Raw genomic sequence first — 121,096 nt, 5'->3', positions numbered from 1 at the left:
TCAACATTCCTAACAGGGTAATACACTGTGTTCGCTCAGTCCCATAAGGGAAGATACTGACTCAGTTTATAATCCAATGGGGGCTGTAAAGTCCAGGCCTCACATCAGGTTGTTGAGAGGAGAGAGAAGGCTAAAGATCAACCGGCTTCCCAGCACTTGATCCTGAGGGATAAAGAGCGAGTCGATCTCCCGGCTTGAGATGCGGAACTCCTCAAGAAATAAACTGTCAGATCGGAGCAATTTAGTGAAATCAAGACCCTTTAGGTCTCGTGGAAAAAGTCCAATTAGTCGGAGATTGAGGAGACTGGGGAAGAGCAGCTGAACAGGGAGGAAAAACAGCAGCATGGCCTCAGTTACACAATATGCTTTTCAGCCTTCTTAATATACTGTGTTTGCTCATATAGGTTCAAGGCTGCTCGGTTTGTCGGGAAACAGAAAAAGCAGAAGATCACTGCCTATGGAGAAATAAGAATGCAATCTTTCTTAACAACAGCTCTTCCCACCTGTCAGAAACATTTGATGGAATTTGCTTGATTTTGCTGCAGTAGGCACCTGCAGTACAGCTTTTGAGTTATACATTTCTACATTCTGGTATTTGGTGCTTTGTTAGATTCATTTGATTTATTTTGCATAGTTAACCAAGACAATTTGGCCTTGGAAAAAAAGAGTCTGTTTCTGAGCTGCATGTCGAGTTTTAAGCTCTGAGTAAACCCAAAAGCATTAGGATTCAAAGCTGGTTTGACTCTCCAGCTCTCCATACTGCACAAATGATGAGCCAAGTGTTGTCACTACTCAATCAACCCCTCGTTCAAATATGAAATGGATTATGTCGGAAGCAAAAGTGCACAAAGAGATGCACAAAATCGCGTATCACAGTTGCCAGTGCTGCCTGTAATGTCTGTACTTTGCTGTTCTGTACACTGTAAGCTAATGCCCGGATGAAACAGAACACCAAATAAACAATTTTTACAAAATTAATTTTAATTTAGAGTTTGAATCGCACAGAAATGCCGTTTCAACCTCTTTCAAAAGCACAATGCTTTTTTGCTGTCTTGTTAGTGTCACCAGGGGGCGATATTACCATTTTCCCTTCCTTGGTGGATTTCAGCATTTACCACTTGAGGCTTTTTGGATGATATTTGGAAAAAGCAGCAATACTTTGTAATTCTGAACCTTTTACAATACAGTCCAATTACAGACCTGATGTGGTTCTAGCTCTTCAGCGGCTTAATGTGCACTCATATTAATGATTGCAAACAGCATTTTATTGTAATCAAATCATTTTCGCAATTGCAAATACTACAGAGTTAGAAGCCAAATCTACACTGGGCAGCTGCCGGACCACATTTAGAAGTTCCATTATACATGAATCAATGCAAGTCATTATAGTTCAACACAAATGTTCATGCTGATTTAGTTTGTTTCGTCTCCATTTACATTATGCTGTTTATTGCCTTGCCTTGTCTGAGGTGTTAAGTTATATAGTTTTGTTTATTAAATATATTGATTAAATCATTTTACTGCTTCAGAAGAAGCTATCTGGGCTCCAAATAAAACAAACAAATAAATAAATAAACAACTGTTTGAAGTAAACTGATTGGTATTTGTGTTTATTCACATTCAGCATTCACATACCACATAGATTTCAATAAAAATGTCCTGAGAGTATAATATTAACAATAAATACCAGGCAGCAGACTCTATTTTGCAAACACTGACAAAAAACAACAACAGAAAAACAGAGCCGTTTAAAAAAAAAGAGGCAGATGTGGACAGCTGGGCCTGGGGAGATGGCATCTGAATAGACAACAAATAAAGTATTTTGTGGGTCTAGAAGGTTTAGGTTGGTCAGAATGGTGCGAAAATCAATGGACTCCTGAGGGGGCGGCTGTGCTCTGATAGGCCTACTCCTCTCTTCACCGCAGACCAGGAATCAGTCAAGGATATTAATCTAAACATCAGTCATGCATGGGGAACACCCCACAAGGAGAAGAAGCTTGCTCATCCATGCATCTCCTGGGGGAGGTATAAGGGGGGGGGGGGGGGGGGCTTTGAGGGAGGGAGTTGAATGGGTAAGTATGTCAGGGTATCATCTTAGGAGATGTGATGGGGGCTGACTTTAGGCACACAGACAATAAAAACCCAAACTGAAGAGGTTGGCACCATCAAAACCGGAATTCACGGGTAGCTGCACTGGACCACATTGAAATCCGTTCAACACATTAAACAAACGCCACAGTCCAAACCGGCAAAAACCAACACGAGTGTCATGTGAGGGAAAAGAGGAAAGCTGTAGAGTTATATGTTAATGTGATTCATCTCAGGGCAATCTAATCCTCCAGCCGTTCCAATAAGCAACACAAGTAGCGGCTTCGAAATATTAAAATTCAAGACCAGTTCTTTTTCTTATTACCTACAATATGCTGTATTTAATTTTCTCTCGTCACCTTTTAAAAAAAGTCTCCTCTGCCCCCACTGTTTCAACCGCTCCTACTGGATTATCTTCTCAAGGACGAGTACAGATGTGGAGTTGTTCCTCCATGAGGGCACCACATACTGACTGCAGGGCATCCGAGCGTAGTCTAATGTACAACAGCTATAGAAACACTCCTGCATAGTCAATCTTAACTTGCTAATCGATGGCATAACCTAAGCTTCCAATCATGGGTGGAATATAAAATTAAACTGCTCCGGAGTTAAAGATTTTGAATCGATTCCAGATTCAGCTGTACTGATACAACTGGATCTGTTATAACTCAGTGATACTAAAGCTAATAGATTTGCTGAGAAAATGTTCAACAATTGCAAATCCAATCTTGTTATGTCAGTCCTTTTCAGAAATGTAAAACTCACTGTATACTGGTAACAGCTATCTGCATCCGTGACAACAATCATGTGACGTTCCACTGATGTACATGTAATGTGATGTGTGTATCCAGTGTCTCCTCCTCACTGAAGGCAAGTAAGTAAGTTAGTACAACCATTTCTCCATGTAAAGTTTTCATCAGGTCATAACATATTAATTTCCAAACCCATTTGTTAGTCATCCCGAAGCCGTCGGGGTCTTTGCTTGTCCCAGCAGCAGAGTGCAGCGTCACAACTGAAAAAGATGAATGGCCTCACCCTAATGTTTGGGCCAGGCAGTCTGCTGCAGTCTGCTTGAGAAATCAATACAAATTATGAGTCATTCTCTTCCCAGGCAGATAAAATGACAAACCATAAAACACACTCTTTTTGCGAGAAAACAACCAGAGCAATAGTTTATTTTATCAAAGATTATTTTGGAAGTTTTCCCTATGGCTAAGAGTACAGTGAAAGGAGACATGGCAAAGACATGTGTAAATCCCAGCTCAAATTCAAATCCTGGACAACCTGCCATGGTCATCACACATCTCCAATTCTTTTGAAAGAAGCCCAAAAACTGCTGTATTTCTTAAGGAAACGTAAGTACTTGGCACAGGTAAAAATTCCCGTGCCAAGTTCTTCTACCGAAGAGCAATAGAAATCAAGCATCTACCAAGCGCCAGTGATATTGGTGACAAGAGGTGCCTGCGAAGAGCTCAAAGGGTGTTAAAAGACTTTACTATTCAAAGAGCCATTTTTCCCTATTTTCCACCAAATAAATTTTGTCTGGAGCCGCAAAAGCTATTTGATATTACAGCTTATAAAGTTTTAAATATAGTTATATTATACACAAATTATAGTTGGCCCCACAGTGGTGGAATGAACTTCCCACTGACGTCAGGACAGCGGAGTCGCTGCCCATCTTTCGGCGCAGGCTGAAAACCCACCTCTTCAGGAAGTGCTACCCTGAGCCTTCCACTTAGCACTTATTGTATTCATACTAGCTTGTTGCACTTATTGTATTCGTATTACTTATAGCACTAACTGTTTTTCTTGTTTCTGCCCTGTACTTTGGCTCTGAGTTATGCTCTGCTTCATGCTCTTAGAGGCTTGTTTGGAAAAGGAAATGTACTTATGACTTCTGGTGACTAGTAGTTCTTTTGATTACCAATGTTGATGCACTTATTGTAAGTCGCTTTGGATAAAAGCGTCTGCTAAATGACTGTAATGTAATGTAATGTAATGTAATAGTTAGTTGTATCTATGAAAATAGACAAAAAAGACAATTCTTGACAGATATACCTGTTATAACAAATCAAACTTAGGAAGAGGAGAGTTTGCTGCAGCAGTTGAGAAATCGCTCTTTTTCGCTCATCTCCAGCTTGATACTTTTCAGCAAATGCTGTGTGTTTGTTCTGGAAATGTCTTTCTACATTACATTTTTTGCACATATCAAGCATACAGGTAAGCCGGCGTCGTTTGCAGTGAAAGCAAATGAATACGTCCACGCAGAATTAAACAATCTATTTTCCTCGATGACTTTTCTTTTTTTGGATTTATCCATTGATAATTTACCGAGGGCGGGGGTCTGCAAATCATGATTAGCCACCTGCAGGGAAAGGCGCTTGACAGCGACGTAATAGGATGTCACATTTTAGTTGACAAAATACAAAAACATTTTTTATTTTCAGTGACACAGTAGACCAGGGGTGCCCAATACGTCGACCGCGGAGGTAGTGCAGGTAGATCGCATGCCATTAAAAAAAAAATAGATGTCCTCATGGCATTTGCCACTTGATTGACATACATGGCAGCCGGTCTGAGATCACGTCTTTTCTAACAGACGGGTCACCACGTATGCGCGGTCAACCTCAAAACTCCGGCGAGCTAATTAGTTAGCCTCCCAATTTATTTCTACTGCAGAAGCTAAAGTTGTAGCGCCGTGATTTGGGGAACTTCCAAAACCTCGCGTCAGAGCTGGAGACGCAGCGGAAGGCGTGTGCGCAACTTGACAGTGCGCGCTACACAGAGCAGATTGACAAGTGTCTGCCAGAGTTTGACAAACGCTTTCAAGACTTCGCTTTACTCGAGCCAGTTGCTACATTTATGTGCTGCACATTTCGGGAAGATATTGAGGTTGATTCAAAAATTACAACGCTGTTTCACCTGAACTCGTCTGGAGTGGAGGATGAGATTTTGACACTACAGGCTGACATTCAACTGAAGTCCAGGGCTCATGGACAGTTTTGGAACTTACTCACAGAGGAAAAGTACCCAAACATGAGGAAATGTGCTACCTTCTTGACTGCATTATTCAGCTCTACTTATTTATGTGAGTCAGCCTTTTCCCACAAAATGCATATTAAGTACAAATACTGTTCCACCAAGACTGATGATCATTTGAAGTCTGCTTGAGGCTGGCTACCAGCAGCTACTGTCCGGACTATGCAACCCTGGTTGATTCCATTCAGTGCAAGTCATCAGAGTAAGGTATGACCACAAATGTACAGAATTGTATTGTGCCATAAGGATTTCATGCAGTTATGCAAGGTACGCCAACATATATTGTAAATATAAACAATATATTTAGCATTTTGAATGTAAGTAGATCATTTTTACTTGGTAATTTTAAAAGTAGCTCGCAAGCCGGAAAAGTGTGGGCACCGCTGCAGTAGCCGTAGACACCCACGTTCGCTACTTGATTGGTTCTTAGCATTCCCAACTTGTCCTTCCCTGATTCGTCACACCCCTATCACGTGACCCTTACCCGGAAATTCACAAACAACAGCCTTGGTTATAGATCGACTACCAGGTTAATTTAACATGGACAACTAATTACAGGCGTTGCTGACCTTGTTGTCTTTACTAGCAGCTGTTGTCCAGTTAAAGTCTGCATTTCTGAGGAGGAAACAGCTGTTATTGTAGCGATTAGCAAGCTGTGTGTCCAGCAGCCCTTATCAGACCTACGGAGCGGCCATCGGTTAGCGGCTTTGAGCAACCAATCTACTTCCTGTTTACACCGGCTCCACCCACGTGCCCTGTGTACGTGAATAGTTACGTGATATTCGTTTTCAGGCGTTGTAGTCTGGCCGGAGATCGTCTCGAAAACGATGCTGAAACGCCGCGTGGACGGAGATCGTTTTTTTTTTTTTTATTAGTGTGGATGTAGACTCAGGGAGCCGCAACAGAGGGGCTGAAGAGCCGCATGCGGCTCCGGAGCCGCGGGTTCGTGGGTTGCCGACCCCTGTGCTAGTCTATAAGGCACTTTGATTAATTTGATTAATATTAATTATTTTCCAGAATACATTTTATTTATTTTTTTGTAGATTGAGAGTACTCGAAAAATTACGAAATGAATGGGGACATTTCAAGCATTGTTTTCTACTAGTATACAAAACAAGCAACCTAATTAACAACAAAGCAATAAAAGCTCCCGACAAGCCCTTCAGGCAGAGTATCTGTCTTCGGAGCTCCAGTACCTGAACAAATCACTGAAAAGTAGTGTACACCTGGGGCTAGCGGGATCTTGTTCAGTGAAAACCACCAAGCTGAGGTTCAGTGAACAAGGTGTCTTCAAAGTAGAAGGGCCCTAGAGGGGAGAAAATCAAAGTAAACAAATGCTGGTTAGTCCAGTTTTACCTCATGCATTAGTGGGATATGTGGACAGCACTTCCATGAAAGAGGACATTATAAATAACAATGGCTTTCACTTCTATTCTACTGACCTGATGATAATAACTGTATTATTACTGTACTATAGTTAGTACATTGTACATGGTACATAGTAAGTTCATTTGCAGGATCATTTTCTGTTGAAAGTTTTCGATAATTTCTCTCTGTTAATTTCTTTTAGTACCAATAATTACCTCATAATTACATAGTAAACAGTAAGTCATCTCTGATGCGTTAGTAATGTTTCATACAGACCATAACGTTATGGAAGCATTACAGGGTACACTATAATCTAAAAGAAATATTTTAGTCTCTGGATAAGAAAAAGGTTCCCTCACTTGTCCAAATGACAAGTGGCTGAAAGAATAATCTCAAGTCGTGCTGTGCGTTATGCTCACACTGGACCTATAGAGACAAAAAAAAGAATCCTGAACAAATGTGATAACATTTGTATTGTGCTGGAACAATTAGAAAAAAAATCCACCTGACTGCTTGAAACCGAGCAGCGGAAAGAAGCCGGCTGTAGTGACAGTTGGAGTTGGCACGGAGGAGAAACCGCTCCAAAGGCTTCAAGATGGCGAGGCAGAGCAATATCGCTCGCTACGATGAAATATAATAATGTGGTTGGCAGAGACATCAGTGGGAGGAAAGGTCAAGCTTTTAGAAGTGGAAAGAAATTTAAGGATAGATTGAAAAATGATTGACTCATCAAATGTCAGTCCACATGAACGCGACACCTGCGGCGTCTCTTATTTACACCGCCACATGCATTTCTAAAGTATCTCGAAAATGCCTGACTACCATGACAATTTATAAATTAAATTAAATTCTCCTTTTACCTCCCAGAGGGATTAGTACTTTCATAAATTAGTCATTTAAAAAAGTTTCCGTTTTATGTATACAATATAAAGAAGCAGTACAAGTTAGCTACATTTAGAGGTTTTGGTCAGTGTCAATAAACTGTCATTTTTTCATGAAAAAAGCCCTATACACATTTTGCATTAACGCTACATTACACAATTGGCTTAGTTTGGATGTATTTGACATCAAATTTTGTTTTCATGGAGATGAAATGTTAGCAACTGTAATTCTTGGAGTGTCTTTGTTAATTTTTTACAGTTTTGCCTTGATTGGACACCTTTTGAAGAATAATAGGAGCATTAAGCATAAAACATTTTGAGACATCCTTTAATGGCTTGGACTAATTTGAGGGTGGTTGGTGCAACAGTGTGCTGTTGAATGAGAGGTCTTATTAGTCCAATTAGACTTTGAGAGATCGTTAAGATTTGCCTTTGTGGTAGACAAATTATGATCCTTTCTAAAAGTAAATGTAGCAATACCACACCGTAAAAATACTCAATTTCAATTCAGATTCTGGCACTCAAAATTTTATTCAAGTAAAACCACACAACTGCTATCAGCTGTTCTCAGGCAACGAGACTCTCAGATAAATGTAATGGAGTAAAAAGGAAAATATTTCCCATTGAAATATAATACATGTATACATGTAAAAAAAAAACATACAATGGAAATACTCAAGTAAAGTATAAGGTAAAAATATAATGATGGTAGTATTGCATTAGTTATGCATTAGTTGCATTAGTTATACTGGGGCACTTAAATAGAACAGATACATCCAGATACATACTTAATGTTAATAGCAGCAACACTCTTTTGTATAGAAAAAAGCCTATTGTGACCCTTCATGCTAGTTCAGGCCATAGACTATAAGACGGTTCAGACAACTCTCAGCAGCACGTGGCACACTGATAGTTGCTGCTACATATATCAAACGCACCCTTAGAGCAACGGCGGTCCATTTAAGCTAAATACAGTCTGTGCTTAATACTAACACACACTGTCTTTGACTAACATTGCTCAGCGCTAATTAGCACATTCTGCTGTTAAGACTACAAACACTTTTGCCGCGAGCACTGCTGCTTGTAATATGGCAATTAAGTGTCTTGCTCACCTGCAGCCAATTACGTCTTCAGGAGGAGTCTGTGGAGGAGTATCCCTCGTGGTGCATCTGTCAACTTTTGGCCTCAAACACAAACTTCAGTTTGGGCCGTTGGGGACTTTCTTCAGTCTTCTTCACACTTGCAAAGACACAGAGGACAACTCCGTCACCTCAACAAGCAAGGTATGCTCAGTATTTGGTGCTCGTGCTAGTGAAGCTTACGTGGTGAGTCTTGTCCTTGCCCCGCTCAGGCTGTTTATGTGCTTGGCAAAATGTCGGCCGAGGCTGCAGCCAGTGTGTGTTTGGTTGTTTGCTCTTCCTATCACAGTGCTGCTTGTGGACACTTTCTTGGCATCTGCTAACTTCTAATTTTGTTGCTATAGTGCTGCTATCCGTGTGGAGTGTTTGCATTGGTTTTATTTATTGTGAGTGAAGTTCTAGTAGTGGCTTTCTATTTTGGTGTTATGTGGCCGGTGCTTTGTAGTGCTTTCATGCTGTTTGTATACTAAATATTGGGGAGTTATGAGTTCTCAAAGGCTGTTTGACCCCAACGTGACTCAAATGTCAAAAATATTATGAACTGAATTGCTTTTCCAGAATAAATATTATTTGTTGTTGTTGTTTTGGGGGACTCAAGAGTCTATCAGAGGATAATATTGTGAGCCTTTTGGCTTTCAGGATGTAAATGTGACCGTTGTCTTGCGCACACAACATTCCCTCACAATATTGGCTTTACAGAAAACTCTTTTGTGACACACATTAACATTTTCTCCACCGACTTCATATTCAGCTCGGCATTAGATAAATATTGCAGCTCAAAGTAATGGGTCACAATTAAGTGCTTAACTTCTTTTTTCTTCTTCTTCTCCTAATGCCGCTGCTACACTCAGCTGCACTTCTTGCCAACTTAAATTCATATCCACATACTTAAGGTCATCTGCTGCTTAACAGCACTGCATCACATTATAAGTAGAGATAGTCTGCTTCAAAGCCGTGCATTTTTTTGGTGAGTTTTAATATGCTTGAGTTCAAAATAATTTGCTGCACAGATGGCATCTTGCCTGTTGCTGCGTATTTAGCTGGATTGCTGGGTAAAGAGTTTTCCATCTCGGTCTATTTCATAGTTTATTCTCTGCAGTGTTTGGAGGTGCTTTGTTGGGTGACGGCCAACATGGCGGTCGGTGTCCTCACTTAGTGAATTTCACATAATCTGGCGTCAGGTTGCCTAATATGATTGTGGTGGGGTGGAGGGTATTCTTGTCACTCTGTTATTTCTGCCGTGTGACACCAAGTGCTGATCTTTGGTGCGTTCTTGCGTTAGGAAATGACAAGGCCGGGGCAAAACACCAACCTTGGGCGGTCTGCATTCATATAAATCTGTTACATCGCGAGTCGGCCCGACTGAAATGTTAAGATTGTTTCTGCACCTTTTGAACTACATCATGTGCCCCCCAGCCGTCTGCAGCGTAATGGTGTCACCCCCCCACCACCCCGTGCAGACCTGCATGTCTGTAAGATTGAAGACTCCCCCGAGTGGCTTTCAGTCGACCAGACAATTACTCTGGATGTCTTTGGGCTGCAGTGTTCTCTGTAATGTCTTTGATTAACTGAAACCTGTCATGTATTTCACCAAACACTCGGACACACCAACAGACACGTGAAAGCTCTTCATCTTTATTCACTGTGAAGAACAGCACTTCCCAGACAAAAAGGATGGAAACAGTTTGTCGGCAGCGCCCTCACATAAAACCTCAGTAGTAAAAAGGTGGATACTTTTTAGGACGGTGGTTAACAAAGGTGGACAGGGGGAATTATATTTTATGTCTGAGGAGATTGCCCCTCATCGCCCTCACAAGTCAGTGGAGATCAGATAACTTCCTTCTCATCCTGGTTTCCAATTCCTTTCCTTCACAATGCTGACTTCACGTCACAGAGAGGAAGCACATTAGCCCTATTTGCATTTTTAGCGTTGCATGTTTATTGGCTTCCCATAATAACTGAGGTCATCAGTTTGTTCATTTTGTGCAAATTATACACAAATGCACTATACTTTTGTTATGCATGATATAACTCTTAACTTTTCATTTTTGTGGAAGTGAGAGCAGGTGTGACGTCAGGTTGTTGGTTTTGTCAAGCAACATGTTTTATCATTTCTGGTCATTATACCTACCTGATTGTTTTGCCCAGTTATTTAATTTTACGCAGACTATATTTTGCTACAACTTTCATTATTTAGTTTGTTATTATTTACTCCCAGTAATGTGTTTCTGGTTATGAATATGCTTAAATTACCATCTGCTATACCAATGGCACAATAATTCAAAGATTTGTATTGAAGATTTCTCTCTCTGTCCTGCATGTTATGCAAATAGAGCTATTCTCCGAGTAGAGTTTCGGCCATCGCCTTTATTAAAATGAACGTGTGCAGGTCTGAAGTATTATTGTGCTCAAATGCGTCTATTCTTTCTGTGTTTTGAGATCAGCAGATGAGCGAAAACAGTGGTGCCACTCACGCAACACTAAGCGCCAGTCACTGAGCTGGTATGAACAACAGCCACTTGATGCGTAATGGATCGTTTGATTTATCATAGCAAGCATAAGCAAGCAGACAACCTTCTATGTCCGTGGGGGAGGGGGGGCTTCAGAGAGCTCGTTTTCCCCGGCGTGCTGAGAAAAATGAGGTGCTTCAGCTTTAAACATAATGGCGTTCCTGTGCAGTTAGTTGAAGGCACCTACAGGGCAGCGAGGGCTGGACCGGAGCCAGACAGCAACAGTAACCTTCAGAGTCTGTACGCGGCTGCACAGCCTTTATTTATTGGAAATACTCGGTACGCTGAAAACCCTCTGCTTTGTTCATCGCTCTGTACAGACTTAAGTAGATTTAGGACTATATTATATCTTTGTCTATTCCATCACAGTTTGTAAATCTCAGGTTTAAATGCTAATATTCTTGATGCATATAAAAAGCAAAGCTTGTTGGGCATTTTTCCCGTGGAGAAGAGCTTTAAGGATTTACAGTTTTTACTTTATAGTGCTAAATAATATATGAAGTCAAATGGGTCAATTGTTGCAGCACCTTCTGGCCAAACGTTCACCAGTGCAGCCTTAAAACATGTTTATTTATTACTTGGCATTCCAGCTTTTTATTGTGTTCCTACCAGCAGTTTTTATAGGAAAACTCAATGAATTATGGGCAGGAATCACATTTTAGTAACTGTAATGCAGAGGCACAACATTAGTTATATGGTGAGCTTCTGAAAATGCGTACATCTGATGCTATTCGTTGTGCCTGTTTTGTGTGTAATGTATAACAGTCAAATATATATTATGAGTTGCATGTTGCTTAACTTCACAGAAATATCAAGATACATTTTAATTGGCTGTGCTTTGATTTGAATATGCGCAACATGTTTTCTTCCCTGTAGGATATCCTCACACTGCACTGTTTGATTTTTAACAAATCGCAGTGTAAACCCCACAAACAATGACACAAAGAATCGGATCCAAAACACTTTTCAAATGAGCATCGGGCGAGTCCACCGCGTTCACCAAGAAGGGCCTTACAACTCCAAGACAAAATACAACGTCCTTTTTAATCCCCCATTTCCATTTGCTACATGTCATACAGTAAGAACATGAACGAGAGAGGGCAACATACAGAGTCCAAGTCACTGAGCATATAGAGAGCAACTTCCCGACAAAAACACAAAGTCCACTATGATCCTGGAGCTGTCTTTGTGGAGGAAGTCTTTGATCTCTCGATGCGTAGGGACATGCAGTGAAATCGCTGGAGAGAGAACACAGTGTGTACAACTCTGCTTGCAGACAGCTGCTAATTCACAGTTAGGTTTTGAAAAGTGCACACAAGGTACGGATCTTGTAAGTAGCTTGATGAGTATTATCTCTACTGTACGTCTTTTTAAAATACCATAACACGTAGTGTTACAGAGCTCAACGTAGGACAGCGGTACCTATCAGATGTAAAAATAAATGACGTGACATATCAATATTCACAAGAACTGTTGGAATTGATTTCACAATATCTACAAATTCACAACTTGGTAACACTATTCTGAGCAATTAGAATTGTTGCCATTTAGTTTATAATAAGTTGTTTAATCTATTTGTCTACGGCTTTCTACCCATGGCGAGATTTGCATCAATGTAGAGGTTATGTCGTATAAAACGTAATATTTAATACTGCATTGAATAGATAGATTCATATAGTAATATACTGTATCTTATAGGATGACATGTTTCTGCTGAAGTTCACTCTGGCCCTGTGAGGAAAGGATTTATCACACGAGTAACAAAATCACAACCAAACCTAAATGGCAACAATACAGTCGAGGCCCATCTATCAAAACCCCTCAGATATGATGGATGGTAAAAATAATTCCTGAAACACCACAAGCTCTTGACTTATAATGCTAGTTGTACATGCATACTCTTTGAAGTACTTGTTTTATCAATGTCTTTCTTTTAATGTCAATGAGTCATCTCTTACTTTAGAACTCCATGTTTTGTTTTGCTATGGCCCTTCAGTTATCAGTCTGAGCAGTTTGGATCACAGAGATTCTGCTGCAGAGGCCAGAGTTTGTGGTTTTGTGGCTCTGAAAGTGTTTTTTCCCCCTTTTTCTGCTGCCCAAAGACACACACAATGTGCATTTGTCAAACTGATTGTCTGAAGCCTCTGCTTCAGTATATAAGGTAGAATGATAAGATAAAGTATAGATTACATTCAAGGAAAACGACACACAGGAAATGGACCAAACTCTGAACAGATCTCCTGGTAAACCATTCATGATTATTTCTCAGTGTGAAGATGGAGCAGGATTTTGGTCGTTTTTATGTGGCACATTGCTATCCTGTCAAGAATATAATGTAGTTTCCATGAGTTGCCCACAAAAATCACAATGTGGCTGTAATTCAATTTTATTCCTTTACACTGCTGAACAGTTCTAACACACATGAAATTGCCATGTGAGTGTATCTTTGGTTCCCACATTATTCGGCATAATGATCACGTCATCTGGCTGCATGGTGATATTTAGGAATGAGAAGACTGTCACTCAGGATGGCTGTCTTTGAGGCTCACAAAGGCAGATGAAATACTCGGCGGCTGCTTCTTCTCATAACTGCTTACAGTACCTTGATCACATTACTCAGATAATTATATATAAACACAGCGCTCTGTCATCAGAACCGGAATTAGCAGCTGCCAGCCAGCTTCAAACATCCTCAGCAGATGCGTATCGGTTTGTTTGAGACAGGAATCCATTTGTTTGAGTCTCAAACAAAGACCTGGCACCTCACAGTAGTCATTAAAAGCAATACCATGTCAGCTGCATGATGTCTGATTGTTTAAGTATTAAAAAAAATGCTATTAAATGGGGACACGTTCACCTGGTTTGTCATTATGGATTTAATGGGATTTATTGGGACATTTAAAATGTTATGAGCGCCTCACAAATCTCATCAAGAGTTTATAGTGTCGTCATTTATCATGTCAGTCGTGTCTGTGTGTGTGTTGTTTAAATATGAAAATGGTTTACCAGGAAACATTCATGCTTTTCCATATGTGTTGTCTGTAGATGGTGAACAATATGTCCTCTACGCATGTGGGATGAAGACTTTTGAGATGCGTTTTGATTAGAGATAAGGGTTCAAAGATCCTCTACATTGTTTAATTAACTACAATGTTAAATATTTAAAATCACTGCAAGAGTGAAGATGAGACTTATACCACCCTAACAACATTTAACCATTATGAATTGAAGAGATAAATATCTGATCTATTCAGTTTTTGTAGATTAATGCAAAACAAAACGGAACCATTATCCTTCATTTTGTTACGTCCAAGCTGAACCTGCAGTTACTACTTTGAAATGTGGCCTTAATGCGTTTTTCCAAGGTGGGAACTAAATGAAGAATTGCGTGTGGTCATGCATCTCCACACTCGTATGATAGCTGACTTCCCTTTTCCTCACTTTGTATTTCGATGTTCGTAACTGAGATGGGTTGAACTGACAAAACCTCTGTGCTACCAAATGAGGGTAAAAACACTTTCAGAACACTGTGCCAGCTGTAAATTATTAGCATCGCATTAATATGCACAAATAATTGGAGTTTTAAGTGTTTATGCAGATGTTGCTGAGGTTACGAGTATGTAAATGATGACTAACTGGGATGAATCACAGAAACACTGATACTAAGCCCTATTTCAGTGTGACAAACACCATTATTGGAGGTTGCAGACATACACGTGTACAGATTGTCATGCATTAACCTATGACTGATACATTGTACATGGTTTGTGTTATTAACACACCTTTTTAAAAGAGGCCACAACACAGTTCACTCATTCTCCTATGCTTGCTGTACCGCTGAAGGTACAGTTTGAATCCACTGGATGTAGCTAGTGGTCATCGAAGGGTCTTTAATTAAGACAATGCAAAAGTGCATCCGGCAAAAAAAAAAAGCAACAGAAATTGCTTTAGAATCATAAAACATCTGTGTAAACACGTACCAAATACAGAACTTAACAAACAGAAAACCGAAGTTGGAGACAGTAGCCACAGCTGGAGACGCATTTAATTTACAATTTAGAAAAAATTAGAAATCAATTTGATTAGTAGTTTACTCTTCAGTGTGGTCACAACAATTACACTTAGTTTATTATTTGTACTTCATTATTTTTGTTTCGCAGTATAATAGTCTCCAGGGATGATAGTGTCTCCGAAATGTTGATTAGAAATACTGCATGACTGTGACATATTGGCCTTGGTTGTCTACTTCAAAACACAAAAACAGTACAGCATATGTAGACAATCAAATCGACACCAATATACTTTACACAATCGAGTATAAAAGGGCAAAAGTACAACATGAATCAAAATCGTGCTTTATGACGAAGCAGAAAAAAATCAAAATGGAGCAAAAAACACTGATGCAGAGAAAACCAAGAAATAAAGGCACCCGGGTGCCTGCCCACAATAGACTAAAAGAAGAGAGGGTGTCTGGTATGATTTAATGTATAAAACGGCTAATGTTATTTGCATCTCCATGGAAAAACGTATAATAAACGATTCAGAATTCGACTTCAGTCTGAGGTAATGGTGGTAGTTTGTTATGACTGCTTGGCTCATGGAGACGCCGCACCACGAGCCAAAACATAAATGCACATGATAATTGTTCTAGACTATGCTGGATCCTTTTAATCTCTTTGCTTCGTCTTTTCACAGGCAGAGGTCTGTTAACCTTCCACACTAATGGGCAATTTAACACTCGGTGCCCATGGGCCGTGGGTGGGTGGGTAAGTGGGTGAGTGGGGAGCAGCCACATACTGCAGTGCACAGAGCCTGTGGACACCAGTATATGTTTGCATGTAATATACACAGAGACCACTGTGCACATGTGAGCGTGTCAAAGCCTTTTTTTTCTTTTTATCATGTGTGTATTCACCAAGGCACATAGCTTCTCTGTCATTGAGCGTACTCGGCCAGTTAAAACAATAAGAGCCACTGGACTAGAAAATGTACAGGCGGCCCCACGGAACGCGGTAGCAGTTCCAGATGATACTGCATTGGCTGTGTTGAGATTCAGCGTTAGCTGAAGGCCAGACAGTGACGACTATTAATGGCGTTCCTATGGAACTATACAGGCTGCCCCTCGGCTAATGGAGCACGGTAAAGCGACCGAATGGCTCTTCTGGCGTTTTCTGATGCGTCGCTGCGTGTCTGCGTGCATGCATGTTGTTAACGTGATGGATGTGTCATAATAACCTTATCATTGGTAATGAGCTACAATGAAAACTTCAAACGCATGCTTGCTCTAACTTATTATAAGCAAAGCAGCAAACATGTCAAAAACATAGCGAAAACACAGTTTGACTACTCTACAGAATGGCAAGCAATCCAGACACAGTGAAGGGGACACTTGGGTTACACACAACAGGGGATGGGGCCAGAGCTAAGTGCGGAGGGGAGAAAAAGAAACCCTACACAAACACAGTCTACGGTGACAATGTGCTCCCTCCACGACTTAATGTGAATCTATTGAATGTTAAAATTTGCCTTCCATCTATACAGACGTGCAACATATCAAACTCTTAAGAAAAAACACACGCACGCACGCACGCACACACGCACACACACACACACACACAAAGATGTAATGGACTTGGCCTCCTGCAAACCTGTCTACCTCCGGATCAAGCCTAGCATTTGGTCAAATTCAGTTTAAGTTGTTTGCCTTCATGATAGCGGGCTTTCTGTTGACATACGTGGCCCAGTAGCCTAAGTTGAAGATGAAGAACAGAACTGGGAAAATGATGCGCGAGATCTTGTCCACTTTGCTGACACGGTTGTAGGACTTCTTGGCCTCCGTGTAGGGGTCATCCATTTTATGGAGGTATTGGTGTTTGGCCGCCGCTCCAGCGGCACTCTTGGAAATGGTCGTTAAACCTTGGTCTTTGGCCACGTTGATGGCGTAGGTGGTTCCAACAATGTTGAAGGTGTTGTTTGCCTTTTTGGACAAAGTCGCAGATTCTCTTCTCTGAAAAGGAAGAAGGCAGTAAAGGTAAAGGTTGTCAGGGGCGAAGCACCAGACTGAACAATACTTCCATTTGAACTCATAAAGAGGAAATAGAAGCAACACCACGAGACACGACACACACAAGAACAAAACAAAAGCCTAACCATATCGTTAATCCTGGCCATGTTAGCCTGAAACGGTTCCTGAAAAGAAAAGTAGAAAAGAAAAAAAGTTTACCAATTATATTAAAATTACCCAACTTACATACTCTATTCATCAGTATCTAGCTGGAAGTACTTTTGAACATGTTACACTATTAATATAGTGAATTCAAATCTGCATCATACAAATCTGGATTGCAGAAAAAAAGGTTGTGATAAAAATTCCAGACCATATTAAGAGTGTGGAAATGATATTAATAATAGAGTTCTGCAGGAATGAGCCTTAAAACCAAGAAATGAGTCAGCATTTTTGCACCTCCAGTTCCCTCGCTTCAAAGTCAATGGGTTTTTTGAATGGGTTTTTGGTTAGATGACTGAAATAAGTTCTGTGGTCAAGAGATTTTAAAGTTTTGTTATACGTCAGGAAATACCAATCTCATGAATTTTTAAGCTTTTATGCGACCTAAAAAACGGTCGCTAAATGAGACTACAAAATGTCATCACGTCAACATGTCCGTCTTTAGCTTAGTGGTGGTTACGGGAAGTCATGACCGTAGTGTAGTTTGTTAGCTAATGTTAGCTTTTTACGTTTGGCGATTGCATTCACGCTGCAAAAATCATCAAAGTGGTGTTCATTTGTGAAGATTATCTTGCTTAGCAAAACGTGCAATTATCATAAACGTGTGTTTGCCACAGAGCATATTTTTTGCCATAATCCAAAATCCAATTGGAAAAATCCCATTTTGTCAATGGGGATCCAGTGCGATGCTAACTTCCGGGTTGGTCATCCCTGCAGCACTCTATATTTTGCATCACTGCAGAACTAGGCTGGACTGGCGTCTGATACTGCTAACAGTAGCAATAGCAGCACGGAGCAGGATTGGAAACAAAGCAAAATAACAGTGCCTGAAAACTTTTCTGACAAACTGCCTGAAGAAGCCTGGCTGCTCTCATTCACACAAACGGCTTGCAATACAACAAACACGACAAAAGGCTGTGTGTGATAAAGCTGGCTGGAGGAACTGCTTTCTTCCTACCGCTGCAGAGAAATCATTAGACCGTCTTTCATATTGAAATCGCACAGGGAGACAGAATTTGATTTGCTAAATTGGTACACTGAGATAGCTAAACTAGCATCACCAGAGGATCCTGTCAGCCTAAAAAAGTACAATGCAGTGCACACGGTGAATGTGAGGGAACAAGTAGGGCACCGAGATTGATCACTGTTTTAGTTTCCTGTGTGGCATGCGGTGTGTGAGCCTGGACCTCTGTCATTTTCTTCATACCGTTCGTCCCCACTTTAAGCTCTGCAGCGCCACTAAAGCACCGTTTGTCACGTAACCGAGTGTTTCACTTTCATTGCTCCCTATTTTGTCTTTCACTTTGAGCCAAGCTTAAATTTTTGCTCTACTTTTTCGGCTTCATTTAATTTTCCTTCCCTTTCCTTTGACTCCATCTCTTAAATTAGCATAACTAATGTCCCCTCTCCCCCCCTTCACGCTGCATCTCTTTCCCCACACAGCTCATCACCAAATGTTTTGTTTGGTCTTTATCCTCAATATTCACCCTCCCTGAAAAATGGAGGCAGAAAAATGGCTTTACACAACGTGTATATAGCTATAGTGTGTTTGTTGAGTGTCTCAGCTAGACCACTTGGCCACTATGATGCTATACAAGCAGTGGAATAATATTAGTAGTAAACATCACGATAATGTTGAGCTTCAGACTGTCTGTCCGAGGTGACGGAGGCAGCAGGATTGAGGAAGATAAGAGTTCAGTGTGATCAACTTTTCTTCCTCAAGTGAGCAGGAGGACAATCCTTCGAGCTCCTCTGCAAACACAATAAGTCTGGCAGAGAACCTAACAAAGTTCGCAGACGGTTGATTGCATTAAGCAGAGAAATGGTGAGACGCTGCCTGGAGGGGTCTATCTGAAGTCAATTAGTACAGAGAGAGAGACAGAGTGTCGCTCTAATGACCCCTGGGTAACCAGACGCTCTCCCAGGTTATAGATTCCTCCGCACTCAACACCACCGCGAGGCTCCTCTATCACAGCCGGGGCTTACATCAGCAGGAAAAGTGAATGGCTACTGTATCGTGTTCTATGACCTTAATCATAGCCCCCTAATCTCTCCAGTCCTTGGCTGTAGGGACGCTCTTTGCACAGAAACCTGACAGACGAGCCGAGCGAAGTCATTTTCCGTTGCTATTTAGCCGAGCTGTCCTCTGCGGTAATTTATATGGTCTAATTATTGGGGAAGCCACATGTGGAATTGGGCTGTGTGGGTGTGCGTTATGAATCTAATGTGACGCAGCACATAATTTACCTCCGGCCAAAGATTCTTGCACACTATTCAAAGTCATTTGGCTAGCCGCAGGAACAAATACACCCCCGAACACAATGCCTTCTATTGACCTTGTCTTTTGTTACTTCTGCAAATTGTTGCATCAGAATTTCTTCATGAGTGTGGGTGTCCCGGGGGTAATTGTGCCTTGCTGTGCCCTGCTGTTTGGAGCTCAGTGTGTGCATGTGTGCGTGTAACCGAGCCTTGCGACAGTCTGTCCCGGTCTAAGATTGGAGATGAGGTGTTGGCATGTTTGATAGCCTTCAGTATATGAGCACGCGGGTGTATGAGGACGCAAACTGTGTTTTTAGGGAGCCGCAATGTCTCCGTTTGTGTCCGTGTGTGTGTGTTTATTTCAGAGATTTTTTAAATCTGGTAGTTGCCTGAGCTTGATCTCCTCACTGCAGGTTGTGTGTTACAAGTTACTTAATCCAGTGTTCATGTTTAGGATTGGTGATCAGATAGGACCACCTTATATTGTTTTATTACAAAGGTTATTCCTAGCAGTCAGAGAAAGCTTGCCAAGGAGCAAATAATCAAGCATAACAACACCTCCAGCTCAAAGCGAAATGGTGTGGAAAACTTATCAAAAAAGGCAATAATAAGAGGCCTCCAGAAATGGCAGCTCAGTTTTTTTTCTGTTTGTTTTTTCCACCTGAGCACACTGGATTTCTGTTCATAACTACATAAAAGTTTAAACTTAGCTCTAGCAACATCCCTGTTGTTCAGAAAAACGAGCGGCAGCGTCGCACTGAAATGTGACTGCCAGGAACGATAATGACAGGCTGTGCCTCCAATTTTTTAACTACTATTATTGAAAAATCTGCGGTTGTTTGTGCCGCAGGTGTGAGCCGTACTGTACACGTCTAACCGTGATCTCTCCTCCGCTCCAGCAGTGACGCCCACCGCACAATGAGCCGGTGCTTCCTGCGTCTGCTGATGAAACCAGCAAACAATATCTAACACAGTAAAGTCCAATCACGTGTCACGGCGCACCGAGAATACGGAGGCTTTCAATCCCACCCAACTCCCCACCGGCTAATTTCTGTAACAAGCACACCTTCTGCCGGCGGAGGGGAGCGCTAATTGGGTTTGGGCTTGTCAAACAGAACGTTGGGCCACAAAAGAAAAAATAAAATGGCATATAGAAACTCCATAACCAGCCATGTAAACTAGTGCACATTGACTCTGTAGCTCACCATTTCAGTCCTAAAATAAGAAGGAAGCCTGAGGGCGGTGAACTCATCGTTTGGTTCCGTTAAGGGTGATGACTGGGGACAGTATTTTCAAAAGGACATCCTGAGCTAAAACTACTCTCCTGAGGAAAAAACACTCCAGCCTTATAGGTTCTCCTCCTATAGGTTCTTTTTTTATTGTAAATATGTCATAAAGGGAAAAAGCATGTGTAGTTTGATCCCTCTGCTTTCCAGTAGCTCGTTCTAGCGGGGAGTGTGATGGGAGTGCCACGTCCCCCTCTGTGACCCCATTCTTTTTTATCTATCATGACAACTGCATGCTCAGCACAGCCCCCGAGAACGCAGCCCAGGCTGTTGCCATTAAGACGAGGCATCAAAAGGAAAAAAAAGAAAGGATAAAAACCCTCCACTCTGCTGCAATGTAACTCTGCAAATTATCCTCACCGACTGAAAAGTTCCATAGCAGCAATACGTATTTCTGCCAATCACTCAGAGGACCAAATGTCAAGCTATAAAAAACACTAGAGAGGCTGTACTGATTGTGTCAAACAGTTTGTACATTAGTAGCAGAAAATAGATTCGTGGCAATGTCTGCCGCAGTAGAAGAAATGCGTGTCTGTGGCTGTTACAAGTATTCCAGCAGCTTTTACCAAGTCACTGTTTACCAGATAGGACATATTTCATAATGGTTTTAATTTGATTTTTATGTTATTCCCAAGCATAACACCAAACCCAGAAGGCCGTCATTGTAATGTAGTTTTACTTCTTTTGTATATTGCCACTGTTCATATGTGCCGATCCATTTAGAGTATGAAATGCCTTAGGAATAAATCCATTATAATTAGTTTTTCCTTTTAACACTGTTTTTGTGGTGCCATCATGGCCTGGTTTCTCCTAAAAAGTGGTTTAACGCTCAATGAGACATTTTATCTGGTTTTAAAAAAAAAAGGTAGAAAAATGAATTTAATATAAAGCAAAGTAATGAAGTCATATATTTTCTTGCTCTTCAGTTTCTAACATTATAGATGTTGGTGTTGCTCTCTTGCTCTTTAGTAATCAGTGTGACTTTGTAAACCCCATTGGTTCAACAAATTGTACACAAGTTAAACATTTTATGCAATTCTTAACACAATGGGAAGATCTTTCTAACGTAACTGACCTTTAAAAAATATTTTTGACAGGAAAAAAACATGTTTTATAGTTTACTTCGCAGCACTGTCAATCAAACCACAGGGCTGCCAACACCTGATTCTGTCAATCACGCGGTCCATACTAAAATAAGGAACACATTTATTTGTTCCTTTTCATTACTGGAGCAAATGAGCCTCTTTGAAGCTTTAAGCTATGGAGAAATTCACACATTCAGCACAGGACCAAGTGCTTCAATTTAGCTTGCTGCTTCTCCGTGCCTGCTTTGATACTATCTAATGCCTCTAATATGTTTAATTTGATGTGATCACTTATAAAACATCATAGAAATAATGCTCAAGCACTGAGGTTATCACATTGGACTTAGAAGGTTTTATTCATGTGACTTCGTCATAGCTTCAGAGTACAGCATCTTTTTTGGGCGCCTGCAAATCCCGCCCTTAAATTGAACAAAAAAACCTCACCGTCACTCAACGTCCCCATAAACGACACACAAACAGCCCAGACTATTGACGAATTAAAAATCCACTAGCTGTGATTTATTAGATTTCATGAATAAAAGTGTCAGCCTCAGGTGATTCATTTTAGATAATGCACACTCACTTTTTAATCAGAGTATCTGCAACGCTCCGACTAGAAGGGGGCCATGTTTTGTGGGGGGAAAGGAGCTTACGCTGACTTTAGGATGAGACATATGCTGCCATCGTAAATCAGGGCCAGCGTCTTTGGGAGTTTACTTCTGTTTCTGCTCCCACAGTTCCGCCCCACTGTCCCTGTTCCATTTGGCTGTTAATGAATAAATAAAAGCTCTCTTTATAGAGTACTCTGGGCTGCTTTAAGGAGGGAACTTTCTATCAATGTTTCCAAAGTGCAATTTGCTCTCGTCGCTCCTCGTGGAGTAAATGAGGACTTACTCAGCAAGTTGGAGCATTTTTAACAAGGTTAACCAATCAAAAGACGGAGAACAATTGCGATCATCTGCAGGAAAATGGCGATCGTAAACTCCTCTCTGGAAAAACTGTTGCGTTTGTTTTTTTTCGGATGACTAAAAAATTTGTGATTATTAATGTTGGTTCAGCGCGAAAGTGTGGCCGTGTCATATCTATTATTTAAAAAAAAAAAAAGGAAAGGAAAAGTATATATAAATAAGAATCACTCACCCTTATCTCCATGCCCTCTTTTTTCCCATCCCATGCCCAGCTGCGTTTGGTGAAGTAGTTGACTGTGGCAAACTCAATCAAGGCAGAGAAGACAAAGGCATAGCACACAGCCATGAACCAGTCCATGGCAGTGGCATAGGCCACCTTAGGGAGGGAGTTTCTAGCACTGATGCTCAGGGTGGTCATGGTTAGGACAGTGGTGACCCCTGAGGATAAAATGAAAACATCAGCAAATGGATCCTTTCTTTGCACAAACACTTAAAAAAAACGTTTTTTTTCCCACCTGGGTCAAATCTTTCAGAGGGTTCTTTCAACCTTTCTCTTTTTTTTCCAGATATTTTGGAAACCAGGAAGTCCATTTAAGACAAACTTTGGACAGGGATGAATTGTCTATTTTAGCTAAATCATCTAAATGGCTTTAAAAGGTAAAAACAAGCAAAATATATACATGAATTAAAAGGTGGTCCATTGAACTCCAGAGCTTCAAGTTTACATAATCTACTGTGTGAAATCAGGAAGTAGAGATAAATGCCGCCACAAAAATTCAACAAATGTACATTTTAAGTACGCTGGGTCAAAATAAAAGGAACTAGCTTCTGTTCTCTTTAGTTCAAACCAGTGTGATGCATGCGTTTTCTGACATCAATAGATGCCCTTTGAAAGCCACATGTCAATAATAAACAAAAAAAGATGAAAATAAATCCATTTAAATCCATGTCAATAAGACCCAAGTTGGAAAAATGCTAAATTTCCTTTACCTTATACACAAACCAAGACAGACATGCTATTGTCCTGCGTATATTTAGTGACGGCCATCTCAAGTGCACGACTATGTGCAAAGGTTGGCTACGATGAACAACACAAGTGAAAGTGAAAACGGACTCCCATCTACACATCATTTCACATCCTGGCCTTTACATTCAGTGCTGCGGGGGATGAAATGTGGGTCGGACGACGGTCGCCCATCCAACCACGTAAAAGCAATCACTTCATCTGTTCCAGCCTATCTCATCTGATGGAAAAATAGATGCACAGTAGGCTCTAAAAATGAATACTGTGTGGCAGAACAGGGAGGTCAACCAATTTCAGTGAGTCATGGGTGAGAAATTAAAATTCGTGACAAAAAGATTGATGGGTAACTACTACTCACTTTCTTCAAGGACAGAGATTGATTTATTGTCTGCTACTGCATTTTGCATGTCTTTGACTTTTCCAACTTTTTTTGAGAAGCCTTTTATAAGGACAGCGTTAAAGAAAGGTTGCTGATAAAGTTGCTGTTGGATATGTTGATGATAAGATAAATGAGGGTAAAAGACATTGAATCTCTGAAACTTGATAACTGGATGATACAACAGCTAAGAACAGACCCTTATTTGAGCCGATCAATGCGACTGTGTGAGCAAGAAAAACAGACGTGAACACCACAGGGAGCCGCGTCCCTAATGGATAACGTTTCAATCGTTCCACTGAGAAAACGACTCCTTGTGCGACCGGAGTTATTTTCAAGGTTCAAGGAAAAATGTTTGTGGAGGCATGTGTGTGGAGCACTGAAGGACCTGTGGTTACTCAGAAAAACACATGGGGATAGGTAGGCAGCTGTAATATGCTTCTATTTCCTTGCTAACGTGATGAAGATGGCCCCCTCGCTCTGCATCCTATTCAACATCTGCATTGTACAGCGAGTGCTACTTCATGCTCACGTGTGCTTCACTTCTCAATCAAAATGCTGATTATTCAACAAGCACAGGTTAAGGGGGGGCACTTCCATAGAGAATGCAGTACAACAACAACAATTGAAAGAATAAAAGGCAAATTACATCTCATCTTTGAGCATAGGGCGATCTAAGCAGACACAATGTTCTCATCATGACTGGTGCTGCATGGACAGATTGAATATATTAATCATAGCACAAAGAGACGTGTCACATATGCAGCTCACTAGTTTTTAAATAACATATTAGCATATTATTTGCACAGTATAAGATAGTCGTAGGAACATTTGGTTAAATGTTTGTTTGTCCTCTTTATTAGCACTGACGCTGTTTTCTAAGTGGTGACGATCTGATCCTGTGCCATTTCCTTGGAACCTTATTTTGTTTTACTGCTGCAAACATGTGGTCCATGGTAACTTTGGTGGGGTCTGTCTGTTTTTAAAAACTGATGTCTGGTTCTTTTTATATTACAAAGAGCTCAGTGAATAGTAACGCTCCAGGCTGCCTTGGATATAGTTGACAAAGCAGCCCAACGTCCTCTTCAAGAGACGCAGCACACACCGTCTATCACCTACCTCACTTGATACTTTCAAACTTTGCTTCAACTCATCTTTTGATTAAGTCAGCAGTTACAGAGGCTGGAGAAAGTCAATACTGTGACAACAGATTTGGAAATAATCTAAAACTAAAAAACACTCCTTCACGTCCATGTGCACCTAAATGCGCCCAGCTTGTTACATTAATTAGAACTTTTCAAGGGGAACCTTTTTTTATTTTTCAAGCCCTCCGATAGTTTTGTAGTTTGCTGAATCATCTGATGATATGAACGAATGCAGCTCTTTTTGTTTTCTATTACTCCATTATTTAAAAAAAGCGCCACCGAATGATCTAACCTGTCCAATCAATCATTAAGTGCATGTTTTAGTTGTATCATCAACACAAGATGGCACTCACCAAATACAGTGCGAGCAGGAACCGATTCTCTGTTTAGCCAGAAGGAGACCTGAGACAGTATGACAGTCATGATGCACGGGAGGTAGGTTTGAATCACAAAATAGCCAATTTTCCTTTTCAAGTGGAAATATGTTGTCATCACTACATATTCTCCTGAGGGAGAGGAGAGAAACATAGAAAGAGATGGAGAGAGACACACAGGGTCATAATTATTAATACAGCTATGCCCAGTTGGGAGACACATAAGCTGAAATATTCAAGGTACAATTTATTAAAGTTGGAATCATCTAAGTAGCTCGTAGGATTGTCTTCAGCCTCAAAGAAGAGCCAGTAAACCATAGAAATGATATAGAAAATGCTGCTTCAGAGGATTCCAAGAACTTGTGATGTACACTTTGTATAAAAAAAGTCACGTGACCGACCTCGCTTCAGTTTGAACTAGGAACCCGAACAGACGGGCATAACAGGTGGAATTTGGAAAGGAATGAAATGACAGACGACGGCGCTGATTTTAATGTTTTTGGTTCAGATTTGACGGTCCACTTGTCCTTTCTGTGATAGGAGGTGGAGGTCGTGGAAAAGCAGCACTGTTCGCATACTAGAAAACTGAGGACGATGGCATGTCAGGGAAAAGCTTGAGATGAGGGGCAAATGTTAATAGAAAAAGGATACGGGTTGTCTGAAAAATAAGCTTATATAAAATATTGTTGCCCAAATATGTTGTTACACATATTCATTCATGTTGAGCAACAATCCCCCACCCCACTCCAATTCTGATTATTCAGCCTTTTAAAGGGAATACTCCACCAACAATCTTAAGCTGTAAAGATGCCTCTGAATCCTTCATTGTGTTCTGCTGAAGCAGTGTACAATGTTCTTAGCTTTTCAGTGGAGTACTGCTTTTAATACATACAGTATGTACATTTTCCCACATTTCCTCTTTGCTGTAGATGCGAAGATCATCTCCTGCGCCATTCTAACCCTTGATATTGAACATTTCCTACAGCTCCGATTTTTGCCACTGACGGCAGCAAATGTTCCCCTAAGCACCAGCTCTCACTGCCATGTCTGTAATCTGTGTTGCAAAGATATGAGAAAAAAACACATTGTTCCCTGCGGTGTCTTTTCTGAGCAGACTCTAACCAGAGCCGAACTGGCTCAAATCCTCCCGTTCCCTTGGCTCGCTGTAGTCCATTAGGTTTAAAGTTTAAAGAAATTACTTTTTTTCCACATCTACAAGCTGGAGCAGTTTATGAAAGCAATCATGTTGAGTCCACCTTGTATTTTTGTATTAGTAGCCAGACTAGTTGGTCCTCTGCAGTTTTCTTGACTTAAGGTTAAACTACAAAACAGCACTATTAAAATGGGCTCAAAGAAAGTGCTGTTATCTCTACAACTTTCAACATCCTTTTTGCTTCCCAAGGAGAACTGGCTGATAGCCATCCAACAAAGCGGATCCATGATGGTTTAGACTCTAACCACAATGTCTCTGGGACTCAATAGCTCACCTCTTGAACGCAGCATGACCAAACTGTTTCGCTGCAGAGGTTAAATCTCTCAAAATGGAAAGCCAGTGTTACTCAGTTGCAATCTGTCGGTAATTACCAACCGCCCCACTGAAGCAACCTTTCTATAGTTTTGCAGTAATGAGTACTTTAGCACTTTATCAAGTCCTCATGCACTGTTCCCTAGCGCTGGAGGTTGATGTTGAAAATGTTGTATTGTTGTTTGCCTGTTCAATTAAAATCTATTAAAAATAATGTGGTGACTTAACCTTTCTTATTTCTTTCTCACATTAATATGTTATCAAAAGCATGGGCTGGCAGATTTTGCCTTTTACTTCTTTGCTTACTGAAGTTGATGTTGGGCTGTAGTCCAAAACGGTGTGGAAATAAGACTTTCACTTCTGGCACACCTCCTCACATTATCTTTGTAAATGTGCTGAATAGTTTCCCGAAAAACGGAGTCATTTTCTCGACGGACCCAAATAATGCAAGCTGAATTCAAAATGACAGAAACTGGAGAAAAGTGCAGACTGTTACTTTATGAAAACAAACAAGAGTGCCAGTATATGTCAATAGAACTATATAGAGGGAAGGCAATTTCATTTACTACATAAATAATGCAGAAAAAGCAATAAGAGTTTATATTTTAAAGGAAGGGGTTTCATCACATGACGCACTCATTTTTGTTTCACTGCTTGCAGTTTCCTCCATCAAAATAGAACTTGGTGTGTCAGACTGCCGTGAAATGTGGCTTGAAGAGGGCATATAGTGTACCTGTGCTGGAACTGATGGTTTCTTTGCCAATAACATGTCCCAGTAAGTCATACTGGTTCAGCCTGGAGCCGTCCTCTGCGACAGCAACAGACAGTTCGTCTCCCTGGGTCCACAGGTAGATCACCTCGTTATTGGTGTAAGCATCTGGGCAACAGAAAGAACAGTAATTGGCACAAAATAGCTGCAAAACTAATGACATTCCCATCAGCCCCAGCCGTATTTAGTGCTACTAATTAGCAAACGGTAGCATGTTAACACGCTACACTAAGATGGTGAGCATGGTAAACACTACCTGCTAAATATCAGTAGTACAAGTACAGCCTCACAGAGTCACCAGCATGGCTGTAGACTCTTGGGTAAGAATTGGTTTGAAGGATACTTTCACTTCTAGCCAGTGGTTGAGTATTTTTGCTATGTTGCTAAAAGAACCACTTCTCATGAAAGTATCCCACAGCCTCATATTCCTAGTGGTGAGTGCAGTTTGAGTCCTCTGAAGTTTTTCCAGGAAAGGAAAGGCGCCTGTAGAGAACAATCACCACGGTTTCTTTTTTTTTCTCCCTTTTTCACCCCTGCAGTGGTATTCTCTATCCTATTAAAGTCTGTTTTGTTGTGACCAACTGGACTGACTTACAACTTCCGAATTTCAGAGGACAGGCGTGTGCATCCATCGGGAAATCCTCCAGGTGCATGGGGCACTCGGCATGAATGGTCAACCTGAGGGGGAGAGACAATACTCCACCGGTCAGGCTGCAGCATTGTTACAAATGCATCATGACGTATGTCACCAGAAACAAAACTGCATTTCCATAGACCAATTTTCTGGGGGGCCCCTAAAGAAGAAAATCAAGGTATCTCTTGTGTTTTACATGTCACAGTAACGGATTTAATACCAGAGAACTCCACATTGTTGGTTATATTTTAAGGATAAGATAAGATGAGCTTTTATTCATCCTCAAAAGAAGCTGCTGCTGCAGCAGCACAAGGACAGAAATAAGTACAGATAGAGAAAATTTAAAAATAAATAAATATATACAGTAATAGTAATAACTGTATATTCAATTGAATAACAAAAGTAAAAACAGAAACTATACAAGAGCAATTAAACTCCAGATTACAAGGCAAGCAGTAAACAGTACTCACAATCAGTGTTGTATATGAACTAATAGTACAGTACTGCACTGAAGTGGCATAGTGTAGTTAGTTAGATTTGTAACCACAAAATGTAGATAATGTAATATAGTCTGTATGATACCATCTAGTATAACAGCCTACACCAGAATAATGTATATATGGTTATGTAAAGATATTTTTTTGTGTGTATTAATACAATAACAAATTTACATATAGTATCATACTACAGTATAATATTGTATGGGATATGAAATATACAACAATATAAGATGGCGTGTAGTAATATAGTATATATAACGTAATATATAGTATAGTACATCAATATAGCATTGAATATGAATATAATATAAATATAGACTAATATATAATATATATATTTGGTGTGTTGTAAAAGCTGGAGGAGGAACAGACATGGCTCTCTCTCCTCCCTCCCGTAGACACCAGTGGTGATGAGAGCTCAGCTGACTGACAACAAAGAAAAGAATCTCCAGAGAGCTCCAGAGTTTATTTAATTTTGTCAGATGGCCGAGCCACACAACGCACTCTGGGAAGTAAATAGAGAAACGGTGCATATTATCTCACTCACACATGTTTAATCAACATGGGGATTACATTTGCCGAGTTCAAACCAAACAGCAACCCACAAAGCCGTCCTGCAGTGGACTCATAGTACTCATAAATGGACCACCACAAACTGTGGTTTTCTAACTCGATTACAAAGTTTATAGTGCATTACTTATCTGATTAAGTAAATGTAGTTTTTATATGTGTAATTCTCATTTGTAAAACATGTAAGTCATAGTGAATGTAGCTGATCACTTCTACAGTTCCATGCTTGCATAAATTATTGTACTGTATGTATTCTAGGCCCTGGTAACGTGTTCAGATTTGACATGTAACATGTAAACTTGTACACTCTATGAAGAACATGATGAAAAAAATAATGTATACTCACCATTGTAAACAGTTTAATGCCTCAAGTTTATTGCAGCCCAAGTATTAAAGCTAGTAACGCCACGGACCACTTCTTCAGACAAACTTACTGTTTCCAATTAGCTCTTTGTGTTGCACTCGCAACAACCCCGTGACCTTTTTTACACCCTCTTGGCTGCTCTATGGTGCTACCTCATTACTGAGTGGCTCAGTAACTACCCAAATTGACGCAATACAGCATAAATCAAACTGGAGCAACGCACCGCTGCATATCATACAGCAACTAAATGATGAAATTCCTCTCAGCTGTACTGATGTTTTTTATATAAACCAAGACAAAATAAATAAAAGAAATGGATAACAAAATGAAATTACTTTGATCAAATACAACAAAGCAGGCTGTCTTTGTGCAATTACAAAACCTCCTATGAAGCATAAAGGGAACACGACTAGGTCTACAGCCAATGCTAGCGGCTTGTGAGGCTTCACTTAGACACGCGAGTGCTTTGAGTTAGATGCTCACAGCAGCATGCTAACATGCTCATAATGGCACTGTTTACCAGGTATAATGTTATCCATGTTCACCATCTTAGTTTAGCATGTTAGCATGCTAACATTAGCTAATTAGCTCTAAACACACAGTACAACTGAGACTGATGGGAATTAAGTTTTATATAGGCATTTGGTCATAAAAAATTCTGACCTAATAGGGACGCTAGATGAAATGTAATGGGATCAGTAAATTACTATTCATCCTCAGGGGGACATGAATGGCGTCCATCCAAGAGTTTCGATATTTTAGTCACGATTGCATCATCAGAGCCGCGTTACTAACATGATTACAAAGCAAGATTGACGGTAGAATATAAAGTACAAACTGTATATTTAGTTTTCTATAGAACATATGTTCTAAATTCAGCAATGTATATTAAGTCTCTGCTTTAAGGCAGTATTGCACCAACTGATTTACATTTATATTTGTTTCTGGTGGTTCATGAGCTGTTTAGTCCAATTTGGGGATTTAACAATAGACAAATTCTGGCAAAAAAAGCTTAAACCAAAAATATACACCACTGCCTTTTGATGAGTACATTTTACACATTTCATAAATTAATATTCTCTATAAGGGGAACATGATTGCTTTAGTAACCAGTTTGAAGTGAAAGGAGAGTGAGTGATAAATGCTCTCACACAAAATCAAGACTGCAGCAGCACTGGCAGACAATACCGGCTCCTTCAATGCAAGAATAATGACGCAACCCTGCAGAGCGGAGGCCCTCACAGAATTTGTCAGTTGAGATGCTGCAGACGTGCTGATTAAATGGATTTAAGCAGTTGTCTTGGGCGGGGTGTAAATCAACACAAGGAGCCATGGTAATTTACTTCTGACTAAACTTCCTATAAAAATAGATGGATTTATATTCTAAAACCTAATGTCCGTGACGGGTGCTCAGGCAAATTTTAGTTATCAGTCACTCCTTTGGAGTTTTACCCAGTGCCTCTGACAATAAAGTCAAATTTTGACTAAAACCTTCAAATAATCAGCCAATGCTCCATTATGATGACAAGGTAGTCCATGATTGAACACTTTGAATTCTTATTAGAAGTACTTATTAGAAAAAAAACATTTCATATTGGCCTCAGGATTTCTTATATTTCTCAAGGTGTCAGTTGAAATGGAAAAGATAAATAACTGATAATTTGTAGCTTTTAATACCACAAATAAACCACAGGGTCTGAATATATCCCATTGCAAATGTAACACAAAAGATAGCCACTCCAGAACTGACATTTTGAATGGGGGCTTGAAATTGAATAGAAATGTAGCTTTAAACTGGATAAGTGATGGCCACTAAGCTGGTTCCAAAACTTTTTGCTTTAGTCTGTGGTTTATCACACTTCATCTCACCAAACATATACTTGGTTATGTAAACACAACAGTCCTTGTAATACTTCATTCTTGGCCTTTGCAGAACTGCCGACACATCAGAAATCTATTCTTTTGGGACTACACAATGATTTCTTTTCATTATTTAATTTTCACCCTTGAAAATCAATACTGCCCATGTGGCTGAGCATCAAAAAAGAATTTAATTCAAGTGAAAATGAGTAAGTGTTTCAAGTTTCTGATGAGAAGGCTGATTGACAGAGTCAATGATTAGATGGGTTGATAACCAATGAATTATTTATCCAGTCGTGCAGATAGTGTTACTCACTGACTGTCAGTGTCTTGGTAGCTGGTACATACAGCGACTTTTAGGCACAGCGTATGTACATCTTTGATCAAGTGATTATTCACTGAGTTGTCTGTATCAAAAAACATATGCGGCCAAGCCTGGCTGCAAGTCAGTCATCTGATACGGAGTCAAACGAAATGATCAGAAATGATCCAGCTAGCTGCAGTAAATTCTCCTCTACGTGACGAGCTGCTTCTCCAGTTTTACTCACCTTTTTTCAAAACACATTGGAGTATTTCTTTTTACTGTTTATCTGATAACATTAATTGTTTAAATAAAGCAGTTAAATGGTTCATTATTAAAATCCCTACCACCAGCAGGTGAAAATGTCCAATACTTTGGTTCATGACCACTAAACTGCAAAACTAATTTCGTTCCCACTGGAGGTTGAAATTACAAATGACTTTGCTGATTTGAATCATTTAGTTTATTAGTTTCTTTTCCACCCATCCATCCATTATCTGTTAGGGATGCACCAACCCGGGCTTTGGGTATCAGCCAGTACAGAGTACCGATACCAGTGTTTAATCAACAAGCCGCTCAAAGCATTACTGCTGGCATGGCTGTAGACTCTTCGTCTTGTTAAAGTCCATTTGTCAAAAGTGGCTCACCTCATCGTGTAGAGAAGCGTGCCGTTGTCGACTAGCCGTAACAGTTTGTTCGGAGTCGTCATGTTGTGGGCCACCGATTTCTTTCCGTTGTGAAAAAATGTATCGGGAGTCCAGATCTTACTGGCCAAGAGGTTGTTGAGGGGTAAAACCTGCATGGGCCCGTCAAACTTCAGCCTCTCGTCCCGCCAACTCTGACGGAAGAAGACATCAATGGTGTACTCCTGAGGGGAGGAGAGTGCAAAAGCTTAGTTTGATTGAACAAATATATACAACATATACTGTCTATATTTTGTGTGTGTGTGAAATCATCACTTCACAGTTGTATGTGAAAGTGCTTTAGTCAGTCACTGTTTTTAATAAGACGCGTGTGTGTGTCTGCCATGCGTTACCATCCGTGAACAACACACCACTTTAAAAGACACAAACTGGCAAGCACATGTATCCTCTATCCAACAGGATACATGTGCACACACACAAATACATATTTCACCAGTTATTGTAGAATATATGGTGCTTTTTAAAGTCATGTAGTCCTGCATCATATAATGACTGTTAACAAAGCAGTGTTTACCTTTTTAGGACTGAGACACAAATTAGCCTCATCTAGAAAACCTTGTTATACATCTGTTTCATGTTTTATTAATATTTAACAGTCTTTCTGTGTTGTCACCAACACATGGGCAACTGAAAAAAAAAACCGACTGCAGGAAGTAGCCCCTCAAAAGGAATTTATTTCACATCGTTCATTCAACGGGACTCGGTGTCCTAGCAACAGACTTCCCTCATCAGCTGCGTACAGGGGCTGTGCAGACTGAATGCAGCTGTCTTAACAGAGTGAGATGGAAATAAGCTGTATCTCACGCAACAGCACATATTGCTGGTGATCAATAAAAGCACGGCGTATGTGTTTCCCTCTCATTTGCTCTGGGCTTTTGCTCGCACGGTCAAAAGGGGTTTTGCTCGCGTATAGAGCACTGCTCACCAGTGAGCCGTCGCCAGTTTCTCCTCCCTGAGAGGAAAACTGATAAAGTCATTTCTCAGTGGCTTTAACAACAGGAAGCCATCATCCTCACTGTGTAACAGCTTCCACTCAACCCATCAACATGGCCCCTCTAAAGAGCGCTGGGTGGACGTCTCTTAATTGATGTGATTGGCCTCCTGGCGTCCGGCATACTGGACCATAATACAATTACACTGCATCTGTCCACACGACAGTGCTCTTAATAAAGCACACAGAAAGCTTCACAGACAGATAAAAGCAAGAGTGAGACAAACGCATGTTTCGCTCAACCACTATACCTATACACTATACCACACACACACACACACACACACACACACACACACACACACACACACGTCTAAGGTGTCTACAGTCTCTACACATCTAATAAAAAAACACTCATGACAAGAGGGCTAGAATATTGTATTCAAGAAAAAGTAATTACTTGTTATACATTTTACTGAAGTAGTGGGTTTACTTGTGCTATATGATGATGCTTGATTACAACTATTACATTTTAAAGAACACCTTCAGACAAAATGATGTGCATTAACATGTCACTTTATACAAACTAGTGTAACAACATCACGCTTTACTAGAATTAACCAGAAACTCAACTACATTCAAATTAAACAAATATTACAACACTAAATAGATGAAAAGAGATATGGACACTGTGGCACCACAACAAGCATTTTAGGCTACTTTGGGCTAGTTATGAATATTGTATTCAATTTCTGCCAATAAATCCTCCTAAATCCTACACACTATTCCTTTAAGTAAAATGATTTAAACAATGCAAACAGTTTTTTTTTTAAATAAAGTAATCTATCTTCTTTCACACCAATTACTCCACATTGAGTTTTGGTCATGAATTAAATGCCCATTTCAGACAACAAAGGACAAGAATGAAAACACATAGAGGCAGTAGGGCGCTCACTATATGGTGATTTATTGTTCTTTGTCCTGTGTGTATTCGACCACAACTTTCTGGCAACGCCTCAAGAAAGTTTGCTCTATCCTGGCACAGAAAGATCCTCTAACCATTTAAATCTTCATTACCACAGTTAAACTCTTATATGCACTTTACTACTCTGGCCTTTTTTTGTATGAGCTCCAACAACAATGCCAAACCTCATCCCAATCAGTGTAAAACATCCCATGATAAATAAACAGACAGTAGTGGGCTTGGCTTGGCCGGGCAAAGCCATCATTTGTTTGTTTCCTTTGGACGGGAACCTCCTGTAAACACATTGAATTCATTTGAAGATTGAAAGACAGGAATGAGGAAGAGCATAGTCAATCTCCGCACACGGCCAAATGGCACAATCGGTTCAAATGCCAGCTGGTGTTCCTCCAGGGACTGAGTGATTGATTTCTCCTTGACAGAGGAGACAGAGCGGAGCCTCTATCCAACAGTAGTTTTCAAATGTCTTTTTTTTTTTTTTATAGCAACAAAGATCATGAATGGATTTACTGTAGCAAGCAACTGTAGTCGAAATGGCATTTATGGCACCTGTTACAAATAGATTCATGAATATAGAAATCACCCACATAAAATACAGATTTCCTTTTTTTATGCCTGTAGGCGTAAATATAGATATATATATCCTATATATTTTGGCATCCTGCCTGTAATAGAAAGCAAAGCGACTCAAAGGATGCGTAGGGAGAGAAAGAGGGTACCGGCATGCCACAACTGCCCCGGGATGGAAGTGGGACCTAAAGGTGGTACATTTTTTGTATTTATACTAACAATGGATCAAATGCCTTCGAGCATTTTGATAGGGGTCACTTGTTGTGACAAACCCACAGAGAATTAACACCGACTCTGCAGTTCATCACAGTTCTGCAGAGCGCTTCGGCGTCTTTCAGCTCATTGTTTTATGGATCTGGCCTACAGTTTTGCCGTTTTGGTTTTCTCTTATCAGCATCATTTCCAGTCACAGCCGGCAGCTGTTTTCAGCTACGAAACTCTGATTAACCCCGTGTACACGTCCTGCCCAGCAACAAATGGCAGACAGACAACCGTAGCAACTAGCTAGTGAACCATAGTGTTTAGCAATTAGAGAGCCAAATATTTCTACTTTTTATTTAAAAAGGGAAAGATTTTTTTCATGCAGTGTCAATAGATTTAAATGAATCAGGTGAAACGATCCCTCTGTTTATTCGAATGATTCATAACGTTGTAGAAATCACCGTCATTGTGCTATATGCCATAACCAAATTGGTCTCTGATGTTTTCGAGTCAAGGTCAATTACTGAACACTCAGTAAATACTGCAGAATTGTCACAGCGGTGCTGCAAAGAACGCGCAAACGGATAAAAATAGGTATTAGGAAACGAGGGAAAGAACAAGCTTGTCACGCACACTCAAACATGTCTCCTTTGCTCACATGAGAGCGTTAAGAGGAGCGGTGGAGGGAGTGAGAGAGAATGAGAGGAAATGAGGAAAATGATAGGAGTGGCTGATAAGGTGGCAGTTAAGGTGGATGTACACTAGACTGGGCTAAATGAGTCTAGACGTGTCTGGTTCTCTGATGGCAGGAAGGTTGTGTCTAATATCTGATAGAATATTAATGCAGCCTTTTATCTTCAATTAATAGGTTCATTAAATTCTAAACATTTACATATTAAATCCCATTTCAATAATGTCATGTTTTAATTTGGTTTTACTCAATAGATCTAGACATTTTAGTCTCGTGCTTGTTTCGGTCACTTGATCTCTTGTGGTTTTACAGCGGATGTGCAAGCTTTTTATTTTGCCTTTCATTGAATTATCTGGTTAATAGAACAACATATCCGCCATTTTAAATGCTACATCTCTTTCCTTTTCCGAAAATATTACAAAAACACAATTAATGTCATATCCTGAAGACGGTGACCAGGACATGTCCCGGAAATTGAAATTCCGATTATTTCTGCACAGTAACCTCACAATCGTCCGATGTTCCTACTCGATGTCACACGTTTTGTTTGTCTGCATCAGCTGACTTGCTTTGACAAGTTTGACGTGGTGCCCCTGACAAGCTGCACCGTGCTAGAGAGCTGCTTCCCCAATTTATTGTGCATAAATGTTGCATGTGATATATGTTACAATGGCTTGTTTTCAACAGTCAACAGCAGACCGGAGAGAACACTCTGATTAGGGTGTGGTGATGATGCAGACGGCTTCCTGGAGGCAGAGTATCCATGCGGCGTGGCTCGTCTGAACTTCTCAGTCAAAGACTTGATTAATGTCTCGTCTAATTACTGGTCCTTCTGGCTCTCGGCTTGTCAATTATTCTCTCTTGCTTCACTTCTTGTGTGCCGTTCACCTTTTCCCTGCTGGGAGTGTAACCTGTGTGAGACTTTTCAATGAGCTGTGAATCCCATACCAACTCTAATTATCTTCAGTGTTCATCAGCTTCTGCAGCTCTGAGGCATAAACATGCTTTAGCACTCTTGTTGTGCCAAACTAACATTTCGGGCCTCGAATATAATCAGCCTGGAATCAGAGAGTGGTAAACACAAGAAGGATGTGTTGCAGTGAAACAAAATAGAACTGTTTCAAAACAGCAACGTGATGTATTTTTTAAATCGGAGACACATTATTAAATGATGGTTAGCTGCTCTCAGGGAAATGAACATCAGTGGCTCCCATTTAACAAGGAAATGAGAGCGAAAAGAAACTTTAGTCAACATGTAGAATAATGCGCAAACCCATCACCCCATAATCTTTGTAAATGTAAGTGCAGTGTTTATTTTATTCACTGACAACGTCCTTGAAGTGCTATGCTCTTGTACCGCAGTGAAGTCGTATGCGGCCCGTGTAACTCCTCTGCTCCACTATACTAATTTTTTTTTATACGCACAGCTACAGTGGTTGTGTGTTAGGCTGTGAGTACTGCTAAATCGTAAGTGAACTACACTCAATATTGTGCTTGAACGCATCATGTATCATTGTTGAATTTTTCAATATTTAACACAGACCGTGTCAGCTTTGGGGCTGACAGTGTGGGTTTATCATTTGACGATGAAAAGTTTTATTCAAACGAGATGGCTGTGTCGTCAAAAAATGTGTGAATAGAAAACAAGAAGAAAAAAGAGAAATATAGAGCGGTAAATGGCGGACGATACAATCAATACGGTCACTCTGTCCTGCCGCAAAGTCCCACAGCACAGTCGGCACTGTTTGGCCACCACATGTTAATTTTTACTCCAATAATGTCAACGGAAGCACACTATAGTTTAAAACGCCTCTTTTGACAGCAACCATATTGGAAATTGGATTTTGGAACAAACTCCAAGATAGCCAACCACAATATTCAACATGCCATTGATTGTTTGGGCAATTAATCAGGTGCCAATGCCGTCTTCAAGCTGCGTGATTTAACGATCACTGATTGACCAGATTTTAAAATGAGTCTTGGGCAATCAATGAGGGGTGCAAATTGGGCTTGATCCGCACAGTGCTGTCTTTGAGTTGCCTAAATACAACCACAAAAAACATGAGTTTCTTTAGTTGCCATTACTGCGAAAACAAATAAAATACAAATGCAGATATGTGTTGAAGAACATTATCTGGGCAGCATTACATTTTGATCGAAACATAATTTTTGTTGCAGTTTTTTTAGACTGGGTTGTCATGGAAATGATCATAAAATGATTAATGAATGTGTTGAAAAGACATTCTTGTATATTTTGAAGATGCATTTTGTGTAGAGGCCGTGCCACTGTAGAAGAGGATGAAGTATAAAAACACATTTGACTGATGAAGTCAGATGAAACAATGATTAAAATAACGGAGAAGTAATGATTTAGATGGTGAATAAAAGTAATTGCAGATTATGTCTAGAAGAGGTGGACCTGTTTTTCACTAGATTTTCACGATCTACTCGTGTCCCATCAGTCAAACAGCACGTTTCACAACACCAGGCTGCCGACGGGGAAGAATGTCTCATCCTACACCATTTGCTTTAACGTTGTCGTCGTCACCGATATGATTGCAGTTGGGTAATCTTCTCAATGCTCAGAAAATGAACACGTTGAAACTAGGGCAAATACAATGGGTTGCTCTTAATCCAAAATAAATCACTTTCTGCCATTTGTTTGTAATATGATTGCAGGGTTATGAAGTCTTCAGTTTCTTCTGGCTCCCGTTTTCACATTAAATTTAAGGTCATTAACAGACCATGCTTGCTCTGCTTTCAAGTTGTTCTCGCCCTGAATCGTATTGTGACGCTAGGGAACATGACATGAATGGTGAGTGAAAGAAATTAAGCCCTATTTTTTGTCTGAAAGGTGTTGAGAATCCTAGCTTAAATGGTGCGAGCAACTCTTTGAACGAGGTCAACATGATTGATGCAGAATACAGGAGTTCACTTACAAATGTTAGTAACACAAAGCTCCATCTGTTCTGTTCAAAAGACCTTGAATGGCCCAGGCGTTTTGAAGTTTGAGTTTCCAGAGATTGTGAAACCATGGTGCGATCTCGCCATCACTGACATCTTTGTCAAAGTAGGCTTCAGCTCAGTACCTGTGACAGCCTCAATCGCTTCCCATTTCATCAGAGCACACCCATCACATCCCGACATGAAATGGGTAAATGTGCCGTGACACTGCATGAATGAGATGCGACTCGTGCGGGGGAGGGAGGAACAGGAAAAAAAGACAGAAGAAAGATTAGTAAGAGTAAGTAAGAAAGGCAAGGCTTGAGGTAGAGAAACGCATCCACCTACTTACCAGAGATCAGTCTCAAGATTGTAACCCACATTCTGGGTCTCGGTGTGACACACTGCAGAAATCGGACGCGACTCTGAACAACGCTCCCTGTTATCGGCCTAATACTCAAGTTTCACTCCGATTATGCAGTTAGCTTCCCTCCTGTTTGCGATAGTGGGACACTGAAGGCAGATGCGGCGTATTGGGGTCCAAGTGAGAAGCTGAATGAGTGGCCCGCAGGGTGAGCGAGAAGCAGACATTTCTGGGACACTTGATGTAACGGAGATGGGTAATTGGACGACTGGATGTTCACGACATAAAGTATGAGAGGCCTAGGGTATAGAGCGCGCTCTGTCTAGCAGCATCTTTGTTTTATAAGTTTCTCCAAGGGTTTATGCTTCACATTGTTGTCATGCTAGCGGCGTGACAACAATGTGACGACTGCCATTGCCCAGAGAGGGCAATGGCAGTCGGTCAGTCCATCACTGTGGTCCAGACTGAAAGATCAGCAATGGATCGATGGATTGCTATGGATCCTTGTAACTTTGGTGATCCCCTAACTCCTCATTTAACACCACTGTAACAGGTCAGCATTTTCACAAATCCAGTGAAATATCTGTACATCTACAAAATGTATTGCACACCATTTTGCACACGTTCATGGTCCCCAGACAATGTATTATACGTATTGTGTTGATCCCTTGGCTTTTCCTCTAGCACCACCAGCAGGGTGACATTTGTGGTTTTGAGTTTAGTCCTCCCCTCCCATGTAAAGTGATTGAGACCATAAACCAAAGAATTGGACAAATTCAAATATTGACATGATAATAACCACAATATGAAGAATCAGGGGATCAGCAAAGACCTGTAATGCTAGCATGCTAGCACTGTTGTTGTGTACATGTTAGCATGCTGACGTTAGGCAGAGCAGTACTTTAAACTAAGTACTTAGCTTATCAATACTTATCAATAATCCATTCTATGAAGTGAACAAAGTACTCAAACATTCTAACAGATATTGTATTCAAGGTCGCCTGCAGTGAATGTGGTGGGTCAATCAAACTATTACAATTTTTCAAAGACTAGTAAGTAACAAGAGCATTTACAGGATGTGCAGTAGTGTTCCCTGATTGAGGTGATTTGGTATTTAATGCCAAGCACAATCCAGTGCTATCTCAGTGTCCCATTGCTTCCTCTAGCCTCCCCCTCACACAAACAATAGGTTGATCTCCACCCTCTAATCCTTAAATGTTGGTCTATTCAATTTAAAACATTAGCCATGTATACATTCCTTTATGTCTTTTAACAGCCTCAAGGTTACTAATTAATGCCAAAAATTGACACGGATAACCTGTTATTCACTTTCATTTCCACATTGAAATAGAAGCTGATGTGTTTAACCTTTCGAGTCTGTATTTAACAGATATTCAAGCAGCAGGGGTGAGTCTGGGTTCACTTGTATTGCATGAAAAGCAATGGTGGCATTTATGGATTGGTATATTAGTTTATATTGAGGAGCCACTTTCAATTTAAAGCTTATTAAACAGTTAACAAGGTTTATCAAATGACTCATTAATTAAAGGAATCTGGGGAGAAACCACTAATGCAGTAACATAATGATAACAAGAAATAGACAAAAAGATACTTTGCATGTCCTTGGCAGCATGTAGCTGATTTCCCTCACTTTATTTTAATGACTAGATAGCTGCCCAAAATGAATCTGTTAAACTCTGGCGAATTGTCTCCAATATAGAATGCTTTCCTTTGGGGAACACATCAAGGAAAGATCTTAAAAAGCTTCTCTCCACCTCTGAAATACCTCCAGGATTAGTCATCTCCTCTCCTTTAAGTGACCTAGAAAAACTGGCCCATGCTTTTGTTTCCCAGAACCGTGTAATGCAATGCTCAATACTCCGGGGCTGTCCTGCTCCACACTCAAAACAACACATCCGACTCATTCTCAAATTCATGAACCAGAAAAAACACGATCGCACGACCCTGACCTACTGTAGATTTGCCTTCATTGGCTCGGAATACCAGAACTCTTTGTTTTCAAAGCCCAAATATACTCTTTAAAAATCCCCCAAAACATCGCACCCCCTCAGTACATTATACATTTACCTGATCTGTAAACCTGGTGCAGCTCTCTGCTTGCTGATGCAGCAGTACTTATTCTCCAAACTCAAAAGACAAAGCGAGCCACCCACTCACTCCCAGAGGGTGCCCTGCCTTTTGGAAATGGGCGCACATTTCAGCAAATCAGACCACTCATTATTGAAGTCCACAGTCAAGGCCGACTTATTTAGTGCAGCCAACTATCCACATTTGCTCACTGTACTGTATAATCGGCGGTCTTGTCCTCTGATTCCCTCCCCTGCTTAGAGGGCCTCAGAGCTCCGAGAGCTGATCTGTGACCAGCGCTTTATTCCTGAGGATATCATGCAACCCCGTTCAGGGGCTCTGCAACAAATTCTACCAATGTGACGGTAGGATTTAGGAGATGTATAGGAGGAAATTTGTTCTGAATGCAAAGTGCAGAAACACATTTTTTCTCACGACAATGTTGCCCGACCAAAATGTAGACTCATTCACAGAATGACATATTAAAGTATCTAGGTAGACCTTTTTCGGTGTGCCCACAACAATGTAAACAGAAAATTTGAAAAAAAAGCTATTGCTTTATACACTACATACATCCCAGATGTAAACATATGTAATCCACATGGCAATGTATATTTACAGACTTGCAGCGCGTTGTACAAGATGATACATGTACAAGTCGTCTGTTCTGTAGTGTGATGCTTCCTGAGGGCTAATTAGCCTGACGTTTTTTTTTTCGAGGCTGGAGTGTGGAAAATCTTGAAAGGCAATGCTCGAAGTCTTTATGCAGTGTTCATGTGCAGACGAAGACAGATTACGCAGCGTAGCCTGGGGCCACAGCCTTGCCTGGGTAATGATCAGTGAAATCCTGACAAGAAAAGAAAAGAAATTTGATATGTTGATGCTTCGTTTCCACATCTGTAGAAGCCTCGGCAGCTACAAGCACATTGATTGCATGACAAAAAGCATACGTAAGTGTGTATGGACTACAGGTATGTTTGCCTTTTGACAGCAGACAGAAAACACCTTATGTGACCTCTCTAACAAACCATTACCACAAGTGGGTTGCCATGTCCTGTGCAGCTGTCACGTGTGCCACTGACTGTCCTCTGCGCCGATGATTCATGATGTTGCCAAGTGGAGAATGAGAAGAGGATAAAAAATTGGGTCTAGAATTGAGACCTGAGAGACCCCAAAGGTGATATCTGCTGAAAAAGATAAAGCATTGTCTATTGTAATAAGGAAAAAAAAAAGCTAAAAGATAGCACTCTCACAAAGCAAGTTCAACACACTATTGTCAGCATCTTACAAATGGCAGAAATGGTCTCTTTTGAATAGACTGTGGCACAGTTTTAAAGAAGGGGGGGCATTTGTAAAATGAATGTGTTAAAGCCTGGGTTCTTGGCAATAATACATTTGTATGAATAGTAATTGTTTACTTTTAATATTCTAATCTGAAATAACATCAATAAATATCTGCTATTTTGTAACTGGACTGCCATGGACAGATCATGAGACAACGGGCCCCATGACATGTAAACTGTCATTCTGTGTCTTTTCCTGATGGATGTTGTGTTCGTTCTGTAGTTGTTTTGCACCTCTTTGTGGATTCTGCATCTGTTTTTAGTCATTTTGTGTTTCTTTGTAGCCGTTTGATGTCCAACAACTATGAACGTGTCACTTCATGCAGAGGTTCGCTGGACGTGGCAGGCCCGTTCAGTAATCCAAACAGCCAGGCTCATGCACCGCTGACGGATACATCCAAGTATTTTCCTCAAGATAAACAAACTATGTTAATGACTAAATATGAAAGCTTTTAAAAAAAGAAACTGCAATTTTACAAGATATGCCTCTGAGGGGAAAATAGATCACACCAGTGTTAGATGGTTATTGTATTAAAAGTAGTTTAAGACAAGTGTCTGCCAGAGTCTGCAAAATTAGTTTTGTGCTAAATTTAAACCTCATCATCCTTCTTTGTAAGTGTCCCTGGTTCTAATGTACAGTGCAGATGAGCTACATATACAGTACATCAACAGAGAAGCAGGAGCCACATCATATATTCTGTTCACCCAGAGCTGCGCTGATTGAAAACATGTTTGTGGGCTCAGAAACTTCAGTGTAGTTAATATGCAAATGTAGATGTAAGTATTTAACTATCACTGAAATATGTAAGCTATACCTTCTTTGTGTGTGTGTGTGTGTGTGAGTGAATAGCGGGGTAATTGTACAAGCCCATTGATCACAATAATACAGCCATAAGTTGAAAAATGTTCCAAAATGTTGAAAATGGTCTCTGCATCTGGAAATCTGTCCAATAAAGGCAAAAATACCCCAAAAACTATCTTAAAAAGAAAAAAACAATAGGGGCAGCAAACAGCAAAATGTGAAACCCAAAATAAATACGTTTTTAATGTTTGTTTTATTTGTGATATTTAAAATATTCACATTCAGAACCGGAACTAGAGAACGCTGTGGGGTTTTGTTCTGTTACTGTAATAAAACATTTATTCCTTTATGTCACATATGCATTATTAAGTGTTATTAAACAGTGTTGTATCTTAATTACTCAAAACATAAGGTGACAAATGGCATGGCAACCATAGTTTCGGCAACCAAAAGCTTAAGGTTAGTGTTTAACCAAGTTCAACAAATACAATTTGCAACAAATACGGTAATCCATCCAGAAGAAGTCATCAGAAATGAAGGGCATTTCACTAAATAATTGCAGCCCTTAAATTATTGTGTAATGAGCAATAAAACATGAAATGGACTCAGTGTCACGCAACAAACAAAGCATTTTCCAGAGAAGATTATGTGTAGAGATTTGTGACAATACCCCCCTGGTGAGACCACAAAAACCTCCAACTCAAAGTTTTCCAAAACCATTAATCTTGCTACGTCATACAGGCTGTCGAGCCAGCTCAGTGCTGAGCAGGAGAATCAACCCGGTGCTCAGGGCGGTCAATTAGAGCTGCATGATCAAATATGTCAAATGCTGCATAAGGTCCCAAGACAAAGCATGAACTGTCTCTGGCATCTGCTGTTTAAAGGAGGTCATCGGCGGCCCCGAAATGGAATTAATCCACAATTGCGCCGTTTAAAAAGAGAGTGCTTTGACTGCAGACAACATTGGTTGTCGTAATACAATGTCATAATATAAATGTCATCTTTTCCTGCCGGTTAAAACTGCAACGCAGTCGATTCTGTCTTTTATAGCTGAGTAGTGAAATTAAGTCACATTAGTAAGGACTTTTCAATGTGATTATATTACCCAGCACTGTTGGGCTAAAAGTATTAAACAATATTGCCATATAAGGTTTTTAAAATATTGTACAGCTCAATCAACAGTATTTTAGAGTCAGTATTTGTCTGTACTTTAAGGAACAACCATCTTCAGTAACCAGGGTCATGATATTGGGATGAACTGTCCCTTTTTAAACAAGTTTTTTTTCAGAAGTGTTGCATGCATGACTTACTTTTTCTCTTTCGTGAAGCTAGAAACGGCAAAAAACGTGAGAGAAGCTAGCCGAAATTAAATTCTATTATTCTGCAAAGAAGGTTCACACTCGACAAATGCTCTGCGAGTACTTCTGTCACAGTAAAGTGAGCAGCAATGACCTGCTCAGACATGATGACTCATGAGGATGATTAAGGAGTAGAAACATAAAAACATGCTCACCATGTCTGTATCCGACACCGGCCCAAAACTCGTCACATAGATGTTTGTCCTCACTTCTGTCACACTCTCTGAGGAAAGAGACAACAAGGACCGAAAAAAAAAGAAAACATTACAGTGAAGTCTGTGTACAAAAAGCTTTGCTGCAGCTCCGTCTTTGTTAAGCTGATTGTTTGTGTACACGACGGTGAAGTTTGCCGGTTGGCATTTAACTAAGCCGCTTCACACAAAAATTCTACAGTAATCAAGGGTTAGAAGAACACTTCAAACTGAGGGAAGAAACTAGATTCCTGTAGGAACAGTGAAGATTTAGAGCCCGTTTGGACGGCTTATCAGGATTCTTGCCGTCTTTGTGCATCATTTTGTCAAAATCGTGTCAACTTTGCTGTGCCACAGATTGCAGGTTTCAGAACATAATGCGGGACGAATAGTATAAGACATTTCCCAAAAATACATTGCTAGACAGCATTGGTAATAGTACTCTCAAACATTTGGCCCAGGAGGGTTTCTTCAACCTCAATTTGGGGGCAAAATGTTGCCGTGAGCAACTTCACAGATGCTTTTGAAAGTCTTTTAGTTGTGTAAAACTACCATTTGTTTGGCTAAAACTAGTTTTGTCCACCACAGCATAAAATCTGCTCTGAGCCTGGCCCCAGTCTGTGTCTTTGGAGAAAAGACATCCCTTTTGACCCAAAATAAATTTAGTTAGCCTGCCCCAAAAACATTTAACAGTCCCTAAGGGACTACTGGCCCAGGAATAATATGCAGCAGTCAGCGTTAAGGATGCAGCTCTGTGTGCGTTTTTTTTTTTGTTTTTTTTACAAATAATGGGCACACTTTACTGCTATTACACAATTCTATACTCCTATTATAATCACATTAGGCATGTTGTAGTCTGAATCTGGCATGACGGTTACAGGATTTGTCCTCCCTGTATGTTCCTAGAGGGCCACTGTAGTTCTTTAATCATAATCACATGTATCGTTACATGTTGCGTCGCATTACAAGCTCCATTGCTGCTTTTGTTCCGTCACAACAATGATTAATGAATCACTCTCGATACTGCGAGATGTCCCAATTGATCATTATGTGGTAAATTAGTCAGGACTTTATTAATCGTCAGCTGTGAAATAATTGTTTCCAAATACTTCACAAATGATTTGAACGCAGCATTAAGTAGGGCGTGATATGATGGTCGTGACAGATCTAAATGTGCCCTCTTCACTGTGGGCTGAATCGGCTCCTCTGGGCCAAATGTGTGGAGCGGGCTTTTGGACCATTGGTGAGACAAATAGCTGCTCCCAGTGGTGCAACAGCTAGAGAGTGATGAGGCCTTTCTCCAAAAGTGAATGGATCCTCGGCTCTAACTGTGTCCCAGATCTAACTGACCACCCACAGGTGAAGTCTCCAATCCTCTGGCAAAGGGCCCCCTCGAGAGAAAGGGATCCACTTCCACATTAATCATTCCTGTGACACAAATAGCTCTCGCAAATGCATGATTATCACAACACCCAGTCAGCAGTTTGCATGGCGGGGGGAAAACAGAATGAGTTGCCCTCTTTCTGTTTACAACAAAGCACCAGAGCGTCGGGCAGAGCTAATAGATAGCGCTGAAAATGAAATTAAATGGGTTTTCTCCAGTTTCGATCCGGTCCGCTTTGTCTGAGACGGTCCCACGTGACTGTTTCTCACAACGATGCAACAGGAGGAGGAAGATTGGTCGCCTTGTTCATGTACACGCTGAAGCTGTTGACTTTAAATGAGTGTTCTGGCCATACTGAAGAGGAAACCCAACTGGTGTGTCTGTTTGCAGGTATGGTCAGACTATCGAAGTCTTAAATCTAAACCAGAGGTCTTTCAATCGTAATGTTGCAATACATTTTGACAAAATGAGATGAAAAAACATCTGCAACACAAAATTACAGATTCCATGCTGTTCCAGGGAATAACACATGCAAAATAAACTAGATTTACACTAGAATATTCCATAGTGTTGAGTACTGCTATCATTGTAGACAGTCTCTGTGTGTTTGTATCTGAAGTAAGACACAATAAGTTTTCTGCAATACGCTGGCTTCTTAAAAAACAACAAGGCAAGACTAATATTCTATAAAATATAGACATGAGATGATAATTCATGTTTTTGATGAATAAAAGAACCCTAAAGAAGAAATAATTTAAATGTGGCCATCTTGCTACTAAATAAAAAAATAGGTATACAATATATAAGCCAAGTTCAACAAATACAATTTGCAACAAATACGGTAATCCATCCAGAAGAAGTCATCAGAAATGAAGGGCATTTCACTAAATAATTGCAGCCCTTAAATTATCGTGTAATGAGCAATAAAACATGAAATGCCAAGCCTATAATGTTATGAAATTCATCATATAGTGCATGCAACTACATACATTCAAGTGAACGCAGTACAAAGCGCATGGCTAAGCATATGTTCATCTTTTAAAACGATGATGCTCTACTGGTCTATGAATGAAGCGTACGATTTCAGCCAATAGGAAACGTTCTAGTTGTTCCAGTGCTTGTGGCTCATGCTGTTCTAGTGTTTGTTCTCGTGTTTCATCTAGCCTGTAATGGTCTCTCGGGCCTGGTGGAAGAGCGTGTTATGTTTCGCTGCACCACACAGGTCTGTACATTCAGTGTCTGCACTACAAAAGGAAAGCATCCCGACCGCGAGTGGCGCAGGCCTCTCACTCTCCACGCCCTTGGAGATGTGAACCCCGGCACAGAGGCAGAATGTGACATTAACGGCTTTCGCCTGGTACCTTTTTCCGGTTACTGTCATGGAGACCAGGTCATCCGGCCTGGTGGGTCTGCAGCCTGATAGCCACGCTCGTGGCTTCAGCAGCAAGCAGCAGAGCAGAAAGGACCATTCCAGCTGGCTGGCTGAGAAATGGCAAAGCCTGCTTGAGCATGTGGACTTGCTGTTATGCAGCACCTTGGGGTGCGAATGTTTGGATGAAATGGCATCAATTAGAGGGATTTCCACTGACATGTGCTTATTTGCCATTTGGGCATTATAGAACAAAGACTTCCACCCAAGGGAAAGCAGATTTTCTACACTAAGCGACCTGACTTCAGTGTGATCCTAATGTTGGTGTGCCATTTACCCCCCCCCCCCCCCCCCTTAACACTGAATTGAGCCTAGTCAGGAATTATACAGTATATTCTATCCCTTAAATCAGATGGAGAAATACATAGTGACCTGTTTGGTCAACAAAAGCCAGTACATAGATAGATTATACTGCTTAGATTTGTACATAAAAACGATTAATATTCTATGCGTTTTGTATTGTTGAAAGCAACGTGTAGACTTGTGGTGACTGATGGACATTTCCCTTCATTCCAATCATCTATATTCTTTTTTACAAAACAGTGACACAGTGATCAATCTGTGATGCATCAAACATATAGTGTTGCTCACCTCCCAGCCCAGGACGTAGTCTGTTGTCATATCCATCCAACAGCCTGTCTAGAATTCGGGTGAAAATGGTGATATTGTCTTTACTATCATCAGGCAACGGCTCTCTGTGTCCAACGACTGCCCTGCAGGAAGAAATGGAGACAGAAAGGTGGGGTCAAAAGATGGAAATCATATAAAATGTAATAAAAACTTAATATAAAAAGTGATATTTTGCTGCACTGAGACTCTCATGCAGCATCCAGTGGTGTGACAGTCTGCTGTTTGTTTGTATTGAAAAGTTAATTTTACAGTAGACTTGCAGGTTTAAATGTTTTTATTCACCACTATACAAAGATATCTCAATGATTTATGAACACATTATTTATACCAACTTTCAGTATAAATTAATGTTATGAGAATGAGAATTAAAGTCCACAATCACCTGTCTGTTTTAGTATTTCTCTCGCAATTGATCCGCCTCAGGCTTCAATCAATATTTGGATAATAACTTCTGGTTGTGTTTGTTTTTGTTGTATTCGTCTTAACAGGCTGGAACCTCCGTATTTAAATTCTTTCCCAAGAAGGAAAATACTTTGTAGCATTTTGTTAGAGGATTCATCATATGCTTTCAGCCCCTGGTTATTAATTTACATGGCCTCCAATCCCCTGCAGAACAATATTGTGGTGAGATGAAAAGGCCACTATATCGTAGGTGGAGCACTGATGAGTTAATGAGTAGCGTCTTTTAATTAAACCTAAATCCCCGGAGGAGCTGACCTATAATATCCAAATAAACCCCATCAACAAGCGGTCCTGGTGCTGCTGATGCACAGCATTGTGCTTCTTGGTAAAGAAGGAGCTTTAAGGAATTTAGTCCTTGAAGAGTAACCCGAGTTGTGCCTGAATATTGCTTAAAGGGAAGCTCTCAACAGCAAATCTGTCTTTGCTAGGCCTCTTAGAGGGGCTATCTGAGACTTAATCTGTCCTATAATAACAACTCAACATAAGAGTCCATCTGAGCTACAACACCATTAAAACAGTGGCTGGGTGAAGGTCACTACTTAGAGTGTATGCAATTGTAGTTATTACCGGTTTAGGGTGTTTGCTGTTCAGGGCACGCAAGAATGTCATTTTGAATGTCTTAAAATGATTTTGAGGCATTTGGGAAAATGAGCTTATCTAAGTAGCTATTACATGGGCATATGTGGGCAATAAATAAATATCAATTAAGCATCCCGGCTCCCTCATGCTAAATGGACTTGTATTTCTATTTCTAGTCTTCCAACCACTCAAAGCACTTTACACTACAGGTTTATTGACCCATTCATACACCACAGGCACAGCCTATGGGAGCAATTTGTCTTGCCCGAGACACAACCCCAAGCTGGGGATCGAACCGTCGATCCTCTGATTGAAGGATGACCCGCTCAACTCTAATCAAATTACCTATATAATAAAACTTTTTTGGTTCCCTAGTTAAAGTTATAACCCTCAACAGAAATTAAAACCCCAAGGACTGTTTGCTGTACTATTAAACCTTGCTTGCTGTTACCACTGTGACCACGGGTGTTGCCAATTCAACCAGGATTGATATCTTAAGAATTACAACTTTAAGAAGAAAGTACTAATGATTATACAGATGATGTCGGATACTTCAGACTCCATATCTCCACTGAGACTAAGCTTTTTAACACTAAGCTCACGATTTGCACCTCATTGAGTGGGGCACAGTTTGATATATTCTGGTTGTCAAGAGCATAATTAAGCTCTTCCAAAAGGGTTAGAATATGACAGTATAACAGTGTACTCATAAATATTTGAAAGAAATATACATTGCTGGCTTTTCATTCACCAACCTTATCAAAAAGGGACAGGCATGCGTGTTCCAGGCAGCTCAGACACCGAAAAACACCAAATACAAAAAGCCTTCAGAATCAGATGGGACGAGTTACAATGCAATAAGTATCATCTCACTCAACAAGAATCACACATCAAGACGGAATCAGTGGAGACTCACAAATTAATGAGAAACCTTAAAACTGATACCATTCTAACAGTGTGTGTTCCACCCTAAAATACCCACTGCAGGAAAACAAAGTACTTGAGTGGTTTGTAGCATCTGTGTGCTTTACTGAAGCACACGCTCTCTCTCTGACTCACACGCTGAAGCACACACACGCTAACGTCTTCCAGTATCAGCCAGCTGTTCAAATTCCCTGATGAGGGCAAAGCGATGGCACATTCCCTTTGAATTTGATATCATTTTTAAATACATAGGGTTTATAATCGAGCCAGCCGCTTGTTTTACTTCCTCGGTCCTCTTCATTATTCTCACTATCTTACGCCTAATGAGGAAAGAAAAGGCGAGAACAGTCATTATATTCCTCAACTGTTCACACATAAAGAAAACGATTTAACAAAAACAAACTCTGTGTCAGAGACTGACATTGTTGAACGTTTGTGTGAGTTTTGCCTGAAGGAGAAGAAGTTCTAACAGGAGCAGAGAAGGTAAAGGTGCTGTAGGTGTAAACACTGGAGATGTAAAGGCAGACTTGCACCGCAGTGTATCTACTGTCATTTCAATGTGATGCTAAATTTGACATCCTGCATTCATGAAATATTTATATATTATTCATGGGTTTAGCTCATAGATAATGTTAATTTTTATAACTGCTGGCATAACACTGTATTCAGTGTGCCCCACATGAGAGGACTGATATGTCTTCACCAATGCGGAGTGAGGCAAGCCTGGAAATGTATTTATTTTGTTTCTTAGCAACAACAGTGTAAGAAATGATTCACTCCAAAACTGCACATGTGGTTGTAAAGTGGTATATCAAGGTGACATTTGGCGTTGGTGCACCAGTTAAGGTGGGGAATCTAATACCTTTATGATTCTTATAATTTAAGCTCAGGTGTAGCTAATACTCAATTTTCTGAAGGAATGGCGGTGTGAATGCTGGATGTTGAAAAGCTGAAACTAAACTGCTTTGCTGGCTTTAAAAGTTGAGTGATATCAAACATGTATGAAAGACGTGGAATATGATATGGTTTGTTGGAAAGCTGACTCTAAACTGAGTTGCCGGCCTTAGAAGTCGACTGATGCCGATAATGTATGAAAGATGTATAAGATTGTAAGGTTTGTATGGAGCATCTAGCTGAAAGTAGGAAAAAAGGCTTTTTAAAGTGTGATAATGTCTAAGCTGTCTGTCTGTCAAACTGCGCTAATTGGCTCATCTCAATTAGCTGTGTGTCTCCTGCTGCAATCAAAGGTGGGTGAACTTCTAAGTGACTTCTGGGTCAGACAGTTAATTTAATAGACATTCAGCTGAGGTGCACCGCTCAAACCCTTGCTTCTTGGTCAAAGACGTGGATCCGATCGCCAGAACGTTACCATCACGTGAGAAAGAAAAGACTCTGCAGATCACCATCATGTCGATTTAATGTTTGTCAATAATGAGGGGATGAGAGCAGGATAAAGATTCAGCACGGTCCGCTGTTCTCCAGAAATTTCCAGTCTTAGTTTCCATGGGACTCAGTGTGGTAGCTCCCGGGCACTTAAAGGTATGAGTCGTTATCGTTAGCAATTTATGCTTTTCAATTTGTGACGACAAAAATCGCTGCCACAGCAACACCTTAGACTTAATAGAGCAGCGAACAGTGTTAACTCAAGGCAGGTTTGACTCAAAGACACCATCAAACATGGCCCTTCGTGGTTGCTCTGTTCAGCAGGTTTTTGCCTGTTCGTGCACAACTGTGAGTAGCTTTGAAAATGTTGGTTTGCTGCGAGGAGAAACGTGCAGGGAGTATAAAAGATCCATACATTTCCTCCTCACGATCCTGCGTCAGCTCATGGTGTCATTAGACGGGACGGATAGCAAATCAAGGATATTATACTGTATGTCCTGGAGCATATGGACAGTTAAACAAACTTTATAGTGTGTGTGCAACAGACTTCGCTTTACTGGAAGTTTATTCTCTCAGAAGAAGGGACACGGCATTGAAATGTTACTTTGCAAATATAGTTTCTTAATCTCTAATTATTGCTCAGTCCTGCTGTGTACTGGGTTTGCGACGTTCTTCAGCTGAGATGAAAGGGACAGAAAATATTTTAGTGATTGGAAAATAGAAAAACTTGTGCAAATATGCAACATTTATTAACAAACACAAGTTTACAGGGTCCGAAAACCATAATATATACGTAGAAAGGACTTCAATGAATACCTCTCAATGCTTTCATGTCACTAGTGTCCACTTTTGCTGTTATTGATAGCCACTGGCTAGCTCACAGCGCTCTGCACTGTGCTCAATCCGTCGCCGTCGTCACGGAAGCTTTGGCACCCTCCCTCCGGTTCCTCCTCGAGCTAATACTCCGTTACTGCTTTTACCGTTGTTTGCACTGATAGCCATGTTAGCACTGTTAGCTGTGAGTGGCAGGCTCAGCCTTCGCCATGTTAAGAAGCCGCATGGAGGGAATGGATATGCTCTGAATTTCACATTGAGCACCTTAAAGGTCATGGATGGTGCAGATCATATAGTAGGAGATCAAATGTGTGTGTGTGGGCCGAGAAGTCTTGAGTTAGTTGATTGGGCATGAACTGAGTGAGTGGACTGGATCTGATCCAAGGTAAGTGTTGTGAACCAGTCTGACAGGTGAAGGATTGCACCCTTTGCCAGGGAAGAGATGTAGCGGTGGTCTCCCAGGGCTAACGGGGCACCTGCTGCCAGCCAGGAGGCGTGTGGAGAAGGGGCTGTGGAGTAAGTGGGGAAGCTGGAGCCAAGTGAGCAGTAACGAAAGCTGTTCGGTGGGCAGTGTGAGATGAAGGTGCTCCATGAGCTGACAGCGATGGCAAATAAATTAGCGAGGAGGAGTAATCGTACAAAGTCCCAGCTAAAGTCTGCAGATGTGCCTTTCATTGACTCATTTGGCGCGTTTCATGAGGCCAGTTATTTTATCCTACCGCCTCTGGATGTTGAACATTTGAAGCGGTTGAAAACAAAATCCTCTCCCTGCCCCCACCAATGCAGTGGCTCCAGATGGAGCTGCGTGACATCGCATTGCCTCAAGTGATGTCACTTGAGTCAGAGTCGGCTATGGCCGAAGACTACAAGTTTGAAAATGAGGAAAAAAAACTGGGGGTGTGGAGTTTATGGAGTGAGCTCACCAGAGCGCTCCTTATCTCTGCTACAGACTAGCGGCTCGAGGCTACTAGCATAAAGCACCGGAATCTCCAACCCAACTGTCGCCGACCGAGTTTCGTTATGGGTGATATCGGCGCTCCCATCCCAACAAACATTTGGCTGCTGCTCATGTGTCTTGAATTCAAAGTGGACACCTCCGCAAATGCCTCGGTATTCTCCCCAAACTACCTCATCTCTCTCTCTAAGTGTCGCTCTAAGAATCCTGATAGCCCTCCACCGCTAACGTGCCCTGGCTACGCACTCGCTGAACAGTCTCGCTATTTAGAGCCTGGGGGGCGACCGAAAATCGAATGGAGGGGATTAGTGAGGCTGCTTGAAGCTTTGTGGAGAAGATATATTGGAAGCTGATGACTTTTCTTGACTTGTGGTTATGGGGGCCACTGGTTTATTTATTATATGTGGCAACAAATATTTAATTCCATCTTCCTGTCATCTAAATCCCACAGTGGGGGGGGGGGCACAGAGGAGGAGATTTCTAATTAGCACGTTCTTGATTAATAAATAGTAAATTCCAAGCTTGAATTCATGCATGTGTTAACCTTTACAGCATAACTAATCTTCCTCACCAGGTCCTCCCACTCATATTTTCTCCCAGTCTACCAACAATATATTGATAATGTTATGCAGCAGTGCATTATGCAGCATATTGTCTCTTAGCAATGGATGTCTTGTATCATTCAAAGCCTTTATAATATGACAGATTTTTCTTTGTTTGCATCTTTTTTCTGTTTTCCACTTGCCTGTTTTGTGCAGATAATATGAACATGGGGGTGATATAAATGTGGAATGTGATATAGATAAACAGAGTGGTATTTAACATATTTCAACTACAGAAGACTGTGATGTCTTTAAAGAATGTAAATAACCTAGCAGTGTGGCTCTCGATATGGCAATGTTGGTCTTTCCACCATTTCGGTCCAGACTTAAATATCTGCTGCTGGACAGATTACCATGATATTTTCTCATGACATGAGATTTACATGTATTCATGTTCCATATCAAGATGAATTGTAATCAGTTTGTTGATTCTTTGGTTAATGACTGGTTAATCTTTGGTACAGCCTCAGCTATACTTTGAATTTAGTGATAATTAGCTAAATGGTAGCATGCTAAACTAAGATGGTGAGCATGGTGAACATTACACCTGCTTGGCATCAGCATGTTAGCATTGTTACTGTGAGCATGTTAGCATGTGGACGTTGCTATTTTGAGTGCAGAAGTGCATTTACACTGCCAAATGTGCTAAAATGCAGCGCACTGAGTACGGATGAGTATCGTTCGGATTTTATTGATACTAGTACTCTTTTCGATTCTGCTTATCGGTTCGGTTCCTTATCGATACTCTTATCGGTTTGTTTTAATTATACTGTAATAAAAAAATACAATAAATTAAGAAAATAATCAACATTGCTGTATTATTTTATGTATGTAAATAGTCTTTCTTGAGCAGCAGTACAAGGAGATCTAAAATCATTAAAATACATTCAGAACTAAACAATTACCGAAGTGATTGGCTTTCATCAATTAACCTTTTCTTATTAGAATACTCCATATGGCATCGGTAACGTTACCTGCAGTGGACGAGGATGGATGGCTGCTTTGCGACGCTGCTATTTTTACGTGATCTCACACTGTAACTTCTAAAGTACCGTTAGCAGAACCGTTAACTTTACAATACTCAGGGTTTTTACTCTTTCGAAAATGTTTCCTGTTTAGAACCGAGTTTCTAAAGGGGGGGGCATCCCTAACTATGAGTACCGGGATGGCGTACTCACAACGGTCACAAAGGTAAGGTTGGAATCATAGACACTTCTCACCCTCAATGGTCGCCATCTTTGGCTACGTTGCGGAAGGGGAGGTTCCAGCAAACTTGCCGGAGATGGTGGAGTAAACATGGACTACACATGCAAGTTAAAGTAAAATCACGTTAATTTTTAGTCCGTTTTTATGCAATTGTCAAGTAAGCAAACAAGTCAGCAGGTGTTTTGGCAAGAGCGACAATCACGGTCAAATATTGGAGGTTGCACTCCGTCTGGTCGCAATTCTCCATTAAAAAGAAGAAAAAGCGCTCAAATGTTGCAGTCGTCACTTCCGGGTGCCGACTGCACTATAGGTGCACAACAGCAATGTTGGATTTGAGGAAACATTCACGAACTACGCAAGTAGGTACAAGTGCACACAGTGTACTATATGGAAGTGTACTAATGGAAGTATCTGAATTCAGACACAGCATTGGTCTTGTTAAATATAAAATTCCCAAGCTGTTCACACAATGTCCATTGTCGAGTTGTAGCTGTACAAAGTCCGCCCATCTTTCCTCAGTAACCTCCTCCAGGTCTTCCTGCGGGATGCCCACGAGCTCCCCTGCCAGCTCCCCTGCCAGCTGGGCTGGAGTCCCTGCAGCATGTTCAGGGTTGGCCCCTGGGCCATATCCCAGTTGGCCGTGCCTGGCACAGGCTGGCACCTGAGGGACATTTTCAGCAAACGCTCAAACCACCTCCACTGGACACACTTTGTAATGTGTGTTTGCAGTAGATGCCAAGTTAGGTTACGTGTCCACTGGGAACATTTCTTTTGAGCGCGACTTCTTTTACAGATTGTATCGACTTGGGAGGACAAAAATATAGCAAATTTGAGGCGGTGCCAAGAGATTTGCATTGGCTTTCTTACTCAGAACAGAGGGCTGCTGAAACGAGTTCAACTTTGGAAAAGGTTTTCAATAGTTGCTCAGCAATAATGGCTGCCACGGCCAGCACTTCCTCCCTAGCATCTGTTTAACACTTCCACTTAAAAGAAGAGGTGGAGGCCAATGGGGGCCTCCTTGGCCCATTGATCACCATTAGAAGCCAAGAGTTGGAGTATGTGTTTTAACAGGCACAATCTGTTCAGACAGTGGAACAAGAGGAAGAAAATAAAATCAATTGGAAAATGTTAATTTCCAGCTGGTACCAACAAATAGTCACGACACTGCTGTTCTTTACCCTGTCCTTGTTGGTGTTGAGGGGGAAAAAAGAGATGCTTTCTGTGACTGTTTGTAGAAGTTGGCTCAATAATTCCTTGTCTCAGCTTTGCAGCTGTGCATAGAAGTTTTGTTTACAGTGGGATTTTATGTCACCCACTGAGTGTTATGACTCTGATGAATCTTAAATGTCAAGCTGTTTTTAAATGTTATTATTTTGGTACATATTCTTGTCTTTAGCTAAACAACACTGTTCTCTCCTTTCTAGAACTGTGCTTTCCTCTACATTCAATGTGCATTCATCCTGTCTTTGCCTCCCACACACAGTCTCAATTCCCCAATCCATCGCTGTAAAAGCCTCCGCCTTATTTGATCTTGGATTTTAACAGTTTTCGCCTCTCGTGTTGTCCTTGATCTTTAACTAGCTTGAATACACTGCCATGACAACCAAGGTCAGAGAGGGGGCAGGGAAATGTCTTTCCGGTGTCTGTTCAAACTGCAAAACTGATCCGTCATCTGAAAGGCTCTGTGTACATGGAAAGCAAAAAACTGGAGAAATGTTATTTGACAAATAATGAGAGCTAGGTCGGCTAAGTTCAGTTTTCCCATCAAAACATAGCAAACAATTATTCCAACGTAATCAGAAAATGCAGTGTTGGCTCAGTGGGGAGATACACCGCAAGGTTTTACTGCAATGAATTAATTTAACATTTCCTTTAAAGGAACAAATCTATTTATACATTTGTTTCACTGTGATTAAAGGACATACATTTTGCAAGAGGAAACAGATATTTTTGGAAACACAGCACCACAAAAGGAGGTAGGCTGGATAGGACAACAGCCTCCCTACAGCAGCAGGAAATTATCTAACATATACGATAGGATCTGAAACGTGTGATATCAACGTTTGTGACACCAACCTACTCTCCGAGGCGTTTGGAGAAGAAAGCCCCTGGCTCACGCTGTCACACGCAGCACTGATATCTACAGGGATTACAAAAGTGCAATCACCTGCATCAGCAGCAATGAAGAGATCATTTATAACTCATGCTGCATAGCACCCCAAGCTATGAAGTGCTGTATAACCTTCTTTTTCATGGAAGAGGATGGGAGCAGTAGACAAGTTCATATGGTAAATACTTTCCCTATAAAGCCGCAGGAAAGCTTGATTAAACACTACTCAAGAGTTGGTGATCTTGAGGCTGTCACTCCCCCTTTTTTGAACTCAAAATCACATTACAATTTCAAAGGAATATGGCATTTTCAGTGAGACGAGGTGAGACAAACAAAATCCAATACATCAAACAGGACCGTTTTCACAAAAATACTGCCCACACAGGCCATGCTGCACTCCATGTACTCACCAACCCGGGAGTGTGCGTACATTTCCTTTTATACATCGCCCAAATTGCCTTGATTTTAGTGATGCTGAAGCCACAGGTAAAGGAGACATACAGCCGTTTTTTTTTCTCAGCCAACATATGCATCCCCATCTGGCAGGGCAGCGTATGTCACAGCGTTTGTTCCTTTGTGAAACAGGAGGCTGAAAATAATGGAGCTCCTCTCATTGATTACTTGCGTCCTTGACAGCAGCGTTATGCTTTCATCATTTTCCATCTCAGTAACACGTGTTTTCTGTTCTCATCTCTAATCGCTATGTTCCTTTTAACTTCATTGCTCTCTTCATTTTGCTGACTCCAGCTGAAATGTCCCCTTTTCCAGATGTAAATGATACTCATTCTATTGAACTCGTGCATATTACTGACAGGTATGCTGTTTTTTTTTGTCGATGTATGAATAGGAGGGTGAAAATGCATTTTCTCGTAATAAATATTTACCAGTTTACATTAACACATTTCACATGAAAGTTTTATTCCATCGTTAATCGAGGTGTTGCCAGAATGGCCTCTGCAGGAAAAGCTTGTCCACTGCAACCTGTGTCAGTCACAGCAGTCCGTCCGGCATGCCAACCACTCTGCGACATCAACGACATTCATGTCACCTTCCATACACACAGCCGCACCACGACAGTGCCCGGGCCAAGTTATGGAGTAGATTCAACATAGATGAATCTTACTTTGAATAAAAGGAAAAAAATCATATGTTGAAATTTGTGATGAGATGACATTTGATATTTGGTGGGAGGAAGTGATATTGGAGTGACCTTCTCATGTGATGGAACTGCATAGTATAGAAATTAGGGCTGCAGCTAGCAATTATTTCCATAATTCAATAATCTACAGATATTTTTTCCCTCTCTATAGAATGTCACAAGTCCAAGATGATTTTGCTAGAAAAATGATTTTGACGATTAATCAATTATCAAAAGAGTTGGCAATTAATGATGAGTTTAATTACCACAATAACAAGGAATTAATAAAAAACCTAGAAGGTTAGTTGTCCACCGATTTTAGCATTGTACTCCTGTAAAATTATTATATTCAATTTATTTGTATAGCCCCAAATCATACATTTGTAAATACAATCTGTACAGCATACGACGTCCTCTGTCCTTGGGTCCTAGCAAACCTTTTAAAGGGGGAAACAAAAGGAAGAAACCTCAGGGAGAGCAAGAGGGATCCCTCTCTGTACAGAACTAACAACATAATAGAATTACAACATAGTCAATCCGTAGGATGTTACATAATGAGCATAAGTATAACAGTAGTCGACCCAATAATATCAGAGTAATAATAGAACACTATGGACAATTAAAAGACAAAAGTATCAAAATCGATGCAACAGAACCAGAGATATCACCTTTTTTTCATTACACACATTCTTTTCCTTGTCAAAACCTGCCACCTACATTGCCCACAATGCAACTCCGGGCAACATGTTAAGACGACAACCCGGTGGCACACATCACGCCTCCACTTGCGACACCTTGGAGGAAGGTGGTAGAGCTGCAGGTACAACAAAAACTGTGAGTGAAATGCTCGCACAATGCACTCTTAACAGCAGCACTGCCTGTATCTTTTAGTCGGTAGTCTTCTTTATTAGTGTGCCTAGGGAACAATGGCTTCCTACTCTACAGCTTGAAGATTTAAGTGGATACAAACACACTTGAGAAAATGCTGAGCTTATACTGTAGAAAAAAGAAAAAAAAAGCTTTATTCTGCCAATTTAAACAGTGAGTAATTTAAAAAGTAATCCATAAAAGACGAGAAGTCACCCGTAGCTAATAACTGGACTGCACCCAACACTAGAACAGACGTGGCCCAAACTCCCACATTTTATGCCTGCTGCATCATCATTTGTCCTTGGTGGATGACTTTAAGTGCCAGGTGTAGTTGTCCCAAAACCTGTGTAATGAATCTCTTCTTGCTCATGTTCCACCATTATGACAACATGACATGAATAAGTGTGACTGTCTGGCACGGGTTTAACAGACGGAGCAGTAAAACTGTCCAGAGTTTAGGTTAATTTAGGTTCTTTGCTCTGTTGAGAGAAAGAACAGATAAACACCTTGGTATTTCTCTTTTTCCTCTAAGACTCCTGTGCTACAAAAAAAAAAGAGTAATGCTTAATACATTGTACTTTGCTTCCAATTAATGCTTTGCTGTTACGCTTAAGTGCACTGAAAAGGAAGCAACATTGTTTGTAATGCGGCAAGTTAGTTTCAATATACGATCAAACACACTGATCAAATTCTGCTAGATATCTTAAAAGGTTGAACAGTCATTGTCTTTTTCTCTCTGCATTGTAAATGCACATTCAACACACTGAAGAAACAGAGAAAACAATGCTGTGTGTAAATAACTACAAAGTAACTTGTACTATGGCATCTGCATGTTTTATCAGTTATAAGAAAATGCCTTTACAAGTCTTTTCAAGTCCAGCCATCTGCCAAAAACACATTTGCAAACTCAGATTAAGTTCCCCAAAAGTCTTAGACACCATCTGACTATGTTGACTAATATGTCCAGTTTATTCCAAACCATATTGTGGAATACAATGTGGCAATATCACAAGGCTATACTTCTTAAGGCCTACAGTACTGCTCATTTTGCATTCATCTGGTTCCAGACTTTGTCCCACTTTTCCCTCTTTAACTGCAATAATACTTTGCATCATGAGCCCCAAACCAAACATTTGTGAGCAGTTAGTGGAAAGGCCGAGCCTTAAAACAACAGTAACATGAATCAACAGAATTAACGGTAATTATTAGCAGTTTAACATCATTGATACTGTATGTTCTTAATCTGTGAGTAGATCCACAGCTATGATCTATTATACAATCACAATATTAAAAGGATGCGCCAGCTGATAAACCTATGCAGATAAGAAAATGATCAGCTTAACTAGTGGCAATTAATATTTAATTTATGTGCACAGATATTGTGGTTATCTTGATTCTGTGATTTAGTCTCCTACAAAGAACATTTTTTTAAATGCTCAGGCTGGATAATTAAAGTCATCCATCCTATAGGAATTGTTCCCCAAAAAGCCATTTGATAGCCAAAGTAGTCTTAACACATTTCTTTGAGTTTAAAATATGCAGCGCAGCAAAGCTTCTGTGTCTTTAGATTTTATAATTTAACTTTTGGCAAACATTGGTTTTCAGTCCGTGCCAGGAATCTTCTAGCATGTTCAAGTTTTTGACTAGAAAACAAGCCCTGTAGCCTTGAGCAGCAGAAAATGTTCCTGCAGCAGCATAAGAATAAACTGCTCACCTGCTTTGAGTTTACAGCAATAGAGGAGAAGTGTGTGTGGTTAATTAAGATTTCAACCAAATTAATTTGTTTTGCTAACAGCAACACAAACGTTTTGTTTGAATACAACCCTATAAAACTCAGATGCCCCTATACATCGGACAAATAGTAGACTCTTTCCTCGCACACCTACAAGTTCCATGAAAAGCCATTACAAAACCTTTGGTTCACAACACTGAGTCAGTCTGTGCAGCATTTTCAAAGGCACCGTTTAGATATAAGGATTTGAATCTGCATTGAACAGGCCGTCTAAGCGTTACCTCAGACAGATTCGACTTCAGAAGAAGTCGGGGGTAGATGTTGCTGTTGGGGAACAATATGGGATATAAAGAAATGATTGGGTTTCATAGACAATGCTGCATGGAAAGAGAGTCGGAGCCATTTCCTCGAGGGGAAGGAAAAGTTAAATAAACGACATAAATACGACATGCAGAAGATAGGGCTTCAGCGATGTTGGAACAATATAAAAAATTCAATCCAACAAGTGCCAATATCTTGAGGGTCCATTCTGAGAGGCACCAGACATTTAGTTTTCTGAGGAATCCAGTCCAGCTTCAGTTCGATTCATGCCTGTCGGGGTTGTCCGCTAATTTGGTTACTTTGAAGATCATTGGCCAGATGCTCACTATATTAATAAGAAATTATCTGAAACTCAAAAGTAATTAATCAACAGATCAATGACATTTTTTTCAATAAATTTGGGATGTCGGAAGGACATTGGTGTCACATGGCTCTACTGTTGCTTCTAGCGTCAGTGTACAGCTAGTCTGCTCATTCTCTAAGAAATCAGGCTTTTCTTAGTCACTCACTTGACTTTTCAGTTGCCGTGTGAATAGAATATTAACAGGAACTCAAGGTAATTGCAAAACAGATCAGTACAACTTCGAAAGAATTAACAACAAGGGTTTACACTTAAAGAACAAAATCTGTTTTTATAAAGATTTTATATCATAGTATTCCTTTTTAAATGAATACTATGTTTTGGCCGTCATTCCCATCACTTGCTATCACACTCAGAGGCTGAGATGCAGGGTCTCAGGCATACATTCGCTCATTGTTTTTGATTTAACATTAGCAACACCGAGTCAACCTTTTGGCTTTCTTTTCTTTTTGAAGTAGTTGCCTGGTCATTCAATCAGCAAAGTGGTTCAGCCACAAATACATTACCCTTGTCCAGACCCGTGACACATTAACCTTGACAACACTACCGAAACAGAATGTTATCTGTTGACCAGGTCACATCTCAAAGTGATGCCCCTCTCTGCCACGCCGTGAATAATTCATGCAAGATGGGGTGAGAAAGCAAGTCGAGGCTGGGCAACATCCCTCCAATCCATAGGCAAAGTGTACATATAGCACTCTCATCCTTATAGCTATTGATTATGTGCCACGTTGGCCAGCAGCTTGGCAATAGATTGCAGACAAAATAGACAACAAGACACCCCGAGTGTCCAAACTTGTTAAGTGTTGACTGTGGAAGGGGAAGGCCAGGTGTTGGAAGCGAGGTGAGCTGGAGGATTGAAAAGACCTTTGCTGGTGAAAATGAACACGGCGCTCTCATTCATATGTAATACATGGATTCCTGGGAATAATAGCTTAATCAGCCCCGTCTCTCTGCGTGTGGGAAATGAGGAAATTTGGTGATGTGCAGAATGACGGACCCTTATATGTTACACCTTAATCCATTAGGAAAGTCTCCTGCCTCAACTGTAGTAAAGACAATTTGGAGCCCACCGATAGCATCAGGGAGGTGGCAGTTCTCAGCGAGAAACGGCTCTGCTGATACGCAGATATTCTGAGAGCCTGTGCACGCTGACATTCTGAAGATTATTTCCAAAACTCTGGCAACTTGAACTTTGATGGACAATTAACATACACTTTCACTTTCAGATGCACTTTTCCAAATTTCCCCATTTTTTTGTTGCAGGTTTGGATTTCTCTGGAGGCAGCATAATGTCTTCTCTTAAATTAACCCAGGCAGAGCCTCATTTAGTACGGGTTAAACTGAATGTGTTAAATAAAGACTGCTGTGCAAGGGCTTTGCATATGTGGACAACATGGTGTCTCAAGTAATTTCGGAGAGATTAACGTTTGTGAAAATCCTTGTCACATGCTGTGTTAGGTCCATGCATAATGAATTGCATTGGCTTCCTGGGCCCTGTTGGAAAGTGTGATGACAATTTCCCGTCCCGGAATATGTCAACACTTACATTCCCATTATTAACCTGCTGCTCTCATCACATCTAATGGTTTTCCCATATTATTTATTTACATCCTGATTACTAATACCAATGATTCTCTCCTCGATCTTCTTTTCTGGCCTCCTTCTGCATTATCAAACCAAAGCCAAGGCCAGGCTTCCAGTACTTTAGCAGCAATTCTAACTATGGGAATATTAATAATCTATTAGCCAGTATTTGTTGTAGTTGCCAATGTGAAAGTCAAAGCTTGGACAGTAGTTTGTCCCTCATGACGAGACACAAAATACTTGAACGGACAGACTTTTCAATTTTATTTTATAGTATTTACCCTCCATTTAGCTAAACTGCTTGACATGGTCCCACTGACAAAATTCAGAAAGCTTTACTACAGCTTGACCTTTTTTTGTGTCTATATTTGTTTACATTTTGGCAAATTGGCACCATTAAAGTACACAGAAATACCTTCTAGCATCTCCTGTTTGCAATGGATGTAGAGACACCTATCACTGGAATACTTTGATACTGAAAAAAACGTAAAAAAACATGACGATTCTCAGGAATTCGTGCTGAGGAGTTTTTAACGCATGGAAAATAATGATATCCTCAGAAAGTGTACTTCACACTGAATCTAAGGTTTTGCATATCATGTCTGCATGTTTAGATTTCAGTTATGACTCTCAAGCGGAAGGACTAATTTTGACACAAATTGCAGCTCAGCGTCTCTCATCCCCTTAACTGGCCCGTGCCCCCCTGCAGAAGTGCGCCTCACAGTTTGAAAACCTCTGATCTAGATAGATGTGGACATTTGAACATTAGATCTCAATGCAAAAAACAACAACATTAGCATTAATATGGTACTGCAATAGCATAGGGGGTCAGGGAGAATCCCTGCAGCCCCAAAAGCAACAGTGAGGTCGGGTGATGAGGCCTGGCTCTGAATCAGTGTTCATCCCAAATGTGTTGGATGAAGCTCTATGTGGGCCTGTCAAGTTTTCCCACACCAAACTGTAAAAACTATTTCTTTGTGCATGTGGACATGTTGAAACAAAATAAGAACCTGAAAATCCCTTTTTAACTATGTATGCTGTGTAAAGTATTAAGATTTCTGAGGAGTTTAGCCCAAGTCATGAAAAGTAGCCCCAGACCAATGACCAAGATGTATGCAGGTTTGTCCCAATGTTGTTCAGGTAGACCACCATGTCCTTGAATGGGAAAGGGTTACAAAAACACAAAGCACTTATTCTTGTAAAAGATCTCTTGCCAGTTTTGGCCAGCACCTTTTTACTGGCCACCCATTTCTATTTGATATATGTAATTAAAAACTCGGTGTGCTTCTAATAAGCATGGAGAGCCAAGTGGCACAATGACAAAAGTAAACTTGGCTAATCCCTTCGCACACTGTTCTGATTCCTCTCCCCCAGCCTGCTTTCTTCCAGGTTCGATGAGCCTTTCCTAGCGTGCAAAATCTTAAAGTGATTTACACTCCCTGCTGTAACAGCCTACCTTATCAACAACGCTAACATGGCAACCTGTGCAATCTCTTCGTTTTGAAATTACAAGGAGTGTGGTTAGAATGACTTCTAGACACGCTGGAGCTTTTTTTTTTTTCTTGCTTTTTTTTGCTGACTCTCGCACACAAACTGAAAAATGTGCACAGGATGCAGGAGTGAAACTGCTGTGAATGGACAATCATGGCTGTGGTGTGCTGCACAATGCAAATTAATTCACCAGTCAGTGAAATCCAGACCGATGCAGACAGTAGGGAGAGCACAAGATACATTTCCTGTAGCTGGGAGGATGAGCTCACTTTATGTTTGCTCTTTTAAGGCCTAATTTAGGACAAAATGTTAAAGTCACAGTGTTGCCCTGGAAGTCCTTGAGTGATCTGAGAGTGCAAGAGAAAAGAAGGAAGAATATTCTTACCTTAATCATTCAATTCTAAAGGTTTTCTCAGGCAGCCCTGCAGTTTTTTTTGTTGTTTTTTTGTCAACACCATTATAGAGGTCTGGTTTTCATTTACCAAACTGACAGTCAGAGCTGAGACCATCTTACGGCGTAATAACAAAAAAACATTTCTTGCCATTTCTCTGCTTAGATTAACTTTTGCTTCTAATGGTGTTGGTTAGATAAGAATGTCGGCTGCAGCAGCGAGCCTGATTAATGAAGGTATTATTCAAAACACATTGCCGGAACATCAACCGCAGGGACGGAGTCGGGGAAATGAAAAAGGGTGGAGGGTAAGGTAAACGGCAAACAGAGGGGAGACGGAGAGGTGAAATACGGCATGTTGTTGTACCTGGCTTCAGGAAGGAGGTTGAGGAGCAGGAGGAAGATCCACAAGCCCAAGTCCAGTGGTTTAGGCTTCCAAAGTGCAGCAGCCATATCAGTTTAAAAAGAGGACTCCTGTAGAAAAGACAGAGGAGGCAGAGGGAGACGATGTCATACAGTATTCACTGACAAACATTGACTTGTCACGAGAAATGATGACATTTTTTTTAACTTAACAGGTAAATGCAGAAGTGATGAACATCAAATGATTGACAAATTCATACTTTATTTCTAATCATTATTTAAGCCTCAATTATGGCGAGCCACCCTACTTAACCTGCCTGCTCTTATCTGTGTTTTATTTTTACCAGCTCTGACAGTGTCTCACTGGTATTTTTTTCTGTGTGTGTGTGTGTGTGTGTGTGTGTGTGTGTGTGCGTGTGCGTGTGCGCGAGCGTGCGTATTTGTGTCTGTGTGTCATCATGGCAAAATGTGGTCCTGGAGATACCTACTGTAGCGGGAACTACTGTTTGCAAGGTGTTTATACTTCTGTCTGTGGACAGATTTCATGACCGTGATAGGGTCACAACTATAGACTGCATATAAGAGGTGGATGTAGTTGGCGTCAAGTTAGCCATTGGTTTGTGGACCGCCGTTTTGAAGCCTCGAGTTTTGCATTTTTCATTAGATTTTTGTCCGTCGCCGTCTTGGTATTTTGCAACCAGCAAACGGAAGTAACCCTAATTGGAATGCGAAGGAATGATGTAGGGATGCCATATACGGCTCTGGTAGAGCTAGTGAACTGTCAATCACAAGGTAGCCACACCCTAAATTATACTCTGCCTTACAGTCCATTTGACTCTAAATGGACCATACTTTACTAAATGAACATCCTGCTGTATTGAGGAAGACTCGAAAGTAGCGATTGAGACCATAAACTCATGTTTACAATGTTTACTGAGAAGTAGGGTCATTTTCTTATAGACTTCCATACACTTAGCCTACAAATCAGTGTAATGAAAATATAGATTCTGTTTGAGTTTAAAATGTTACTACGATATGTACTGCACACACGTATTCTTCAGCCCATAAAAGTCAGTGAGCAGTGGACATTTTTCTTAACTTAAGTGGTGATATTTGCTGTTTGTTGTTTGGCTGTCTGGAGGAAACTTTCTCCTCTCAGTCGTTGCTGATTACTTGAGATAAACAGCCAAAAGCTTTCTCATATTAGGCAAGACATCAGCTCTAATTCATATTTAGTTTTATGATTTGGCTCCTCGGTGGGATAAAAATATTATGATGCTCAAGCCTGTCAGCAGCCACGGAACCGGTGCCTGCTTCATTCTATCAGCTCAAGATACAATCCATTTTATAGTGTTTGCCACACAGTTGGAAATTGGTAATTTCTATTTTTAATGGAACTTAAAGATATTAAATGTTTCACTTTGTGGTAGATCATCTTTTCATCTTTATGATTTTATTCTTTATGCTTTTCTTCCTTTAGTTCTTTGGTAAAAGGAATTATATATATTCAATTATTATTGTTATTTTTCTAGGTCTAGGGATGGGTTATAAAACATTAACAATAGGCCTTTCTTTTTTTTTTTTAAGTAAAGCATAAGGTACAGCCCCCCTCCCCACACTAATAATGTATGCACAGTCCCTAACTTATCCTTACCTATAGCTTCAACTCTTACCATCCAAAATAATCAAATCTAACTCAAACCAAACACATTAAATATTCAATAACCCACCTAAATATTCTCAAACCAAATTACACTACATATCATACTTCCTGTTGAACTCATTCATACATTCATTGTGAGTGCGTACGTCTGCGCTTATACCCGCATGACCCTCAGCAATCATGAGAGACTTGGTTTACAAGCTCCCAAGATTCTGAGCAGCTCACTGGACTCAATTTGACCAAAAACACTTCCAGGATAATATGTCACATTAAAACACAATATACTGCAGCACACAGTCTCCTTCTTCCTTATGTCTCCACTCTATGGCCGTTGCATAGCGACTGCATTCTAACACTGTAATCATTGGTAATTATGACACGGTGGTTTCAGTATGGACATTTAGGGAAAGATGAAATGACCTCTCATAACAAGTACATGAGTGCAGCCTCAAATCACCAGGGAGATGAGGGGGAGGAAAGGAAGCTAAATGTCTGCAGCGGTTACACACACACACACACACACACACACACACACACACACACACACACACACACGTGTAAAGCAGCTGCGTCGTACTTGAAAGGCTTTCATTGTGCTTTTGTGAGAATCAGCCCCCCTTTCATTGACGGCGTACGGAGAGGGGAGATCAAACGGCTTCCTCTGGGGTAGCGGTGTTCTGGATGCCACCGTGAGGCACTGATCATTACAGGAGGAGTAAACAAATGAGGACACGCTTCAGGTTAGCATTCAAACTAAAAAACAAAAAAAATGCTCTAACCTGTGACCGGCCTTCTACAGTACGTTTGTGATACCTCCTTTTTTTAAAGAGCTCTCTTGATATCGATTGTGGCTGAGCATCAAGTGAAAGATCCACATCTAATAAGTCTCTGCTCTGGCAGTGATGCTTGTGAACCAAAATACTTCGACTTACCAGCCAATTATTTTAAAACTTAAAGTGTATATTTGGGTATGTGTGATTAGAGCTGCTGATTTCTCTGCAGTTTGTAACCCCACAATATTTTGAGAGGAGCCAGTTGTAAGAACTCTGTAAAATGAAGTGATACTTTCATGTCACTGCTTTTGGTATTTAGCATCTTCACAAGCCTTACCTTCTTATTGTTTTTTAAATTATGCATGAAACATCTTGACAGTTTCAATCCATGCGCTTACTGGGGATTTGACAGTAACCAATATACATTGACATACTGCTTCATAAATCCAAGGGCCGTGAGGCGTTATTGATGTGAAAATATTTACAGTCATCGTTATTAACCTGCTAGTGAGTGTCCTCGTTTCCATAAATATAGCAGCCATCCATCTATTTTTCCACCTTTTGGCTGAGAAATACTAAAGTGGGTTACTTCTGTAACATGGGACAGAGATCATGTTGGTCCCAGTGAGAAAAATGAGCAAACATTGTGAAGTAAGCCATGTAATCTTAGCTATAACTTGAATATGAGAGTATCCAGGTTTTTTAAAATGTTCTTTTACATGCTTTCACCATAAACTGAGTTACTTGAGAGGCCGCTTTTAAAAACAAAATTGTAAATGTTGCCAATTAAACAGGGTACAGTTCATGCAGATTACATTATATTTCCTAATTTCAGCCCTCATCTCCCTTTCAACAGATGACAAGCTCAAGGGCAGGCCAAGTCCCAGACTGCGTCGAATTAAACCACTCTTGTGTTGCTCGACAAACGCTGGTAAACAGCAGACAGCTGACTTCCTAGATTTTTTTTTCCCCCTGTGTGAATATCATAGTAGGCATCGGTGTTATAAACCTCCTTTCTTCCCCTCTTTCCTTTATCTCTGTACATTTTGCAAAGCGGGGTTCGTGTTTAAACCAATTCTGGATCCATTAAACATTTAATGTTCCTCATGAAAACTACTGGATGCCCTCGGGCGTCAAAGGTGTCATTTCCTTGTCTTAATGTCCATCTGAAAATTGCAACGCTAATTTCCTGACGTATCGCCACCTATTCAAGCCACTTCCACTCACGCGAGGGTCGTCTTTGCTCATCTCATCTTCAACGCTTTATGTGTCCTGGATGAATAAATCTTTTGAACGTGCTCTTTCTCTACTCCCAATGTTCAGTGACAACACAGTGTTTCAACACCGATGGTCTTTATAGTTTGTAATTGAATGGTCGGGTGAGTTCTCATTAAAGAGACGCAGCACAGAGACTGGCGGACTCTAATAATGTGCTCAGTAAACAAGAAAAGTAAAGTTTCAAAGGATTAAAGAAATAAAAGCAAAAAGTTAAATTATTCTCATTAGTCACTCCATAAACTCTATCGCCCGATCTTCTACAGGATCTCTGTTCTGTTCTGTTTGTTCAGTACATGTCTCCTTAACACGGGCACCAATTAGAGCAGCAGTAGCATCATCCAGAAAGTGTCAACAAATTCTTTCCATAAAAAAAAAAGACAAACGGGCATTAAAAGACGAGCTGCCGGCCGTCGTCCACAATTCTGCACCTGATTTACAAATACCTGTCATGCAAATGAGAGGCTCAGTGCGTCAGCGGTCCCTGGAGCCCAGATTGTGCTTGAAACATAAAGGAAAGGGAAAAAGACACGGCGCTTTTGTAGGCAAATTAAAAATAGCTTGCCTAAGGTGACAGTAAAGAAACTCTCCATTTCTCTTGCAACATTTGTTTTCAATTCTATCAGTTGGTTTTTTTCTTCTTCTTTTTTAATGCAATGAGTAATGTAATCACATTTGACAGAATTAAAAGGCTCTAAATGTTTTTGATGCAAATTAGCTGAATAATCTGACTGGATGACTATGCTGTGAGGTTTGTTAAACAATACAGATAATAAGTGGTAAAATAATAAGTGGCAGGGCCTAGTTTGCTCTTTGAAAGATGTCAGTTGGGGACAATTTAGTTCAGTTTATGGTTTGGCAGTCAGTTAAGATCTAAAGCAGGGGTCGGTAATTGGCGGACCGCGGTCCGGATCCGGACCCGGACATATAATTGAGAATCATACATTTTGGCGGGCGCTAATGTTTTAACCTGCGCATCTTTTTTGGCCTTTACGGCACTCATTCAGCAGTTCAGGAAACACACTGACCAATTGCATGCATTAATTTAATCTCACGTGACGCTACTCAGCCAATCGAATGTTTATTCCAAAATGCATCGTGAGTCAAATGAAATTACGCAGACAGGCGAGAGACGGACACCATTGAGAGAGGCGGAGAGCAGTGAGAGAGACGGAGAGCAGTGAGAGAGACGGAGAGCAGTGAGAGAGCAGTGGGAGAAGTAAGTCGGAGAAGCAAGTTAACATGGCGTGCTCTAAAAAGAGAAAAGTGGACCTCGAAAACCGAGCTTTTAATAAAGAATGGACAGACTTGTATTTGTTCATTCTTCCTGCTGGTGCTACAAAACCACTCTGTCTCATATGTTCAGAGACCGTGGCCATTAAGCGCCAATGTGAAACGCCACTATGAGATCAAACACAAATCTTTCGACCGAGGCAGCTTTTTCCACTATGAACATTATTAAAAACAAATATCGTTCCAGGATATCCAATGAGCACCTTCATATGTGCATGAGACTAGCCCTGACACCATTCCAGCCCAAATTTAAAATCCTGGAAGGACAAGCTACAACTCACTTCTCTCACTAAACAAGAAAAAGAGATGGAGTGGGATGTAAGAGGGAAAGAAAGAGAAAAGGAGGTGTTAAAGCTGTTCAATTGTTAAGAGATTGTTTATTATAAAGTTGACAGATCATTATGATGTTAACAAAAAGAGAAGAAAAAAGTTAACTCCAGCCACACTCTTTAATTTTCATTCATTTTTCTAAAATCAAGCACTTTTTTTTAATAAGATGTAAGTTTTTCAAAAGTTATTTTTTGTGTATTTTATTTTTAGATGGAGCCTTTATTTTACTTGAAATGAGAGAAGAACATTTATTTATGTATTTCCATGTATTATTTATAATCCATCCAGTTCAATTTGAAAACAGAATAATAATTGTTAAAATATAATTGATGTGTGTGATGTCTTTATTTAAATTTGACAGTTGTTGACTACACAGAGACGTTGTTACTACTACTAGGCTACTATATGGCACTATATGGCGCAAGTTACATATCATTATAATGTTCCGGACCTTTGCATGAGGAGATTTTCTCAATCTGGACCTTTTGGAATTTTAATTGAATACCCCTGATCTAAAGGGAACTGAAATGTCATATTGTTGAGTTAATTGTATGCTTTCTATGCAGGTAAATCCCCAGTGGTGCAGTTACTGCACAGGAAGTCAAAGTGCAGCTAAAGACCTCATCAGCCAATAAGCACTGACTGCAGTAATTGTTGAATTTAGGACACAGCTCTATAGTCATGTAATGGTGGCTGTTGACTAAAAATAGCCCTAAATCCTGTCACATTTGTTTTGATGTGACAGTCTAGTGCCGAGAATCTACCAGTGATCTTTGTGGTCTGAAATTCAACAACATATTTTAAAAAAAAATAATTCAAACTGCACCCAAAACACTTGATTTATTTCAGTATGACAGTCTGTCAGTCATTTCTGCACTTACTTACTACAACTTTTTCAGTCAATAACGATAATTACCTGCTTCTCATGACAGATACTGAAAAAATAACTTGTAATATCACACGTTTGCATTCACCTGCTGGTAACCCAGGGTAGGCAACATTGTCCTTCATACAGTAACCTGTCCGAGTTCTAGTCGTTCATTTTAAACATTGTTGTTCATACAGTAACCTGTCCGAGTTCTAGTCGTTCATTTTAAACATTGTTGTTCATACAGTAACCTGTCCGAGTTCTAGTCGTTCATTTTAAACATTGTTGTTCATACAGTAACCTGTCCGAGTTCTAGTCGTTCATTTTAAACATTGTTCTTCATACAGTAACCTGTCCGAGTTCTAGTCGTTCATTTTAAACATTGTTGTTCATACAGTAACCTGTCCGAGTTCTAGTCGTTCATTTTAAACATTGTTCTTCATACAGTAACCTGTACGAGTTCTAGTCGTTCATTTTAAACATTGTCATTCATACAGTAACCTGTCCGAGTTCTAGTCGTTCATTTTAAACATTGTTGTTCATACAGTAACCTGTCCGAGTTCTAGTCGTTCATTTTAAACATTGTTGTTCATACAGTAACCTGTCCGAGTTCTAGTCGTTCATTTTAAACATTGTTGTTCATACAGTAACCTGTCCGAGTTCTAGTCGTTCATTTTAAACATTGTCATTCATACAGTAACCTGTACGAGTTCTAGTCGTTAATTTTAGTACTCGTATTAGTTCATTTCAAACACCGTCCCGATTGTGATTGCGATCCCAATGCCGTTATATAGAGGCACATCTATGAAAGGCAATAACTAACAAGTGGCTAAATGAGACAACAAAACGTCATCAAGTCGTCTAGTCCACCTTCACAGCTCTGTACACTCCTGCTCATGTTACCGTGGTGTAGCTCATTTATAATCCCTTTACTTCTGCCGATTGCATTCGCGCTTCAAAAATCAAAGTGGTGTTCATTTGTGAAGATTATCTTGCTGAACAAAACGTGTCTGTATCATAAACTTTCTTTGCCACAGAGCTAATTTTCTGCAACAAACCCAAATAAACAATGGAAACATCCCGTTGGCTTTTTACCACTTAACAATGTCAGATAACATCATCCTCAACTCAGTTCAAATGGCCACATTTGAACTGGTGTCAATGGTAAGAGAGGGACACAGGTGGACCTACTGAGCGAGGACAATTTTTCTCTTTCTTTTTTGGGACTGTGGGCATGAGCGTTATTATGATCATTAGGCCTCATCGTTGCCAAATGATCAATGTATCGGGCTGCCGGGCAAAACTGTCTCGACCAGGACGCATCACTATTGTTACACCAGTGATAATTTGTCAAGATTTAGGTTTGTTCCTCACAGACTTGTAATGAGAGTACAGTGGATGCATTATGAGCTCAGCACCGCATGGCAATTCGCCTCTCTTGTTGTTTTTAGGGCAGGAGAAAGATAAATGTCATGCTGTCATTTTCATCTTGCTGAGCCAAGGTTTGGCTGACTAATGTTCAGTGCAAGTACAGTATACTGTTCACAGGTGCTGAAATGCACTATAAAACTGTAGCATAAAACAGCCCGAGTGGCCCTGGTGGTCAAGTTTAATCAAAAGCTAAACATATTTTATCCTCTTCTGAATTGAAGGAGAAGTGACTTGATATACGTTTTTATTAGCGCTAAACTTGGCAGGAATCTAAAGAAAAAAGTCTCTCGCTGTTTTTGCCAAGCCTTCTTGGAAAAAGCTTACTCTCCTCTGACTGCACGGGTGGAATACTCTACGACATCCTAAAACCCACTGTTGTCCTTCATTAGCATAAATGAATGAATAGAAATATATACCAGATGGAACATTTTTTTTTACAGAAATAGATTTGGACTTGCCATGGTGCGTAAATTTACCCGTAAAGTAGAGAGGGAATAACAGAAATCTAGTTTCCATAATTAGGTCAGAGTGCTTAAAAGCAAAATGCTGTCACAGCCCTTAAACATTTCTAATTTGACATTCAGAAGGAGCTCAGACCTTTTTCCCGAAAGTAAAATAAAAACTGCTAGCACAAGAATGTGGCGCTGATAATACAGCGCATGTGACAGTGAATCTGACTTGATACTTGACAACGTTTTTCAGGGGCTTAAGATCCCTTCTAGGCAGTGCCAGAAACGACCAGAGAAATTAAACTTCCTGTAAGCGCTTTCGGGTACAGTAGTGTTTAAACCCACTGACATGCCACCTCTGCTTCCATAAAATCATGATGGCTTGCTGCTCTAGGACTGGCCTCATATAACACTGCTCCCTGGCCCGCATGATGTGTTTCAACCCATTTTTCCTTCCCTTTTCACGTGTAAGAGTGAGGTTGGGTTGTCAGGTGGATTTAACAGTACCCTCTGTGTCCGAATTAAGCTTATATGGCTAACACCTTGGTTCAATATTTCTATAAGCCGTCAACAGGTCCCACCTGTCAATTCGCTAATGGTTAAGACCTATAATGTTTACCCAGTTGAGCATGTTTGCGCACACGGAGCCCAGCTGGGTAATTCGCTGTACATACTGCTGAATCTACAATATTTGATATCCATTAATGAAATCTGTAAAGTATACAATCTAGAAATGACTGGAGAGTGTCCCCAGACACTGGTACCAACTGAGCTCAATTAACTGTATTAACTCAATAACCCTGATGATTCAAAAGACAAACACATTTCATAAAGAAGCTGCCCTTACTGTGAATATTTTCCCATTTAATAATTGACAGATCACAATCAGTTATTAGTAAATGGACTCCAGTTGGAATAGCATAACTTGAGAAAATACCTCTGATGTGTTAGTGAAATCATACATGATTATAAAGGAACTGTAATGGGGCATCTGTCCCTGCAGTAACATGCATTATACTGTTGGGAGGAAGAGATCTGATCAGATAAACACAATGATTATGTAAATCATTGTGACTTTAACAATTAGAGACACGGATCACAAAACTAAAGGTGATCTGCTTTCTAGTCACTACAGCCATAAAGTAAAAAAACCCAAAAACTACTGGAAAGCAGCTGTTAAACCGTGGAGAGGGCACCTGCCTTGTAGGTGAAATCTGTCACAGTTCATCAACATTCCTAGTGAAGAGCAATACTTTCCCGAGCACTCACCACCTGTGCACATGTATTACCTCCAGCCTTGTTACGCTGTCTGCAGCTCAATGCCGGCGCAATTCAGATGGCTGGCCTTCACTGTTGGTACTTTTACATTCCGTTAATCCTCTTACAGACTACATTGTTACTGGTTTGTATTTAAATTTCAGAAAGTAGCATTTCACGTGTAGTAATGGAAAATAAGTAGGACGTATGAGCACTCTTTTGGGCTGTAGTTGAAGATGCAAATGCCATATGTGGGAATGTGGGAAAAAAAATCATGATTAGAGGAAACACTTTGTCTGGCTCGAGTAATTCTCCGCTAATGCCGTTTCAACATCATCATTAAATAAACAGAAAAAAAGGAACAATAACATCATTAGCAGTGGTTCTACTGCTAAGATACATTGCAGGCTTTAGGGCAAGAAAAAGAAAGTCACTTGTTTGCTCAAGACATGAGAACGAGAAGACGAAATAATAAAAAATATAACTACAACACAATTAATGTTGCTTGCCCAGTGGATAGTGGAAAAGCAGAATAATTTCCTCTGGGTTTAAATTCAACTGTAATACACACAAAAATACTGCTGTTTTCATTTAGTATCCCTCAAAAAAAAGAAAAATATTATAAGTGTTAAAATCTGTGACTCATTATATAATATTAACATGCATGTTAATTTACAAACATGATCATTACAACAATTTGACTGGACATCATCACACCTATTTTCTTCCCGAATTACTTTATGTTCAATATAGTTGGGATGATAAATAATGTAAAATGTACTAATTTAAGTCCATGAAAACTAACCCACACATGATGACACTAGCGGAAGCATCTGAACAGATGCAAGCTATCAACAGCAATGCTTTTATTCTGAAAAGCAATTTTCATCAGCGAAATTAAATTCTAAGAAAATGGATGTCAAACAGACCATTTGTGAAGGGCTTAACCAGACAAGATTCCTTCAAAGCTGATAGCATTACATGGCCAGCAGAGCGGGGCCCCACACTTAATATCTCAGTCCAGACTGTGACAAGTTCTGCATCCCCTCAATGGATTATGATTACAGCTGGAACAAAGTCTTTGCCCATTAGGAGGGGTAGCTGAAGTGACTTACAATGACAAGAAGTGGGCACGAGGAGGAAGGGTTTGAGAAGTGAGATGTACAAATTTACGACTTCCGCCATATGCTGTCTGATCTTTGATCTGAAAATTGGCCCTATGGGTAGTGGGGTCAACTAGAGGTATTAGTACTAGTTTTGTTGAATAATTGCCTCTTTCACATTTAAAAAGATTTGTTTCCTTTGTGTTTTGTATTGTCGTATTGTTATACTTGCAATTGGCATGTACTATGTGTATACCATGTGTTCATATTGATTGGTGTTATTGGTACTCCCCTCTGCAAGCTGGGAACATGAGGAGGCTACATCAATGATAGAAGGTATTGATGTATTGCAGTGGCCCAAAAGGAGGATGTCATTGACTCACGTTTACACGATATTCAATAAAAAAAAGTATCACAAAAAAGGCACTGCTCGTTGGGAGATTTGCATGAATAAATAAGCGACTGTTTGAGAAACCATTTCACATATGATGCATCTTTTTTCCTTCCTCATTTCTTGCAACTTTTCAAATTAATCCACTCACAAAAATGAAGAAATCAGTTTGTATGTCACATCTGTTACTGTTACTATTTCTGAAAGCAAAGGAGACTGAAAAAAAGAAAGATGGATGTTAGAACAGGGCTGTTGGAGTGAGAGTGCACTTGATACGACAGTGACTCAACAAATGGCAATGAAGGCTGAATACAGTGAGACTTTTTCTCCTGCCGTCCGCATGGACACACATGTTTAGCCTGTCAGATCACAGTGGCGTTGACACAGCTCCGTTGTGTGCAGGGAATGATATTGCAGGTCAGCACAGTAACCTACCGCTGTGAGGCTGCTGTGGGAATACAAATGAGTGTGGGATGGTAGCGTGCAATACAGCATGCAATACAGCATGCAATACCGTGTCAGTGGAGGGAGAACAAAGGGAATTGGCTGAGGACTATATGGTGCTCTAGATGCACTGAAAAAGGGGGAGACCAGGTGTAGGAGATAATGTGGTGCTTGAACCAGCAGATGTAAATGAGCTTGAAAGCCTCATGAAGCCACGCCGCTCTGGACCTTGTGCAAAACCGCATTATCCCTCCAGGTTTCGTCAGCACCACGGCATGGCGGTGTTTAAGTTATCACCTGAGAAATCTTATTTGAAATGATGATGCCCCACCACTAATTGGCCCTGGGTGGGCCTGCATTATTCATGGGAAACAGCATGTTCCACTTGTTTGCATGGCAGTAATTGTTTTATGATTAACCCCTTGAATGCTTACTTAGTTCATTTTCTAATTCATTTTTATCCATCTCACCGGTGTCTGATTCTTCACACAATGCAGTTTTTTGAGGTGCTTGGTGGGGGGGGGGGGTGGCTTTAGGCCAGGAGGTTCTGCTGGTCCCATATACGGCTCCTTTACTGTAGGAGTTAACCCTTGACACATACCACTCAGGAAAAAATCTATTTTAAATAAGTAATGACCAATAAAAAATAGCTTTAAATAGGCAGTGAGAACTCTCATTGACTTGAAGTCTTATTACAATCACAAATGCTGGATTTCACAAACATTCCCAACACCTGGAGCGATGAGCTTTCTAAAATGGAAAAATATGGAAAAACTTTCCTCAAAAAATAATTTCTCTTTAAAAATTGCATTTTAAATGAAAATCCATCTTTAGAACTCAATTACAATCGAAATAATCACAATAAATCATTTAAAAACTAATGACATTGTGTGCTCAAACTAATTATGTGAAAAGTCATTAAATGAGAGAAAACATATCCATCACTTGACGACCAAACAACCCGTTGTCCACTATGCGAGACGCTGAGTCACCGCTCCATCAAATTTGTCTCCCAAAGGAACACTGGCTTCAAGCCAGGAAACAATAAATTATGAATCGTTATTGCACAGGTTACATTCGTGTTCATTTTTTATGTTAAGTATCCAATAAAGTACATTGCTAACGAGACATTTCAAGACGAGCCCAGAAGCAACAGCGTCTCGGCTATTTAAACTTTCACACTGTCTGGTTTTGGTAATGAGCTGAACCCTCCATGTCACATTGGGGTTTTCGGGCGCTATGCAAAATACCTTTTCTAAACTACTTTTTTCCAACTGCTCCTCTGAACCACTCTGAAATCAGCTTCCTATACTAATGAGCCGTTAATTTAATGTACTGCATAGGCTCGAGCTTCAGAGGTCTCAGATCGTTATCCTTTACATAGCCAACAGGTGGGCCTCTCTAATTGGTGAACGACGAAAAATCACCCCGATTGGTCGAAAAAGGCCAAAAAAGCAGTACATAACACAAGGTCATTACCCCCAAAACCAACTTGGGATATATTGTGCCACACTGATAATTAATTACATCACCAGCCTTTTTAAATGTTTAGTCCATTAAGCTAGTCCACCCTGACTTAAATCGCAGCTTTCTAGATCGTAAACTAAGTCTGAAAAATGTAAAAGAAAAAATTTAAAAAACAGCAATGATATGTCAATGCAATCCTTTCACAAGACTGGCAGATAGTCCTCCAAAGTCATCAGAGAAACAGGGTAAGACATGATGAGAGGCCACTGGGCAAACATCTGTCTTAACTTCATCTTGCCTTTTTCAGTCTTGTGGTTTCACAAAGATTTAAGACGCACCAGAGCAAGATCACGAGATGGGCTGCTCTTCAATCGATGTGACTTCCATGTCATCGCCATCAATCAAATGCCCCATATATCACTTTGTATCACGACTGAAACAAAATGGTCTGTGCATGAACATGGCAGGTGTTGCCCGGACCTTCACTCCTCTTGACTTTTTCGCTTATCCGCTGAAATATGGCTTTGATGGAGAGCAGCATTCACAGTACCCGGACAATGAATCCTAATGACTTTGGTGATGCCCTAACATTTCCTGTAGGAGGTTGACATTTGTGATTTTGAGTGAAATGTCTTGACAACTATTGGATGGGTTGCCATGGAATGAAAATCAGCATCACTTAGGGCATCCCTTGACTTTTCCTCTAGAGCCATCCACAGCATCTGCGTCTTCAACATGGCTGCAGGCTCTTAGTGTTGGTGTTTAAGTGTTTTGCAGGAGATTGCCATCCGTGAGCGTCTTGTTCATACAAGAGGTTATTGATAACTTAAGGGAGTCTCTAAATGTGTCAAAACAGTGTCATGAAATTGAAACGGAGACCACTGGAGCCACAATCCATCAAGCAATGACATTGTTCCAAAAGAGTCCATAAAATATTCTAGAAACCCTGAAACTTCATGCAAAGCAACACTTTACATCCTGCTTTTTTTTTCATGAGAGTCAAGTGGGCCTTTAACATCACTGAATCCATCCAACTTAAGGGTGCGTCTGTGAAGTGGCTTGATCAGTAGCTATCGATCACACTAACGGGTAAAGTATTCACGGGCAGGTCGGCGATTCAGTGTAAGTAGAAAATATGGCCATTGCTAACATGAAGGACAGCTCTATAGCCCAACTGTAATTGAAATGCAATGTTTCACTCTCTGGTAATGGCCGTACGAAGAGAAGGAGAGTTCAGCACACGCACTAGACCGGCCCAACCGAATAATTTAAGCCATAAATCAAACATCTATGCTGTGGTTCACCTTGAAGCTCTGTTGGCTCATCTTTGCCACATAGACGGAACTTGTTATGTTGAATTTTGAATCTTGTTTTCTCATCAAATCCAAACAAGGATATACTGTAAGACTTCTGTTATGTTCACTACTACTTTAAGATAGATGAAGTGGCTTTCAAAAGCAACACGCTTCTTGTATTTCTGGAAATACTTTGTCTGATCTGCTGCGATAGTAAAGCCCGCATTTCTAACCTTACAAGGGAAAAGGACAGTATTCTATGGGACTTATCAGCATTTCACTTTCTCTGCAGCACAATTATCGACTGATATCATGTATTAAATAAATTGGAAATAAACCAGCGAAAAGCTGGATTTTCACCTTACCAGTTTCTTATATAACCCTTGGATGTTTCATAAGTCTGCAGTATTTCATATTGAAGAAGTGTGCAATCTGTTGTAAACTTGGAATGAAAAGATTTGCCCTGAAATACAGAGAATCAGCATAATCTGATCCAGTTTAAGTCTTTGAACGGGTTTTTCAGTGTCATGTGTGTGTTATTAGAAATGTCCATGTATTGAACAAATACCACCCTTTGACTGAATTGTAAATAGGCAATTCATAATTTAACTTATCGTCATTCAGCCAGATATGAAGGCGTGTATGCCACAGGCAAGAGCTGGCCACCCATTTCCCCCTGTATGACACAGAGGGATATTACTGATGGTGTTCTTCCCTGAAATACATTAGACTTGCAAGAAATATTTCATCTTATCTCAAGAGTAGATACTGTGCCTCAAAAAAAAAAAAGACCTTACGCTGCAAATATGAATCCCACAAATCAAGACATGTGCACACATCACATTTTATTACCTTCTTATTATACCACAGAGATGAGTAGAAGACATATTTAAATTTGATCCATGAATGTTGGTATATAATTGAATTCATAGCTTTTTCCAGTATCCTCCAACATTGTAAGTTACCTCTCGTCCGGTCGAGATGATAATCAGCTTTCCCTCCAGTGTGAATGAGGTGAGTGGGACTCTGAACGGGACTGTGATCAGCTTTTTGGTCCCGCTGCGAGCCTCTGTGGACGAGATGTTTACCGGGGCTTTTGTGTGGCCAGTAGGATCCCACTTAGTGTGAATGATGGCAGCTGTGAGGGTGCCTCTGGCAAGTGCGACTCCAACTATGGCTGCTTGGTCTCATGTAGCGTACAGCGCCAGCTGCTCAGGCTGTGCAGCACTCCAGCGAGTATGACTGATTGAGGCTGAGGTAAGCACGTCTCTGGCGAGTGAAGCTCCGGCTGCAACTGTGGCAGATCTCGCGGTAAACGCTACGCGAGGTGCAGCTGGCTACTTGGACTGCGGCTGCATTAGCACGACTGTGGCAAGTGTGACTGAGTATCAGTGACGGGCACGATTCTGGGTGCTCTGTGTGGGCTGCTGCTGCTGCTGCTCAGCCTGACGGACTGTGGTGAGAGTGGTTCTGGTGATCAAAGCAGCTTTGACTGCTGGTGCAGCAAGTTATCACTCCAGTGGAGTTGGCTGGTTGGGCAGAGGCCGAGATGAACTACAAGTGCGACTGACTGCAGCCGGGTGAGCAAGACTCAGTTAAGCACCGTTCACTCTGTTTTCCAGCAAGTGTGAGGCTGATAAGCTCCAGTTCTACTGCAATCTGGAAACACACTCACCAGTGTGTGTTACAGTTCCAAGTAGCAACACACAAGCTTTGGAGCCATTTTGTATGTTGTTGTATGACTAATCATTATGAACATTACATTGTGAATTATGCCACGTAATTCATTGATTATTCTAAGGATTATATTTAAATTCCCAATTGATGTAACAATCAGTTTAGTTCCAAAAAATAAAACCCTTTTCTGATTCATATTTCAATATTTTATTTAATCATCTCTTAAACACAAACAAGGTAATACAACCTTTTTGTCAGATGCCTGATCAGAAAATGACTAGTCATCAAATTCAGAAGGACTGCTGTGACAAATGTATTAATTTAATCCCTGTATGTCATAGCAACGTTTCACTGAACTAAAAACATCTGTATTTCTGCTTTAGTATTTAAGTTGAAACTTAAAATGATCATGTAATGGATGAATTTCATCACTGGAGTAGTTTTCCGTTATTATGATCAAATATATTTCTGTGTGGGGCAAGGGAAATAATTAAGATTATTGTGATGTTAGTGTAAGCCATTTTCTCACTCCTACGTGGCCGTTAAAGTAAAAAAGAAAATAACAGCAGAATAACAATGTCAGATGACGTGTGGTGCAAAGTTACGTTACCATGAAAGCTGCAGTACAGAAATGACTTTTAACACGAACAAACATTAGGAAAGCAGTTGTAAGTGACTACTACCACCAGAAACACGGTCCACGTGTTGATAATCCTAATATATCATGCTTGAGTGGGGACAAAAAGTACACGGAATGTCGCTGTCTTGCTGCAGCTGCCGTCTTGACAAAGTGCTCCGGGATGCTTTCGCATTCGGAGGTGTTCGTGCATAACAGTTGTACCGCTGTGATAAGCCACTTCCAGTTTACAGAGTTTACGCCACAATGTTGGGTTGCTGTCAGAAATCCTTCCAAACTTAAGTGGAGCGTGGACGAGGCTTTTATGCTGCAGCTTGTTCTCGGGGCGAACGCATGCTTTGACCGGGCTGTTCTTGCGACGCGCCGTCGCACTTCATGCAAATTAAAGTGTTTTTGTAATAGATTATGTTTACTACAATCCCCAGTACTGTATATAGTACCTTTAGTATAGCGTGTTGGTAACTTGAAACTAAGTAACCTTTTCCTGTCACGTAATGGTTAGTACTTGTCCTAGTAGCACATGTTAGTACTAGTTTCTGTCACATTGTAGTAATTCATATGCATTTTCCTGCTTCATTGGGGGCAAACATACACACAAGGAATAATGGTGTGTCAGTACTGGGGAGGGATTGTGTGGAATTAAAGTTTGTCAAACTAAGTAGACACTCAACTTATATTACCCCCCCCCCCCCCCAAGGTAAGCTGTTATTTCACTGATTATTTGACACATAAAACCAGTACAGAAATCATCACCGAGTGCGCCTGGTGCTTGTTTTTCTTTCTTCTGCCTCTGAAAGGCGAGGCAGCTTTCATTTATTTTGGTGCCACTTATATACAGCAAACTAGTAAGATCACAGTCTGGTCTCAAAATAAACGGCAGCCGATACTCTCAACAAAGCGGCGAGTACTTTCAATTCCCGAGGCACTTCTCACAGTAACACATTCGCGTCTTTGAACTCATCGGAGAGAATGATAAGAACATTATATTCAAAATTCTGCAGTTCAAAAGCAAAGAACAACATGGAGAGCTCCTGGGATCCACATGGTAATTATGATGGTAGTATAAGACACAAGTATTTCTAAAAAAAATACCTAAAATTCCCTGACGTATGGCAATATGTAGCAATATATCAGAGTATTTAATTATCAATAACACTGAGCAGACCCACATACCGGATCAATAAAGGTATGAAGAAGCAGGTGTCTTGGTGCTTTTGTGCGTTTTCGGGATCTTCTGCAGTCTTTCATGGCCTATCCGCCTGTATCATTGTTGCAACTGAAACATACTGCAGCGTCTACTGTTAATGTCAAGCCTCGGTGCTTTCATCTTTTCAAAATCGTTATTATACTCGTCACCAATCGATAGAAAACTCGAGAGTCTGATGAGACTGGTGCAGAGACAATTGATTAATCAATTACTTGATCAAGTGAAAATAATTGATTGCTATTTTAGAAGATTTATTGTTTTTGTCTTTTTGTTTCTTGCTGGCCATTATCAGCATGGACTCCAGTGTTGAATTTATGTGTCGCTGTTATTTACTTTATTTCCATGCACTTTCTTCGAAAAGGCTACAAGGTCAGTGAGACTCCAACAACAGATTCCTTGGTGTTTGTATTCACTATGGCTGTCCTTTTTTTCCTCTCCTTTCTCAACCATAATTAAAAACTCTGACCGTTACCCAACACAAAGCACTAAACACAAAGCTCTGGGTCGTTCCAGTTTAGTGTTTGTGCACCTGTTCGGTAGTTCTCACGTCCGCTGCATTGAAAAAAGGAGCGATCGCATGAAGTCTGCCAACAGGGAGACGCAATATTAAGACAGGAAATAACTACACATTGGAATTCACTCTTATATGGTAATCAAGCTTTATGTCTTGGTACTGAATTTTTATAAGGATATTACAAGGTTACCAGATCTGAATAAACAAACCACCCTTGTCATTCAAATACTCTCGGCACCCTGAGAAACAGGAATGCGAACAACACAAGTACAGGACATTAATAATTCATTTGAAATTTTGAAGGCGAGATGAACAATCTGAATTTAGGAATTCAGAATGTATAAACAGGCACATATTGTGCATTTAAAGCTTTGATATACAGCTAGCAATAGGTAGAGAGGGACATCGACTGAACAGAAAGAGCCAGGCATCAAAGGCCTCTAATGATTCACTAGATGACTTAGTATGGACAGTAAAGATGTGGCCACCAGCTGGAAAGTGATTGACCAGCAGATTATTATAAACATTCAGGGGGGTATTTCCCCCCCATTTACAGCAGCTATAACCACTATTTTCCGAGCCATTTCAGATAATAGAATGTTTAAAGACCTAGTTCCAAAGAAAATAAATCATCCTGTAGAGCAGATATCCTGTTTTGTATCTCATTGTTCTCATATCAAATCCATAACATAATAAATGTTGAGGATTTCACTCCTCACACCTGAAACGAGGCAACATTTGTTATGATTTGAAGTTCTACACCAAACATAGGTAGAATAGGAATTTGGCTTCAACAGCATTACTAATCTTGAAACTTATTTATGTTATACTATGGTGGAGTAGAGTTCACAGAATACAGGTTTAGCGGACATATCTGCAACATTTGAATCGATCAATCATTTGAATGTTTTCAATGTTTTGTGGCAAAACCGGAGCTGCAACGATCAGTCAAAGATTTAATGGTTTAACGTTCTCAAATGTTACAATTTAGAGATTTCTTGGTCTTGTTGGGTTTTGCTGTTCAGACAAACAAGAATTTAACTGATGTCATCTTGTGCTCAAGGATATTGAGATTGGCATTTCTCACTTTTTTTGTCATTTGGTCGACCAAATTTAATCATGACAGTAATCAGAAAATGGAAACAAATGTTTGTTGCAGCCCTAAGCAAAACAAAAATTTGTAATCATGAATCCTGTCTCACAATATCCTCTCGATATGATTCCGCAGAAACAAAAGTCATCATATCATTGCTTTACTCTCCGTCCCTTCAATTCCATGCACCAGCAGCAGGACTGGAAAAGGCCGTGCTGTCCAGTAACCTGTGACAGCTTTTTACAGCAGGACATCCTGTCCTCACAGAGAACTGTGTTCACATTCCTGGCATCAAGTCAAACTCATTCAAGGTGGGTGTCAGAGTCTGACAAAGTTGTCCGTTCGCCTGTTTGTGATGTTCATGGATATGCATCGAGGCAAAGCCGAGGTCTGACTGTCAGTGACATTAGGATACCATTCCTGCTGATTGCAGACAAATGTTGTCCTTTCTGCCTTTCGTCTGACTGTTATTTGTGGCTTTGGTGTACTTAGTTTTTCATTTGTGCACATTAATTTACTAAAGATGTAGTTACACATTCTGCTTAATAGAAATATTAACTTGCACTCTTGTGCAGATATATGGACAAACTGACACCGCACTGACAGCGGTGCCATTTATTAATTTATTTTTATTTGAGGAGATGAGAAAGTCTTTGCACGGCCCCTAGTTTTTTAGATTAACTAAGGATTGAATCAGTATTCATAGGAATGCCCCGTAGCTGTTGTAAAGGTCTTATGCAGGTACTGCAAGTGTCTTAGAAGCTGCAGTTCATGTAGATAGTGAACATTTTCAGGCAGGATAAAAAGCTGATAAAAGCTCCTCTGCTAGGCTGGTTCCAACCAGGTTAACCTTTAGATGTATGAATGATATTTTGTTGAGGTATATTGTCTCTACAATTCACTTTCATGGTCTGTCAAATGTAATAAAGTAGCGCCGTCTTTTGATGAAAGTGCTTGCGGGGTCAGGATATTTGAGATAAACAATGTTTTATTATTACATCTCCCTTAGCTGCAAACAGTTATTGGTTGAGATTCCAAAAATATGGTCTTTAAATGAAATCTTATTATTTATTGATTTTTTACTTTTTTGAGGTTTGTAAATAATTCTGTAGCTTTCAGTAGTGTTTATGTTTTTAAATCCAAACATTCAAGTTTTGGTCAAATTATGTATGCTTTAGCGTCAAAATGCTTTTTTCCCTAAGCCCTTCTGAGAATGTTTTCCAATGTGACCTGACGTTTACTGCATGATTACATTCTATATATATATCCTTAACCATAGTCAGCGTACTACCTACAGTATCTCAGATGGCAGTCTGCATGCTCCCAGTTTAAAGAAGCAGACAAAAGTACCAGCACGGAAGCTACCAAATGTACTGCTGTGTGAATGCCAAGTTAGCTCGGATTCAAAAGTCACACAATAACAAGTAAACTAACGGACTGATACAGCAGTACCTCAGCAGTTCCCTTGTCCTGTGAGGTCAAATGTTGACTGTTTTTGTCAATGGAGTCTGCTGGTTTTGAAGACATAACGGCTTAGATTCCCTTTTAGAAAGGGCTGTCTGACGACAACTTAAAGCAGTTAAAATATTCTAAACATGATGTACACTTAGATTGATTTATTTAGAAAATACATTATGAAATATGTTTTTGATTGATTAAACTATCTCACTGCTTTTTGTAACGACTGAGTGGCCGTTTCAATTTAAAAAAAAACAGAAAAGAGAGCAGATGGACCCGCCCTTTGATAGAATTCATAATGACTCCAACACCACAATCCCTTCTTTATCCATCTTAACCATGCCACTGCTACAAACTGTTCAAAAAAGCTGCAGCGAGGCTTTTAACTCGAGCAAAGAGACAGAACCACATCTCCCCCGTTTTTAGCATCTTGTCACTGGATGCCTGTTTGTCATTGATTTTTTTTTTTTAGAACTGCTAATGTGCTTTGGTCTTTGAAAGACTTGCCAGCAACTTGTCTCTGAACTTAAGGTCCCCCATGACAGAAAATCCTCAAGCAGGATCCTGCTGACAGTTTCTTTGTCAAGGTTGTATACTAAAGGTGACCATGTTGTTGCTGTCAGGCCTCCTTAGCTTATGAACGAGCTTCCAGCAAAGTGGTGACGCAATTAAGGCCTTTTTATCATCTTTGATGTTTACTCTTCTTGCGTCCCTGCAGCCTTGTCTGATCTCGGTATTTTGCATTAGCTATCCCCATGACTCCCTCTGTTTATTGAGGCATTTTTGGTTAGTCAGTCATTATAACCTTGACTAACAGATTTCCTGTGGCGAATGTAGAAAATGTGATCGTCATTGTTCTTGACAGGAACCATTTATGGTACAATTTAAACTGTAAAATCTCCTTGTGCATTAAAAAGATACATTTCAGTAGCCGTCATCACACCTACACGGTGTTGCACGGCAATGCAATAGTGATGCAAAATAATCTCTGTGAAGGAGATTTCTCCATGCCATACCTGGTGCAATAAAGAGTAGGCTGAGACAGCATGAGGGTGGCCAAACGCTCCACACATTAAAAAAACCACAATCATCTGGCAGCCTGGGATAAAGTAAAAGAAGAAGAATACTATTGTCTCGGTAGTGAGCTTACTTATAACGAAGGGAGCTGTTGATTTCTGTGCAGAAATGTGCTTTGAGTTGCATTGAGTTACATAAGAACATAGTCCTCTGCATAGGATGTCATACCAGGGTACATTCAACTCGCTATACAATGTGATGAAGAGTTCTAAACATGGCTTAAACTACCAACCTCCGTCTGCACAGGCACTCACTTTACTGTTCACTAAATCTATCTTGTTTGCTCTATAAGATGTCAAAAACGACAGAAAAATCAATGTCGTCATCTCCTAAAGCCCAAGATGACTAATTCAAACAGTCCAAAACTCAGATGCTTAATTTATTTTCATTTCATCTAAAGTGAGATCCAGGTACGAGGGAGTGTTGTTATTTTTGCCAGAAAAAGCAATTACCGAAATGGTCATTGTTCAAGCTCTGCAGCCTCCCATTCTATTTGACATCACAAGCTTTTCGAATGAGGCCCATGTGTTATCTCATCTCTTGTTATTTTGCGCTGTGATGGAAGGAGACGCTCCCTCAGTCAGGAATATGTCAAAATTGCGATTGAAATTTGATCAAGATTCATTGCGCCCTGCCAAAGTGGGTTCACGCACCAGATTCACAGTTTTTTCTTCATTACATGTTGTGCAGCGTGCACCAGGCTGTCGCAGGATAACCACAAAGAAACGTGTTTCGTCGTTCCCGTCTCACTGGTCGGTTTGTAGCTTGACAACCCTGCACAGCTTCCCAAGCCGTAAAAATGATCGGTGTTAAAGTTGGTGTCACCCCCGGGACACTTGGGACACACTCAATTTAATCGGGGTCCATTAAAAGAAAAAACCAAAAGACAATTAAAGCTCCTCTCCCCTCTTAGCATCACAGAAAGCCCTGAGGACCATTGGTTTCCAATAATCCTCCTCTCCATATCTCAAGCCAAAAACACTGAGTAACCGAGGCAACAGCTGTGTGCATCATCTTTTTTTTTTCTCTCACCAATGTGTGTGACAAAAGTGGTGCCTGAAGCATCACATTTCTATTTGCAATTGAGGCACCTGTGACTGAGATGGTCAGATATGAAGGAAAACAAGCACAAGAAAAACAAAATAGTTGGAGGGGTTTGAGCACGGGAGGTCATTCAACCATGGAAAGGTTTAATTGTCTGTACCTGTGTGCCTGAAGCTTCAAAAGAACACCAGAAGTGCACCACCACTCCCTCTGCACACATCACACCTGACTGCAATGTGTGCCTTGCACATTGATTCACAATATACGCAACCACTGTCTTTAACCCTCAAGCTCTACTGTATTTCTCAACTCATCTGGAACGGGAACAGAATCTGACCGCTTATTGTGTTTCACTTGAAAAGCTTAAAAAAACAAGCTCTCAGTTCTCGGCCAACTTCAATCAAAGTCCAATAATTAATGCTTAACTTCTTTTTCTTGTGCCAGGTGATCAAATTAATGCACCACTTAAGCAATTATTCACTAAGTAAACAACGTTTTAAGAGGTTTCTCAGTTTTAGATCAAGCAATAAACCACAATATGCATTGATTTACAGTGATTTGACAACAGCTGAGGGGCGTTGTTAGGCTTCATTTCAGGGCTTGGATGTGTATAGTACAATGTCAGACATTTTAGGAGTTTCTCAGGGTCTGCAGACATCATGTCAGCACAGCCGGTACTGATATGAAGCTTTAGTCGCTGGGAAGATGACATTTGAGAGATTTTGGCTGTCAACCTTTATATGGTCAGAGTAAACCATGAAAGACATATGCCGTTAAAGGGGAACGACACCTAAATATAGAATTCCAATATGTTTTTTTCCATGGCCTTGGGAAGTGCAATCAATATTTGTGAACATGAGCTACTGTACTCTCTCTCAAAGCCACAAACCAGAGAAGTAACTCTCAAACGTATGATGTCAGTTTGTCAGTTGTGAATCAGAAAATGTACCCCTGGGTGCTCTGTCATCTATAACATATTTCCCAATTTATTTTATTTTTATACTTTATAACATCATAATTTTGAGTTTTATCACTCTAGTTTTTGGATTTGGGAGAGTTCATGTGTACTAATATATTTTGGACTGTGTTAGACCATAGGAATAACATATGTATTATAAACATAGTGTCTTTTTGTGTAGTTCCCCTTTATGGATAGAAGGAGAAAATAAGCAAGAGCAAGGTGGCATTATGTTTGCTACAACCTCCACTTACATATGGATTTGACGTTTTTAAAACAAATCTATAAAATCGAAATTAGGGAGTTATTTTTCAATAACAACTACAGCACGAACAAACATGCGGATTTCATAGTGTCTCCAGTCTGGAAAAATGTAAATCAAACGCCTCTTCTGATCTGTGATGTCTTGCTTTTTTTGTTTGTATAACCCAATTCTGTGATGGCGATTTCCTCTTCCCTTCCCTCCTATGCACTACAAACAGGAGTGTGAGAAACAAAAGTTGACATCTGCAGTGACAATGCTATTGTTAGATGCTGAATGCTCATGCAAAAGTGCTAAATTACGCAAAATGTTGCTCAAATTTCTTCATTTATATGCATATATGCCACCACAGATGCTTTTGACGAACATTCTGCAGCTAAATACATTCATATAACGAATCTAATATCGATGATAATCTAACAAGAACAGTTTCAACGGTGTAACTGTGCAACCACGGCAGCTCCAACAGCCTTTCATCAAACAACCAGTCAATGATTTGCTCTGCACATAATGTACTTGTTGAAAATGTTTTATGCCGTTTTGGCAAGCGGTTCCCGTCCCTATATCACTTTGGAATGTGTGTCCACGTGAGATCGCTCTAGTCAGGAGTCCTCCGTCTCTGCCAGAAATACAGTAACACGAGTAATTTGTTTGTGGAGCTTTTTTACATGACAAATTAAAGCTTTGGGAGAGGAATCTGTGCAGGAATAAGATCAGTGACAATCACAGAAATGATCGTAAATCAGCGGGCGTCTGGAGGAAATATTATTCCAGTGTGAAAAGCCTCCGTGATTAATCTCACCGCACATAAATGGGGAAATGATGAGAGCTCACCAAGCCAGAGAATGAGTGAGGTAAGTAAAACTCCTGGAAGCAGGGAACATGTTGGAAAATTAAGACTAATGCAAAAGCACTCCACAGCCGTAAAATATTCAATGTGTTCCCTTCATCCTACAAATGATGTTTCAGTTGTGCTGAATAAGTGTGTCTCTGTCTGTATTAACCCCAGGGTGGCCTTCTCATTGTCCCGCCTTGTTCCGCTTCTCTACGTCTTTTTCCCGCTGTAAATTCCCTCCTGGAAGCTCCTCGGTCGTGACTGACATGACCGTGGTCAAGGCTTCAACATACTTCGAGAGCTCCCGCGATTACTTCCTGTCAGCTGTGATCATTGTCATCGCTTGACAGTAACTTGATGCCATGGTCTCCTGTCCAATTGAGCTGTGTGGTGGGTCTCAGTGCAAACGGTAGTGGAGGGGAACCATGTTATTTAGCATGCTAAGTCATTTACAAACATGTTGTAGATATTAACATTAATTTATGGGCAGAATATTTGCCTCCTGCAAAAAAAAGAAATAAAAACAACACTCTGGGAGACATTACCCTTGTTTATTTTGTGATCACTGGAGATACTTCGTATTTTACCGCATCGTGTCTCACTGTGCCTCCAGAAACGATATGGAAATGCTAATCCTCGCAACAATCTGCCTCTATCTACACCACCCGTTTTGTTTGACTGCATCTGCATGCAGAATCCAAATAATGGCAATTACAAACAGATCCTCCAATCACGCCGCCTCGGACGTTGAGCGGGGTTCGCAACGAGTCGAGCCGCGGAAGCACAACATATCCACTCTGCATCTCTCAGAAAAAAGGTAAAAAATCTGCTCTCCCTGACACATTCCATGCTGGACAATAAATCTGAGTTTGCTACCCTTCCACCACGCAGCCAGTTGCTGTGAAAAGTGTGGGTGTGTGGGGGGGGCTTTCTGCTGTGTGCGTCTCAACAGATGAAGAAACTGGCTGAGAAAAGTAATTTACTTGTGGTCACACTCCTGAGTCCAGGGAGTCATCGCATTATGAGCCCAGTGTGGCGTGCTGACGGAGAGGCGGCAGCAAGGGGTTGGGGGGGGGAAGCTGAGAGGAGCTACAGATGACTGTGCATTACATCAAACGAGAGAGGTGTGGTAAATACATGAATATGTGATGGGCAGAGGAGGAACACTCCGGTAAATGTGGCGGGCAAAAGGACGGAGCCGGAGAGCGGGAAATCATCCTCCGAGGGAGAGGCTTCTCACAAGCCCTCGTGGATGTCCAGCAATTAGGACCGGAGCACGGCCTCCGACATTGGCTGGCTGAAAAGCAGGAGAAGATGAGGCTAAAAAAACGACTGCAGCAATCATAATTCGTCCCGCTGCGAAATGTCTGCATCTCAGGCCTGCTTTTTAAACCTGCGCGCCAACATTCTCAACATGCAGAACCAACAGGTTTGTTTGTTATGTGCAGCTCGTCTGGATAAGTGCCAATTAGCAGGTTGTGCACACAAAGATGCAGCACAAATGCTTTTTTAAGAGCAATGAGCGCAGAGTCATGGACCAACACCACTCCACGGTGGGCAAAAAATAAATCATTTGTTGCCCGTTTCTGTTTCTTCTTGGGCAGCAAACAAACAAGAGCAGTATTTGTGAGAGTGTGTCTTGTTCGTGTAGTCTGCCTGCAACCCAATTTCACCTGATTTGGGGGAAAGGGGAGGGGGAGGGGGGTTGCATGTGCTTTTGCAACGTCTGGGATGTGTCAGGAATATTTGAATTATTTAAGCTGTTGGGTTTGATTTTTAGAGAGACATCATTGCTCATATGTGGCTGTTAACACATAGCATGCATGGTCACAGGCAGAGAGGAGGGGTGAGGGACAGAGTGACGGAATGAAACACACACACACACACACACACACACACACACACACACACACACACAGACACACAGAAAGAGATTCCTCAAGAAGGGATTATGTGTTTTTTGAATGAGGCGGGCTTATGCTTCCTCTGCCAAACACAACATTGAGTTTGAGTCATTAGGAGAAACATATCTCTTAAGTAAAACAACGCATGGCCACATGGACGTGTTTTTTTTCTGTCCACATAATAGAGAACATTTGTTTTAGTTGTTTCAGTTAAACGTATAAATACAGCCACACATACCAGTGGCAATCATTTTATTTCCATAGCCTGTGTGTGTGTGTGTGTGTGTGTGAGGTGGTGGTGGGGGGTAACGGGGGTTTTGTGCCAAGGTTAAGTTCGCCTCTGCTCAACAGTCATGTCACTGGTTGCGGTCGCTTGTTTCTGACAGGATTTTCAGCACGCTGGGGTCAGAGCGCGAGGCTGGGTGCAGGTGCGGATTTACGAAGGGGAATCGTCGCGCGCGCGCCGTCGTTTTCATTGCCCATTACAGGAAAGTAACAACTGCCGTAGTGTCGCATTGTGTTGCCGTTTGACTGTCCTGAGAAAGTCAAGCTGGAGAAAGCCATTTAACACCGCCATTGTCTCAGTTGCATTCCCACACAAAGACCCCCCCCCCCCCCCCCCCCCCCAAAAAAAAAGAAGAAGAAACCCCCACATGTGTTGCTTTACACTGCCAAAACAACACTTACATCCCCGACCGAATCTTCATCATGCCAGGCAAACACTATACAGCATGCAGCGCCGCATCCTCACATCAGCATCATGTCCTCTTCGGCATGCGAGAAGGAGGGGGGGGGGGGGGGGGGGGGGAGACCTGTTAAACCATCAATTATACTGCAGTAGCTGTACACAAACAGCAGTTGTTGCATGTGAATGAAATATTGCCGCGGAGCACATTTCCAATCATCTCCGGCTATTCTCCGGGCAGCGACACGTGCGAAACACAATAAATGACGTTACACGAAACACACCATAGGTAATGACAAGCATTAAAAATTAAAAATAATCTCACCAGCAGCAATAAGGGAAGTGCTCTCCTTGCTGTTTTTTCTCCCTCTCTGTCCCTCTCTCTCTCTCTCTCTCCAGACTGGGTTTCCTTGGAGTTAATGGGGTTATTCTGACGTTTGGTCCGACTGATTTCTTTCTCCCTCAGCTGTTATTGTCCACTGGGTTTAGGATTTTTTTTTTCTTCTTCTTCTCCAGCGGTGAAATAATAAGGAAATCGGCGTCCTCTTCGCAAAGCTCTGCCCTTCTTCAAACTAACCTTCCCGCCCCCCTCCTTCTACCCATCTCAGATTGGCGCCGGTCAGGAGGGGCAAACCCTGAACCCGAGGGGCTGCTTTAGAGGCGGGGATCTGTCACGCGGATCAATGCCCACATGGACATGCGGTGGACGTTTGCGGGAGGGTTCACTGTTAACCGACCGGCTTGTCAGTGATGCTCTCGGCAGCTGGAAGGGACACTTTCTCTCTCTCTCTCTTTCTCTCTCTCCCCCCCCTCACCCTTCCTCCTCCGCCTCCTCCTCCTCGTGCGTTATTGCACAGCTGCCTCCCAGGCGAGACGCGGCGGTGAGTGGGCCCACTTATTCAGCGGGGCTCCGCGCGGTTTGAGCATTGACGCAGGTGCCCAAGGTCCAACCGCGACTGACAGAGATGCCAAGCCTGCGGGCTGCTGCTGACAGTGGTATAGCAATCTCATCTGAGTCACTGCAGCAGTATAGGCACGTGGGAGCGGATCATTCCCACTGCGTGACCTTGGGTTGGTGTGGTCTAATCACAGAGAGGAACTATGGGGGAAAAAAATCTGGGCACGGTGGGGGAAAAAAAGAAACAAACAAATGCGACGTCTCTCCTTCAACTCAAAATATGCCAAGATGCCCTTGTGCAAGGCATGTTAATGTCACCTCTAACCCCTGCTCATGCAGCGGCAAATAGTACAAGACTTCTGCTGTGCACAGTGCACAACTCCCTGGTGTGTTTGTGTGAGCAGCAAGCGGTCTCTGACCTGATTTTTGTTTCAAGATGAAATATATTACAACATGGCAGAAATATGCAGAAACTGAAACAGATGACCTGCCAGTCACATTTCAGCTCACATTTAAATGACATGTCACAGCTCCATGCTTTGATCATTGCACAAGTCAATTTGCTGGACTCTTTGGAGTTATTGCAAAGCCCATTTGTGAAAGTTTTCCAACCATGCAAAAGAGCCCTGTTCCAGTAAAAACAATGCTGTATACATGAAAGCACATGTTGCTTTCATGCATTTATTTTTTTTGTAGACGAACATGAAAATTTAAAATAGTGGTTGACTTTTAACTTTACAAAGTGATGGCAAGTGAAGTGACAGATACCTGCTGAGTGCTTCACAACAATTTAAAGACTTGGATTATGTCTTGGTCTGTCACAACTTTCATTAATAACATTACAATGTTACACATTACGATGGCGCTCAACCTGCCCTTAAGTATGCAATGTTACCGATACATGTTCCACAGTATCTGTGCTGTCTAAAGTATTCTCTGTGAATAAAGCCACTCCGGTTATGTTCCTCAAATACACATTTTGTTATACTTGTTGAATTTATTTTAACATCCCAATGGCAATCAATAAAACAAAATGCTCTGACAAAAAAAAAAAAAAAAAGGAAATCTGGTGTCTGTGTCTGTCGCAGGATTTTCAAAGCCCGTCCAACCATTTCATTTGTCCAGAATGACATGATTGGATTTAACATTTGGGGCTATAGTGCTGATAGCTACTTACATTGGAAACGAGTTGGCAACACTGGGCTGTGTTTGTCGGTTGGATAATTAGCTTTAACGTTGATGAATAATAAATGAGCGAGTTTTGCAACCGAGCCCTCTGAGGTTGAAGTAATCAGATCAGCTCGGTCGATGCTCAAACCTTTAGGTGACTTTAGTAAAACTGTAGCCTTTAGTCTTGAATACATTTAACAAGATGGACAATAAAGTCATAAAAGGATAGATTGACTTTTTTTTCAAACAGACGCTATTTTAAGTTTGTTTCCTATCATTTATAATAGTCCTTAGGGCGCCTTTAAAAACCCCTTGATTTTGAGAAACTCACATGGCTTTTACACAGTTCAGTGGGGTAATTGTTTCTTTAAAACACGGAATGAACCTCCCTTTTGAGCCTCTCTGACTTAAATAGAGCACTTAAACCGTCACCGCTTTGGCCGCCTATTGCATGTCTTTTCTTCAAGGGATTCCTCTCTGTGTGGTCCACCACAAGGCTTCTTGCATCCTTGCCGCTAATTAAGTTGCTGTGGAAGGGTTTCCCCCTTCGTTTTCGCTGAGGGTATAAGGTTGTTGGTGCCATTTCCATTTATCATTTTCATTTATTGTTTCATTGTGAAGCCCTTTGAGACTGTAATTGTAATTAGAGGCTGTAATAAACTTGATTTGCCGTTAGCTCCTGTGGGTGAGGAGAGGAAGAGGCACCGGCCAGCTCTGCCAAGGAGCCAGCGAGCCACGAATAGAGACACAGTTTGGGTGTCTGACTTTAGGCCCTGCGTGCTTATTTTAGGGTGAAACTCATCCATGCTCCCCAAAGCTAAATGTTCCCTGCCTATATCATCCATGCCACCTGCTGTGTGCGCTGCCTTCTGGCTTATTTCTTTAATCTCTCATCTTATTTGTTTATTTATGTGTCACCTCCCAGCAGTAAGACTCCACTTGGAAGTTGGGCCAGCCGAAAGCATGACATTTTCACACCGCATTTTTGTCTTACCTCCTTTTAATATATGAGGTTGAGCAGGAGCGGTACAACGAATCAAGCTCAATGTGCCATTTCCACGCTTTCTACAGTTACCAAGTGCCTTACAGTTTGCTCCCTTTCAATAAATCCTTGAGCCTGCATAATCATGTCCTCCAGCTCATAATTATATACTCTGGAAAACTGACACTGAGATATGTGTATGTCTCGACTGCTTTTGTTAATTAGTCCCAGCTTGCGGACAAAGATGTGTTGGCTTTTGGAAGAAGAAAAAAAAAAACGGTATGCAGAAAAAGTGCCACAGTTTATTCAACAATGCACCTGATAAATATCGTGTAATGAACGGAGAAAGGAAGTTGTGTGGGAGAACTTGGGGCGATTGAACACCAGGCGAGCTGCGGCTTTCTGGACAAGCTCCAGAGGTCTGATGGCCGACGCCGGGGCTCCGGCGAGTAGAGAGTTGCAGTAGTCCAGGCGGGAGATGACAAGAGCCTGGATGAGAACCTGCACCGTCTCGTCAGTCAGGAAGGGACGAATCCTCCTGATGTTGTAGAGCAGGAATCTGCAGGAGCGTGTAACGGATGAAATGTTTGCTGAGAATGACAGTTGGTCATCCAGGGTCACACCCAGGTTCCTCGCAGTCCGAGTCGGCGTCACCACGGTATCATCAATGGTGATGGACAGGTCCCGGTGCGGGCAACCCTTCCCCGGGAGGAACAGTAGCTCAGTTTTGTCTAGGTTGAGCTTGAGGTGGTGTGTCGTCATCCACTTCGAGATGTCAGCCAAACACGCAGCGATGCGCGTCTCCACTTGGGTGTCACCGGGGGGAAATGACAAGACCAGCTGGGTGTCGTCGGCATAGCAATGGTAGGAGAAGTCATGCGAGCGAATAACAGAACCCAGAGATGTTGTGTAGAGCGAGAAGAGAAGGGGGCCCAGGACTGACCCTTGCGGAACCCCCGTAGTCAGCATGCGTGGTTCCGACCCGGCCCCCCTCCAGGTCACCTGGTAGGATCGACCCGTCAGGTAGGATGCAAACAGGGAGAGTGCAGAGCCTGAGACGCCCATCCCCTCGAGGGATGAGAGGAGGATTTGATGGTTCACAGTGTCAATGAAATGTCATGTATTCATGAAATACAACTGGGGAGGCTCGACTGTCATCACTGGCGTCCATGAATCGAGAAGGACTTCTTACTGGAACTAAAATGCACGGATGTACTGAACAACCGTGTCATTAAACTCTTTATTAACAAAGAAAACAGGATGGACTTTGTCTTTAAATAGTGAACAACAGCTTTGGTAAGTGAACTGCAGTAGCTTTAACTGACATAAATATTATTTATGTCATTATTCAATATGCTTGTTTATATATTATTATTTGTGCAACTTGTTTTTATGAATATGGATTTTCGTTTGGTTTTATATGTGATAGGAACTATTGTTCCGTCCTATGTTGCGCTGGGGAGACATTTAGCCGGTGCACAGCAAGAAGAAGACGCGCGAAGCGGCCACGGTCTATATACTCCGCGCAAAGTGTTAAAGTTAAACTGTTAAAGTTAAGTTTAAGTTTTTAAGTGATCTACTTTGAAGATTCATGTGTTTTCAAGTGGACTCATTTTCCCTCTCGATGTTGACAGACGAATAAATCCGTCAGTAACAACAACTAAGGTGTCGTGTATTTCCTGCAGGGAGTGATAGCGTTACTACTCTGTTAATTTGTCTATCGTGTAGTTTTCATGATATGGGTAATATTGTTCCCTCTGATATGAATAATATTTGAATGGCCCGTGCTCTTGAGTGTGTGGCGGAATGTGTGTTTTAGCTGAATTGATTTTGGCTATATACTGTATACCCGCATCTCGTCATGCGGGTATTCATGTACAGTATCTGCACTCAGCAGTTAGTGTATTTGTAGGCGTTGAGCTTCATTTTTACGAGTGAAGGCCCAGGTCTAAAATGCACGGCCCGCCACTGGTTGATAACATCTACTTCTGGGGGGGAAGAGAGACGCTTGAGCCTCAAGAGGTGCTGCTGGCCGAAAAGGTTGCACTTGGCAGCTCCGAGGCGTGAACATGTGTATCTGAATGTCACGCTGACGGGCAATCTCGCTCTTGCATCCAATGCTTGGCTTTGTGTTTTCTCACCCGCTTTCTTCTTCTTCTCTCTGTGACTAACGCGTATGACCTTTTTGAAATTCTGTATTCCTGAAAATGAGGCTACTGTTTCGCCTACGTTCATTGTCGCATATTGAAAATTCAACCAACTCTGGTTGTTGTCATTGTTGTGTGAGTGGGGGCCAGGTCTGAGCCACAGGTGTAAGGGTTGTCAGGGCTGATAAATAAATGCAAGACATTTCGAAGACGGCGTTAGGATTCGTGCAGATGGGCGCGTTATGTCGCCGGATGAGATCAATCAGTCAATATTACCCGACATGGAGCCCCCTTGTGACAGCTCTGAGTAGCTGCTTAAATTAATGAACAATCAGTCCCACCACCATGCAGAAGACAATGTCAAGTAGGCGACGTGTTGAATGTATATATTTGTAGGCAAAGCTCGTGTTAAGGAAGGAAACACAAGTTATGCACGCCACATCAGCTGGCCATCAGCCTATTTTAATTAGTGCAAATTACTGTCAGCTTAATGCCAGGTCGTTCATTGGAGCTGTCAGCTCTTCATTTAAGCCATCAGCTCGTCTGTCATTCAGTGGTTCTGCCACGCTGCTCATTGTGTGGATTCACTCCCCCCCCCCCCCGCGCTCTCTTCCCTTTCTGGTTCCCTCGTAATCAAATACATTCGCACTGGTATGTTTCGAGCCTGTCCTCAAAACAACTTGCACTCCACATCTCGGCGATATTGCGCTTGCGGGGCTCTGCTCTCTCTGAAATGTTTCTGATGGAAATGGGCACATTTGCCACAGAGACTTTTGCGTGTAAGTGCTGCAAATATTGCTTTAGGAGGAGTTGCAGGGAACAAAGGAAGTGCTGCGTTCATCACATAAAAATCGAGCGTCACAAGTCCTTGACGGCCCTGTAATTAATCACCAAGTGCTTTGGGATTCAGCGCATAAACACTGTTAGCTTGATGCTAATTGCTTTTGAAAGATATTGTTGCTTGTTAACAAGTCCTCAGTCCATCCATCAATCTGTCTGCTCTCCGCGAGCGTTCGCCCCGTCTCCTTGCTCCTACAGTAAACACAGCGATAAAAATAGGTCATTTGGCAGTGTGTGCCCTGAAATGATCCAAGTTTGTTAAGGTTACATATACAGACCGCCGACATTTCAATTTGAATGTATAATGATGCCACGACTGCCACTTTGTTTAATGCTGCACAAATGAAACCCCCCTCGAAGCAATCTGGATTCAGATGATATTAGCTCAAAATAATCCCAGATGGGACTCTGGCATTTTCCACATAAGGCGTGTGGCTGCTCTGAGGACAAGAGGTGCTCCTGGCCAAGCGCGTGGCTCTACAGCAACGCTTCTCAATCCCGGTTCTTGGCACTCGTGGTACTGCTGATTTTCTATCCCATCACCTCGTTAATTGAAGCTCATTGCGTTCTCCTCAGTCCTTAATCAGCCCTTGATTAGATGGCTGAAATGAACGCCAGGAACACATTTAAACTGAAAAGCCCCTCTACGGCCGTCCCCAGGTGTGTATATGTACAGCTGGCCCCGTGAGACTATGAGCACTGGTTGTCCCAGAGCTGTGTTGAAGCCTATTTGGCTGTTGAGCACAGAAAACAAGTTTACATTTGTTCTCAAAAAATAGTTCTCTGGAGATTTTAGGTTTTTGCTGCGGGATCAGACTGACTTAAGTTCCAGGTTTTGTATTTGTGCTGTTTATTTCACAAGGGACAACTTCTCTAACTTGGCGAAATACTGTCAGCAAGGCCATATTAAAGGACCATGGGCCCTGGGACAATGGCTTTTTTAAGCCTTTTTTGAAGAATTTCTAATTTAACTCCTTTTACAAAAAAAAGATATGCCTTTTATGTGTATATGTACAGTATTAAATGTATATATTATATTTGATACGGTAGTTATGCCCTAATTATGACCCAAAAGTGGAATTATTCAGAATAACCGGATAGATGACTACTTTGCTGCAGTGATTCTTAAAGCTAGTTTTAATGTCATACAAGCATACTTTACAGCTCAATCTCCCCACCACATTCAGAAGCTGTACAATATCGAAACCTAAATATCATTAATAGCGTAAGTTACTTATTCTATTGCTCTTTATAGATGTTAACAGAAATGTCTTTTCTCATATTTTATTACGGTAGCAGACCCATTTTAATAACATACAGAAACTGTCACTCCAACCATAGCTGAACTCTATCATTATCAGTAAACAACCATCTGCCTTCAAGAAAAAAGAAACACAGATATTTATTCGGTGTGCTGTAAGTAACAGAATCTGCTCAATTAAAAACTGGCATATGGATAAAGTTTCCTGTTTCATCTTCACATCTATCAGAAAACCTCTCAAGTAATTCAATTCCATATCAAGTAGACATTAATTATAACCCTAAAACTGAAGGTTTAATGAACTTAGCTCGGTCTTGTCTGTAAATCAGCCACTTCGATTCCGCTGTGGTTGACTCGGCAGTCTTCCGTCTCAGGAGACTTCTATTCTGACAGCAGGATCATTTAGAAAAAGAATAGTTTTGTGTTAGCTGTCAATAAGGAGCTCTTTATGCCAATAAAATACCTGGAATCTTACACATGCAAACACATCCGGTGTCTTTACACCGTTGTAAGACTTCTTCTGACGAAACTGAAATAGATTCTATTTTTTTCTATTGATCAGTCCTCCAAATCATCCCTGTGTTATGTGGCTCATGACAACACATTTTGAACTAATTGATATTCTCCATCAACAAGATGTGCCCAAAGCCAGAAACATATTGTATTTAATTCTTAGAAAGGACTGAAACTCTAAGATTTCCTTACAAGCACTGTTAGTACAAGGAAACTTTGGACTAGGACCCCAGGGGATGGAACTGTAACATGCTGCAGTTTTCACCCAGAATTCTTTGTGTGAAGCTGCGTCAATCTCAGTTGCCAACTCTCAGTTATCTTCAGTATTTAAGCCTCTGAAGTTCAATAGAATAATAAGGACATAATAAATAATGCACAGCTAATGTTAATATAAAAGGAAAGAAATTCAGAAAAACCTTGTCTCTGTAAGAATGCGATGGTAATAGTAATACAAGAGTGAATACGATCTGCTAATACCGCTCATGAAATTTTACTAATGTTGGAAGACAAGCTACATTATGAATGCCTCTTTTTAATACAAGAGGGATTCATGAGATGCATTTCTCATATTCTAATTCAGTGATTTTAGATTAGCTGGCTGATGGAAAAAGATTTACATTCCCACTTATTGTTTCTTTTTTAAGAAGCGTTTTTGTCTTACACACAGATCAAAGCAGGAAGGATTATGAGGATGACATGCAGCACGCGTCCTGCAAAGTGCACACATTATTGATCCACCCTCATGTACCAACAGTAAGTTGTTACATAATGAGCATTGTTTGATTTGTATCTTCGTTTAACAAGAAGTTTGATCCTGTCTCAAGTCAAAACATCACATTGTAACTGTTTCATCTCCAGGCCGGCCCTGGTGGTTTGAGCTACAGGTAGCATCACTGAAAAAGAGCCAGCCAGCTCTGTAGGCTTCAAAGAGTTTGCTGCTGTGATGTGGGTTTTACCAAGCAGAAACTGTGCTTTCAAGATTTTTTTTAGGAAGGAGAATACCTGATAGAACGACTTCTGCCAGGGAACATATCCTGCAGCAGTCAGACAGACATAACATCTTTAGATCTGAGCTGAAATTAGCCTTTAAGTTGCACAAATGTTTGTTATTTAACAAATTAAACACAGTTCCCCATGTGAAGTAGGGAAAAAGATGATGAGGGAAAGAAGCTATCTAGAAACAGCAGAGGTTGCGACTCCTGCGTAGATCCTGCAAGGATTCAAAGTTACTATTTCTGTAGATAGATTTGGCACTGGCAGCATAGCCATTTGCTGCAGAGGGTGGAAGTAGTAATTCAAAGTGAACCAACAGAAATTAATTATTGATGTGTTATGAGAGACAACCATACATCATTATGGCATTTTAGGTGGGGAGAAAATAAGAAAGAATTATTGAGTAGGCACAAGTTAGGTCAGCCTGGGTACACAAGGGAATGCAAGAGCACTAACGTCAACTTTCTGCAGTGCCAAAGAAAACAAATGCCAGCCTGTAAGACCGAAGTCCATCATTCAGCTTTCTGTTTACTTTGGAGGGCTCGCTGTGCCATAGGAAGATGCAGTAAACGCTTTAGATCAGGCATATGGAAGTAAAAAGCATAAAGGCAGCGGAAACACTCTGAGCCTGCAGCCAGGGCTGAACAGTGAACAGTTTATAGCTTGGAAAAATGTGGCCAGGGCTTTCATCAACAGCCAAAGGCATCTTCAGAGGCAGATAAAAAAAAGAAAAAAAAAGAGCATCGAGCAGCTGTGGGGGAAGCGAAACAACTTTACTGTATCTGGGACCCAAAGTCTGAAAATTCATCTCAAGGGTTACTGTAGGTGGCTTCCAGCAGTTTGTGATGTGCAGTGATGGCAGTTTGAGGTTAGTAAAATGCAGTTCCTATAAGTCCTGATCCACTCCATCCACATATTTCTAGGTCTGGTTGGAAGCTGTTTCTGTTTTTTATTCCCAATGATAACGCTAACACAAATCACCACCGGATTTTTGAGTCTTAAGAAATTAAAAAAAATTATTGATCATACCCCATTTACTGACGATCAATAATGACCGTCTGATGACTGGAATTGATCAACATGGTGGCAGAGAGAGGCTGACAAGAAGGGTCATGACCTTTACAATCACTGAAGGAGGTATGGTAATGAAAGTCTCTGAAGCAATTATCTTGTCACCTCTGGGATTCTCTGTAAGATCAATGGACCGATGTGACCTCATGTCTACAATCACCGTAAGTCTCCAGCAGCCTCCCAAATGTGTCAGCCCTGTCAAAGAAAACAGTGCAATAATCAACACCGATGACTTTGTGTGACTTTAAGCCCCAATTCAAATGTCACAACTCAAAAAGCACATCAGCACAGCCGCTGCGAGATCAAACAAGTGCTGGTTTGAGAAGTGTTTGTGTGTGTGTGTGTGTGTGTGTGTGTGTGTGTGTGTGTGTGTGTGTGTGTGTGTGTGAGTGTGTGTGTGTGTGTGTGTGTGTGTGTGTGTGTGTGTGTCACAGAGGTGTGCGTGGGTTTGACAGAAGCCAGTGTAGTGAGTGCAGTCAAGACAGCAGCAAGGACTCCAGTGAAGCATATGAAATCAACAAAACCAACTCTGTGGTAGCTGTTAGTCATCCTGCGGTTTAACAGGTCAGAAAGCAGAGCTGTACTTGTGAACAATGGTCGTCGTCACTCAAGATAATATTTTTGCTTTTATTCTGGATTCATTTGATTTTTTTTTTTTTTAAATCATGTAGTCTATAAAATGTGAAGAATATTAAAACATTTAATTAAATAAAAAAATATGCCCATGACATCTTCAGATTGCTTTTGTCCAGCCATCAATCCAAAATAAAAATGTATTTAATTTACAATGATATAAAAATGAGCAGTAGCAAATCCTCACATTTAAAATGGTGTAATCGTGAATGTTTGGCATTGCTCCTTGATACATGCACTGTAGGTCCACTGTTCAGCTTTTCAGAATAATATTTATATGTTTGAAGGTCTCGAAGAACAACCAGAACAACCAAATTGTACGAAGCTTCACATTTTTGCTGGAATTTTACAGATTGTGGTCTGATGTGAGGGCTTCTTTTATTTTTTGTATTTCATAATGTTTTCATTTCTCTGAGTGCAGTACTTCACAGCATGGAGATGCTCTGTTTACTGAGTGGAAAGATTGTGGCTAATAACACTGCCTGGTTCCAACGAAGCACACTGAAACCATTTTTCCTCTTTATGCGCTCCCACAAGGGACAATTACCAGAAAACAGTGTCAGGTTTTCACAGTTACTCAGTTGATACTGTACACGTGGCTCGACATTTAAGGCCTCTCTGTCCTCTGAATTTGATGAATGAACATTTTCATAATGAGGTGGCTGTGCCGTCACACTGCAGGACACTATTTTCAATAACACTTTTCAAACTGGAAAAAAAAATAGCCCCATGTTTGCTTCGGGCACAGAGTTGCAGAGGAGTAAGCTAGTTTGCCATAAATTTAATCCCGCACCACTGGGGCCGTGGGGCTGTAATGTCAAGGTGAGAAATGCAAACTTGAATCAGGAAAATATCCACTACTAATAATACTAATGATCAGATTTTATATAATATGGGTGGAGTAAGGGATGAATAACTGTCTACCTTAGGGGATTCCCATGACTGGTATATCTGCAAGCTGACGTTTGCATTTGGCTCAAAGCACCACTGTACCTATAAGTATGAAATGTTTTGATCTATAAAATACATCAGTAATACCCCTTTTAAGTGTCTTTAAAAAAAGTGTGTTACTATTGAGTAGCAATATGAGACTACAAAACGTCATCACACGACTAGTCCGCCCAAAATGCTAATAATGTTAGCATTGTGCTTCTGCTGATTGCATTCATACTTTAGAAATCATAAAAGTGGTGTTCAGTTGTGAAGATCATCTTACTGAACAAAACGTGTCAGTATCATAAACATTTATTTGCCACAGAGCTATATTTCTGCAATAATCCAAAATCCATTTGAAAAATCCAATTGGCTTATTGTCGAGGGAACCAGTCCAATGCTAACTTTCTTGATAAGCCTAAACAAATTGTCATCCCTGCAGCACTATATGTGGATACATATACATGTGGAAAACACTTCTAACTGGATTTGCCTGTAGTTTTGTTTTTAAACTTTTCCCTCTACTTTGCCCATCCCTCAAGTGATCCCACAGTTGTTGTGTCTATATCCTGATATATCCTGATGCCACAGTATGACAAAGGTGATATGTGCCTCACCATGGAGCTCGTATGGTTATCAGGTATATCTTTCTACAAGTTGAGCATGCCTCACCTCTTTCAAAAAGACATTGGTATGTCTCCGTTTTATAACTGTTCCAGTTGAGCTACTGGCACACAGTAGAAAAAAGAAAACTATGTCAGAGAAACCCATTTCCCCCACCACACAAGTAAATTTAAATTTGCCTGATGGATGGACGGCAGATGGATGAATAGACATAATAGAATCACTGTCCCAATCTTATAGCATATTCTGAACATAATCTTTCTCTTGTTCAGGGTAAGAACTGACATGTTGCAGGCAAGTGCACAAAGCTTGTCAGTGATGCTTCCCCAGCAGTACAGATGGTGGAACAGTATAAATTGTGAGAGCTTGTCAGGGATCTTGCCACAAACAGCAACGCGGTTAGTATGGTGGGATATAAATTTTGATGGCGTCTAGCTGCAAGTGCTTATTACCTCTGGCTGAGAGTGCTCACACCTTCAAGGGAGCGCTGAACCACAGTCTTCCACTTTTGGATGCACATTTTAAACACAACCATATGAATTATTACCGGTTAGTGATAACACTTTTGTATGGTAGATTAAACGGTGTTTTTTTAATTTTTTCAACAGTAATTTTTTACATTGTTTAGCTTTATTTTATAGCTGAAATTCAGGGGCAGAATTGATTGAGAGAGAGAAAGGATGCTGGTATGGGACAATGGGATGCTGCTTTCATGGTACACGGTTTAGTGCGCTAAGCCACCGGGAAACCCATTCCAATCTCTATTTTAATGATCAAGTGAAGACAGTGATTCATTCCTTTCTCTTCCTCCTTTATTATCCCTCACTGCCCTCAACAAAGCTATCGTTGCTTTCATCTCTTGTCTAGATTAGTTGATCCCATCCGCTCCCAGCCAGAAGGCACTCCACCTACTGCAATTAGTGCAACATACAGCCGCTGTACTTTGAACCAATCAACACAGCCGAGACCATATCATGCCCATGTAAGCCTCGCTATGCTCGTTTCCACATCGCTTCAGAAAGTCCAATTCGGACCTTTTAATTCCTTATGAGCCTGTGTGCAACCTCAGATCTTCAAGGTGGAGATCTCAGGGACCCCTGCGGCTATGTATATATGCATTTAGATAATCACCACTTGTCATGTCAGTCCCTTTTATCACTAAAGATTACCATCAGATGGTTTACTGGTCAATAACTGCAACTTTATCTCGTATAAATCACAGTCATGCAACTATTTTACATTAAACATAACTGCAAATTGTTTCACTTGTTTATTCTTAAAGCTCTTGCACGCTATAGATTTGGCAGTGCACATTTTATTACATGCATTCTTCTTCCTTATCAAAACCCGGTGCCTACATTCAGCTGTGTTACTCTGGTCGTGGCTGATCAGCAGAGATGATGTATGGAGTCCAAACGTGAATGCTGATTACTAGCGAGACGGGAAACATTGGAGCACGACTGGGTTGACAATCCAAAGTATGAACTCTCTACACTACAATATTTACTTCTTGACCTCTACTTTCCAATAAGCTCCGTGGAGCTGTTGAGCATCGACTTGCTCATCTGGAGTCCCACTCTTTTTTTATTTCTTCTTAGGAACAGTGAGCACAGCTTGCTCCAAATCTGATTCCGACACCACGACTTGTATCCGCAACACGGCCATGTTAAGTGTATTTTCATCAACAACAAAAAAAGAAAACCACCCATAGTTTACATCACAAGACTGGATCAGGCCCAGCTGTGCATGCACAACTCTCCCAGCAGCATTACCGAAGCACCAGCCAAATGTTTTATCACAGCTGATTGTAAGAATACATGTTGGGCATTTCCTTTTATCTAACTGGAACAACCCTCTCAGCTTGCCAATGGCTGTACTCAGGAGAGGGGCTTGTTTTTGCTGAAAATAAACAGTGATGAAGAATTTCCATCAGATAAAATACAACAAAAATCTTTGGCAATGATTCATACTAATGATATTCAATTTGGGATTTGATTCCCTTGTGTGATGACATAAAAATACAAGGGATAGTGTAAGAAATTGGCTCTTAAAAAAATAAACAAATTTAATGTAATAGTAATGAGGTTTATTTATGAATTTAATTATCTTTAGATGTGCTCATCTGTGATTTGTTTTCCATCTCCTATGTTTATTGCTTGCTTTTTTTGTTCTTTTTACTGGAAGCTTCTTTTTGATTGTTTGCATTCTTTTTTTATTGCATTCTTTCATGAAAGACTGTACACATCAAATAATGTTTGATTTGATTCGAGCTGTAAGTCCTGGTCCAGGTTTTTTAGTCCCCCACCAAAGACGTGAATATTCAGCCTTACGTGCTTAAAGAATTAGTTTCAGGGGTTTGCGTAAGCTCAAGATTTTACCGTTTTTAAAGATTAACACAGGGATATAGAAGTGAGAAACACAAAACGAGAAAGATCGGGAAAATAGTATCATTTTTATGACTTAATGGCATTCGTGGTTACGCAATTACTCCTGCACCCACTAATCATATGCTGAGCTGTAATGTTGGGGATTAGCCTTGGCCTATTTTTCCTTCTCACACTACAGTACAGAAGCTCTTTTACTTCTCTATATGTTTCTATGATCTTCTCATCCTGTTCCTTTTTTTGCTCTTTATTACTGTATCACAACCCTCAATGAACTCGCAGGAGCCCAACACACATGGTCATTTAATCGTGGTGCTGGTGCAGCTTTAACGCTAAGCTGCGAAGGGAAGCACTGCAAAGCTGAAGGTATTTCAGTGTGTGTGCTCTTCTTTCACTGGTATTTCTCTCTTACAATTCTTCTCGTCCTATATCATGCTGGGATTTTACGTGCACATGACCCAGTGTCGTTTTTCTTTTAACACAGTATATAATGGGGGGGGGGGGTGCTTCACTCATCACAGCACCGTGTCCCTTCAGGTCGATTGGCTTGTCCTGTTCCATCAGCGACTGTTGCCTCGGTACTCTTTAATCTGTGGGAGCATTCTGGGTCTGTTACCTTGTTATTTGTGCTGTTGAAGCACCAGAGCACTCTGTGAAATCGCTGCCTAAAGCTACAGTAATTGTTTTTGCTATCAGCGCCTAACATCCAAAATGAATTAGGGAAACAGCTTTTGTGCAGTCTGCCCCCCTCTCTTCTTTTGGACAGCGGGTGTGATAGCAACTGCTTGTACCGTCTTTCTCCCAATGTGTTGAGACAATGCTATGATGGATATTGTTGCGCTCAGTGCTGTGATATATATATATTTTTCCCAATACCTTGAAAACGGTATTCATTGCATCCTGTTTTAAATTTAGAAATGGTCTATACAAACCAAAATTGGATCCCCCAACAATAATCATGCAACAATTTCATAAAGGAATAATCCCAGTAAGCATTCATTTGGTGATTTGGAAGTCACTAGACATCAAAACCTGGCTAAATATGGTTGTAAAGTGTGAGTTTATTAGACATGTTGATTATATATAAGCCTGATTCTGTGTTTGAGATGTTAAATGGCTTTATTAATATGTAAATATTATTTGTAATGTAGACTTATTAACTTTCACTTTCCAAGCACTAACCCTGCCAACCAATGATTGATTGAGTGAGATAATTTTTGATGTATAAGCCTGTTGTTTTACCTCACCACTGATGTCACCAGTTCAGATACATGTACATCAGGTTATAAATCGGACTGTAAGAGACAAAATCTGCCAACCTGGCTCCATTAGATGGAATCCTGCAGACCTTAGAGGTGAATGAGTTGTTGCCGACGATCCCCAGAGCTTTACCCCTCTGTGGGAGTTGCGTTTAGTTAGTTGCAGTCCGATTTGTTGAGCTTGCTAACCACGTGCAGGCCAGCAGCAGAGCCGAGACACTGCAGCTTCTTTATGTGGCAGGGCTCGGTGCTAACTCATCAGTCAGGCTCAGGATACGACGTCCTCACTGCTGCATTATCTCCAACAGGTTGCTGTAGTCTCTCAAAGCTCTTCACCTTGCCATAACCAGATAGCTTACCACACATTATGAACCACGTTTTCCTCTTTTTGTCATTTGGCGCCGCTGGTCAGCAGGTATCACAGAGATTGTTACCATGGAAACAGGGCACTTTAGAGTTAAGGGTGGCCAACTTTCTTAGCTCAAAACAAGTCATTCTTCATTTGTTTCTTTACGTTTGTATCATTTGCACGTAGGACATATAATCTATTCTTTAGACTGTCTTGCTCATGCCGTGGCTTCTTTTTAGCTGTAGATCTTCCTCAGCTGTGGCAGTGGCTTCTGCTCTCCGATCACCTTCTGTCTACTGTGCTGTGGTATGTCACAGTGTTGTGTAATTTTATGATAAATGCTTTGAAGTGGCTTATCTTGCACATGGTGTGCGATGTAGACAAATAGCTGGTTGCATATGCAGACTGACTCCCTGGTATTACATTCACTATATAGATAAGTCATGCACGCTGTGTACACAGCCTCTTTTCCTGTTAAGGGACAAAGGGCGAGAAGAGAAGAGTCGGTAATGTTAACAGCCAATGCTGGACAGACTATTTGTTGGATTCAGGTGCAAAGTGACCTTGGCCATGTCTGGAATGGTGATACAGGAGGGGAGGACTGACAGTGAATGTAAATCACATACCCCTTTAGCTGATTAGAGTGCCTTACGCAGTCTAACCGGACAAAATATGGAGGACCGCCCAAGTCCATGGGTGGGAAAAAAGTGCCACAAATAATGCATCCGCCTACCAAGAACAGGTCTCAAGAGAGAATGACAGGTTTATGCACTGATTTAAAAGGGTGTGTGTCCTTGGTAAAGAGAGCAAGCGCAGAGCGCACTTGCCATCACGACCAATGTGACAAACGGAGGCTGCGGCAGGGAATACCAAATGTTGAAATAGGACGGGTGTTCGGATGGGCGTACTGCGTCTGTGGCTCGCACCCATCTCTAAATAATTCTTGTACATAAAGGCCCCAGGGAAATTAGAGTGATGGCAGAAGCTACGAGGTGGCTTTTTCGCAGTGTAAGCTGTGGGAGATGTTGTGTGAATAGTTGCATTCTCTAAGATGAGGGGGCGCTCCTGAATCTGGCTGTATTGAGACAGCTATTTAGTAGCGCTTCACCATGAAACGGAGTTCTGTGAGCTGTAATGAGGCGGCTTTTTTTCCTAGTCATGATGAATTGTAGAGACAGTGAGCTAGAGAAGTTAGTACAAATATGTGTACTACCGCTGCTGCTCTTTGTGTATCTGCCTAAAGAACCACAGTTTGCATGAGAGACGGTCCTAAAACAATGGCCCTACTTTTTAACCATGACCCAGGAGGTCAATGCAAAATCAAGAATAGCTCACGACAGTGAAGTCATATCTTTTTCCCCTGAAGCCAGCTCAGCAAAGTTATGAATCATAGTCACTATTCAAATCTGACGTCTCCATTGTTGCGTCTCCAGTCACTGCACAAAATACGTTTCTGGAGTAGACTACATTTTACACAAAGGGTATTCTCAGCGTTCTCTAACATGTCATAGTAGGTTTATTTTCTTCTCTGCAGCATTTCTGTTTGTTGAGTTGTCATTGCACATTTATAAAAATTCAGGTTTGCTGAAGAGCTCAAACGTGAGCATTTAGTATTTGGAGAAAGTGACCTTTAGGACTGCAGTTTGAACACACATTTGTAATAATTTGCTGGCAACATAATAATGTTGTTTAGAGCATTTATATATTATTCAAAGAAATTATTCAAGTAAGCAGCCGACAACAAATGTCAGCAGAAATGTAAATTTGGCCTGTACTACAGCAGTCTCCCTTTTCTCTTTGGATTTAGCTGATGCACGGGTTAAATAACACATTGTTAAGGATTAAACAAGTGATTCACGACCTGCTTGGCTTCTGGCCCCTTCCATAACAAACCTGGTCTGTGTGAGGCCACTTGTTTACATTTTAGAAGCTGTTAATAGTTCCCCCTCTAGGCCTCTCATGTGGTTTCATTTAAATATTAGATATATATTTATTTTTTTACTGCATTTATATTATGAGAGAGATTTATCTTGTGACCCTTTTGGAGTGGGTCGGACTCCTAGTAGTAGGTTGGAAACCAGTGGACCAAGATACCAAATTGTATATAAAGTAATAAAAACTATCTAACTGTACCCATTACAATGCATTTAGGTCACTGCATCAGTAACAATCTAATGTAATATATGATAATATGTGTGGGATATTTTCTGCAGAACTAGTACATTTACTTTGGAAACTTATAATATAAATATAAATAAATAAATAAAAACTTTGCTCATTCTACCTCTGTACTTTTACTTGTAATGGAGTATATTTCTGTGTAGGTACTTTTTCTGAAGAATACTTCTTCCATCACACCTGTCATCATATTCCTTTACCGCATCATATTCTGACAAATAGAGCAATCGAACCCAAATCCCAAACTTAATTCAGTGCTTTGTCTTTGATATGTCAGTCACGATGAAGCCTTTAGCACAGGACAGAAGGCTTTTTTTCAACTGTTTTCTAAGAACAGGATCAAAGTTTGTTTTGTGGTGTAAAAAAACAACAACAACCATAACCTTCTTTTTATTTGTAGGGTTACTTTGTGCCCAGTGTTACAAGGAAGGCCAAGCATTACTAATTTTATCTTGCTGAAAATACAGATGAAAGAGAAGAGGTTGTTACGAGAGCAGCCTGTGTGTCTGATACCATGACGGCACGGGGCCAAACCTCACACAGGGTTATTTGGTTAGCAAAGTGGTACACCTAACTCTGTGTCATCTAATAATAACGGCTGTGCTTTCTAATAATTTAACAATTCCAAGGCTCGTTTGACATTATCTCTCACACTCTTTAATTGGCATATTCTAACATCCCCCAGAAGTGATTTTTGAGTAACAAAAAAATGTTTTCCACTTCATCACACTCATTCAATGTCTCTTAACAACTTAATTTTATCACAAATTTTATTTTATATGACAATTTAACATATCATTTACATACAAATGTATCTAAAGGGCCAATGACGAGGTATTTCTCACCGAGTCCTAAAGCCCAGGGAAATAACATTCTTTAGACTCAAACTTGTTTTTACTTCCTTAGTATCTTATTAAATTGCCAGTTATTAAAATTCATATTTTCTCCTCTAATGTTGTGTAGAAAATCACTTCTACAGTTCCCGTACCTGCCAGAATCAGCTGCTCCTCACATCATACTGTGTCAGTCGTCGCGTGAACAAAGCATGTTCTCATCTCCTCCTCTCAGAGAGCTTAGAGGACAGGGTCGCCTACATAAGTCTTAGCTGGTGGCTTTGCAAATGCAACGTGAAATAAGAGATTGAAACAGTAAAAAGCTTGAATTTAAAGAGCTGTGGAATCTTTAGCCATTTAATGTGTTTTTATGTGTTTAGTGGGTCATTTATGGAAATCCTACACATTTCAAGAATAAACCATGAAGGGAAATTCAAAATATTTTGAAACCTTTTTTTCTTTTACACCACACATCCAACAAAGGAAAAATAGACAATTTTATTAAAGCAACAAAAGATCATTTGGAAGGATACTCAGTGTTTTATTAATATGTGGCTGCTAACTGTAAGGCTTGTGTCTTCAGTAGTGGCAGAATGAACCTTCTCAGGAAGCAGCTTTAATCAGAGCTGTGGGTGGAGGTGAGATAATAACAGGGGCCATGCGAGGGCCAACACAAATCCTTCACGGAGGAGTCGATCCATATGTAGCAAAGACTAATAGCTTCAGGAGGAACTGTGCCAATAATGAAGCAGAAAAGGATAATAATCCTCACATTGGTTGTCTGTGTGCAGGTTCTAAAATCCCCCAGGCCACCATTGAGGAGGGAGGACACAGGTTTGAGACACCATCCAGAGGACCAGAGTGGTATTACAGGTGTGGAGCAAAGACATGTAGGAGTTGAATTTTGTTTCCTTCATTCATCTGGGATAAAGCTTCCTGAATCACAGCAGTGGTCACCAGATGGTGCTGCAAAGGCAGGTTTGATCCATGTTTTGCTCGTCCAGGCAGGAGATTGAAGGAATGAGGAAGTGGAGGGTTCACGTCATGATAATCTCTGGTGTCTGGCGTGTCGACAACTGACTGATGGCAGCTATAAATCCGGCACAAGAGAAAAGAGGCTATTATATATGCTGTGGAAGAGAGTGATGCTTTGCACTTTAGAAATTAGAGAGGTCTGGGGGGTCAATGTTCCTTACTTGTTAATGGAAAAGCCGTATCACCGCTACAGACAACTCTGGAAGTTGTTGCGTGGCAGCGGATGGATGGACGGTTGCTGGGACTTCATCTAAGATGGAAAACTGGCAATATGAATTATTATTTTTTTGTCATAAAACCTTTTATTGAGGCTTTTAAAATGTTGCTTAAGACAATTAACAAGATAGGAGGTCAAGAAGATAAAGAAAAACACCCTAATAAATAATAATCACAATAATACTGAATTTCTTAATTTAAGGCGGCTTCAGAGTTTGTTTATAACGCCAGAATATAAAACAATCTATTTAAAATGAAAGCCCTGCATTTAAAAAGATTATCAGAATAAAAGTAAAAAGGTCAAATGTACTTAAGGATCAAAAGTAAAAGTAGTCTTTCGGTTGTTAATGTATTAACATGAACGCAGCAACTTGTTGGTGTTCCAGTTGGAGCTACTTTCCCCCATGTTTGAACTACATAGCAATGCATCATATGTCGAGCTTAAACGAGTATTGCCCCCAGTCTGAAAGTCTCAAAGTTGACACTTTGCTTGTAGCAGAGTAAAAAGTCCATTGTCAAAGTATAAAGTAAAAACATGAAGTATGAAATCTCTCAAAATCGAAACAGTCCAGTAAATCAAATATCACACTTGAGAGCAATACTGGTCTGAATGCACCATCCACTGCTAATCGTTTGCAATTTGATTTCACGCACTAGAAGTTGCAGTGTCAGATGTTCATGGCATTGTGGATGTCGGTGTAAATAATGTTATGAGATGATGGATGCCAAACAGCAGGGGAGCTCAGGACATTTTCCAGAAGCCCAGAGGTTGGCACTAGGATGGGCGGTGGGCAGGAAAAGCGGAGCAGCAGATGGGGTGTCCCATTAGCAGTTGTCCTGTTAGCTTGGGCCAGCTGCCACTCTCTGGGTCTCTCTCCGGGCCTGTCTTCTCCCCTGAGTCAACAGAATGAGCCCATTTTGATTTTAGGTTTATTGTTTTGATGGCTTGCGAGTGGAGCTTGCACACATGGAGCTGCATGTATGAAGCAGTGGCGGTAGTCTGAATGTCCAGAATTTCACTTCTGCAGCCATTAAGAATAATTTTGCGGATATTGTTTAATTTTAAAGAAACCCGGCCGGCCTCCGAACATACCCAGCATCAGTAATGAGTGTTGTCAAAAGTGTGCTCTGATGCACCTGTGACCCCACCCAGCAATGATGTCACAGCGTCCTTAAGTCCACCTGTACGTCCCTGTAGCAACTTGATAAGTTAAACCATTGGATGTCAGCAAAAACACAAATCTCAGGGGGGATAACTTACTCTTTAGTTTGGACCGATCCCCCACACATGACCAAATAAATGTTCAATAAATTTAGTCTGTGTACTTTCTGTATTGAGTATGGTTATCACTTCTCTCTTGTGAACACTGAACACACTGCATACTTAAAACCTGCAAAGAATCTGTTCATAGTATGGAATAGAGACACAGCAATAGACCAGAGCATGTCATAATGAAATGCAAAATAACAAATACATTAGAAATAAATAAAAAAAATCAGCTCCTCCTGTTTAACATAACTTACTTAATACTTCAAAAATTACCTCAAAATGATTACATATTTAACAAATCAGTGACATAGTCAGATAATATTTTTCAGATCAAAATTTAAAAGTAGATTTTGATGATGATGGCACTGATGATGATGATTATTATTATTGCTATTGCATATTTAATTATTGTTACTATTATTATTAGTATAATTATTATGACTGGAAAAGTTAGAAAAAATAAATCGATGACAAAATAATAAAGAATGGATATTACAATTTTCTTTTTCACACAATACACACGCAACCTGCATGATGTTACTACCGATACTGATGACGATTATAACGGTTATAAAAATAATAATAATTATAATAGTTAAAATTATAAAGATAATAGAAGGGGATGAAAACATAGATGAAGAGGAAGAGGAGGAATAAGAATGATGTAATGTATTTTTTGTGTATATGTGGCCGTTGGATAGTGAAGTCAAAGTCAGCAGCCCCTCACATTGTTCCTCTGTTGCTTTAATAACAACAAATGGTAATGATGGGATTTCCTCGCCCAGACAAGCAGGCTGTGTCTATCACTCACTCTGCTTCACCATTTGACAGAGAGACCTGTTTGCACGGTTCCTTCACACCATTTTGTTCACCAATAAGACACACACACACACGGATGCAGACACACACACACACACACACACACACACACACACACACACACACACATGCACTTCTATACACATGTCCCAATGTTTCCACAACCTTTCTTCTTTACTCATCTTGACTTTTTGTCTTTTTTTTTTTTTTTCCTAAATAGCTCTTTGTTCTCTGCCCGTGTCTATTTTTATCCCAGCGTTCACGGGAGGAGTCAGAGAAATGACGAGGCTCGGTAGACTTGCTCATCTCCATGGCAACTATATATTGCAAGCCTTCAGCGCCTAATGTTGCCTTTTTTCTTCCGTGCTCTATTCATTTTGTTGCTCTCGTCTCATCGTCAGATTTGCTCAGGTCCGTATTTGACGGCATTTCCTCTCCACATGGAGCTCTTTTTCCCCAATGCGTCCTTCCTCTCCTGGATCCTCATCTCTCCACGATGTCCACCCCTCACCAGCCTCCTCCCCCCCAGGAGTGGATTGAGCTGTCTTTTCCTCTCTGAACCAATGGGCGTGCTGTTGTGGAGTAATTCTGTACTAACCCACGCCTCACTCATGAGACACAGTTTGGATGCCATTCGTTTTGCCACCACTGCGAGGCCTACTTTCATGAGACCGAAAATCTCTGTGGGCTTTATTCGGTTCAAGGGGGTTTCCCCATTTTTTCCCCCCTTTGACAAATCCTGCTGAGAAATGCAAATTTACTGGCATCTTCCCCAGTCAATAACTGCAGTATGGCACCCTCTTTTGAAACACATGCTGTACTACTGGCCTTGTTTATGATCTGATTAGAAAAGGACATTCATCAGTCTTAGGTTCACTGCACCGTATGTACCTGAAAATATATTACAGTGGAATCCTTTGATAATAGATGCAGTATTTCTTTTTCCATATTTCCAATTAGAGCTGTATTTTCTGAATTGTTAAATCAAACTCAAACAAATTCATGATGCCATTTGGAATCCTGTCACTGTGTGCAGTAAATTAAGCAGCGCAAACAAACCGGCATCCATCTGCATTACGCCATCGTGGATCTCCCAGGCATTAGTCATCTCTTCATCAAAATATCTTCATCCATTGTAGCTAGCTGTCTGTTTCAAAAACAGGAGATACATTCAATTCCACATGCGGGATTCCTTCAGTCACGTGGCCCGGGCAGCACACACATATGCTGTCAGTGGAAGCTTCTGTGTGCAGTGGCATTAAATGCACAAAAACACACATGGGGAGAGAGAGAGAGAGAGAGAGAGAGAGAGAGAGAGAAGTACAATCACAGGAGCTATAATGGTAGGGGGGGAGGGGGGGCTTCAGAGGAGGCGCTCCAATGAAACACAAGCAGGAGACAGAAATACACCACGGAGGCAAAGAGCAAACTGATGAGCAGCCTCATATTTAATACAACCTGATCACTGTTAAAGGATAAAAGAATATGCTCACGCACAGACTAACAATACCAGGTGAGATAATTAAGTTAATTACGTGTTGCCTTTTGTGCCATTCCACAAGCGCTGACAGATGTCAGTAGCCCCTGAGGAACTAAGTGCTCACCCACGGTCCTCCAGATTGCCCCTAAAAGAAATCTTTTCACCAGTCCGCCCGTTCCCTGTGGCAGCAGTTGTCCCCCTCCTGTGTCACCTGCCAGCGAGGGAGCAGGTGGACCCAGCGGGGCCAGGTGGAGGCTTCACCTGTCACACTTCCAGAGCGGTCCCACGCATGCCAACACAAACATAAACGGAGGCACAAATAATCCAAACCTGCGATATTTCAAGGCGGTTTCATTATGCAAAACACATGGAACCAACTGCACACACACACACCAGCACATGTAAACACACGGGCATTTATAAATAGGCAAGCTAACATTTCTTGTGTGCAGACAGAATACAGTGTATAACACAGGCTATAGGTGTTTGTCTCCGAGTGAATCTCTGACAGCATATTTGAGGTCTGTTTGGATTGCAAAGCTAATTTCACTTGTAAGAAAAGTGTAGTTTTCCTGCAGGAACATATGTCCTTATACTCTATTGTTCATCATAACAAGAGATATTTATTGGCAACCGTCTTCATTATGGGTGTACTGACTGTAGGGATGATAAAGTACATTTGTACTGCATTTATGTATTCAGATTTAGATCCATCCCTACTTGAAGCGTTCTACATCCAGCTGAAGAGAGTGCTCTGTTGATAATCAGACGGAGAGCTCTACAGGAGCAATAGAAGGAGTGATCTTATGCAGGGCTGCGTGAGGGCTGCGTGTGACCCTTGACGTGAAGTGAGTGACAGTCAGGCAATCCACGACAGGTCTAAGGTCACAGTCCCCCCCACCCCTCCACCCTGAAATACAGCCTAATCAATACCGGCAAGAAGGAGCTGGATTCGTAAATCTTTCCGTGCCTTTCAGGTTCCGATTGCACAAAAACACTAACAATGGCGAACCAAGAGGGCACGTCAGCAGTTAACTGTTTTGGCCAAACAAAAGCAAATCTTCCATGCAGAAATGGTCCTAAAAGTTTATGAAATTGCTGCATTTATTAACTGCTAAATTATGTACCCGAGATCTATTTTAAAAGGGATTGCGTAATTTTCCCTTTGCACATGCAGTATTTTTCGGGAATGAAACTGATATGCTGAATGGAGAAAATACAACATTACAATGTAAGCGTTTTACGCAAGTTGACAAATAGATTGATGATTTTGAACAGAGGAACGACAATGATGGAATACGCCATGATATTAAACTACTGGTCCAATGAACACTACTTGATGTGTCGGCACTGACAACTGAAATCAATTCCAAATGCCATTAAAATTATATGTTTTCTTCTTTTTCATTCCTTGGCCTGGCTCAGCTGTAATGGCATGATTAATGTGCAGGGAGAGAGTCGCACGCCACTTCTGGGCTGACAGTGTGGGACGAATGATGTAGTGGCTCTTAATGCTTTTTACCAGGAAAGAAGCAATGGCTTTACTGGACCACTACTAGACTAACCTGAGGATGTCAAGGGTTACCGATTGGAATCGCATCTCTCTATCTATCTTGCTCTGAAATGTCCTCCTCATCCTCAAGGCTGTTCTTTCGCCGCTACGGGAGGCCATTAGACATGAGTGGTGACATGTGATATTACACTTTGTTGTCTGCTCACTGTCTGCATCCCATTCCCTTAAAATGGTGAATATCTGTGCAAGGGCACTGGGGCTCTGGTTCCACTGTTACCCTCGGTTGCGAAATCAATGAAGCGCGTGCGCAAAAGGACTCCCTCGGGACAGTCCACATCTGCACAAATCAACTCTGTTTTGCCACCACCATTTTTTCTCAGCTCTGTCAGATGAGATCAGAAGGCACAAATGTGCCACATTTTATGCACCTCCACTGGATCTTCACACACAAATAACCATAGGATACCCAGGAGACGGGCGATGTTGGCCATACTGAAAAAGTGGGAGAGAAGTAGGCCACATAAGTGTTGGTATTTTCTCATGACTAATAAGACATAAATGAAGAGAGGCTGCTTTATAATACACCGTTATCATATAGACATTGTTTTTCAAATCACAATGTCCATAGCTGACTCAAATGATCAGAATCTGATCTCAAACCTCCCCCCCCGTGCCAAAACCGCTTGCAATTTCCCCCAAATCTGTGTTTCCCTCTTCTCTCTCATGCTGCACAATCCATTTGCTTTCCAGGCCCTTGAGTTGGCTCTGCTCTTGTCTTTGCTTGATGCTGTACAGTATATGAGTTTCCCCCCTCGGGTCTCTTAGACATGCAGAATACTGAGCTGTGCACATTTAGGTTGACAGATTAGTTTACATTTGGTTTGACACCACAAGAGAAGGCCTCGGCTTGCCTGCAGGAATGGCTGCTGCTTTCTGGGTCGGTTCAGTGTGAAAGCACGGCCTGCCAGGAGAAATATGGAGTGTCCAAACCCTGACCCAGCAGGACCTGAGTTCACAGCCCCCATGCCCTTGGAGTATGAGGTGAATCATCTATATGGAAATCCATATATACCAAGCAAGGCAGAAAGAAGCCTTGGGGAAGATTATGTTTCTAAATTAGTGGCCACTGAAGGCTGCATTACGGAAGAATGCATAATCAGGCTTCAAGTGCGCTTAATTCAACCCCGACCATCTCAGAGAGAGAGAGAGAGAGATAGAAAACAAGTCAGTCAGTCATGTGCTTATTTGTAATATTGACTGTGATTATTGTATATGCATTGTTAGCCTGATTATGGCATAAATCATGTGATAGCTGATTTAGTCAGATGCTTGGTAAATTAATTCACATTATATGATTTTAATCATTTAATGCATTTAGAACTAGGTTTGAACAATCTGTCATTTTTCAGACTATGATGAACAGCCATATCAAACTAATAAATTATGTGCTGCCTATAACTGATTAATTTGTTCCCATTTATGTGAGACCACCCCTCTAAAAGTGTAGCGCAGCTGGTTTGAGATGGCTCTGGTCCCCTGGCTGAACCCCACCACACAAACAGACACATGCACACAGATATAAAAACACACAAACAGAAACTGACACACACACACACACACACACACACACACACCTCCTTTCCCCTGAGTGGGCTCCGCAGCTGTTCCTGTTGGGAGTCTGCGTGATTTGGCTCACTAGGGCCAGAACAAAGTCTACACGATTGTAGGAAAAATGGGTGCCTCAAGGAAGATGAGTACGAATGAAAACTAATGTCAGATATTTAACAAAATATATATTACAGATATAGGAGAACACACTTGTGCATTTGTACCTCTGATTGGGAGGCTTTTGGAAATGTCTTACAAGTCACCCAATGAGGTGCCCTTAAGCAAGGCACTTGAACCTGAGTGGCCCAAGTGTTGATCCCTGGTGGCCAATGCATTAAATTCTGGCATTACTTGGGTGTGCCCTGCTGCAACTGTGTGTGACTGTATGAAACTGGACATTTAAAACAAAAAAAAGAAGAAAAGAAAACTCAACTCCGCCAACCTCTCCTTAGTAAATTAAGTAAAAAACAAATATTGATTCTAATTGTGCCAGGAAAGCTCAATAGTAGATGTATTTTATTATTAGACATGTTATCTATAAAGTCA

General features: G+C 40.9%; 1 protein-coding gene across 2 annotated transcripts; it reads right to left on the bottom strand.

The window, feature by feature from the left end:
• Positions 1-12,043: 12,043 nt before the first annotated feature.
• On the bottom strand, positions 12,044-94,289 carry LOC137886825 (gamma-aminobutyric acid receptor subunit alpha-3-like). 2 transcript variants are annotated; one of them, XM_068729473.1, is made up of 11 exons: positions 93,867-94,289; positions 66,156-66,262; positions 48,804-48,925; positions 45,364-45,431; positions 32,879-33,099; positions 28,598-28,680; positions 27,967-28,110; positions 25,688-25,840; positions 23,022-23,227; positions 17,176-17,214; positions 12,044-17,032 (listed from the first exon to the last, which is right to left on the bottom strand). In XM_068729473.1, the coding sequence occupies exons 2-11, from the start codon at positions 66,239-66,241 to the stop codon at positions 16,712-16,714; spliced, it is 1,443 nt and encodes a 480-aa protein (XP_068585574.1). In that variant the 5' UTR covers positions 66,242-66,262; positions 93,867-94,289; the 3' UTR covers positions 12,044-16,711. The 2 variants fall into 2 exon arrangements, with proteins under 2 accessions (XP_068585574.1, XP_068585575.1); XM_068729474.1 differs by lacking the exon at positions 17,176-17,214.
• Between the last annotated feature and the right edge of the window lie 26,807 nt (positions 94,290-121,096).

The sequence above is a fragment of the Cebidichthys violaceus genome, unplaced genomic scaffold (genome assembly GCF_023349555.1).
Source record: "Cebidichthys violaceus isolate CVI_PGR_0920_01 unplaced genomic scaffold, fCebVio1.0.p SCAF_46, whole genome shotgun sequence".
In the NCBI taxonomy this organism is placed as follows: Eukaryota; Metazoa; Chordata; class Actinopteri; order Perciformes; family Stichaeidae; genus Cebidichthys; species Cebidichthys violaceus.
Note: the sequence above shows the minus strand (reverse complement) of the source record. Positions and strands in the feature narration are given on the sequence as shown.

Excerpts from the sequence above, each read along its gene's own strand:
- LOC137886825 (XM_068729473.1), bottom strand. The coding sequence starts at position 66,241 with ATGGCTGCTGCACTTTGGAAGCCTAAACCACTGGACTTGGGCTTGTGG. Across the intron at positions 28,681-32,878 it reads ACGCTTCTCTACACGATGAG|GTTGACCATTCATGCCGAGT; the intron begins GTGAGCCACTTT and ends TCTCCCCCTCAG. Across the intron at positions 28,111-28,597 it reads TCCTCTGAAATTCGGAAGTT|ATGCTTACACCAATAACGAG; the intron begins GTAAGTCAGTCC and ends TCTGTTGCCCAG.